The sequence below is a fragment of the Neopelma chrysocephalum genome, unplaced genomic scaffold (assembly GCF_003984885.1).
Source record: "Neopelma chrysocephalum unplaced genomic scaffold, ASM398488v2 Primary Assembly neopelma1_97222, whole genome shotgun sequence".
Taxonomy (NCBI): Eukaryota; Metazoa; Chordata; class Aves; order Passeriformes; family Pipridae; genus Neopelma; species Neopelma chrysocephalum.
In genome coordinates, this window is record NW_020925863.1 from 584,339 (window position 1) to 694,889 (window position 110,551).

The window sequence follows — 110,551 nt, forward strand, 5'->3', positions numbered from 1 at the left end:
TGCCTTTCTTTCCAAGCCAGCTCCAGACTCATTAAATTAGAGAAGAGAAACCAATGTGGTGACTGGTGATGGGGGGAGGAGAGGTGTTAGCAGAGTGAGAGAAGGCAGAGAGAAATGTTTTTAGTTTTGTTTAAGACTCCTTTTCTTCTCAGCATTTGGCCTACCTATCTCAGTCTCCAGAATTTCCTGAACCTTTCCCTACTGACAGAATGGGAAAAATGGGCTCAGTTCTGTCGTTCTCACTCCCTCAAAGCAAAGCTGTAGAGCAAGGAAACGAAGAGTCTTACAAGGGATGAGAGACCCTGCTGAGCTCTCCCTGCTCACCCACAGCTTGTACAGCAGAAACATTCTAAATCAGGTATTTCTAGCTTAGGTGGAGACTGTGCAGCTGCTGTTTTATCTCTGCAGAGGGAAGGTCGGGGACAGTGGCTAAGTTCACCCCAGGTAATTCAGATTATTTTATTTGGAAAAAAATCTGCTTGCTGTAACTCAGATTGAGCCTTACCTAGCATGAGTGTACTAATTTGTCAGTCCACCTACTGCTGTGCAGTAAAGGCAGTGCTGTGGCACCCTTTTATTGTGGTTTAAGTGTGCACAGACTCTCTGGTATGTAGGAGGGCAGCAGGCAGAGTTTCTGCTGAAATGTGTTTAAGTAGAAGATCTCCCATTGCCTCGGTGGCTGTATTTCCCGAAGCACACACTTTTTTTTTTTCTTTAATCACTTCTTTAAATTATAAAACAAATCCTTTTCAAATGAGCTGCAAGGACTGCTAAGTAGCAACCTTTGTTCAGGATACAGCTTCAAAGCAGTGACACTGATTCAAAGATAGCAGCATGTTAAGGCAGGGCAGCTGCTGCGGGTGCTTTTGTGTCTCTATGCACCTTTTGTTTTGTTGCTCTAGAAAGGCCTAAGTAAGGAAAAGCAGGGTGCACACCTGCATAGCTTCCTGCAGCACGATGGGGACTGCTTTGCTGATGAAAATGGAGCACCTTCAAACAGAGTAAGACCTATCATGCTGAGGAAGAGCAACGGGCTCCTGTTAGCATTCATATCAAAAAATCTTCGTGCGCAAATTACATTACGAAACCCATCACAGGTATCTGAAAATCCTGGCTTTTCTCTCTGAATTCAACAACCATGTTTGCTTATATTAGAAGAAAAAGTTATGAACTTTGTACTGAAGTTATAATTATGTCTGCAAGCTAAGATTCTTGCCGCAGTGTTTTCTGACACTGACATTCTCACTCTGTTGTCATCAGCACAGTTCATCTCAGCAGCCTGAATTTCATCCATAGGCCAGAAAAATATGGGAACAAATAGGTATGCAAAGATGAATAAATATTATAATATTGCTAGAGGCAGCTTGCTGCCATACTGTCTGGGTGAGCTTATTGACTGCTGGCCAAGTCTGCAACACAGCTCCAGCTTTAGCTGCCATAGCAGTCTGACGGCCCTATATTGAACACCTACTTTAAACCAACTCATATTTTTTCCTAAATTTGGCCTGTGTCTTAACATGAGTAATCATGTTTGCAACTATAGTGAGTTTAGCATTCAGAAAAAGCCTGTGTGAGCTGTATATGTACTTATTTTTTCTAAAAAGCTCTTCAACTTCCAGGAGAAAAATTAGGATTTTTTTTTTTTAATATGCATGTGATAATTCAGGCAGAGTAACTAGTAATAATTTAAAAAATGTGCAAAATAAAAAGGGAAAAAAAGGCATAGTCTCTGTGATTAACTTCCAGGTTAATTTATAACTTGACCATCAGTATGGTTGAGATTATTTCCTGGTTTTAGTATATGGTGTATTCACCCCAGCCAGCAATCCCCCACCCAGCAGATCGCTTACTCCCCTGTGGTGGCATGGGGGAGAGAATCAAAAGAGCAAAAGTGAGAAAACTTCTGAGTCAAGGTCAAAACAGTTTTAAAAATGAGGGGAAAGGGTAGAAGGAGACAAAATGATGCAAAATCTCTTATCACCTCCCACAAGCAGACCAATGCCTAGTCAGCCTCCAAATAGAGGCTACTGTGGAAAGGCCAAATCTCCAGTTGTGTTTCTGAGTTTGGCATGACATTATCTGCAGGATCCCTTTGGTCACTCCAGTTTGCTGTCCTGGCTCTGACCACTCCCAACCTCCTGCATGTCCCAGCCTGCTTTTGTGGGGGACAGAGTTGAGGAACAGAGAAAGCCTTGACCTGCAAGCCTCGTTCAGCAACATCTGAAACATTGGTGTGCTATCAACACAATTTTAGTCGCAAGCCGAAAACATGTAGGCTGCAATGAAACAATTAACTCCTTCTCAACCAGACCCAGCACACAGTGTTTTACTTCAAGTAGTTTTCTCCTTTTTTCTTTTCCCAGTGCAGCTATTTGCTCTCTTCTTTCCCACTGTTCTGCACTACAATCGTGCCTCTTCACTTATTACATCGTCTCTATGATTTTTAGCATAGCTGCCTTTCCCAAAAGAAGTTTGCAACTTCACCAGTGTATTTGTGCAGTCAGGCACGGAAGGGAGGGGAAGTGGGGAGTCACGTAAGTATATTTTGAACTGTGTAGGCTAACCAACAACTCGCATCCGTGTCACAGTTCAACATTCACTTGAAGAAAACTGAGTGTAGTATACCAGAAAATTTTAGTGCTGTCTCAAATTAGATTTATCAAGATCAACAAATATACCACAAAGACAATAGTTCAACTTTGCAGCCTAGAGGAGCTGAATCTGTAGTGCTCTGTACTGTACTTATGTGCTACTGCTTTGTCATTTAACCAATCCTCTGACCTTTGGCAAAATCTTAATTTTCAACTCCGTCATTTCATTGCATTTCATTCCACCCCTGAGCAACACCAGCTTAAACTGAAAGTGAAAAAAAGGAATAAGAATTCTTGTAGTGAAAATATTAATACTTTAATAGGAAGAAGGGAAGCTTTATTTGGAAAGGTAAGACACAAAACCTGGAGTGGAAAAAATGACGCATACTGGCAATCTGTCTTTTAAGACCGGAGTAGATGTTGCCTTATTTAAATAGTCCTTGTAAAATTTCCTATTATTCTGATACAACTATGAATATAAAGGGGGTGTTTTTCTCCTTATTTCATAATACCTGCTTTTGAATTAGTGTTTCTGAAACAAGAAATGTGTACACGTACTTATGTTAGTACCATGTGTGTGTACACAAGGATGTGTTTTTGTGTTGAGATTTAAAAATCTCTTTTCCACCACTTTCTAGTGCCCTCTAGAATATTTGCTATAATTAAAAAAATAAAAATGGAATTCACCCTCCCTTCATAAAAGAAATCAGAACATTAACTAATTTTAGCCTGTTCACCACTTTACATCACATCTCTGGTATTTCTGTTCTCCGTTTCTCTTGCTCATCATGTGGCTGTGAGAGTAGTGAGTCTTGTGTCAGGCAGTTCCTCATCTTAGAGGGGGAAGGATTTTCTTGTCAAGCCTTCATGCAGTGTAAACACTTTTTTTCCTTTTTTTTTTTTCTCTGTTCTGTTGGTAACTCATTGGGGCTTGAGTTTTGCTTTGCAGAAGGTAATTCTGCTGATGAGGATCTCTGTGTGTTTTAATGTAGAGCATTTATGCCTCTTATGGTCTTGGAAAAAAGGTCAAAATTCACTGTTAGTTTTGCTTTTCTTTCAAACACTTCTCTTGCAAGTAATTTCAGAGCTTAGTGAAACTAAACACCATTACAGTGTGTTAAACATGTGCTGAGTTCTGGCGCCAGGCCCCTCCAGGAGTGGGCTGTCCACTGTGCTGTGTATGGGGCGGTAGCTGTACCCACACACCTCGCCTTCTCCTACCCTGGGGAATCTTTCTGCTTTATCCAGCAAGGAGCTGTATCTCAGACCTTCCTGATAGATTGCCACCTCAAAAATTGGCATCAGGTTATTTTGCCTAAGGCAGCCCTGGTGAATATTTTGGACAATGGCATGATCTGTCATCAACTGGTCAGTGTTTCTAATCATGCCATTTTTAAACTGTTACCTTATATGTGTAGTAGTTTTTAAGGTGCAAATACTGTGGCAGAACTTGTGAAGGGAAACATGGGCGAGTCGGAGCTCAGCAGTGCTTGTGGCTGACAGAGCAGCAGCACGTGCAGGGAGCAAGGTCTGCCATGTGGATGGGAGCTGGCTCCTGGCATCACAGGTCACCACGTTGGTGATCTGCTCCTGGCGAAACAGGAGATGATCCATCTCCCAGACAGGTGTGGAGTCCCACAGAGCTCCCCTTGGTTGGTGCTGCCCGAGCCCTGTTGTGGGGTTTCTGGCTGAGCTGGTGGGGAGGAGGAGGAGAGGGGAGGGAAGGGAGCCAGTGGTGTGATATGGGCCTGGTTTGAGGTAGCAGGATTGGGATGGAAGGTGAAGCTGGTGGGAGCTGGCTGCAGGGCAGCTGAGCCCCCATAATACCATCCCAAAGGAAGGGTGAACCTTGGCTCCAAACTGTGCTTTTGGCCCGGTATTGTTTGAAATTGTCGTTTGCGTGGGATGGAAGACAACAGGAGTGGTGATCCAAAGATAGTTCAGAGATGATGTGTGCCATTGTCCTGGAAGTGTAATAAACTTAAAAGATGCATTTCTGGCAGGAATTGTGCTTTTAATGGTGGATCTTATAGCGTGGTCCACCATGGGATAGCTCCTCATAGGCCTCCCTCACACTTCCTGTTGGGGATGTTGGCTCTGTAATTCTATGGTTATTCCACAGAAGTTCCAGCGGTCAAACTTTGTCTGGGAGAACAAAGAGGAACAAAGTATTGTACAGCAGGAACATTTTGGAAGTTCCTTGTCTACCCACAGGAAGTATTTTTGGGCCCTGCAGAGAGCCCCAAGGTTTCTGGTATCACACAGCATTTAAAAAGGGGAGCCTGACTGCCATCTATGCTGTTCTAAGGTCATCACACAAACAAAGTGGATGACTTAAAAAAAAATAAAAATTAATATGAAATGGAACTTCATTTGTATGCAGTTAATGTTAATATGAAAAGTTTGCTCTACTAAATATATAGTCTGACAGGAGATGCTGGAATCAAAAATAAAGCAAATTATTATCAATTTGGCTATTCTGAGCAGCTGCCTATTTTATCTTTGAAATAAATGCCTGGAAAGATTTCTTTTTTTTTCAGAGAGAGAATTGGAATTAGTCTACTATGAAAGCACAAAGCAATTCTCTGTATTTCTGTCTGAGGATATTGTGAATATTTGCATTGCTCTTTTTTGACACTATGGGTGACAGCCAAAGCAGCATGGATTAAACCTTCTCTCACAGAGTATGGCAGAGGCTATAATAGAAGCCTCTCAAAAGAAAAAATCATTTCTTTGAAAAACCTCAAAAGATACATTAAAAAAAGAAGCTTCATGCTTATGGTAACGTAACCCTTGATAAAAGACTACACAATATTGGCTCTCAAAACCCTCTTGAAATTAAATTAAATCCATTGAAATTCTTCAGTAAAGGCCTAACAAGTAATAGCTTTTATTCTGTCAGTGTGCTCTACTGGATCTTTCCCTTCCAAGCCACCTGAGATCCTCCTCTTAATAGCAGAGATGATTGTAGATATGTGTCCTAGAATCCAGGATGTTACAGCAGTTCATCTGTTCATTTCACTTTTCCCCCTTTTCTAGGCAGGGGTGACACCTTATGCAAAGTACTGAGAATCTCAGAAATTACTCTTTTACTACCTCTTTCTGGCCACTTGACTCCTCCTTGCCTTCAGAACAAAAACAACTCTCCTTTTATGAAATAACCTGTGACAGTGCAAAGAGCAGTGCCCTCATTTTGCAGGTGCCAGCAGCTCCCTCTCAGTGCTGGCTGTCCAGAGCCTCGTGTTGAGTCCAACCTTCAGTCAGGCTTTTGTACCCACCTTCAGGTGTAGCACTGCCAGCCCTTTTGCTGGCTCCTGCAGACATGTTTTTAGTGAATCCCACATGGGAAGAAGAGGGATAGAAGTGGTGATGAAAAGACAGGGCTGTCTCCTTGTGAGCTTCAGCGAGGTACAGGGGGAAGTAGGGAAGCACTGACCTGCACATATCAAATAACTGTTGTCTTACAGTATCAGGTTTTTTGGATGTTGTGTAAACTGACTCTAATAACAACAGGTTGATGTATTTTTCATAATGTGCATATTATGTTGCATATACTCCAGAAGAAATACAACAGGAATATGTGTGATTACACTGGGGACTGCTTTGAAGCATTACAGGTGCAGTGCTATCACTTCCCTGAAATTTCCCAGTATAAATAGCCTCCTCTCATATCTCTTTGATATCAATGTTTTCTTCTGATCCTCTCCCATTTCTGTTTTTGCAGTTCTGCAGTATTTGAAATGCTTGTTATTACAAGTATTGATGGTGCTGAAGAAATAACAAGGCTCTACAGCATAGAAAGTTGTGTCAATAGGTGTGCGAATTAAAGGGTAGGAGGGGAGCTGACGGTAAGAGGTTCAGAAACCTGACTCTTTACAGTAACTTTGACTTCCTCTACACAAATTTTTACTGTTTTGAAGTTTGCAGGTTAAATATATAAGGGGATGACTTGGGTATGGGAACTTTCCCCTTCCCCAGACAGTATCTGATAAGCTTGTTACCAACACATCAAAGGTTTGTGTGAAAATATGCTTATGTCTGTGGTTAGGTGTTGTGCTGTTATTGGGCTTACAAATCTTTATAGCAGCTTTGCATCTGCTTATTTTAGAAAACGGACCTGAAAAATTATTTTGCAAGGGAAACATCCAGAGTTCTCTACAGGAACATGACTTGAGCACATTGACTCCTACCAGCATTTGAGGATGAAAGTGTTTTAATTCCACGTCTACCAGCAGTTTGCTTGAGCTCTGAAGCAGCAGATTAATGGGGCAGCAAAGAAGCATCCTCACCCCCTAGGGTCAAGAACTATGAGTGCTATGACATGACAGGGCCTCTATTGCACAGTCTATGGGCAGCCTGTCTGTGTCCTGATCTAGAGAGGATGCAGAGATGACCCAGTCCTTTCCTGTACCACGTGATATTTTTCAGGTTGTCTAAACTGTTGCAGGCAGCAGTGGGGAAAAAGCAGTAAAATTTCATTTCTAAAGTATGTTCAAGGCATATAAAGAGGGAAAACTGCTGCATACATCTAGTTTCTAACTGCTTCCTAGAGTTAGTGTTCTCTGGCTTGCACTAATATCCACGTGGGAAATTGGAGAGGCCTTAGAGGCTGCATTTCTTCCCATGTAATCACCAAGAGCTCAGTTAAAGGTTTTCAGGCCTATGGTGTTCAGTTATGTTACTAAATCACAGCCTCTGCATAGAAACTGTAGAGTGGAAGACTTAAAATTTGAGCAAAGGCAAGTCTGAGTATTGGGAGATGGCTTGAAGATTTCATTGCACTTACTGCAGTGATTACACAGACTCTTTAAAGTTCAGAGTTTTATTAGCAGGTGAGTGGCAGTAGGCTCTGTGTTTGGAGGAAACCCTCATATTAAAAAGAGTGTTTCACAGCAGAAATATTTCAGATTCCCACAAGAATGGAAAAAAAGGAGTTAGGGCCACTCCAGAGTGCCATGAATGGAAAACTTTTTCTTCACTATTGAAATTATAAAGTAAAAAATTTCAGAATTCACCATCCAAGCAATGTCACTTCAGAGTCCTGGAATTTCAGAGCTATCTTGTTAATTATGCAGTGACTAATTAGGAGATGCTTGTGTCTATAATCTTCTTGGTCAGCTATGTAGATTTTGATTTTTTCATACCTTTTTTTATGCTGGGCAAGAAATGTAGGAAAAAGAACTTTTATATATTTTTGCTCTTCATATATGCAACATGATTTTATGCAGTCTCAAGCATTTAGTCAGAGTGATTGATTTAGTGGGAGCTGATTTATGCTTAGTAATATTTCTAAATTTTTTAAGATAGTTTTAAAAATGAATCAGATTTTTAATTAAATAAAGATTCCTGGTTAGTAAAGGAGATGGATTCAGATATTGTGTAGCTTTTTCTTACTTGTTAGGTGCTCTTACCACATGAGAAAGTATTGCCAGATTAAAATATATTATTGTGTGTAGGTTGAGCGATACCACTGTATTTACAGTTGTGGGAAGAGATTCCTTTGATGAAATCTAGAGAGCTCCCATACAAAAATACCAGACCCTCATTCTACTGTGTTTTGCAGTGTGAATTTTTTTTTCAATCAAGACTGACGGTTGTGGACCAGGGAAGAATCTTCAGTGGAATTTTAGTGGTTGGTGTGTACATGTGCTCACGTGTGCATGTGCACACACATGCTGATGTAAAGGTCTACCAGTCCTACTCTGTTGCAAAAATAATTTTAAAGTCTTTCCCCCTCTCTCTGAAACATCTTCAGGCTGATTCCAGAGATAAGGAGAGACATAAGGTGGGATTCAGAAGGCAAAAGTAATTATGCATAAACAAGAAGGGGAGAAAAATTGTTTTTAAAATTAAAAAAAGCCCAACAAAATAAATTGATTCATTGCAAGCCCAAGAAAATAAATGCATTGATCACTTTGAATTACCTGCTGCTTGTGCGTATCTTTTAGCTTTTCTACCCCTCTCTTCCTGAAATGCAGTTTTAATAAGTTCACAAAGTTGATTTGAAACATGCAGCAATAAGACACTGTGAAGTCCTATCTCAGGGAACTATTAGCTGATGATCCCAAAGAGTATGCTGGTTTCAGTGTATTATGATTGAAAATAAAAAGGGGCAGGCTTTTAATGTGGATAGCTTTATATGGAATGAAGTGTATGTGTGTACACATGTGCATATATGTGTCTGTATAGACACATACAAATAGTTACCTAAATGTCAACAAAAGCTGCTCAAATACATGGTAATAAATCTTTAGTGTTTATTGAGTGCATTTTAAATACAATTTTTCTTTCATATGGACTGCATTTTCAAACTCCTTTTCTTTCTGTCCTTCACCTCATTGGAGTATTCAATTTCTTTGCACAGAAGACCAGCAGGAGGTCTGTAAAATGACTTTTTTTTTCAGTAAGAACTACAGGATTTGGCCTATAGTTTTAGTGTAGATGAAAGAAATAATGGATTTCTTTGAAAAAAAACTAAGGAAAGTCAGGACCATTTTGTTCAGTACTATACCACTGTTTCCAGTAATTGCCTTGTACAGTTTGCAAGTCTTTGCACTTTATGTAAATACATTAACTTCTGAAAATCCCCTTATAGTTGTGAGGTGGGGCCTTTTGAAGGAGGTGTTCTTTTGAAGGTTTGAGGGTCTCTTAAACACACACTTTTTTCTTCAAAGTAAATCTTGTAGACTCCCTGTCACAAATCCTTCTTGTTAGGAATTCTGCTTGAAGAACTGTTTGAATTTCAATATCAGGTATTTCAAACAAATACATCTAAATGCCTCGATACATTTTTCTTATGGTCAGTCAGTGGCCCTAAAAAAGAAAGGAAACCTCTCATAACTTAAATTCTATTCCTAGCAACCCTTTGAAGGAAAAAAATAAAGTCTGAGTTTTTGATAGTTACTCCTGGCAATCAAGAAAGGGAAAGTAACTGTAAACTTCTAATTTAGAAGCTGCTTTCTCTGCTTCTTCATCTTGTGCTCCCATTTCCTGTATTTTTATAAATAAGATGAGTGAGAAGTTCAAAACTCTGTAACAGAAAATAATGCAATAACATATAGGTAGGTTTTGGCCTTGACTTCTAAACAGAGGAAATTAATTAATTATAAGCATGTGAGTCATCATCAGTTTAAGCTGCCAAATGAATAACAGTTGTATTTGAGTTTTCTATAGTGAAATCCTGTTCTAGCAGATTTTAGTGATTGCAGGACAAGTGGTCTGTTTTACACATTATGCAGGAGCGAAGACATAAGGCTTTCAGGCATTTACCTCTGAATTTCTTTTTATGGCTAAGAATGACTATTTTTGATATAATTTTGAAAATTCCCATATGCTACAATGCAAAGGTTTTGTAGGCTACAAATACAAAAAGAGAAAAGGTACTTTTAAAATTTGGATATGGAGAAAAAGAATATCATAATTTCAATAAATCTTCATAATGAAAGCTAGAATTTTTGCTTAGTGTCTCTATGCAATTGTGGACATAAGGAAGTACCTACCTCATCTTGGATTTAAAGCCTTTAGCTATAAGACAATTAGGGAAGCACATAGATTACTTGAAAGCTTGTCTGGTTCATGTTGAATTGTTACAAGATTCCTACAGCTCAAGGACACCTTCTTGTTAAGAAAACCAGAAGTGAACTTGCTTCTCCAAGTCCAGCCTCATTTTTACAGTCAGGGTCTCCAGGAAATAGAATCATAAATCTGGAATGTTATAAAATACTTTCCCATAATTCAAGGTCAAGCTATAAATTTAAGCTACCATGTCTCTTGCTAAATATGTACTTTCTCTGGTTCTTAGGGCTTAAAGCTTACAAGAAGTGACCCTTTAAATGCTATCAACATTAATTTTAGCAGCAAATTTGAACATTAGCCTTGCTGAGCTGGGCAGTATGAGTTACTTAAAACAAGTAGATGCTCAAAGGTTTCTGTGTAACATGGAGCACAAAGCAGGTAAAGGATCCTCTTAGCCTGATAACCCTTTCATCTAAAAGTGATGACTTTTTTTGCAGCTTCATACATGCTTACATACTCATGTACGTGTTCCTGTATATACCTACAGATACACTGAGAATCCTGTGTATTATCACCCCTTGTGAACACTCCTTGGGACTTCCCAAATGCCTGTAGAGCTGAGGGTAGAGCACAGCAACCTAACACCTAGATGGAGTTGGATGTAGTAAAGCCCATTGTGTTGTACCAGTGTTCATGCTTTCTCTGCTGAGATTATTACCATCATCTTCCTTGCATGTGCGAGCTCTGAGTGATCACCACTTCTTGCTTCAGGATCTGCTCATCTCCTCTGCTCTCCTCCTCCCACTTCCCTCCCACACACAGTTGCACTGTTTGTCCAGAACACTTGTGCTGCACAGAGCTGATGAATCAAAGCATGCATTTCCCTGGACAGTGGTGTGGTCAGGGAACATCTGGTGAAAAAAAATGGACATTCTCTCTGCTTGTCCCCATCTTAGGAGGAGGACAACATAGATCTCTGCAGTAGTAATGTATGTCTTCCAAAAATGAAAATGCTCAAATTATTCCAAATAATCCTGCAGAAGTGGCCATAAAGCAACAGCTCTATCTTTTTAAATGTAGAATAATCAACTTCACGCTTCATTAGCAGGTAAGAGGAGGAGATTTTAGTAACTGTGTATACCATAGGTAGCTTAAAATGTGTGGTTAAACTACAAGCCAAGACACACTGAGATATAAATGCATCCCATCGAATGTACTGCCCAAAAGTGTTATTGGGAGGGCTGTGGAATGGATCATTTCATTCTGTACAATGTGTTCAAGTCCTATCTTGTCAAATGGGAGCCATCGACAGGCTGAAGGCAGCCAGGGGCCAGGGAGAGTGAGAGATGTGTGCTCAGCACTTGAACTGGACAGAACTTCAAATGTCTGCACACTTCTGCAACCTCTCCACTGCCCCAGGGCAGGGTTTGATGGTCCTGCAGGACCTGGGAGTCAGTGTCACGTGTGCTTTAGTTTAGTGCAAGCTTCAAATCATCCAATGTATCATGACAAGAGCTAAGAAACCAGCTTATCAATTTAGAAATACCTGAGGCATCTGACTGAAAAAGTTTTGCTGAATCTTTAGTGTAGTTCTTAGATGAAAACATGGATGGTATTTATCTGTCTCTCTACTTCTCTACTTTCAGTAAGGAAGTGCTGGCACCTGTGGGAATTCAGACACAAAGCCAGACTGGTGAAAAGGAGCTTGGTACCTCTGATGTACAGAATGAAATCTGAGATATTAATTAGGTTGTCCTCAAAGGACCAGTCTTTTCATTCCAAAGGTAAGAAGGCATGCACTGACCTAAAGTGTTTCAATATGTTAAACTGAGGTTGGGGATCAAGGGCCAGGATATCAGCTCTGCTGTTTTCATCTCCCAGAGTATCTCTTACTTCAGGGACCAGTAGTGGGATGCATCAAAATGCCTTAGCTGATCTCCAGGAAGTCCATCTTTAGAGAGTTCTACCAGAGACAACGTAAGTGAAATTGTGGCTTCACTGGTGTAGCTTGCATTTCACTTACCTAGAAAAGGAGGTTATATTTGGGCCATCAGTTATGAATTTTGCAGCTCTGCACCATTGCAGGGCCTTGGTAATTGTCATACAGGAACTAGAGTGTAAAACCAGCTTGGAAAGCTGAGAAGCAGCATTGCTTTGCAGGCCAAGCTGAGGCAAGAGCAGAAAGCAGCAGTCAGTTTTTGTTTCTTTTCAGTTTTAGCTGTATTTGGCCTAATAGTTTTCATCTGACAGTCCTGAAAAACACTGCTGATGATCTTTCATGATGTATTAGACAGTAAAGGCATTATATATATCTAATGTTGCTGTTAAACAAAACTTGCTTCCAATATATAAACTATTGATAATTACAGCATAAAAAATAGTATCAGTAGCAAAGTAGTTCAAGTGGGTATTTACTTGAATTCAAGATAAATAATCTATTTGACAGGACTTTGGGGTTTTGTTTTTCCTTTTGAGCTTTTACTTGTTCAATAAACAATTTTGGGAGGTTTTGAAAACTGATGTATATAATTTATAAAACTGGTTTCACATAATTAAACTATTGTAGATCATGCAAAACAAACTATTTTCCCCCATAATTAATCTGAATGTTAATGAAAGTATAACACTCATTACAATAGGTAAACAAGTAAAGATGCATGATGTTCAGGGAGTTCACATGGTTGTATGGTTGTACAAGGAATATGTACATTTTCAGCCTGTTCAACTTTCTAATACTGAGCGAAGACATGTATAAAAACCAGACTTTCTCAAAAACATTTTTTAAACTTCCCGTTACCCCTTGGAGTAGAGCAGAGGCCACTGTGGAAACAGCAGAGAAAATCTCTTCCCACCTCCTTTTCAGACTTCTCTTTTCTCACCCTCTTTGTGTTCCTCACGCAAACAAAAGTGAATGAAGACTGAACACCCCACCTCACCCCAAACTCCCCAAGGTTCGAGGGTTTGATTGGAGCTTGTTTTCCTCAGGACTGGTGTTTGGTGCTCTCACTGCACGGATATTGCAGTAGTATGTGACAGGTATTATTTCCAGCTAGAATGGAGTGTACGTAAGTCTGACCTTACAGGCTTATGATTCAAGAAAGTGAGCTGTCTGTGAAGAGTAGTGAGATAGTTCAGATATTTTTTTTTAGGCTAATGTGGGAATTTCGGAGAAAGGATGGTTCTGAGAGTAAGGAATAGCACAAAGAATTTTTCAGGTCAGAGACCGTGAGGGCAGGTTGGCCTCGTTTTGTTTGCTATCTTCTGTCTCTAAATTATGTTCCTGTTTACAGGAGAAGAAGGAAAGGAAAATGAGCAAGTTATTGGCTTTTCTTAGAAAATCTTCTTTGTGAATCTATATTTTTACATGGTAGTTGGTCTCTTTCACCTAAAATGACAGTGTGCTGATGGAAGGGGTAAAGTCCCTCAGAAACTTTACCTCTCCAGAATGTGTCTCCATTGATAAATGTTGGCCAACTTTATGTATATCAGTAAACTGAAAATAAAGCTGGGATGTTAAACTGAAATGAGGCTGATATTTCTCAGTATACCTTTGTCTGAAGGAAAATAACTTAATTTTTGTTTACCAGTTTACAGCCTTGACAGACTGACTTTGCTCTAGGAACTCGCAATGTTAAGCTGACAATTTTTTCTTGATTTGCATCAAAATCAGTTTTAAATAACACCTCTGTATTTTAACACAGAATTTCATAAACTCTAAAGAGGATCTTATGAGAAGATGACAACAACAGACAGAGCCTCTTGCTAAATAATTGTTGCATGAAGTTTCATCTTCTGTGATATTTCCTAACTTACAAAGTATAGGAAGTAACACTTGCTATAAGGCAGAAAGAGGATGTGCAAATATTTTATGCTGATCTTGGGGGGGGAAAAGCATTACTGACTTAGTACGTTAGCTTGAGCTTGGTATGGGAAAAATGAGCTATTCTCGCTATAGCAGAGTTTATACTGTCAACATTTTATCACTTTTTAGAAAAGAAATGAAGAAACAATAGCAATACCAGGCCCTTTCTTTTTTTTTTATGACAAAGACTAGATTTTTGGCAGTGTACATATGAGCACATATTATAAAAATAGTTGTTGTGAAATTGTGGTATTTTTTTGAGACCTGTTTTATGAAACACATGAAAGGTTTTTTTTTTTGAACTAAAGGAATATGATACTGTTCTAAAGCTGTTGTGATTCAATTGTTTACATACTCTGAGAATTCCAGGTGTCTTGGGAATACCACAGCATGGATTGTTTCAACATGATAGATTACCAGCTTTTCCTCCTCCCCTCCCACCATCTTCTTTTGGCTATTTTTGGCTCTTCCATTGTGTTGTGTGCAGTAAAAAGGTTGTATGTGTTTATAAGGCCTCACAAAATGTTTCTCGAGCTTTTCTGACACAGTAGCCAATTTGTGCTAAATGTCTTTAAGTGTTTATTACAAAATATTCTACAGAGAAGGAGAAATAAGCTATAAAACCAAAATAACAAAAAAAATATTTTTATTTCAGAGTGTTTGATTTCCCGATGCTGTCTTTTCTTTCGCCTGTCTGTAAATCACTGGAGTATTTCATTGAGTCTCTGCCAAAATTTGTCTTGCACGAGAATCTATTGTTTGCATGATTGTTACTTTCAAAGTATATATTTCCAATATTTCTGCACCTCTGTTAGCTGACTCTAATTATGCCCATTAACAAGAAGTGATAAAAAACCATTTGAAGGTGCATTAATGACTTTTACATAATATTAATTTTAATATTTTTAATAAAATTAAAATGCTTAACCAAGTCCCAGTTTTCCTCAAATTTACCTTTTGCACTTCTCATTCAGACTGGAAAATATTCTACCCAAATAGGATGATTTTCCCTGAACTTTCTGACTACTGTAAAAGTTTGGAGAAGGCCAAATGAATACAAATCTAAAAAGTTAAAATTTTGTATGTCCTACCTTCAGATCCCATTTTTCCTGAATAATCTCATATTATTTTCTGTTTTTCTCTTCCTTTGCAATTTTTCATTTGCAGTGTTTTCCGTGTCCCACAACAAATAACATTATTGATTAAAAGAAAGCATGAAATCGCTATGAAAAATGAGAAAGAGAAAAATGAGAAGGCAAATAGTTTAACAAAACTGTTGTTGCCAACAATAGATCAATTTGGAATATTTTGACCTAAAACTTACATATAACATGCATCAAGTAACCTTCTTTCCCTGCTACTGCAGTGCATCTGTTCGGTTTTGGGCTCCTCACTATAAGAAGGCCATTGAGGTGCTGGAGCACATCCACAGAAGGGCAACGGAGCTGGTGAAGGGTCTGGAGCACAAGTTTGATGAGGAGCAGCTGAGGGAGCTCAGGGTGTTTAACCTGGAGAAGAGGAGGCTCAGGGGAGACCTTATAACCCTCTACAACTCCCTGACAGGAGGTTGTAGCCAGCTGGGAGTTGGCCTCTTCTACCAGGTAACAAGAGACAGGACAAGACAAAATGGCCTCAAGTTGCATCATGGGAAGGTTTAGATTGGACATCAGGAAAAATCTTATAATGGGAAAGGGTTGTAAGGCATTAGAGCAGGCTGCACAGGGAAGTGCTGAAATCACTATCCCTAGAAGTGTTAAAAACTGTGTGGATGTGGCATTTGAGGACAAGGTTTAATGGTGGTGCTGGGTTGATGGTTGGATTAGATAATCTTAAAGGTCTTTTTCAACCTTGAAAATTTTCTCTCACAGATTTTTTACTTCTGTTGCCCCAACTCTGCTTTTATTTCTTACCTTTGGGGTTTTTTTTTCTTTTTTTTTTTTTTTTTTAAGCACTGACCCATTTTATGTCAGTCAGGGAAAATGGATGGTAATATCAGATTTTTTTAGCACTTCTACTAAAGAAGCAAATAACCAAGGTACATGGACTTTCACAAGATTGAATAGAAAGTTATTGTGGGAAAATACTTTAAAAATGTATTTCAAAGATGTATGGCCTAGGATGTAGCTTCAAGGGACTTTCCACATTACAGAAGTTGTTTTATGCTACAAAAACTTCTCAGAAAAATTTTTCTACCCTTATAGTGAATTATTTTTCAATGTTTCCTTCTAGTTTTGATGACTCTTTTTCTTTAAAGAAGCTTTGAATTTACTCCCTGTGCTAAATATTTTCTTGTTTTTATAGTGTGAGAATAAACAAAGACAGTCAGTGTATCTTTAGACAGACTGGGGTTTTTTTCTGAGTATCAACATTATGAACTTGCCACATTTTAAGATAACTTACAGTGTGTGTGTGAAACATATAAATTGAATGGCTTAGAGGCATGGAAACTAAGGGAGTTTTATGTGACATAAACCCTGATGCGCAAGGTAAATCTATGGGATCAGTTTGGTTTCCTAACTGTTTCAAATTCAAAGATGGTTATTATGAGTTTCGATTATAGAAATCTTCTAGACTCTTTTAGCTGTATAGCAGTAGTTTCTTGACAAGCCACTGAGGAAGAAGTAATGCCTGCCACATGTTTATCTTTGGAGATATCTATCTAACCCATTTGGACAGCCCCAGAGAGAAAAATCATGTCAAAATGTGAAGAAGGGTAAGAGATGGGCTATCAGAAGATGACCGACAGCGTCACTGTAAGCAGACCAGCCTTCTAGGTAAATATTTGTGGTTTATGTTTATAAATACCTTGCTCAGAGGCATTTTTGTGCTTCTGTACCATAATAATAACTACAATCAGCTGTGGGACTACATTTCCATCTAAAAAACAAACATAGCTGAGATGTTAGAAAAACATTCGGTATAAAGTCATCCTGTGTTTTATTAGAAAAATGAACACAAATACTCTTGGATATAAGCCTGTAATCTGACAGATAATAAAACACTGGGAGGACTTGCAGACCACAGCTAATAGTGTATGACAATGAATCTGGCATCCTAGGTGGGAAGCAGGATACAAGGCTAGAAGCAAAGAATACAGAAGTTAATATCACAGAAGATACCTACTTGGGAAAAACAGAGAAATGGACAGAGAACTCACAGAAAACAAGCTGGTTTGCTCATTTACAACACAGACTAACCACCAGCTAGCTCAGAAGTATCCTATTGTAGAAAGATAGCCCAAAACACAGGTTCAGTAGCCTACCCTGACACCGATTCTGGATTGCCTCAGATAAATTTGAGCTTTAAAAAAAGATTAAAAAAGGAAAACCTACCCTGTTTGGTTATTTCAAGCACTAGCTTCAGAATAAACAGGCATGTCTTTAAGTTTTCTACGGAGCACACAGGAAACAATGTTCAAGAGATAAGGGAATGTCCAGTGAATTACAGTGAAGTATGTGAGTGCTATTTTGAAACCAGAATGGAAATACTTTGGGAAGGATTGTTCTGTAAGCATTTTCTTCTTTTTCTGTGTGGGCTCTTTTGGGTTTGCAGGTGTTACTATTGCTTTGACTCATGTTCTCTCAGGCCTCCTGCAAACATGGCACAACCATGATTTTCCATATGGTGCAGGTAAGACAGCATTTACTGCAGAGTGTCATATAATAGTGTATAAGTTTGCTTATAATTTGGGAAAATTATCTAGCAGACACAGATTTGGCTCATAAGAAGCAAGCAGCAAGCAAGTTTTGCTGAAGGCGGGGTAGATTTGGTGAAGGTAATAGGGGAGACCCTGCACAGAGGGAGCTTGTTTAGTCCCTCCAGCTGTGGTGATACTCTGAGTTTGTGTGATTGCACAGAGCACAGCTCCCTGCCTGGCATTCAGCTCACTGCTTTTTAGAGCTGTGGTTGTTCATTTGCTGAGACACAGTCATATGAGTGTCTATGAGATTCTAAGAAGTTAGTACTAGGAGAAATGAAACTGTAGGAATAAAGAAGAATCAGACTAAGAGAAGGAAAAATCTGCCAGTGTTGAAGAGCTCTTCTGAATGAGAGTTCAACAAGGAGTGGTCCATGGGTAGTAAATATTCAAATAAATGTTGTCCTTCCTTTTCCTTTTCCCCTTCAAACTGGGTGACGGAAGAACACAAAGACAAGACATCATGGGTAAAAATATTTATTGGATGATTCATAATGGGAGATGAACTTGTTCACTGTGCAATATCTGAACACCATATACAAAGCTAAATCCTGAGCTGTTCTCAGTGTCCAACACTCATTCAAAACCAGGATGTTCAGCACAAACCTGAGTCGGTGCTTATAGGTATGCTGCCACTGTTTATGGGTGGCAAATTCTAAACTGACATGTTAAAAAGAGCTGTTCAAGAAATATCACAGTGTTATCCTGGAACAATTTTATGTGTAAGCAAGAAGTAAGTGCCTGGCACTTCTGAGAGCTTAACATAGACTTATTGCTCATTTTGGGCCAGATTGTGGATAGTGCCTCAGGGATACCAGAATACGTTCTCTGTCCTGAGCAGGTACAGCACAGATCATGCAGGCACCATATGAAGTGAAGATGTCAAATCATCGTTGCCTGAGGGTTGGTAGCAGCACAGCAGTATGCTTGCACAAAGAGCTGTATTGTTTACTCTTGACCTTAAAATAATTTGATCCAATACGACATATTAAGTAAAAATGTTTTCTTTCTTCAGGAAATAGTTCTTGGCAATTGCAAACAAGCTTGAAAAAGTATGTACAAAATCGACTCCTTAGCAAATATTCAATGAAAAATTAAGAGTATTATAACATATATTCTCTAGCAAGAAACAACATTTTCACAGTAACACTGTCAAATTAATTTTGCTGGATGAAATGCATTATGCAGGTAACACCCCTGGATTTAAACAGAGTTGTCCTTGGGATGAATTTATCCTGTGTCTATTAGTGTTTGCAAAGGTGTGTGCCTTCGGTTTCTATGGAATTGCTTAATTCTGATATGCAGAATATCAGTGTAACTGAGCTGAGCCATATGAGATGACTTCAATGCAAGGGAAATTATACGAAGCAAAGAAAGTCTGCATAACTTTAAATCCGAGTAAGGTATGCTTTAAATCCAAGTGATGTGTGGAGTCTGCAGAGAATTTAATTTTTATTTTATTTTTATTGCTTTGTACTTTACTCTTTCAAGGCCTCTGAAGAAAAAGAAAACACAGGTGGGTTCTCAAGAATGCATTTCTTGAGAAAACTAATTCATACTACATTTTGTAAACACATGAACACAAAACAGCATTAGATTTAGGTACTAGTGGAGAACACCATTGCCTTAATTAACCCTCACCCTCCTCCCCAGTAAACCCTCAAACAAACAAATGCAACCCAATTAAAATCCTCTGTGATGAATGCCAGTGTGACACCATACTGACTTTGATAATCTGGGCTCGGAAGCTGTGTTGTGTGAGGAAGATGAATGCCCCAGCGTTCAGGCTAAACTCTTAGGGAAATGAACACAAGGTTAAACCGAGCTGCATGAAGTTGTAAGGAGAGAGAACAAAGAGAGTGGGGTTACTCTGGCATCCTTCAGTCACAGTTCCTATGCACTGAACACAGTGAGCACCAGAAATGATCACTTTTGGGTGGCACAGGCCTTGTAGGTGTTACTGTGCAGGGTGAGTGTGGCTGTTATTTGATACCTGATGACAGATGCAGGGTGGGCCAATCTTTAGGGGCAACCTGCGATAATTCAACCTGAGACAAAAATTTTTTTGGCTTGTGGCTGTATGAAAATGCTGTTCATACCCTGGTTATTGCTACTCTTGCCTTCCTTTCATCTTTCCAGTCTGTTTCCTCCTGGTCCTGTGGTACCAGGCAGAGATAGGGACTGGTTTGGGGAGCGCTTTTGTGGGGTGGAAAAGGGAAGTGTCAAAATAGTCTTACATGGATGAAGAGTTCATGCTCTCCCTGCCTCTAGGGTAAATAGTGGTGGGTTTTATGGCTGTTCTCTGCTTTCCTCTACCCTCCATTGGAATAGGAACCAGCTCCTTGGCTTCTTCCCAAAGAATAGTAAGGCATTTTCAAGCTGCATTCTGGGGCAGAAGTGTCATGCATGCATGCTTGTTCCCTTCCTCTCTCTCTGTCACACAGAGTCACTGTTACCTGGAGGGAGGAAATAAGGCCAGAGTCTGTGCTGAAAAGAGCAAGATGCCATATGCCCTGAACTGCCCACTAGTAAAGCTATTGTAGAACAGGGAACTATGGAGAAGTGCTTATATTTATCAGGCCTACATGGGTACCTTTTTAGTCTTCAGTTACTGCTCATCCTTCCTCTTTCTTAGATGCACTGGAAATAATGTGGCCCCTTTTTGCAGGTTTCCCACTTGTGTAGTTACCTTTATTGGTGACTTCATTCCCTGTGAGCTTCTGCATGAGCAGGTACATCCAAGGTTGTCCTTTTGGTTTTGTTCAAAAGTTGATGAAATACTGTGGGAAAGGAAACGTGCTTAACCACAGAATCAGGCATGTGCAGCTGAATTTTTCCTGGCTTTGCTGTTGCCTACATAGTGTGATAGGACGGCCAGGCAGAACCATCACTAAGCCTTCAGAAGCAAAAAAGTGAAATGCTTTGTGTAGTCATATCTGAAGATCACACCATGCCCAGTGCACTCTGTAATCTCATGCCTTTGTTCAGCACAACTCACAAAACAGAGTTACAGAAACACCTCCTGGTAGAAAGCAAGTTGGCAGTGACTGTGGAGGTTATTAGAGATCTTGGTGTCTCTCAGCAAGCTCTAAGATTGTTTGGGTTCTGGGCAGAGCTTTTGCACTGTCTAACATCAGTCACTGAGTAACTACAGCATTTTTTTCTGATGTGTTAAGAGAGGTTGTGCAGGAAGATGGGCATGTGTAGTGTTTTGAGGTTCACAGCTGCTTGCTCCAGTGCTGTGGTCTCATTAAGAGTGAGAGAACCAGACCCCCCACTCTGGGTTACCCAGGGGGGTGATTGAATAGCCCTAGGACTGACTCAGAAGTGGGAGAGAAAGAGAATTTGGAATAAGCATTGATGATACCTTTATCATCATCTCCTTAGTCATCAATTAATATTCCTATCTGGGACATCCAAATCATGTGTAAATCAACACAAAAAAACCCCAAGATGAACTTTCATTGCATCTTTCCATGGAATAATTTGATTTTTCTCTCTCCTTAAATCATCTGTTTCAGAAATCTGTTGTAAGGATAGAGTACACAGTTTTGTTGTTTGTTTGTTTGGAGGATATTGTGGCTCTTTTCATAACTTACAAAAGAGAGAGACTTCCAAAGAGATGGGTAGCTTGAGCATCTGCACATTTTTAATGTCATTTTAGAAATCCTTATTAATACAAATTGATATTTCTGGCTTTGATTCTTTCCAGCACAGGGGAAGTAACTGCTCTAGTTATGTACTGACATAATCATTTGGCCAACGAAAAATGAAGGCTCTGTCCTGAGAGAGGATTTATTTTAATAACCCATTGTTTAATGTGCAGGTAGAATAAATTAATCCTCTCCCATTCCCTCCAAAGGAGGATTTTGTGTTTAACCTTTGGAAGAAGACTGCAGTTTATGTTTGGGAACAGACTTCATATGTTCTAATAGAAATACCACACAACCAGAAAAGGTTCGCTGTGCAGGAATTTGTCTTGGGGGCACAAGAAAAGCTTGAAGAGTTCAGTGGAGGTTGTATAAAACCGCTGGGGAAGATCAGGTGGGAATGGACCTTGGTTATTTTTGAGAACCTTTATGAGAAATTCTCCAGAGGATGTCATGCACTCTATTCATCAGATAACACACTTCAGCCACGCTGTTATCCTGGTTTTGGGTAGGATAAAAGGGACTAAGATGTCAGTGCTGCAGACAATGTATGGCTATAGTCCAAATTTAATTTGTGACAACTCTAGGATGATGAAGTTATTGTTTATCAAAATTAAAGTTTCTGGAGTATCAGAGTGATATCATTATACCAGTTTTGTTCTGAACACATTTACAGCATAATTATTATTGCAGTGAGTTTGTACAGAGAAGTGCTGCTTAATGGAAGCTAAGATTTTGGCCTGCATTGTAAGACTTGACTCAAAGTTGTAGAAAACGGGTTTAATCTTATGAGGAGTTCAGTTTGCTAATGTAATTTGTGAATTATTATTTGAATTTGTGCAACTTTTTCCTGTGTGATGCTTAGAAAGTCTCTGGAGGACTTATGAAGAGGCAGCACAAAAGAATTCTGTTCCATTTTCTGCCTCATGACAGGGTTCTGCTGTTTCTTTTAAAACCTTTGAAACCTTCAAAAAGACAAGCAATCCTAACATTAATTCCTTTTGTAATCTACTATAGAATGGGCATTTGTTATCAAGTTGATGAGAACTACCTCAGTGCATCCAGTGAGGGAAAATGTTGCTGGTGTACCTTGCATGACCTCCATGAGAAGGACAACAATCCTCTGGCACTATCATGGCAAAGAATGCATTGAGCTACCTAATTAGGTACTGAACATTACAGAAAACAGAATTACACTGTCCCTATCCATTTATTGTATATTACTGTCATACCTAAAATGTCATCCTTGTAGAAAGATTCAGAAGTATATCCCATAGAATCAGAAAATAGTTAAGGTTGGAAGGACCTCTGGAGATGATCTAGTCCAATCCCATTCTTAAAGGATTTTCATTTAATTATCAGTTACTTCACTTGAAGATGCATCTTTTTATGAAGGCCTTGTTGTCAGTTTAAATGTTCTGTTTCCTGATGGTTTGAGTTTCTCCTTCTCTCAACAGAAATCTCAAGAAGCATCCATAACACAGAAGGAACTCAGTGAATGTATGCAATAGAAAAGTGAATATGAAGAGAAAGTATGACTTTGTTGAATCCAGTCCTTTGAAAAGTTAAGTCTTGTGTAGCTCCTCAGTAGAAAGGAAGAAATAGCTGAAAACAATCTATTTAATTTGAATTAAGGAAGCTGAGTATTACTGCAGGAACTTAAGAAAAACCCTTTTGACTTCCTGGAAACTGAAAGAAGTTTTTTTGAAGAAGTAATTGTCTCTGACATCACTAAACTGCACAGCGAGTTTGCGGGTGGTTAGTTTGGGGTAAGAGAAGGAAGCAACTCCTTCACAGATAAGCAGGCAATGTATGTGCCTACTTATTCTCCTCTTTGGTTCAAGTTTTGCGGAGAAATTCTTTTGCGGACAGATAACATTTATTTTGCTTTGCAGAAAGAGACACATGCTGTTTCATAAGGATACGCCTGATTTCCAGAAATAACCATGTTTTTGTGGCTTAAACTCTTAGCATTTGGTGTTGCACTTCTGAGACAGGATGCTTTTCTCAAAGGTAGGTAGCAACTGATATTTCTTTCTCTCCTTTTGAACCCTGAGTATCCTCTGTAGATGTAAAACCAATGGAAAACTTTGCAAAGTGGAGAAATAATATCTTGGTTCAGAAATTAGAATACAATTGTATGCAATGGTATCAGAACCTAGATCAGGAAGGTTAATGCATAATGTGCTAGGCTAAAATGTCTTCCGCGTGGTCATATGTGAGAGTTATGTGCACCATTTAAAAAAAAGCCCCCAACTTGTAGCTGTATTTGAAAAAGAGTACATTTAGATCTCTTACGTGAACCTGTTCATTACAGTCTTTCTTTGGCTTCATCTCATGATGCAGTACTTTGTTTTCTGTGCTTAAATCTTTCAAGAAAAAAATCTTCCCATCAGTGTTAGCCACTCCCTGATCTCAGAATCTACTTATAGTTCCTCAAATTTTGATTTTTTTTTAACTGCAATGGGGTTAGTAAAAAAAAAATCTAAATGTTGTAAATTAATCTCTACAATTGGTAAATTGCTTATTTTTTAAAATAGACATCATTTATTTATTTATTTATTTTATAAAAACTGCACCTTAAAGAGTCTTCAGAATGTTTAATTTCCCCATTGTGGGTGAATTTGTCGCTTGACTTTTTTACTTTTATGAGAGAAAGACAGAGCCCAAGAGGATGATCTTGCAAAACATGATAGATGCGACAGATAATATTAGTAGCAAGAAAAGCAATTAATCGTGAGGTAATACTTCATATAAAGACAAAAACTTATCTATGTTTAAGAAAATATTTTCTTCTGAAGAAAATGCAGCATTCTTACGTATATGTACCTTCCATCAGTTTAGCTAGTGATGTAATTGGGGATGGTTGATGGCAGACACAAAGGCTTTTCTCTAGGGTAATGTTGACCCTAAAAAGTGGTTTGAAATATATTTTCTGAAATGGTAGTAAGTTGTATGCAGGGCTGAAATCTCTTTTCATATACATTGAATTTATGCATGATTCTATCCTCATGTCACTATAGTAACTCCAGGTTTATACTGATGTAAGCAACAAAATGATCTGCCTTTAGTTGATAACCAGCTAAGAAGGGCATTTGAAGCCTGAGCATTAGCTCTCTTGTCCTTCAAAGTCTCTGAAGAGAGGCAGCACTGAATAAATCTAGTTGATAGCTACTGGATATTATAAGAAAACAAGTGAATGCTGAACTGTAGAGGAAAAGAACAAAATCTCTTTCTTTTCCTGTCTTTTTTTTTTATCTGCTGTCCTACTTTCCATTTTATAAGTCTTTCTGAGACTTCCTGCTGCTCCCTTTTCTCCAGAAAAGGCAGGTTACTGTCTGCTCTCTCTGCCACCTTCGCAGTCAGTCAACATGTCAGCTAACAGAGAGGGCAGGAAGGTGGATAGACAGGTAATAGTATTTTATTTCAAGTAATAGTTATTTTTTCTGTCCACACACAGTAGTCTAACTAGAGCCAGTTCCTCTCTACATTTACTAAACAGAAGAGCCTCAAAGAAATGCTAAGTTTTAACTCCTCTCTTCTACACTTGAAGCAATTAAGTCTCCCGTGGTAGTATCAAGTACTCAACATCACAGACCTTGTTTTTACCATGTAGTTTGGCACAGAGATTGCTTCTGCTGTCAGAGTGACTGAACGATTGTACTTCATATTTGCTGTGCGGATTACTTTGCCTTGTACCTGTGGGACACTGGGCAGTCTCCTAAGGAGGGGTTTGTTAATGGGGGAGCAGCATTTTGAAACAGTGGCGTAGGCTTTGGTTTTATGGCAATCACTTTTCAGGCACTTGATTGTAAGTGTTGGGTGGGCATCAGGACTTCTTTTGTTATTACTATAATTATTTTTCAAGGGCTTATTGTACCTAGTGATTTTGAAAACTTAGCAGGGGAAATTTTAAGGTTGTCCAACTTCCTCCCCAAGCTCAGACATCCTATAAAACATCTCTTATTTCTTGTAATCACCAAGCCACTTTTAAGAGCATCAAACTACATTAAACCAAACCAAACAAATTAAGTTATAGCCTGCACAAAGGCCTTTTCACTGTGTAAATCCCTCAAATAAAAACTAAGTATCCAACTGTGTAGTGCTATTTCTGGATGTACCTATACATACCAATATATGGTACTAATAAACACCAAACTTGGAGTTCAATCTGTCCTTGTAAACATTTGCATTGCTGAAACATCCCATTAAATTAATCATTGTTTTGTGCACTGTTAGTCTTTCTGTCTACATGAAATAGCTAGCTTTACTAAAATCTTTAGTTGCCAGATGTGTAGTTCTTAAAATCTTTAGTGTAAACTTGATAATATCATACTTTATAGTATCTAGGCTGACTTCCCAACTGAAAAAGTTATCCTAACATACCCGATACAATTCATCAATGCCTGTTTATGCAAAAAAACCCCAAAACAACAAAAAAACCCTTAGCCAATCCAATTAAAAAAACCCCGACAACCCGAGAAATGACCAATGCCAATAACCTCTCCCCCCAAAAAATCCAAAAGCAAAAAAAATTAAACGAAAAACCCCCAACCCAAACCAACAAAAGCTTGAAAAACACTTTTGTTTCCATTCAGAAAAAAGAAATGCTTGCTGGACAAACACTTTTTCCATTAGATCATTATTTCAGGTTCCCACCCTCCTCCACAAAAGTGTTAGCAATTTGACAGCTTTCAAAAGCCTTCACCCAACTCCTGAGCCACTTCCTTTATGCCAGGAAACTAAATAATTGCTTGATAGTTTTGCGTGTGACTTTTTTATTTTCCAAGTTAAAAGTACCAAGCTCCAGCAGTCAGACTGTACTGCTTTTGTCTGGGATAGCATTAATTTTCGTCATAGTAGCTACTATGGGACTTTGGTTTGGATTTGCGCTCAAAACAGTGTTGGTAATGCAGAGATTTCTTCTTTATTCTGTACCATTTATGTCCCACACTATCCAGTACAACCACATTAACAACCACATGACTTCCCACCCTTTGATATAATACACAGATATTATTCACTTAGTCTATCGACCACCCCTGCAAAATGTTCATAAAATGTCCACAACATGTCCATTGAGTCCATTTAGTCCATGACTTTGGGCTCCATGTTGTGGTGGTCACTCAGGACAGGAGAGGTGGTTTGTTGCATGATTATTAGGTGCCAAAGCCAGTTCTGGTCTGGTCCCTGCTGTGCTTGCTCTGCTTCTTGTAAGGATTCTCCTCCACTGATTTGGGTGGTTCCTCTTATATTACATATATTTGATATATATTATATATATTTTATATATATGTCTGTATTATATATATATTTAATTCCTATTATATGCAACTCAAATCAAGGGTTACAATAATTTAAGTGTATTTCTATTAAAATCTCTACCCCACTGCCTACCAGATTTAACATTGCAATGAATTCCTCCCCTTGCCCTCGCTCCAGCTTCAACTTATCTGTAAACCGTCCCTTAGGATTGTACCTGCTCCACGTGTAGCCCTGTCTATGATCCACAGTCTCTTCAGGGCGACAGCTGTTGTTGCATGGATTTATCCACAACCACAGCTTCCTTGGGGGGGCACCTGTTCTACCATGGCCCAATCCAAGGGCCACAGTGCTTTCAGAGATAGATCTGCTCCAGTGTGACCTTACCCACAGCCACCCTCTCTTCAGAAGTAAATGTGCCCAACACGGTCTTAGCCCTGGCTGCAGCACCTCCAGGGATGTTCCTGCTCTGTTGTGGGCTTATCCATGGCCACATGGTTTGAGGTGCTCTCAGGGTGACCTCACGCACAGCGTGCTTCAAGGTGTGTCTGCCACAGCATGGGCAAATCCTTGGGCCACAGTGCCTTCAGAGATGGACCTCCTGTGGCACACTTATAGCCACGAATGCTTTGAGATGTACCTGCTCTGGTACGTGGACTTATTCATGGCCCTCAGAAGCTTCAGGATGTCCTGCTCCCACACGGACTCATCCACAAGTTGAAGTCCCTTCAACTCGAGTTCACACTGGAGTTCCAGCACGACCAGTGCAGCAGCACAAACAGCAGCCATGCTCCAGCCATCTACCAGTCCCTGTGCATCACATCAGAATGTTCCTGGGAAGAGCAGAGTGAGGTGATCAGCAGCACAACAAGCAGTGAAAGCAAAAAGCAGCCACTAATGAGCTCAGACTCTCATACAGTTGAGCCCAGGGCAAGCATAAGAGCCTGCCCAAAGCAGCCAAACAGCAATAATGGCTATAAATTCCATCTAACATATTCCAATCAAATCTATCATTATCTCAAAGCCTTTGAGACCCATATTGGGGGCCAAAGAGGGCTGTTGTTGTTTGGCCCCGGCTGGCAACTAAACCCCACACAGCCTCTTGCTCACTCCCCTGCCCCAGTGGGAGGGAAGAGAGAATCAGAAGGGTAAAAGTGAGAAAATTCATGGGTTGAGTTAAAGACCATTTAATAGGGGAAGAAAATGAAGAAATTAATTCCCTGCCTCCCCTGGCAGGCAGGTGTTCAGCCATCTCCAGGAAGGCAGGGTTCATCATCGTAATGGTTACTTGGGAAGTCAAAAGCCATCACTCCAAATGTCCCCACTTCCTCTTTCTTTCTTTCCCTGGCTCTGTATACTGAGTATGATGTCATATGGTATGGTACTTTGGTCAGTTGGGGTCACCTGTCCCACCTCTTTCCTCTCCCAGATCGTTGTGCACCCTCCTCGCTTGTGGGGTGGTGTGAGAAGCAGAAAAGGCATTGAATGTGTAAGTGCTGCTCAGCAATACAGAAAACTTCCCTGGATTATTAACCCTGTTTTTCATCACAAATCCAAAACAGCCCCATGCTAGATAATGTGAAGAAAATTAACTGTACCCCGACCAAATCCAGCATACAAGTGAAATCTGGCTGTGCAGTCTCCATGCCCAACAGCTGTGGAGGTTTCCAGTTGGAAGTGTTATGTTTTCTTTGCACAGACATCAGCATAGCTCATCCTATGGCCTTGATTTTCTGTGAAAATCTTTCTCAAAGATTTGTCTATACCCTTGGAAAGAGTCTGGCAGACCTAATTTTTAAGAAGAGGAACTTAGTAATACAGGTCCATTTTATGTGCAGTATAAAGGATAAGGGCAATTGCTCTAGCAGGAGGATGTATATTAAGATAGAAGGAAATGAAAACTTTAGAGCACCACCTCTTATATTGTCCTCTTACGGATGCCCCACTGCAGGTTCTGTTTAGGACTGTTCTTTTTTGTTGTAGTGGTGCATTTAGGGGTTTTTGAAATACAAACCCCAGAGTCCTGCACTCAGGGACCTCTTAATCATTTGGAACAAATTGCCTGCTTTACACATCTTGCACTGTTCCAAAACTTTATTCACAATCAACTGTGACAGAGTTTGTGCACGCACAGATGGCAGCAGTTCCTTTTGCTTCCTGGGCTGACCAGACACAAGCAACTTCTAAACTGGAAGCTGTTTAGTTTCATTATGGTGTCATACCTAAGCCATGGGCAGGACACAAGTTCATTGGAGCTCAGCAGCACTCTAGCTGAGCTACGTGGTTTCTGGACTAAACATGTGATTTTCTTCATCCATTTGCCTAGACCTGCACAAATATAACAAGCAGATGGCTGGGTTGTTAATGTGGTATAGGTATATCTGTTGATGCAGACAGGGCAAGAGACATTGGATCTGGACTAATGGGTCTTTCTTACATAGTATGGAAAAGACATTTTCTAGTCATTTTGTATTCACTCACACCTCTGTATTCATATACTAAGAATCTTTTACCAATAAAAAACTGCCATGCAGAGACCAGTTCTAAAGAAAATCCAGCTCTTGGTGGCATGGTATTTGGAACCACTTCCTTTAGTTTCAATATGGTGAACTTATGTTTATATATTTAGGTTCTGAAGAACAAATCGACAGCAAGAGTGTTAGAAACACTACATAATGAGATAAGGCAGAAGTGGGGGGAGGAAACAGGATGAAATGACTTTTCTAAGTTTATCTACTATCAGGAATCAAGCTCTGTTTTTCTGACTCCCATGACCTATCTGAAGAACTGCCTGCCAACCTGGGAGTGTGTGTATGCATCAAACAAGTAGCAGTTTCCACAGTGAAATTGCGAATGCATTGTATATAGTGCCTAAAAATTATTCTGTTTTCTTTTGCTGTGCAGCTGCCTCATGGTATACACTGTACCATGTTGGGAGCAAGGAAAGGAGAACAGCAGGCCATGAAAATGTTCTGTCCTCTGTTTACATTCTTGATCTAGTTTTAAGAGTTAATATTCATAAGCATACATCTGGCCCACCAGGAAGGCAGAACAAATTAACCCACAGTGAATTCTCTGCTGTCATGGCTTGACTTCTCTTCGTGCTCAGTCAACCACCACCTTTAGTTGGCTCGAGTGTTTCTACGTTGTCCTGTGCAGTGCAGACTTGCCCTGAGTCTTGCCATTGTCACTGCCCTTCCTTTAGGTGCTGTTGCCACTGTGCTGTCAGTGCTGGGGGTGAGAGCCATGGGCGTGAGAGCACAGCATGGGGGTGGCTGCAGAGCTGCAACCCAGGCCAGCAAAGTAACGAGAGGCGCTGCAGGAAGGCGTGATGTGCTGGGCAAGGCTGGCTAGTGTGAGTTCAGCTCTTTGTGGCTGTGAGTTCCTTTGAAAGCCTAGCAAGAGCACGTGTGTTACAGGAGTGTAATGGCTTAGACAGAGCTGGGCTGTGTATTTGTGCCCTGCTCGGATCAGACAGGCCTTTTGAGGTGGCTGCTGGGGCTGTGACTTCCAGTCCTGCCTGGGAGACAGCGACTGTCTCTGAGCTCTGCTGCTTTCTGCATCATGCAGAGATGTCTGCTGCTCACGTTGATTTATCTTTAATCATATATAACTAGAAATCATGCAGTTATTTCTTTCAGACAAACTTATGAAGTACATCCAATACGTTTTGGAGGAAGTAGCTGCCTTTCTTCAAAGTTCAGTTTAGGCCCTGAGGCACTTCTGTGCAAAAAAATGATGAAAAGTCTGAAGAGTGGCAAAACTCTGACTTACTCCTGTAAATATCAAGATTAAAATAACAGATGCAATTACGAAAGTTGTTTATTTCACTGCAACTTGACTGTTCTTTCAGAATGTGCGTCCGGATGTATTTCCAGGCTATCCATACACTTGCAAACAGATCGTTTTCACTGGTGTTTCAGTAACTGTTACAGCATTTTATCTATTTCCTGGCTTTTTTCCCTTTCAAGTAAAGCAGTTTGGGGCCTTCAATGCCAAGATTTCAGAAACTAGCTGTGAGCACTTCAGTGCTAGCTTATATTATCCATAGTGTTGTATAGCTAACATGATCCACTTCTTTTCTTTTATACCACTACTTTGCAGTACTGTTCTTCCAGTTATTCCCTCTGTGTCAGTGCCTTCTCGGCTAGCCTGCTTGCTTAGGTTTCTATTCTCTAGTTTCAAAGACTTCTCTTACAATCTATCTGTTCTTCATTCATAATCCCACTGCCCTGCACAGAGCTCTAGAGGTATCTTTTGTAGTGCATGAATGACTTTTTTGTAGTTGCAAAAATGTGGGCTCCATGGAGCAATATTTTTAATTGCCTTTTGAAATAGATTCTTTTCCTGACAGTGAGAGAAATAATCAAGATAGCTGTCTAATAGAAAAATGAAGGCATACAATGAAGCTTTTTGTACAACATATAAGGAAATAGTAGTTCATTAAATGAAGCATATATGTCCTATATGAGTTGAAAGATTTTACACTCAGGGAAATATAGTATAATACAGAACCTCAGGTCAGATGGTATTAAAAATATAGGGCTAGTGATGCCTTTCCAGGTAATCATATATATTGCAGAATACGTGAATGGAATATTTAAGGTGGTATTAGGCCTTGAACTGTTTCTATAGGCTTGTGAGTTAAGACTATGAAGATGGAAAATAAGGTATGATAAATGGCAAAGCATAGTCCGGTTTCTAGAATAAGATTTAAGAGACAGAAGTCAGCTGCAGTCTAGCCTGTCTCAGAAACTCCTGGTGTGAAGTTTTAAGGTGTTTTCATTTCTCCAGACCTCAGTTTCGTCATCTGTCAGTTGAAGATAGTAAGACTTACCTTGTCAAAAAACGTAGAGTCCTAATTCCTTAAATATTTACAGCTATGCCTTGTGTCTTGCAACATGTAAACTACCACCAACTAATCTGAAGAACCTGGCTGTGCACTAGAGTATTTCGAGTAGTGTATCTGAGCAAAGAAAACAAAAATATGAAGCAAATGATTTGTGCATAAAGTTCTACCTTGTTCTCAGTCCTAAAGCACAGGTGTTGTCAATGGGGAGCTGAGACTTTAGCGCTGAGTAAGAACAACCCATACTGTGCTTAACTTCAGCAAATCTGAAATTCTGTAAAACATCATCACATCAACTGTAGTCTCTATTTTAGCCAATATTGGATGAAATAGCTGAAGTTGTTTAATGAGGTCTTGTGAGACACAGGAACAGGACTGCACACAAGAACAGGACAGTGAGTTTTTTACTTCCTGTGTCTGTGGATGAGATGAGAAGGTGTGCTTAACAGACCATAGCTGCAAAAGGCTTCATGTTATAAAGTATCTTCCACACTTAAGGGTAAATTTAACAGTAGGCCTGTTAGCATATGATTTAAAATTGTACACTCAAATAGTCAAAAGAAAGATGACCAATGTTGATACTGCAGCAGTTCAGGTAATCTTCTCTAGATAGACCTTTGATGTCTAAAATGAATGCAGAATCACTTGTGTGTACACCCTAGAGAAATCTTTTGGTTTTAATGAGTTTTGGATAGAGTATCTTGAGGATTTCTTTATTCATTTCACACTTTCTTGGAATAATTTAAATGATGAAACATATTTTTAAAATTACGTGAATTTTTTTTCCTTGGTCCCTGATGGCAGTAAGAGATTACTCCCCTGTGTCTCTTGTGTGCAGTATACAACCTCCCTCATCCCAAAACATTGTGTGTGAATGTGCAGGCCTGTGCAATGTGTCTGAGTGGAAGTATAACATTTGTGATACTTCAGACTGCCTACGAAGTACACAAAAAAGCTTGACTTTGCTTGCAGCTTCATTAGTGCTTCTGTGCTCAACTGTGCTGCCTCAACAGAAGTGAAAGACCTTTCTACATCCTCCACACACCTGCAGTCTAGTGTGTTAGTCTGAAGTAAGAAATGTGGTTGAGGTTTGAGAGAAAGATGTGAAAGAGCAGAAAGAAATATGCATTAATAGACATTAGTAGCATTTCTGATTTTGCTCTCCAGGTCTACTAATAAAATGACTTAAAATTAAATGTTTCTGAGAGACATTCATTACTCTCACTCTTAGAAAAAGTTAGGAATAATAATAGCTTAACCCACTGTCAACTGCCATACCTACAGTTTAGAAGGCTTACAGAGGAATTGTGCTGAATACAAGGGAGACAGTTCAAGGAAATGAATGTGAAATCTATAAAGAGTAATTTATCCTTGACAGTAATGGATCAAGGTTTTGTAATACTCAGAGGTGAAACTTGCATCAAATCCAGTGATGTTTGGACTTCCAAGTTTATCACTTTATGCTTTTCTGAAGATTGGTCAGTTTGGGCATGAGGCCTTTGAAGTGATGAAATATGTAGTAAGATATTATTTATAGAGGCAAACGATTAATGGAACTCACCTACAGACGCCTTTTGAATCAACACAGGATGTATTAATTTAATTAGGAATCATACAAGAGTTCAGGAGAAAAGGTCACCCAAAAATTCCAAGATTTGTGGACCAGATTATTCCAAAAGCTAGTAAAAAAGTGACAGCTGCATTTGTCTTCCTGCTGTAATTAATGCTGTGCTTAAGGACCTACTAAGATGCAGTTTTGCACTGCCCTGAATAAACAGGTAAGTGTTTGGTGCAGTAGCTGGTTGAAGTTTTTGTGTTAATATTGGGAAGAGAACCATTTACAACGTGGAAGTGATTCAGCCTCAGAGATGTCAACAAGTGTGTCGTCATTGCAGGAGGGTGCCTTAAATGGCAAGGGAAGGATTGCTTGCAAACCACAGCTTCTAAAAAACACCCTCTTCACTGAGCAATGAAGATATTTAACAAGGACCATGTCAGAGATGTCATTTTTGACTTCTCTTTCTGCAGCTGATGCTCTCTGTTTCTCTTCACAACAGAATTGCTGCTTACCTGAGTTTCACCTAGCAGTGACATCAGTGGAAATTCTGAAAAGGCTTCCAATTGTCTTACAGGATTTTTTTTTTTTTTTTAACCTACTGGGGGTCTTCAGACTCCAAGTTCTGATTTCCTATTAGCTGCCCAGAGAAAACTGTTTGGAGGAGACATCCCTGGTTCTGACTATAAGCTCCAAAACACCTGGGAACTGTTCTTACATAGAAGAAAATGATCAGATTTTCAGAAGACTTCTATGTGTTGGTCGCTGAGACAACATGAAAAAATTGTAGTGTGCAGCTGCAAATTAATATTTTCCGAAACTTTTTATGAAGTTGTGAATACTGAATACTTGGAAAGTCAGGAAGGAGCTGCTCCTCTGTGTGTGTGTGACTGACTGTCTGACCTGTGTCTACAGTAGGGTAAATGGCACAGTCACGATCAAGTGTTCTTGTTGGGCCAGGTGCTATAGAAACCTAGGATCAAATATGATCTTGTCCTCAAAGGACTTTTAATCTGGTTCTGGACAGCATGGATATTTCTTAAAAAGGAATAGTACAGAGGCAAGAGGAAAGACAGGTAATGGAAACAGTAATAGTAGCATATGTGCCCAGCCAAAGAACTTGCATAATCCCCTGTGCTATTTATTTCCTTTTCTGAGGAAGGGTCATACTACATCTTCTTCAAAGCATCGTGCAACTGAATAGATCATTCCCAGGATCTAAAATACACTCTCCTACATAGTTCCATGTATTGTAGGTATCACACTGTGCTCTTCTAATTTTTTTACATGACAACTGGTACAAGTATTCCTGAAAAACAATATTTAATGATAAAATTGCTGCAGGTAAAAATTTACAGTGTTCCAAAGCTCCTCTCTTGCTATACAGAAACAATAAGAAATCAGGTCACATACAAAGGCACTAAATTTATTTGCAGTGATTATTTTCTCCAGCTGTTTAATCCTTTCATTAACATGTTGCATTTTCTCACCAGTGACTGAAATACAGTAAACAAACGACAGAATGCGTAGATGATGTGTTACCAACACACATACACACATTCTCTGTCCTGTATGGGAGAGAATGTAATCTCACCCTTCTGATTCTCAATCCTTGTAGCAGTTACTCAACCTACAGGAGATGAACTAACATGAACAGCATTTGGATATGAAAAAGAGGGACCACATTCTGTTCAGTTCAGTTAAAAAAAAAATTTAGGTTGCACTCAGCATTTTCATATCTAAATGCTCATAAATAGTAATAACAATAATAAATTAATTTTGACCTGTAATTGACCTAAGATTTATTTAAACTGCAAAAAAAATTATGTTTCCTGAATATCAGATGGTGAACTCTATAGACTCTAGGGATTGCCTGCAACTAATTCAAGTGTGACGTGAATCCATACTACAATATAGGTTATTTTTTAAAATATTTATTGAGTATGAGAGAGGTTTTGGTGGCAGGTTTTTTTTTTTGGTGTTTTTGTTTGTTTGGTTGGTTGGGTTTTTTTGGGTTTTTTTTGTGGAATTGATTGTTTTTAATTTGCTGTGTTGGATTTCAGGGTCATAATGACATTTGGGTTCTAGATGGCTGCAAGTTTGAGTGAAAAAGTTTTGTTGTGAAGTGCTAAGGGTTTGGAAGGGCTCTGTTTGCTAATGTAGTAGTTGATCATAAGATACAGCTGTAAGTAGAGCCTTGAATGGAGCTGTATTGTGTAATATGTGTGTAATAACTGTTTAATAATATCATCTTTCTGTAAAATCTGAGCTCTGTGTGTTATGGCAGCTTGTTCTTGTGATAATGAGCAACCATAGGTAGCAGGAAGCAGGTACTGTAACCCTACATCCTTTTTCAAAATCACTTCAGATCTTTAAGGTAATCTTTGAACAGCATTGCAATGATTGGTAGAGTAATAAATCTCATCTATGGCTGATGCCAGATCTGTACAGTGTTGGTGGATGCAATCAGTGTCTTCATGGAAAGAATTTCTTCTGAATTTCGGAAAGAGTTTCTTCAGAACTTCAGAAAGAAGTTCTGGTCAGATTGTGAAGCCAAATGAGGGGAGATTGATGTTGTGAGGTAGGAACTCAGGATGTGATGGTACAAGTATTACTGCCCCAAAGCATCAGAGAAAGGATGATGAAGCTGTTACTTTAAGAGAAGAAGTTGGATGCTGGGGCTGGTGTGGCAGTGGGGAACAGCTGGAAGGAGGCAGAGAGACAAAGACACAAAACAGTGATAGGAAGCCTCTATGTCATGCTGCAAGGCCTGAGATAGCAACCAATGTCACTGAGGGGTTTTTGACATTTTGACATTTGTAAAGGTTTATGGTGAAAGTGCTGACATATTGATAACTTTTAGTAGCAACTGCAATCTGGATGCTAAATCAAAAGGCACGATTTTTTCCAAAAAATCTGAGAGTTTTTCTCACGTAAGGAGTAACCAAGTATTGAAGGCATGATCACCATTTCACGTTAGTCTAAAGAGGATGAAAACCTAATGGCTTATAACCCTTATTTCTTCAGTGATAGCATTTTTTCCTCTTTTCTCTTTTTTATTCTCTTTCCTATTTTTTTATTTTATTTTTACCCTTTTTTTTTTTTTTTAAGTAGCTCTGATTTGCTGGTAGTCCCTTGTCTCCTGTCACCAGCTCCAAAGCCAGGGAAGAGCTGGATTGGTGTGCCACAGTGGAAGAAGCTGTGGAATCTGCTAGGATTGTAATTCTGAGCCCACTTGGAAACAGTCATGGAAATAATGCACTTCATTTTCTTAGTGATTGTATCTGATTCATTTTGAGGGAGAAGCACTAACAGTCTTGAATTGATTCATCGAGATAGGTAGCATCTTTAGATGAGTATGGAACATTACCTGACCTTTGATGAATATTTTGATAAAAGCAGACACAGAGGCCTAGGCAGAGTCTCCAGGAAGTGTAGGCAGAATACTGTCATTCTTCCACTCTAAGAAAGATTATAGGCAATTCTTAAGGGTGTGGGGGAGGAATTCTTGTTCAGAAAAGTAGCTGAGAATGTCTCTCTTCTCTAGAGAGTAAGGGTATTGTGCAGAATGAATACAGAGAGGAAGAAGCAATATCTAATTATGAAAAATGTATTATTTTTCCAGTTAGGAAAGCATCTCATTCATATCTTAATAATGGTTACAGCTGCACTACTGAAATGATTGTAGTGTCCCTTCTGAAAATTCTTACCTGGAGAAGCTTTTAAACTGTGTTTGTGAGAGTTTTGCTAAGACAATATAGCTTGTCTTCAAAATCAGCGTTACTAAGATTTGACTATTTTATTTATTTAAATCTGTACCACTGAGAGAGAAGAATTACTCACTACTTTAAATTTGAGCCTATTTCAGTGGGATCCTTTATAGTGAAAGTACAATACATAATTATCAGACTAGACACACAAGCCACTCCATAGTCACCATGCAGGATTCCCAAATTACTAACAGGATGCCAGTTCTTATAGCATGTGGTTTTATGTATATTAGCAGACATACAGTAATTCTGAAGGGCTTGAAGTAGATTTCTACTTTCCAGAATGTACCTGAACCTTGATTATTTCACACACATATAAGTGTTTTTGAGTGAAACATAATGTCAGAGACAGTCATTTTCATTTTTTAGGTGAGGTAAAGAAATGTAGTTTCCTTAAAAGACCCATAAACCATTTTTTATTACAATATTACCCTGAAAAATATTTGTGTCATTAGAGGGAAAAGTAAGTATTTGCAGAAATCAGACCACATGTTTGTTTTAGTAAGTGCTGGTAAACATTATTTATTAAAGGAAATGCAAAAGAAAAGAGCCTTGGGAACACCTGTTCATCATAACAGATTGTCACCTCGTAGAGCTGATATAACGTATTTCTACTTCACAAATGGACTTCAATGCACCTTCATAAATATCTTACTGTTCCACAGAGCTCAGAATACTTTAGCAAAGAAAAGTTATTATATCCATGTTAAATGGAAACGGATCCAGATAACCGATTTCTAAAAGGTCACTTGAAAAGCTGTTGAACAAAAAGGAATACTCTAGACCTTTTTCTGAGTAAGAAGCAAAAAAAGGAGGGGAAATGAAGACAAAAGAAGGAGCATTTTTTAAATCAACCATTTAAGTTGGTTGGTTGTGACTGTTATTTCATAAAGGGAGTCACATACTTTGTAGCAAACTCAGGCAAAAAGTCATACTGAACAACCCAAACCAAGAGTATAACACTGATTATTGTACAAAATAAACCATTCATTTAATGAACCTTGTTAGTCAATTAGCAAAGTGGTAGGAGGCCTGTATATCACCTGAACTAGTTGCAGAAATCCTGGGCTAACATTCTGCATAAAGTATTTGTCATCCAAACAAAGGGTGGACACAAGAACTTAATCTGATATTCAGCAAAGACTATTGCAGGAAGACTCGAGGGCATTAACCCTTCTTCCTGGGAGAGGATTGCTGTCAGCTTCAAAAGACACTTTCTGCCTACTTGCAGGCAGGGGTATCAAATTGAAGCATAGATATAAAGGATTTCTTGGAGAGTTGGGTCAGATCAGAGGGTGGCACTTTTCAAATGCTCTGGAGCATAAGCAAGAGTAAATCAAGAGCAGAGAAATAACAATAATGCACTAATAATTTTGCAGCAGGGCTCAGTATGTTTAACAGCTGCATTTAATTTTATGATCCGGAATCATTGTGGCACTTGCAGGAGGCAAATGCAAATGAGAATTAACATGATCATGATGATAGGTTTTAGTGAGGCAGATTGTTATAAAAGTTACCATCTACCCTTCTTGTAAAAGAAATACAACCCCCAAATCAAAACAGATCAGCTGTGCTGGAGATGCAAAGTCCTAACCCCATGTCTTAGGTCAAAGTGACACATCTCTTTGAGTCCTGTTTCGATCTGTGGACATACAATAGTGTTTTCACCGGAGGTGGAAGGTGTTGCAGAGTGCATGTTGTTGCAGTGTTGGTGCAGTCATAAAGGCGGATGAGGAGTCTCACTACAGGAAATGTTATCATTAGGGAAATGATCTGTCACAAAATTCATTGTGATGCCACATTTCAGAACAAACGGTGCTTCAAAGCTTTTAGCTCAAAACCAAATCCCTATGACTCCTTTTCATACAGAGACAGGAAATTTCACTTGTAATAAGGAAAGCTGGGAATGACTGACAGTGTGTGATGCTGAGTATTTGAAATGTTGAATGTTTCTTGACCACAGATTCCGTCTAGATGCTTCACAATGCAGTTGCTGGAGGAGAAACCAGTTTGATTTCAAATAGATCCTGTCTTGGTCTCTCTGCTCACCATCTTTATGGAACATTCACTTTTCATTTGATGACTCTTTGCTAAAAATAATTAGATTTTATATTATTTAAGCGTCCAGTGTTTGCAATCTTACTGGTGCATGTTTTTAATATTATTTTTGATGAATTTATTAATGTAATGACCCAATTGGTGAGCACTAGCCCAGCTCGTGCCTTCTTCACAGGTGAAGCCTTGCTATGAGGAAAATAGAGGAAGTTGAAAAGATTCCTTAGTTTCTCAACTCAGACAGGACAGATTCTCCAGGTCTGGGGGGTTGAAAGGATTCTCTGGACATGCAGGTGTTGTTCCCCTCTGCAAAAACCAATTCTGACTACTTTCTTGACTTACAAAGGCCAGAGGCATTTCAAGGACACGTCTAGGTCCATTGCACTACCTTTGTACTCTCAGCAGATTAATCATTAAACAGAATTACTTTTCTGTATTTCTTTTCAATGTCATTTACTATCTGTCTATCAGGCTAACTTTACTGAAATCAGCTGATTTTTTTTTGCTCTTTTTTAATTTTTGTAATTCTGTTAAGCAGACAGAAAGAATTATTTGGGTTTTTATGTAAATTAGAGATATTGTATTAATAGGAATATTTTTCAAAAGCTTAATGGGGCAAACTATGAAATAAAAAAAAATCCATAAAAATTATAAGGTAGAAAAGAAACACATATGTAGAATCTCACTGCAAATACCATTAAGTTAGACTGGAAAAAGGGCATGCAAAGAAACAGAGTTAATTTATTCAGTAGTATCAAGCTCCCAGTATACCTAACAAAAGGACTTGCACAGTTTAATACCTTGGCAGAGATGTACCATGAAGAGCTTTGCCTTAAAAATAGGTACTTGAAATCAGTCTTATAAAAATATATGCACACTTGGTATTAGAGAGTGAAAGATGCAAGTATGTTACATAAATGTGATGTATTTCAAATATATATATGCTATCTTCTGGGTATAATTTAAGCGCTATAAATTACATCTCTGAAATCCCCAGAGCTATTTCTGTGGAATATAAGCACTAGTCTTCTCTTGGACAAGTGTTTAAAAGTTAGCTCTAGGAGAAGGGATTTTAGAATGCATGGGAAGAAAATATGCAAATATAAACTGAACTCCTAGAACCCGTAAGGACACTGTGACAACACACTGTGCAAGTGTGTGCCTGAGCCCAAGTGGAGAGGGAGCAGTAAAGGCAGAAAAAAAAAAAAGCTTGGTTATGAGTGTTTGTACAGGTACTAGAGGTATTCTGAAGCTGGAAGTCCACCTGAAGTGATGCTAAAAGAAGAGTTCTTTTAGGAAAGAACCCTGCATAAAGCTTGTAAGTGTTGTCTTTAGAAAGTAAGCTTCAGAGCTGAACGTTGTGCAATTCACACAACATTTCTTGAAGGACTTATGAATATGAACTTCCAATAAAAAAAAAAAACAGCTGCCAAAGCATCAGTTGCTATGGTGGAGGTACTCAATGTACTATAGGAGTCGTCTTTGGACTTTAGATCAATGAAACTTCAGTAATTAAAGAATACTTGAAATAGTCATAGCAGAATCATAAAAGGAAAAAGTACTTTGGATGTTTGTGCTGAGCAAGTTGGGTCATCCTGGTCCAGGACAGTCACTGGATATTCTGTGTAATGCTCATAGAAGGTAAACTACAGTCTTATTTCTTAGATATTAGCTGTCTTATAGTGTAATGCACTGTGAGGTTTGTGCCATTGTGGTGGTTGCCTGTGTAGTGTTTTGTAGTTAAAACAGCACGCTAAAAATGAAAAATGAGTCATTAGGGCAGCTACACTTTCTGGTACTTCAGTTTTGCAAAATTCTGAGTCTTCTAACAATGTAGGCTGAAGTGTCAATGTTTTTGTACAATGCTGCAGTTCACCTTACCTCAGTGAGGAAGTTCACTCATTTGTGGGTTGACGGGCAGCCTTGCCTGGGAATGGGAAGGTGCTTGCTCACAATGCAAGCTGAGAGCTGTTTTGCTACTTATAGACCAGTGCTCTGCAAAATGGAGATAAAACTAAGGCACCCACATCCTGTCACACCATATAGTTCTTGCAGGCTGCCATTTACCAGGAAATTGAAAGTCCATTAGCTCCAAACACTGTTAAAACAGCAAAGGGCTTGATTTCCCTTTTGCTGTGTGGAGGTGAAAGCAAGCCCTGTGAGCTAGACCTTCTGCTGGGTCTCTGACATCACCAGTCTCTTCCTGGTGGTGTCAGAGAAGGAGCAAAACCAGCTCTGGCTACTTGTCAGCCATATCAGGTTTGCAGGTGAACATGAATACATTCCCATAATTTGTAGCTAATGCAACTTTTCTTGCATATCTGTAATCATTATTTGCTGTCAGTTCCTATGTCTGTTTTTATCCTTGCACAAAAGATGTTAAATACACAGCTTAAAATTATTGAAAAATTCAAATGTGTTTTATTTTTGATGAAATTATAGACTAGGGAAATTGACTTTTTGTTTTTATTATTTTATAATGTTAGGAACTTAAATTTTATTTATCTTTAGCAGTAAACTTAAACAGGGCTGACGGGGTCTGTTTTCGAAGTACTCGTTTGGAAATGAATATGTTATCATCTGAAGAGAAACATAGATTTTAATTAAGCTTTCTAGTTTACCTGAAGTCAAACATTATTATCCCATTGAAATCTGGTCAAGGCTAGGAAGTTAAACTTAGTGCCATGGTTATATGTCACAGGCCTGCTGGGCAAGCAAACCTAAATTACTATTTCTGTAGAAGACTGCACTGATCTTTTGATCTTATCTCTGAATTTCAGAATTTCTGATTAAGTTAGCAGAGAGATAGCAAGCTGTCAAGGCATCCCTAAACAGGCAATCTAGATGGCAATTCTGAAGCAGCTCTAAGTTCCTAGTGAAACCCTGGTGTAAGAACAAGTCACTGTTTAGGCTGTAGAGACTGAACACATCTTTTACATGGGGATATTTGTGATGTGGAGGCATCACCATCGTCGTGGGCCAGTTTCCTGGAGTGTGACATAAGCAGGTACATGATGGTGAGATAATGAAGGGCCAGGCAGGAAGGGACCAGCCCCCTGAACATGGGACCACTGCAGTTTAGAAGTAATCTGTGGAAGCTGCTGCAGAAGAAGGAGGGAATCAGGAGCTTCTAAGCACTGGATGGTAGAGGAGGCAGGAGGCAAAAAAAAAGAACCCAAAAAGTAGCCAATCATAGATGGCTTTCGCAATTTTAGGCTTCCCAGCAAAGAGTATAGCATTGTTGGGTGGTGGATGTGCAGAGGGCAGAGGAGCCCTGCAGGACCTGCAGCTATCCCCAATCCCCCCTCCAAGCCCATTCATCCATCAGCACTGCTTCACAAGCTGTTGTCAGTGTCAGCATTAACACAGAGCCTGGGAAGGAACACATGAAGACATTTTATTGGTCAAACTTACTGCTAGAGACCAAACACATTTAGCAGTTTTGTTACTTTTAAGCGTTCAAATAATTCTTTTGCCTCTTCCTAGCGAGGTGGAGGATTGTAGTGGGTTTTATCTTCTTTATGTGGTGACTCTATATCTCTGCCAAACCTGCGTATGAAGAGCAAGCAAAACTTCAAGCTGACTAATGGGTAAACACCAATGTTGATCTCTCAGCTTTGTCCCCTAAGATCTGAAGTCAGAAATTTAACAAGACAATGGGAACCCTCCCGTGATTAAGCTACTCATATCTAAACTGCAGTTGATTTAAACTGAAATGGGAGTTTGACCAAATGCCTGACTAACTGTAATGACTCATAGTCAAAAAGGACATGACTGCATGGTACAGCAAAGCAAGACAGAGAGGCCCCTGAACAAGCAGTAACACAACAAGTGGCAGAAGCAGGATTTTTACAAGCACATTTGGGAGTGTAGTGCCAAAGCTCACTAACATTGATGCGGTAAAAGATGACTTTCATTAGCGACTGCTGGTAAGTTAAAACTGAAAGACAAATCAAGCTTGGCAATTAAGCCATTTTAGCATTGTGCACCTTTGCACAAGTAAAAGCACCTGCACTCCTGGCTGGAGAGCAAATGCTCTGGTGAGAGGCCCACATTCCTCATGTAATGTAGACTCTTGTTCACAGGAAAAAAGCTATGGTCAAATATTTTGCAACTGTTCTAATTTGAGAAGTACCCTGTGATACCAAGCACAGCGGAATCCCACTCAGCCATCAGCCACTCATCTGAAAAGTTCCATTTCCATTTGTCAGAGAACTGTGTTCCTCTGGGGCAGCTATCTGCCCCATATATGTGCCAAAATATATTGACAACCTTTAATTCAATTTTCTTTTACATTATCTGCTGTGGCCCTGGAGGATTGGCTATTCATCCCCTAACAGAAACACATTATATCCTTGGTATGGAGTTCTATTCCCTGATCACTCCATTCCTTATTTTCTTGGAAATTTAATAATATTTGTAAACATTTTCTTTGTCCCTGTCAACCTAAAGAAGGCTTTATCCTATCATCACTGCAGATGCCATTGGTCTGTCCTTAATTTCTTTGGGTCTTGGATATGTAAATGTACATAAAGGATATAATTTATTTCCAAAAGGAAAGAAAGATCCCATTGTGTTAACAATGCAGAATTGATTGGGTTTGCAGCAGACATTACAATGGGCAGAGCATCATGCATTCTTGACCATGGATTTTCCTACAATTTCCTACGAAACAATCTTGTGCAGAAAAATGGAAATCCAGAAGCTAGAATTTTACTTTTTTATAGATTTTTCGAAGTTTCTAGATGTGAGGATATTCTTGATAATCCTAACTAAAATGCTGCAGCTCATTTGTCTTTCATCATAGTAGTTTCAATTGCCTTGGGCACTGTTGGGCACCATTGTAAATTGTCTTTCATAATTTTAATATGAATTAAACTGCCTTGAAAGTTTCAGTTTGTGGCATCAAGTATTACCAAAACAGGTAAATTGACAAAGAGTTTGGGTGTGGGTACTGTAGACTGTGCAGGGTTTCGATCATAGTTCAGTTTATCCAAGTACTGACAGTATACGCACTGGTTCAGAGGAGCCTGTGGAAATCTGGCTAATTCCACACTGGAGTTGGTCTACGTGCCCCAAATGAAGGTACAGAAAAGGCTCATGCGCCTTCCTGAGCCATCAGAGCTGAAGGTTGAATTAAGCACTGTCAGTCCCCACTTCCTATTTGTGTTGGAATTCTTATGTGCTTATGTGTTATCTGCTAACATGCCAGACTCTGGAGCAGTCTATATTCACGTCACCTTTATTCAAACTATGGGCTTAATTCTTACTGAAGTCAACGATGAGTTTGTGTGCAGAAGTACTTTCTTGAACAACTGCCAAAACTTTTTGTCTTTTGTAGTTTGTTCACATTATCAACTTTGTGGGGCATACTTTTGAAATGCTAAATAATACGTGATAAATAATGTCTTCAAGCACTTTAATCCACACAACTGAGAAATTTCGTACATATTTCCTTAGTTAAAAATGAAAGAGCAGTTAATTTTACGAGGTCGTGTGGTCATATATTCATCAGGATTTCAACCAAATGCTGTAAAATGTAGGCTTTGAGAGAGACAAATCTTACCCATATTTGCACATTCTGTGTCTCTCTGCTTCAGCTTTTCCATCTGTCCTCACAGAAGACAGTACACATGCTACTTCCAAACTGCTGCATCGATGTGTATGTGTGTATACAAACTGATACTTGTTTTACAGATCAAATTGGGTTTCTGACCTCCCACTTCCAAGTAGTAGTTGTTCTTGTTATTGTCATAAGATGTGTAATGCTACTGTATACGTATTTCCTATTATTAGACATGAGAAATGTTTACAGGTCTGTGGAATTTCCTGCTTGTGCATAGCTGTGCCTATATAAAGAGTGTAAAATTATTTGGAGCATGAAATTCAATGTTCTCTTAACTTTGGCCTGAGGGCTTTCCCTGGGTCCCTATACATTGAAAGGTCCATAAAAGTCTTTTCCTACATAAATTCTTGTCTCACATCTTTATCTAATGTCTTTGATTTTACTTTTCTTTCCCAGACCATCACTTAATATTTTTAAAATAAAAAATTATAATGAGAAAAGGAAAGTATTTATGAAAAGCTCATGAAAATTGCTTGCCACATACAAAAGATGGAAGCATAGACTGTTTATGTTCCTTTTGCCTTGAATTATTTCAAGTAGTACAGAAATTAGTCTTATTCAAATTCCAAGAAACATGAGCTTTAGATTTCACAGGTTCTTTGCTGGAATATGGGGCACCACAATCCCTGTGAGCAGAGTAGAGTCCTTCCATTCCAAGCCTTTATTTTCATTTCCCGAAACATTCAGCATACTCTATCTTTTAGGAAAGAACAGTCAGCACAGGATTTAAAGCAAAAACAGATGAACTGTTTTCACCTCTTTTTGCTTATGATTATCAGATGGTTTGTTAGTTAAAGCTGGAGCTCACACCTCATGTTTGTTATAATGAAAATAGCAAATAGAGAAGGAGAAAAAAGAACGCATTTAAAATGCAGTGAACGGCCCAGAGTTGGGCACCAAAATTGCTGATCTGATTTCAAAAGAAAAATAAAAAAGGAATGGTGTTCAAGAAATCACTTTCACTTAATGTGTTTTATTGAATTCAGGAGGAGTTGTGTGTACTCAGCTCTCTTCTGAAATCTGTTCATCATTGCTTCTGATGTGACATGAAGTACAGGTCCCTTCTTGATAGTGCTGGCTCAACTTCCCTGAAGGGACAGAGCTCAGGTTTTGCAAAGATTTGGAGATAGTGGGAGGCTTTGGTTTGTGTGTGCACGGCCCTCTGAGGAGCTCCAGTTCTAGGAGTTTCTCTCATTGTAGCCCTACGATTGTTCCTGTTTATGCAATCATACAGATGTGAGCATATTTCTTTATGTCACTTTCAGATCCCTTGTCTGCAAACTTCATAATTATAAATGGATTTCTAATTACAATATACCACTATCTCCACTTTGCTTGGGATGTTACACAGGCACAGAAATGAAGGGTACACCCAACCACTCATGCAGTACGTAACTAAAAAGTGGAATCTCTGGGTAGGACTTGATCACAGTCCCAGCTTTTCTCATTCTGGATGAGTACAAGATGGATTTCAGGTTATATATCAAATATAGGAAATTTTGATTAAATAGTGGTAATTTCTGCTTTTCAATAAAAAATGATTGGTAAATTTTAACAGATAGTTTTCTAAAAGATAATTATATGCTTTACTGAATTATTTACTTTTCAAATTATTTTTGAATTAATAATGGTGGTAGAATCTGACTCTTATGTGATGCTTCCTGTCAACATCTTGTGTGTATATATTACCATGTTTTAAATATTACCGCGTTTTAAATTGTACCCTAACAAGCATGCAGTTGATTTAGCTGTTGGTCAGTGAATACTGCTTGTCACAATATTTTATGAATAACAAAAATGTTTTTCAGTAGCATATTTGATGAAGGATATTCGGTTCTGATCATGTTTGGCCTGAATGTCTGGAGGAAAACAAAAAAAAGTGAGGATAGTAGCCAAGTAAAATCACTCTCTCTTGAAACAAAGAGAGTTTGCTGGGTGCAGCTGGCAGCCCCGGGAGGGTGAGGAAGCTGCCCAGCAGGCAGAGTTGGTATGGGAACAGTTCTCCACTGAGCTGCGTGATTTTTTTCCCTCTGTACTCTCTATCCTTTCAAGAAACAGAAGCTAGTTGTCTATCAGCCAGTGCTGGTTAGGATCTTCTCTTCATGCTGGAAGAAATCTGGGTCATAGGAGATGACTGAGACTAGCAGGATAGTTTAGAGCATTGCTGCTTGGAGATGTGAGGCTGGGACTTCAGCTCAGGGAGCAAAGGGACTGCTGAGGGTCCTGTTAAGCTTGGAGCAAGAAGTTGTAGAAATAAAAATGACAGATCACTGAAAAAGGAAATTTTTGTGCCACATCTTTATTCTGATTTGTGCCTTTCTGTGGCAGTTAAGAATCTTTCAAAGGCTGGGGCTGTGCAGGCAGAGTAACTGAGCACAGTAAAACCCAGCACTGCACTGGAGGTACAGAGCAATGGCACATGCATTACTCTGCTGTGGAATAAAGCAGCTAGTTTTCTTTAAACCTGAACTGCACAATCATCAGAGAATGCAATTAAACCCTAATTTTGTGGGTAGATAAAGCCAGATCCTCACTCAGATCTTAACTCTGACTCCAGCGTGCTCACTTGAACCTGTTCTCATCAAAGACAGCAGCTGACTCCCCCAGCCCCAGCATTTGGCTCTGTAACAGAGTTGCTTCAGTAGCACCAAATGCCACTGCAGTCCTCAGAGCAACACTCCTTTGAGCCATTTGCCATCTTCTAGGAGTATCAGAAATTTTATATTCACAGCGTTGTCTGAAAAGTATAATTTTTGCAGCAGTACTGAATTACTGGGAGCTTCACCTTTGTGAGCAGAACTGTGGGAACAGTGCACTGCTGAGGGTCTTGATAGTCAGGTGCTGTCAGAGCAGCCCTCAGGAAGACCCCACTGCCCCTTTGCAGCAACACTGAGTGTTGCTCTCTGGTGGGTTGTTGCTCCATCATTCATCACACTCTGGTGCTGCTGGAATGAGACTGTTTGCCACCACTCAGCCCCACTTGCCCTACCCTCAGCCCTCGGCCAAGGTGAAGCCATGGCACTGCTGTGGTACACTTATATGTCCTTTAGCGTTAAAAAATATGCAATACATAGCAATCAAAGAAGATTTTGGGGGCTATTAAAAGGATGGATTTATGAATTTGCACAGCACTAGAATGTTGTTTGGGGATCCTGTTTGTAGAATAGGCTTTTTCTAAGAATTTTTGCTTGGTTGTTTTTGTTTTAATCTTTATTTTGTAACATTGGAAATGTTTCTTTCCTTTTTTCCACTTTGTCTGACTCAAACATTGAAGAATACTGATAATTCTTCATTATAAATAATACAAAATGAAGACAAGCAACCTGACCTTGAAATTCAGACTTTCATCTAAAACTTTTACTGGCTCAGAATGCAATGTGTATCTAAGGTTACCAGGAAAAAAAAGAAAAGCTTATATGAAACGTTATGGTGTCTTTTCTATATGTGTTTTCTTTCCACTTTTGATTGTGTTTTGATCCAATTTTGTAGGACAGCTAAGTATTTGCAAATCCAGGTGATGTCAATTGGAGACAGAGATGTTCAGAGCAGCTGAATATCAACTGTTTACGCTCCTCCCTCAGCTCCTCCAGGCCAGTTAGCTATTTTTGTTTGGGTTTTTAACATAGCAGAGGATCAGAGAAAAAATACTGTTACAAAAAGGAATAACTCACAGGCAGATGTCATTTCTTGAAAGAAAGGTTCTTTTCTTTTTAAAAAGCACTGGCTGAATCTTTTTGAAAATCACTGATTAGAGTCCTCACTGACATAATGCTCCCAGTAAGCACAGAGCTGTTGATGCAAAGACTTCGTGCTAATAGGTCTCTAGCAAACAGAAGATATTTCAACAGGCTTTATGTTGTCAGTGGCTAAAATGTCAATCCTAGAATCATAGACTCATAGAAAGGCTTGGAGTTGGAAGGAACCTTAAAGATCATCTAGTTCCATCCCTCACTCTTGATACGGTACTAAACTGTTTATGGTTTGAAGTTTGAGCTGATTAAAGGTAATTTAGAGAGAGATTTTCAAGTTGTTTCTGTTTTTCAGAGCAAGGGACCTATTTTCTATTGCTGGCAAAATTACATAAAAAGCAATATGCAATCAGGAATATCTACAAAACTAGATAATGCTTTAATCTTGAAGGAGCTCAGAGATATTTGCCTCTGAGATGCAGAGAAGCAAGTCAGATATTTAAATAAGCCATGGTCCAATGAAAAATTCTGAGATGAAGAAATTTACCCCTACTTCACATTCACTTCATCACAGTCATTTCTCAGCTGTAGCCTCTTTTTCTGATCAAAACTCTTGAGAACTGAGCTGCCTTCAGCTGTCCTCCATAGCTCCCCAGGACTAATAGACTTGGTAATTGCAAAAACGTGGGAGCAGGAATTGCGAGGACAATGTAATAGTTGTAAGTTCTTTCCTCCTTCTGCTTGCCATAAACAATATCCATTCAGCAAATCTAGAAGCAGCCTGTCTGTATCACTAAGAAGAGCACTGTGAAGTAAGTGTTTCTTCTGCTCATGGTAGATGTGGGAAAGGAAGATCAAGGAAGGTACAACAGAACAAGAAAAATCATGACTAAAGTTAGGGACTGGGGAGCAGACAAGTTTAGTATGGTAACAACATGGATCTGGCTCATGACTTTGTGTGTGCACAAATACTAAAAATAAATAAAGGGCAAAGCAAATATTAACACAGTTTTTCTTTCGTGTGTAGCACAAAATTGCCGAGCAAATATTACATCTTCCATTCCTCACGTACAGGTGTTTCTTAATGACTGGGGATAGTAGCCAGTGTTTCATAGTGGAAGTAACTGTTACATCAGGGTTTGATATTCTCCTCTCTTGCAGACAATTTGCATGGTGACAAGTATTCCCTGCAAAGCAGCCCGGACTTTATCCCAAAGATTGCCACCCCCCTACTGCATCATGTTAATGAACTTGTACAACTAAAAATAATTACACATGCAAATGTGGTGAAAAGGAGGTTAATAGGGAAATTTCATGAGTGCACTAGAGAAGTGGTTTAGTTCTAAGATAGGTCTGATTGCCTGAGCATGTGGGTGCTATGGTAACTCAGTTTCACCATTTGGAAGCACTTAAGCTCTAAACCGCAGTAAGCTGCACCCTCTTCCTTTTGAGTAGGGTTCTGTAAAAGAAAGGCAGAAGTAAGCAGCATGAGAGAAACCACAGAGCAGCAAAGGTGTCGTTAGCTATAGTTCTACAAGAGGGTTACTGCAGTTAAAGTTGTCCTATGAAGACTGAGGACGTCATTTAAAGTATGGTGCAATTGATAGGAAAGCCTTCCTTCTACCTGCTAAGTAGATATTCCTGCATGTTTATTTTAGGTTTGCAAGAACTGTGTACATGGCAAAAAGGACTTGATTTGCTGCTTTTGGGTTTTGTTCTACTTCAGGTTTATGGTTTTGAGAAATTCTACCTATCACTGGTAACAAATGTTGCTTCCATGAAGTAAATATTTCTCGATGGAAATGTCTGTTTTGGTCTGTGTTTTTATTTTTCTCTGGAAAAATCAAACTCTTATGCTTATTTGGCGTAATCAGAACCAGAAAATTATTTTTTGTAAGTGATCAGAAATACTTCATTTGACTTCAGTTTAGTTGAGAAAAAATATTATTTTAGGATTTTTCTTGTGCTTTTTTTGTCACCTTTTTCTTAAGACAGGCTCAGTATGTTAGCAGAAGTTATACCTGGTATTAATTTGTTTTAGCTGATGAATGCTGACAAACTTTGATGTTTGTATTTCCTTCTCTCTCCTGAGCTTGCAGCATTATGTTCCTCCTTGTATCTGTCAGCTATAAATTCTTAATTCCATCTCTTCCTTCTGGCTGCTGCCCTTGTACTTGATTGCTGGTTAATTTGAATTTTTCGCCTTCTCTGTTGCTGTAAATGCTGATTAATGCTTATAAGCGACTCTGAAATAGAGAAGGATAGAGATAACTCCAGTCCTGGAAGGTGGGTAGCAAGGAGAGGGTCATAGAGCAAGCATGAATTTTGGAGGTCAGTTTTCACAAAAACCATAATATCACATTAGCTGTGGTGTAGGCCTGCACTTATTTCTGAGCTGTGCTCTGCAGGATGAGCCAAGGCTTCCTCAGTGCAAATCAGGTCTGAGCCCTGGCAGGTGTCTTGGGAACAATAAGGCCTTTGACTCTCCAGACACATGTTTTAACCAAAGATTAAAGGTGGTAGGAAAGAATGCCAGGATCAGGCTCTGAGGCAACAGTGCAGTGTGTTAGGGAGTCACTATGGGAGGCAATTATTAATGAACTTGTACAAAAGGAAATATTTTGAGAAATCAAATGGAAACTATCTTAATTATCATTGGGAAGAGTCAGAATGGATGTTACATCCTGGTGCCAAAAGGAAACAATTGGCATTTCTCAATCAGATAATTTTTGAATTTTGTTAAATTAAAATTTACTGTTCCAAGATTATATCCTTAATTTCTGGTGAAAATAAATATTGTAACTATTGCTTGTGGGAAAGATATTATAATATTTATTTAGTTCTAATTCCTATGATTGCTATAGGGCTATGAAGACTTTTACCAATTAGATTATGGATAACTTTGAAGTGATTTGATGGCTGCATCTTCAATGACCACAAGATTGGAGGTTTTTATAGGGCTCTCCCAGTTACATGAGAGAATTCTACACTGTAAACTCAATGAGTAGTTTATTTTTTTGACTCAGAGCACACAAAATTTCACATATTTTTAATATGAATTTTGTATGGCATTTTTTAAATCAATTTTCAAAAAGCAGCATTTTGTTCAGAAACTGGGAACAGATTTGGGTTCCCCCCACCCCCGCTGCCCCGAGACAGTGATAAAGAATAAAGTATAATTCTGCAGTCTGTGATTATGAAAGCACTTCTGCACATGTGATCCCACGTATAAAATTTGAGGGGTCCTCTGTGGTGTAGAATTACTCAGATGTTTAAGTGTTTGCTAATCTATTTTAGGTCTGCCCAGATTTGTTTATAAAGTAGCAATGGATCCCTTTATTTCGTGTTTGCAGCAAAAAGAAGCAGTAACATCTCTGGCCCTGATGCTCATTTACTTTAAGGTCTCTTTAGCTGGTTCTGGCAGCACAAGGGAGCCTTAAAGTAGGTGTGAATTACATCCTATCCCACTTGAAGTTTAAAAATAAATCAAAGAAGGGTGGCTGGCAGCAGTTTGTAAGGCTCCTTGCCTTACTCACCCCTTCACCTCCCACCAGGAACTGTTCTTTTTTTGCAATTTAGTGTTGGCTTGCAGTGGAGCTGCAATGTCTGTGCTGTTTGCTAGAAGACCCCCTCAAAGAGCTTTACTCCATCTGAACAAGTAGACCACATCCTGTTGCGTTCTGTGCAGATGTGAAGAGCCCTGACCCTGCTGAAGTAGTGCTGTTCAGCTGTAAAAAGAGGGAAGACAGAATCTGGACCGATACAAGCTGTTGGTGTAAAGTGGTGCCTGGTGGGGGTTGCTGGGGTCTGTCCAATATGCCAAAGGCTGGAGAGATCCTGGGAAAAGGGCAGCAGCTCTGCAGAATCGCTAAGCATTTTTCCTGGCAGCAAAACCCAGCTGCCAACTGTTTTACAGACATGAGGCTGAGAGGAAGGATTACTTCCTCTGCCCCCTCCCAGCTCTGGCAAAGACACGTGGAGTACAGCTGGATGTGAAGAGCCAGCTGGTATGGTACCACGCTAGATAAAACACCAAATGCACTATTAGAAGAGGTATCCTCCTTTCCACACTTCTCTATGCTGTGTGTACCAAGGAATGCAATCCTGAAGCAATCCTGTGCTCGGAGGGGACAGCCTGAGCTATCATCCTGCAAGCGCAGTCCCCTGCCCAGCCCAACAGGAAATACAAAACTGGGTCCATTTTACTCACTGCGCAAGTTAAGCAGCAGAATGGAATTAAAAGGCATGTTCCCTGTCATCAGCTAATGTATTTTTGCACCTATAAACATGATAACATTTTTAGGCTCTTAATGCCAGTTCAACAGTATTTCCATCTTATCAGCTGGAGTTTGAGTTATTAATAACATCACACACAGGAAATGTGTGCTGGCACTTCCTTCTCCTCGAGAAGATCAGACCCTGGACTTACTTGAAATACAGTGTCTTTTAACACATTCTAGGGCCGAGTTGTATCCTGCTGAGTCACTTGGTCCTGCCAAGTGGAAAGCATTTTCCTGAGAGGGCAGCAACAAGCTATCTCTTTATATGATTGGACTTATGTGTGACCACGATTCAGTGCAGTGGGTGCAGTCAGTACTGCAGAGGTGATGTAGCAGCTCCTGTACTCCCAAATATGACCCAGACAGCCTGCTGTCCCAGGGCTTTGAAGTGATAGACTTTTTTTCTTGGTGGCCTGGTTCCTTTCACAGTTTTTCCATTTTCTGTTCTTGTTGAACACTGAAAGGCTTCTTCATAATGCAGTAGTCCCATGTTTCACTCACAGGGCCTGCGTGTCTTTGAGCTTTCAAGAGAGTGTGGTCAGCTCATTCATTTTTAGGTGTATTTTGTTGGCAGTCTGTCATTCCATCTAAAACCTCTCTTTCTTTCAGCAGCTGCATTCTGCCTTCCAACTGGTAGCCAGAGAGGAAAGGGAATGAAAGCCATTAGCCAGGTTCCCTTCTGCCTGTGGGATGTGCTGATTATATCTTTTTCCAGGGCACCTGCTTACGGCCAGATCTGCTCAAACATTACTGATGGGTTGCAAATCTTTCAGTCAAGTCAGCAGTAACCAATTGGTGGCCAAATCAGGAGGAAGGAAAGAGAAGTTTAGAGAAGTTCCTTCAGTAGTAGGAACTTCGTATATGCTCTAATTCTTCCACTTGGATTATCTACACATATTATTTTCAAAAGGTCTTATGGCTGGATGCAGTTTAAATTTTGAGAAAAGCATCCTGTTTAGACTCATACAAACTTGATTAGTTTGGTAATCATCAGGCTTTCATAGTGCACAGCAAGTTTTTTGCAGGGTTGGATATCCTTGTTAAATTTAAAAAGATATTTTTAGATTGCAACCTTCAATCTTCCAGAGTTATGTTTTAGAACATAAACATGAGCATACAGTTTTGTCTTCGAGTTTAACTTTTTTAGCCCAGGGTTAGCTCAGACATATTTGTCTGTGCTGTGGGACATTTTTTTAAAAACTAAATTAATTGTAGCAATATCCCTTCTAATCTTGGAGTAGCAGAGTCTGCTGTATTGGGATCCTTCTTTATTTTCCTTCATTTTACCCAGTATCTCTCAATAAGGTTACGCAGGGAAATGTATCTGCTTTGCTGTTTGAGAGGATTTTTTAGTGTTCTGGTGCCACCTATTGAATTCTTTTCAAGTGCACCCTATTGCTATAATAAAGCGTGTCAGAGAATAGAATCACAGAAGAGCGGGAGACTTTTAAAATGCTTAGACAGACGTAAAACTGCCATGAAATTCTGCTAAAAAATGCCAGTGCTTAGTTGGAGGGGGGAAAAAGGGCAGTCTAGGACTATTCCAAACTGTTTTAAGATCCTGGTCTGAGCAAGGCAGGTGGACTAAACGATCTCTTGAGGTCACTTCTAACCTCGAGTTCCATGATTATGTGTAACATTTAGCATCTGTCACTGTGAGTGAGCAATAAACCTCACACTAAATTTAAGCTAGTAGCATTAATCTTAACTTTACAAGGGAGGGAATGGGGAGAATTACTTTCACAGGAATCTTAAGGAAGTGAATGAGGCATCCAGAAACAACACTGTGACAAGCTTATGAGCCCACTACTGGGAAGAGGGAACTTTGATGTATGTGTATTTTTGTCTCCATTATGTTTGCATCAGAGATTAGTAAATAGCTTGAAAAGTATTTCTGAATGTTTCACTAATCTCTGAGCAGAGTTTAATTTAGGACTTTTTCTGCAACTTCTTGTATTCCGTTCCTGGAAAAGTTTTTTAAGTGAAAGTTGATCTGCGTAGATGCTCACAGAAAGTTAATTTTTGGCTTGAGGTATATTTGATGTGCTGAACCAGACTAAGATTTGGGAAGGAGGGGGAATAATTGATTCTTCAACTTTGAAAACAGACAAATCCCATTATGGAATTTAGAGTGAAAAATTGCCAGTTTTCAAACACTGAATTTTAGAAAAAAAAGTGAAAATGCATTGAAAATTATTGCCCATGACAAATATGAATGGATATAAATGCTAGCTTTTACAAGGTTCCTTGGCATTTTAATATGTATAGTTAGATTATGCAATTGTTGTAAAGAAATGTTCCAGACAGGAGATTTCAAATGCTGAAGGTACATTGATAGTTCAAAAGATCAGCTACGTTTTTGTTTCTTATCTGTAACATCCCTCATGTTAGGAGATCTGCTAACATTCTGTAGCTTTGAAAAGTATCTGTGGTCTGTGTTTCAATGGAGAATACATGGAGAATGAATTTATATATTAGACCTGTTAATACAGTGTCTTCTAAACCCACATTATTCAGTCTGTTGCCTGTCTACTACTTCTTTAGGTATTATGCTCTTACAATTGAGAGCAATTTTATTTTGACAGTTTCATATGATTCCAGGCAAAATGTAGGCAGACAATGTCCTCATGTCACGGATCAAATTTTAGGCAACACCTCTCCCCACTTCTGTAAAGAAAGAAATAGCTGGCTCTGCGTCACTGTTTTTAGCTGAGCTTTATTTGACTTCTGTTGCTACTTTTTCTGTAGGATATCAGGTTACCAGCTTTTTCCAAATTTTAGCTTGTAGTAAGAGGTCCTGAATAACATGCAATCCACAGGAAACTCAACTGCTCACTAGAAAAATATTTACAAGGCATTCGGTTTTGTTTACATTTGTAGTCATATCATGGCTTATACACACTTCATGACAGTTCTGAGCACAAAGAAATTGCTCACTGTCCACAACTCACTTTGTCATCACTGGTTGTGGGTTTTTTTAGTGGCTGTTGTTGGGCTTCTGAACTGTCCACACAGGGTGCACAAACCATGGTGGCTATTGAGCAGCCTACACCTGTGCTGCTGCTTTCGGGTCGATGAGGAGAAAATCTTAGGAGTTCCAGGAGATCTGCCTGTGTTGATCTTCTGTGTCAGAGATGAGAGACATGGTTTTGATGCTGGCACATGAACAGGGCAACAGAACACGTATCTTTCATAAATGTTGCAGTTTTTCATATAAACCTGATTTTTTGCTTTAAAGGTTGAAGGAGTTTATTTTCAAAAGAGTAGAACTACAGCAGTTGTGAAGTGCCATGTAGGAAAGCTGAAGAAACAGAGAAATTGTAAACAGGGAAATACTCTCTGAAAAACACATGTGCCACCAAGATACAAATATAGTGGGAAAGAACTAGTAGAAAAAGAGAGGAGAAAGGAAGAGACAAACAGGTGGCTGAAAGCTTATGGAATAGTCCCAGCAAGGAGTGTATGAACAAGTGGCTTTGTTCCTTGCTGAAAGCACGGCAGGCTGTGTTAGAGGGATATGTCTGGAGGGAACTTTGGGGATGGATTTCAGGATTCTTGTGTCAAAATGGAATTTTATAATCCTCAAAATTAGTAAAAGATTGTGGCCTTCCAGTACTTAAAGGGGTCTTATAAAAAAGAGGGAGAATGATTTATTGCGTGGACAGATAGTGATAGGACAAGGGAGAACGGTTTCAAACTAAAAGATGAAGGATTCGGATTAGATGTTAGGAGGAAATTCTTTACTGTGAGGGTGCTGAGACACTGGAACAGGTTGCCCAGAGAAGTTGTAGATGCCCTGTCCCTGGAATTGTTCAAGAACAGGTTGGATGGGACCCTGAGCAACCTGATCTACTGTTTGGCATCTCTGCCCATGGCAGGGGTGTTTGAACTAAGTGATCTTTAAGATCTCTTCCAACCCAGGCCATTCTGTGATTCTATGATTCTATGATGATATGCTTGATATTTTAGGGGGTCTGGTTGTTGCTACATCCAATAAATATTACTTAAGAATCTGTAATTCCCTGGGGAAAGATCAGCTGATAGTTGGGAGGAAGGAATGTGTCTTTTCATATTTTTGGCATAATTCCTTGAAAGTTTAATTTACACTTTCTCTCTCTCTCTCTCTTTTTCAGGAGAAGATGCAACAATGACCACACCTGGTAAGAAATCTTATTTACATGGACAGAACTGCATTGAATTTTTTTTTTCCTGATAATTTCTTCATCCCTTTGCCAACACATGGTTACTTCACAGGGCGTATAACGCATTTTCATTCACTTCATGAAATGAAATATGCTGTCTTGATAGCCAAGAATAACAGATAAGTCTGATTTTGAGTAATGCATTTGAGTATATTTTAAAACACAGCATTTAGCACAAAGGATGAGCAGTCAGCTCCAAAAAGGGTTATACTCACTGGATGTTCATCTGACATCTGTTGGACCCCCTAACACTTTGAGCGTTCAGTGTGCCTTTGCTTACTAACAAATTCCCGGTGTGCGAGTGCTCCAGCACTGTGCCCTGTGTCATGGACAGCTTTGTGTTCCTCCTTGGCCGGGCAGACTCGAAGCATTAACGAAACTGCTGTACCTCTCACCACAGGTGTCTCTCCTGCAGACAGCACATACTTGTCCACGCACGCAGGCTCCACCCCTGCCACGGGACTCAGCAATCCACCACACGACAGCACTGCTGCCCTCACCACACGCACTCTCATTGCCTCCGAGAGTCCTTCATCAGGTTTGCTGTCTTCCTTTAGATGCCACTCCCTGCTCTCAGAATTGTAGGGGAGGGACTAAGTAGTCCAACATCAAGGTAGCCTTTTTCAGCTTATGGTTCAGCAGATAGAAAAGTTGTCTGCAATTTGGCACAGTGACAATACCAGGATTATTTCCAGGATCTGGTATCTGAGGGCCAAGTCTTGCAGTCGTCACAGCAGTATCAAAATGCCAGCTGCTGTCAAGAAGTCTGCTGCCAATGCAAGAGCAATAGGAATGGGCCTGAAAAAGAATATAGAAACCTGTCTCTGGTTTATAAGCTGGGGGATAAATATTGAAATATAGTAAGTAATATAGTGAGCAAGATGCGTGATCTGGCAAATGAGCACTATGAGAGTTCTTGTTTCTGAAAGAACACAAGCACTATTCATAATTGTGTTTTACTGTAAGAATATAGCAAAATGTTTTAGTTTTCCCAGTTCACAAATTGTAACACCATTTTGTATGTTGACTCCATCCTGGATTATTCCTAAATAATGGCAAAACAAAAGTAGTTCTTGTACATCAGAAAATTTATTTGTAAATGGTATACTCCTAAAAATTTGCTTCCTTTTAAAATACTCATTTTCTTATTTGCTATGCTAACATCACTTTTCTTTCAGCACTCTTCTCCAAGTTACAAATATTCCCTATGAAAAAAAGCAGGGAAGGGCTGTGGTATAACACATTTTTGATGACATAGCCATATGAAAGAATGAATTTCACTTTTAATGCTGATATGTTGTTTATTTCCTTACAGATGATTACAATTCAACATCCTTGCACAGCACCACCTCACCAGTCAGCACGCCAGCAAACACTGGAATCACCCCCACTCACACAATAGGTGACAAACTTGCACACAGTTACCACAACTATGATGCTTGATGCACAGAAAATGTGCTAGAATGAGGCAATTCATTTTGAATTTCTGTTATCAAACCTAAGCATACAAATTAGGCATACAGCTGCATTAAACTTAAGGGTGTTTTTAGGAATCTTATTAATAGTTAATGAGTAATATTAAAGATATCAGATTTGCTACTTGTCAAGCGGGTGCAAAATAGAAATCATTTACACACAGTGGCACGTAGTAGGGGGGTAAATCTGTCAATTACTGTGTCAGTACTCCTCTTGTTATTCACAGAAATTTGCTCAAGCAGCAAAAAAGTGTGAATACATCCAAGATCTGTGTGCTTCTCTGTTTTCTGGTGGCTTCCTTTTTTGTTTCACACAGCAGTAGTATTTTCTTGGGATCTAATGATGCAAGCGCACACATTATAATTGCATTTGGGTTGTAAGGAATTACTCAGGTCAGTAAAATATGTGTGTGTGCTTGAGGAAAGTACATCCAGGAGCTGGACTCTTGCCATCATTTTTAACTGCCCTTCCAGCAGCTGTAGGCTACTGTCTGCTCTTTCACAAACTGAGCTTAGCTGTTATTTGTGGGTGTTCTGCCCCTAACAATCTTGGTAACTCCACAATGGACCCTCTCAGTTTGCCCTCTCATGAGGGCCACTATTCAGCCAGGTGAGTCCCAGCCTGGGGGAGGCAAATCTAGGGCCTATCTTCTACAAAAAAAAATTAGATATCAGTCTCTTTTGGTAATATTTATACCTTAGGATATTTTAAGTCACTGTTTTCAGGATGAAGATATTCTGTACAGATTTTCTAAATACCATAAAGCTCATAATTTCTTTTGGATACCTTAGTGTAACAATTATTGTAAAATGATCTGTACTGTTGTATAAATCTCTTTCCAAAGATAAGAGTGGCAGAGCAAAAAGTAGGCAAATTTTGGTTCTTTAGTGACATTTTATACTGTTCAGTTAACCATTTCACAGCATACATATCCTGGAAAACTGCTATAGCTTATGATACTGCTATGAGAATGTGTGATTCTGGAATATTCTTGTGTAACTTTGTATTCAGAAATATTAATAAAACCAGTTTGATTTCTAGTTCAGTGATGTAATTGGAAAATTGTGAAAGACACATGATCTCTAAAATAACTAGTTAAAAATGGAGTTATGTATAGCTGATGATCTCTTCCCTATTTCAAATCCGAGAGGAGTGCTAAATAAGTTTGCTTGTATTGAATATATTTAATTAATAGTTTGGGACAGTATTGGTCACCCTTCTCCAATGCTCTGTGAAAAAAACAAGCCTGGTAAGATAGACCTTCATTTTGTTTTCTTTTCTTATAGGAACCACAGTGACAACTTCATTACCTTGTGGTAAGAGTCAAACCTCTTATTCTCCCTCAGTCTTGAAATGTGACCAAATAATAAAGTCAAATGTAGAAAATTGGTAAAGCTGATAAAGCAGTAAAAAAAAAAGCAAAGAAAAAAGTTAGCATCTCAGATTATTTTATAAAATGTCTTCCAGTTCTGGAAGAAGTAGGAATAAAGTTATTAACAATTCTAGTCTTCTCACTTCCACTTACAGTTCTGTTGAATTGCCCTGCATTAAGCTGTTTATATCAGGGCTGCAGAATTGATCTACTTCATCCCACTAGGCCCTCTCTAGTTTTTCCCCATCATGCTGATAATCACATGGTGCAAACTGCAATTTGTAAGTCATGTAGAACTAAAGTTCAGGCATTGATTTATCTCTCTTCAGAATTACAGGCCTCTCTAATTTTCAAGAATAGACTATGGCCATTATTTACTAGATGGTTCTGAAATGCTTTGAATAGGAAAATGTGGAATATCTGTCAAATGAAACAATGTTTCAAAACCAAATGATCTAACATTTCAAAACAAAGTATTTCACTTTGATCTAACATTTTAAATGAAAGTAAATCTATTTCTGGAATGTACATATTTTTAATTTTTAGTTTCCTTAACTAGAGAATTATTGAAAAGAATATTTTACTAAGGAAATTTTCTGTTTTGACTAAACATTTCTCTTAAATAAAAGATAAATAAAAAACAAAAATAAAGAATGAGGAGCAGCTAATTTTTAGTATTTTCTGATTCTTAAAACACATGGGGGTGCCAAAAACATTTAATGCTTTTTAAAAAATTGTCATAAAATCATTGTTTGCTATTTGTCTTTTAGATGATGGTATTGAAAGCAGCATAATTGAAGAATACAGCAATAACACGGCTGACGTTGAGCTGAGAAATCTCACAATATCCAGAGAATATGTAATTGTGGAGGAAAACAAAAGAATAATTGCGGATTCCAGCACCTATACAGTAAATCTTCAGAAATGCATGAGATACACAGTTCAAGTTAAATCCTGTCCAGACAATTATCTTACTGTTCCACCAGGTAGATATACAAGGGATTTAGCAGGGGGTTTTTGGTGGTGTTTTTAGTTGGTTTTGTTTTGTGTTCTTTTTTTTTGTCATTTTGGTTTTTTTTTATATGTAGTCATTCAATTTCCCTGGGTTTCAGCATCTATTTTTGTCTCTTTTCAGAGACTTAGACAGAAGGTTTTCATACTTTGTGCTTGATTTGCAAGATATTTTGAAGTTGTACATTAACACCCCTCAGTATTTTCTTAAAGTACAATATAAAAAATGTAATTTTCTCATTGTTGAGGGAAAAGGGAACTTTAACTACCTTGACCATATGCAGTGTAGTAAGCAATAGCAAAACCAGCCACCACTTCAAAGCTGCTATTTACACTGGAAGTTTGGACTAAAAGTTTCATTTATTGTTTAAATATCATCATGTCTTCATCTCATGTAGGCTTTTTCAACTTTTATGTTCCATTCCTTGTTAAATTCTTTGTAATTACCCTATGCCAATTGTTTCTTTATATTGCAGAACAAGTAAAAAAATATAAAAGAGCAAACTTATTTAAAGCATCAATATAGCCAATGTCACAGTGATGTATAATATTAATTCTGTTTCAGTCGACAGTGAACCTTTTGTAGTTGAGAAAGAAGACAGCACATCTGCACTGTTATGTTGGAGTAGCTCACTCGCCTGTGCTCGTGTGATTCCTGTCTGCAAAGGTAAGTCACTTCTATTCATTCATTTTTAAAAGCAATGCTGATGTTGTCTTTTGATGACAGATTTAGTCTTTTGGCAGATTTCAATTAATTGTGCCAGTTTGAGGGAAGTGTAGTTTAGAATTTCCAGTATCACCAGTTTGGGGACTGCCATCCCCACACACTGCAGATCTGGAGAAAGTTCAAACCCAGAGAGATCTTTTGCTGAGTTTACCAGCTTCACAAATTGGAGGCTTCTGGAGATTTTGAGGTCCTGCTTGGAGGTCTGATGGGGAGCTGAATATTTTGGAAATCCTGCACTTGGTGAGTCTGCTGTGAGCTGATCCCTTGCAGGCTGCCTGGGCAACTGGCTGTGCAGGCTCCTGGATGGTGGGAGTCCAGGCTCTCTGCTCCTGGAGCCAGCCAGCATGAGGAGATGCTGGCTCAAAGGCTCCTGGTGTGATAGGGAAGATATGGATGCTGACTGTCCTCAAGTGTCCCAGAAAAATGTCTGATGAATGTCTAGGGCTGGAAATTTCCTCTTTCAGGGAACTGAAGAGATAGGAAGCCATTCCAGGGTTCTGCCAGACTCCCATGACATATTATGATTTCTCTGGGAAACCTGTTTTCTAAGACAGTCAAATCATAGGAGCTTTCAAAAGAACCTGAAACTTGGGCCGGATTGTACATTGGACCAGGCTGTACATTTTTCTGTTTGGAATATTGTGATAGTTTATTGCAAATTGCACTGAATAAATATGGTAGAGAAAATCCCAGTTAAAATGGGGCCATTCAATTTTGGAATTGTGAAAAAAGTATTGATCAACCTCTTTTTGTGTCTACAGATCCAGTAAGCTCTACAGATTTACCAGACTTCATACCTCCAAATCAAAAGAAATGTAAAAGTCTGAACAATTTATCACCCAACCGCGAGTACAACTGCTATGGAACCATGTATTTTCCTAAAAATGTGGTTGCCAACCAAAGCTTCACCATAACTACAGATTATGGTGGTAAGTGTAATGCTTATTTTTGCTATACATTTCACATATTTCTGGGAACCCCTACAATGAATCCTACTGTCTGTGTTTCCTGTGGTTGAAGATATATTTTGAGAAACATGCTCCACCACACTCAGGTTCTCCTCCAGCTCCTCCCTCCTGGTCTCCTCCCCTTGTGTTTTTTCTGTGATTGCAGTCACAGTCTTCATTTCCCTCTCCAGCCCCAGTCTCAGTCTTCCAGTCTGATGCCTTTCTCTCCTCCTATCAGAGATGGTGATTTTTATTTTTTTTGTTGTTGTTTTGGAGGTTGAGAACATGGCCAAATATAAGGAAAAGTACAGATTTAGTCAGAAACAGGTCTTAAGTTCTTGATTTGAAGAAAGGCGTAATAGAATAATTGCAAAGAATATATCCATATAAAATGATATTTTTTTTCCAAAGCATTACCCTTGGAAATAGCTTACCTTTATTTTTCTGAATTAAAAAAGAAAACAACCTAAATCAGGTAACCTGCAGATAAAAATCCAGGCCAAACACATGGTTTGTTAAAATTATAAGAGAATAAAACCAATGGTTAATATTTGGAAATGCTGGACAATTTTAGTAATATATGATATTGTTGTATTCACCTTATCCAGAATTAATTAAATTTATGAAATTACTGTAATATGATGATTTTACATATACTCAGTTTATACTTATGAATCATTTCTTGGAACGAAATAGAGTACAATAAATATTTCACATTGTTTGGTATCTTGCTTTAGTATCTGATGAAATTTGACTTATCGAAGTAGGTAAAAAGAGGAATATTTGCATTTTCTTTTATTGCTAATTATTGTTATTTTTGTTTTCCAACAGCTCCAGAAGCACCAGAAAAACTTGATGTAAATTCTAGTGGGACAAATGTAAAAGTTACATGGAGGGAACCTAGCAACACTTCAAAGGGTCCCATACATGGCTACCTTGTGCAATGCTTTGTGAATGGCCAAGGTAAGTATATTCACTGTTAAATACTTCATTGTATGTACATAATTACAGAGCACCAAGCATGATGCACTGTCAAACCATATTGGAATCTCTTAAAACTGCATTTTTTTTTTAGCAAACATTTACATTTCTTTCCTTTGAGGTTGTTCCAGTTGAACCTTCAGTTAAGATTATTCAGTTTCCCACGCCAGGACACAACCCTGTCACCTTCAGTTCTCATTTTTCTTGTGTTAAGTATTAGTTCTGACAGTTGCCTGATCAGTTTGCAGAATGGTGCTCTCTGTCTCAGAAAATGCTGCTTTAGCTGGTCAATATATTCTCTGAGAGGACCTGCCTTCTGAGTAACAACAAAGTATGTAAAAGCAAGGGATCCTGAGTATGCCAGTTAGTATACGCATGTTTAGATAGGTATAGCTAGAGGATTGTCTTCTACTAAATGACCACTCCTTTCAGAGATGGTGGTCTAGGCCATCTTACATTTAAATGGTTAATTTTGTAGTCATTACGCTGGGATCACATTTTCCAGATGTGAGCTTCTCTTCAAAACAAGGACTGGAAAATGAGGTTTTTAAATCGAAGAGCCTGATAATAATAAATATATGTCAGGTTTAAGCTAGCTCTGGCTTAATTCATCCTTTCTGTTCACATACTGGAGGTTATGTAAACCCAGACTGCCACAGGAACCAAAGCCTGTCGTGGTCCTGTGTTCCCCAGATACAAATAATCTCTCCCATCCTCCATGTCCTGAATTTGACCACTACCCAAAGGGGTGGCAGCCCCATGAACCAGTTTCTGTGATTGGTTTGGCTTGGCCAGTGTGGGAGACCAAGGTAGTAATGTGGGGGCACAGGGAGGTCACATCTGAAATCAGCCAGAAGGAAACATGGGAAGGCCATTGCTCCCCAGTTTCCCAGGCCACCAAAGCCCCATTTGCAGTGTGGGTTAATAGCTTTGCCCAAGTTGCTTCTCCTGCAATTCCTTTCTCTCCTGCTTGCCACCACTGAGAGCACATAACATCTCTCACACCACACCAGTACAGACTTGCTCAGTGTGCAGAGTGACGCCTTTCTGCTAACCCCTTCCCAGGCTGAATGCAGAAGAAAGTATGTCTTTCCTTTTGTGGTTTTATATTTCCTCTTCTTCCTGAACCTTCACTTAGTATTAGTAAGCAAGACAAAGAAACCAAGTAAAAGGCAATTAAAATAGAAATACACATGACAGTGGTTTTAGGTAGCTCTGATGAAGTGTAAGAGCTCCTGCGGTTATAAAATAGATTTCATTAATTCATTTTTCAGTTTTTTGTAAGGAGACAGAAATCAACATGACTGACTGGACTTTCAATGTACCTGAACCCTATAGCAATGTTTCTGTTTGGGTGACTGCATATACGAACTCCAAACAGAACAGAAAACTTAAGGGTGAACCTGAAAAGCGTAACATTATAACAGAAGAAGGAGGTAAGTCTCTTGTTTGCTAACTATTATGAATGAGGCTGATAATAACACAAAGAATATGTACTCTTCTCTTGTAGTTCATTATATTTTATACATGGTATTGCTATTAACCAAGAAACTGATTAACATTAAAATAATTTTATTGACACTCATATTATCAGTGTCTCTTTTTTAATTTTTAATGTTAATCTATTTTTAATTATGCACTTGGTATTAGTATTATATAAGATTTAAAAAAAAAAAGTTCTTCATTCATTTGCAATTCTTGTTAAGATTTTAGAAAGCATTATGTCCCAATCTAAAGAAAGGATTCAAATTAAACAAAAATAGAATGAAAAATGTTTGTGTTTTATTTTGTGGCCTGCAAGCTACAAAGCTGTGCAGACTGTACCTTCTGCTCTGTAGTTACCTGTTTGCTTGAGGCAGACCTGCATAGCCCAGGCTGCACCAGCACTGATGTCTGTACTGGGTGTTGATCAGTTTGGGTGTACATGTACACAGTTGCCTTCCAACATTAGGTTAAAGACAAATGTGTGCCAGCCCTTTTGCTGACAGAAAGGTTTGTGCACCTTTTTGGGGTTATACTTTCAAAAGCTTAGCCCTGTGGTCCCGATTCTCTGTTTGCCATACACATTCAATTGATAAATCTAGATGAGAAGCTAGAAAAACCCCAAACCAACAGACTTCAGAGATATTCTCCTGATGTAGAAAAGGTGTAATAGAGATGCAGTCCTTTTTACTTTGTTGGGGTTTTTCCCCCTTTTAATCTTCAGATGTAGAGCCTCATACTATTTTAGTTCCTGCTTTGAGGAAAAAAGCAACAAAACAAAATCCAAACCTACCCAAACCCTCATATTTACCTGTTTTTTTCCAGTACTTTTTTAGCTCTAGCTGCACCACCTCCAGATTTAGCTAATATAGATATATAGCTAAAGGAAAACTATAATGGCTTATGCCTTGTAAGATACTAAATTAATATTTCCTTTAATTTCATTGAATAAACAAAAGATTTTTTTAAATGAAAAATAAAATATTATCTTTGTGATAGTGATGTAATGATTGTTTTAAGTAGTGATTGCTTTTTTTCCCCTAATAACAGGAATAATTAAGTCTTTTGTTGCTTTTAGCACTCCTGGAAAGTCTGTAGAAATGGATATATAAGAACATTAAACCTGACTGCTGTTTTTACTAAATGTGCTTCTGTAGAGCTTTGGGAAATACAGGGGCTTCTGGCAGACTATTGTTTTGAATTTGAATCCTATCCCTCTGTGGAATATGCAGACCTTTTGCAGCCAGTTTTATAGACAACCCATGTAAAGATTAGAATCCCCTGATTACTCTGGGTCACTGAGCTAACAAATTTTAGTTTATGATTTGAAGTATACAGGGATCAAAATTGTCACCTGAAGCCCCACAAAAAAAATAAAGATCTGATAAATAAATTAATTGATAAATGTAAACAGTTTGATCTGAGACTTAATTGTAACAGAAATTTAAAAATGGCTTTAATTTTTAGCCAACCCTAATTTGAGCATGATCTTGATTCTTTTCTCTATGAAAATCTTGTTTGAGCATAGTATTTTTTGAAGCCTCCACTTTCTGGGGTTCCACTCATATTTTAGTAACTCAGGTCAAGATTACAGTGTACAGTATAAGTTTATGAGTCTCAAAACAACCTCATATCCCTTATTTTTTTTAGAAGATAACAAGTTGCTTCCCTTCATGAATCAATCTTATTGATTAGACCTTCTCCAACTGTAACAACATGGTCAAGCAGATAGTGGGAGAGTTTCATGGCTTTATGGTTTTATCAGTAGAGCACAAATCCTTGGAAGTAGGAAAACCCCTACATTTTATAAAATGTGTTTTCATCTTCAACAAACACATTGCCTGCAGAAGAGTTCACTTTCTCCTTGTCACAGCTCTCTCAGTAGTACGTGGAATAGGAATAACAGATCTGCCCTGTGGATAAAAATGAGCAGATACGTCGTAACCTCACACTCAGCCAAGTAAAATACCCACGTGAGATATTTGATCTGCTTGTAAATCCTCACACCTCTTAGCTCTTTATATGAAGAAAAAAGTAGCTGCTTTTTTTTTTTTTTTAATATACCAGTTTGCAAGTTGAAGTTATTTTGAAGAAAATTTCCGTGGTGATGTTCTCCTGAAATGTGGCCAATGGGCCTGCCTTATGGAGAAGGTTATTTACTTTCTGAAAGGTTTTATAAGCTCTCAGTGAAAGGTTCCTTGGGCTGTGCCCCTCAGTCTGAAACATATTTGCTGCAAAATACAAAATTAGAGTTAGAAAACACAGATCAGACTTAACGGATTCTGTATCATTAAAAAGTTGTTGTGGTTTTAGGTCAGCTTTAACACACCAGTAACTCCTGGCAGGAAATTTCATTTATAGAAGTTTTGAAATGAATACTCACATGGAAAACTCTTTGTCCTCCTGTCTTCTTTGTCATCCCACGTTCTTCAAATGAGAAAGTGATGTCAGGTGTAAGAGAGAGATTTGCCATCATACTGTGTTTGCAGCCTGACTGTCAGTAGACTTCTGATCTTCCCAGCCTTTTCAGTTCCACTTCACACCTTTTCTAGCTCAGATAAGCCTATGGTTAAGCCAAAACTGATTTTACTTGTCTTGTTAAATTGGGATTGAATTTTTTAAGGAAGAAAATGTATGACATTTATATTAAGAGAGAAGATAAACAGATGTGAGCACATACAGTGTGAAATGTTGGGTTTGAAATTATAAGAACAGTACCAGTAACACTTCTTTTGTGTACAGTACCAGAGAAAGTGACTGCTGTTGAAGCAAAGTTGACAGCTGATAATGCTGTCCAAATTAAGTGCAAACGTCAAAAAGTGTATGGACCACAAACAATATTTCAATTGACTTGGGAGAATGATGGAAAAACCTACAAGACCGGCGAGAATTGTGATTTTACAATAGAAGATCTTTCATACTTGACAAATTATACATTTAAGGTAAGTAGGCTTATTATATTAAAATATTGCAGCATTTTCATTGTTTAAGCATATTATACTTCATTTTAGGAAAAAAAAGGCAAATGTAATGGCAGAGGAATTAATCTATTGATCTGTAGGCTACAGATGTAAAGAAATAGCTATTATTTTGGAAATAAAATGCATATGTACCTAACCTACCAAGCAATTCCTTGTGTGCTATTCCACATAGATTCTGACAACAAGAAAAATACAAGCTGAATAGATTGTTTGTACTTGGAAAAGAGAGAAATTTTAGGTTTCTAAAAGTTTAAAATAGTTTCTTCAGTATGACCAATATCTTAGTGTTTAAAACACATTTCATTTAATGAATATGTGACTGTCATTTCAATCAGAGTATAAATGTGGGATTTAAGTCTTGAGATAATTGCTCAGAAATAAACTGTTCGGATTTTTTCACTGTGAAGATTTTTGACATAAAGCAGTCCAGATCCTTTCCTATGTTCTTACATCATCCTCTTACAAGGCAGTCCTTGTTTCCATACAAAATATGTCAAAAGCTTTGCTTTCTTGAAGGCCTCCTTCTATTTTCTCTTCTCTCAGGCATTTCACTCTTTTGAGGCTTGTTGCTTGCAAAACTTCTATTAATTACTTCCTATACAGAAATTTATATTAAAATATCAAATTCAGTTGACTACTTGTATATGCACTGTTGAAGCCAATGAGTGGGTTTTTTATATATTGCATGGTTATTTTTCAGATTTGAGAGACTTGATAAGAGATAAAGTTAATTTTTCCTTGAGATGTATCTGATTTTGATTTTGTAAGATGTGTTTCCTGTTTTGCTGAATTTTTTTCCTGTCATCTCCATATTTTTGGATCTAGATCTTGCTGTAACTTGGGTAGAAACCCAAGCTGCACCATAAAGGGCTATACAGAGATATAGCAGATGCTGCTGTCAATGAGATTGATTAATTGAAAATAGATGGATGAATTTCAATATCCATTGTGCTTTATTTTCAAAATAAATTGTATGCAGAAATTTTTGCTTTTTGTGTCTTAACATCTCTATTATTCTCACCTGCTGCATACAGATCTCAGTGTTTAACAGCAAACATACAGGGGAGGCAGTACGGGGGAGTATAAAAACCAGATGTAAGTAAATGTGTACAGCCTTTTTACCTTTAGACTTTAGCATAATATAAATAATGTAAATTGTGAATTCCATTAAATTGCTCCTAATTAAAAATCCAAACTGCCTGTTTTATAGTTCACAGTTGATCTGCATTTAAAAAATATTATCTTAATTAAGTATTAATATAACAGATCATGTTGACAAGTCATTGATCATAATTCAGAATTATTACACAGCTGTGGTTTCTTCAGGAAACATTCAAATGCAAGTAGAAATTAATTTCTCCAGCTTAAATTGTTCAGTTTAGGATTACTTTCCTGTGTTCAGATCCTGCATTTCAAGAGCTGAACATCTGTGGCTTGGCAGAGATTCCCAATGTTCAGGTCAAGAGCAAGTGAGAGCTCCACTGCTCAGGTGTAAAGGTCACACAGGGCAGGAGACAAACGTGGTAATGATGAACTAGTGAGTTGTAGCATTTTGACACGTGGACATGGAGAGTTTAAAGGGAAATAAAGAATGAAGAGACTTAATTGTAACAGAAATTTAATGAAGAAATAAAATGAAGAAATGAAGAAACAAAATTCCCTTCTCTATTTTGGAATAGTAAACTTAAACCAAACACATAAAAATAATTGTTTAGTTCCTTTCTCAAAATAAACCAAAACCAAACCAAAACAACAACAACAAAAAAATTAATGAGCCCTGGTTCTAGGAAGTATACAGATAAAAAAAGGAATTAAAATTATAAAAATATATTCTTTTTCTGTTGCCAGACAATTCTAGAGCCCTGATTATATTCTTGGCATTCTTGATCATTGTGACATCAATTGCTTTACTACTGGTTCTGTACAAAATCTATGATCTTCACCAAAAAAAGCTTAGGTAAGGTTCATGTTTCTTTCACTGTGGGGGAGAGGCTTTCTGTTTTTTGTAAGATTTCTCAGTGGGTAGTGGAAAAATGTTGCAAGTTTAATGTTTTATTAATACTGATAAAAGATATCTTTTTCCCTTTTAATTGTTTCAAAAGAAGCTCATTTTTGGAGTTTGTCTGACAACACAATGAAATAGATATAGAATCTTTCTGCTATACCCTTGTTCAAGGCACAGAAGAACTGATCTGTTAGAATAAAACGTCTCTAGTTTTGTGAAAAAATATTCAGAAATACCTGGAAAATGTTTCCTTCATGATTTAAATCAAAAGCAACGAAAATAATGCACACTTTCTTGAAATTCTTTAAAATGCTTGTTCACCCCAAACAGTATTTAAGAGAGACTTTGTTTATTACAGTAATCTCCAGGTGACTCAGCAGTTCTGTAGGACAGTGCATGGTGATGGAGGAGTGGCCATTGCCTTCCCCAATGCCTGTACCAGAGTCCTGGCGAGCCGGGTTGACTGCTGCTATTGCTCTGAGGGGAGGTGGTGCAAGGTGTGAGGGGGCATTTGCTGCTGGTAGAGACAGAAGAGTTTGGGCAACTTTTTCTGAAACCTTTCAGCCCTCTGGCAACAACAGAAATTGTTGTCTCATCTTTTCCAGCCCCTTTCCCCTCCCCGCTTTTTCCCTTAGTGGGATAGGGAGCTGCTCTTGCTCATATGCAAATTTCTATGCTCAGGGAAGCAAAACTACTTTTACTCGTACAGCTCCAAATAGTCTGACTTGGTTTTGGCTGCTTAGCATTTAAACTTCATTACATTTTATGCATGTGTTGGTTTTCTATCACAAACAAGAGACATTAAGATGGTGTGGGCAGCCACTCCAGTGAAGGAATTAAAGATCAGTTTGCAGTAGGTGATATGGACAAAATTATGCAAGTGACAAAGCTTTTTGATATGGGCCCCTTGTTTCTCCCCCTCAGTAGTGCTCAGGGTAGGAAGACAAGGATCCCAAACACCTCTGCATAGTCGCAGTTGTGGCACTTTTGTTTCACAGAGAGCTTGTAATGCAGTCTGCTGGCTGGGAACGGCCTTGGTGTTCACATAAAAAACTGATTTTATTTAACTCATTATCATATATATGTCTTACTAGTCAAGGTGTTTACAGATACTTTTGCTTCTTACAGCAATTCTTCTGAAGATGTGAACCTTGTTGCAGGTGAGTCTTTATATATTTAGCAAGTGGAAATAAAATTAGTCTCAGGTCTTGCTGCCACCTTTGGACAGTTGATGTTCTGGGTTGTATACATAGATTACAGATATCAACATGATAACACCTTATATAGAGGAAAAAATACTTCAGTAAATTTGTAGGACAAGTATTTATACTTTAATGAACTGAAAGTTTGTCAGTATTTGAAAAATTCTTAGTTAGTATTTAATTACAGACCCAATTTTATTATCCCAGACAATGTTTGTGGTATTTTTAACACTGAGACTAAGTCCAGAATCAAATAGAGCTTCAACCAGAATTTTCCTTTTCTGTGTGCCTTTTTCAAAACAAGAAATTAAACATTAGCCAGTTGTTGTTTACTGAAAAATTTTGAAGGCTTTCAAATCCCAAATCTGAAACCAAACATTTTATGCAACTTTTTGCACAAGATTTCAAAGCCTGTAAAGAAAGACAAGATCAGTCAATACCAGAAAGCTTAAAGAAAAAACACTTAAACCCACAGAAACTAACTATATTACATACTGTGCTGAGAGGCAAATCCATTAGCTTAGATACATGGTTACTAAAAAATACAACTTTTCAATGTAAATAAAAAATTTATAAATGTCTAATAGGAGGTGTTAAAACTTGTTCAATTGTTACTTTGTCATTCGAGAGGATATAACAGATAATTGCAACTCAGAGAATAAATTGGAGGAAATTTGGAAAATTAGACAATGCATTTGTAGGTTGTTTGCACAGTATTTCCCTATACCACTGGCAATGACTGATCAACATTGAATTAGAAGGCAAGGCTGTGTAATTCCTGTGGCCTTGGGGCTGTGGGTGTGACCTGAACGTGGCAGCTGACACGTGGTACAAAAGCACTGTTGGTGCAGTGTCCCTGCATGAGGCCTCCTCCAGAGATGTCTCCAGTCAGGCAGCAGAGCTGAAAAAGTTCTGTTATTCCTGTGGCCTGTCTTCTCACAGCTGGCTCAGGCAACACCAGTTTTTAAAAAAATAAATATGCCGTTAAAACAAAGAAGCTTGTCCTTTTGCTAATTCACCTGACAATGCGAGAATCACATTTACTGAAACGTGATGTACATTTTGAACATCAGTAATAATAAATGTTCAACTTGTTGACGCAGTTAAAGAAGATGAGAGGCAACTTCTCAACATAGAACCGATACCTTCAGAGCAATTGCTGGACACATACAAGAGGAAGATTGCAGATGAAGGAAGGCTTTTCTTGGACGAATTTCAGGTTTGTCCTTGGCTCAAAATATACCACAGATTTTTAACCAGGTGGTTGGAAAAATTCCGTTTGGGAGCGTGTTTGAAGTACTAGTTAGAAATAAATAAATAATCTAGAAAATTGAGCAAATTGTCATCTAAGATCAAATAGGCCCCAGTTAATTTTGCTACCAATCTCTCCTCATTGTAAGATGACAGTACTTTTTTTTCCCTGAAAGTGTTTTTCAGCAAAAATATAAAATAAGCAGTCTAAATACTTCTCATTTTAAAGTACCTTTTAATGCATATGTTTTATACTCTTACTGCATAGCCATAGGGATATAAATAATATATAATTGTGGAAATATATATTATCTATATTGAGGGAAAGAAATTTTTTCTACTTCAGATATAAGAAATATTTGAAGTAATGTCATATAAAGTAGAATGTTATCTTCCAGATTCAGTAATACCAACTTATTTCCATATGCATTTGACTGTAAATAGAAGCTATTTAAAATATACACTTATTTAATAAAAGAAAAATTGTATTTTACAGAGTATTCCTAGAGTTTTCAGTAAATTTTCTATAAAGGAAGCCAAAAAAAGCCATAATCAGAACAAAAACCGTTACATTGATATTCTTCCATGTGAGTATTCATTATAATTTTTGTGCATTTTATAAATATTTGATTTTTCACTACTTTGAGATATAATTTTTTTTAAATTATTTAAACAGATGATCATAACCGTGTTGAGCTCTCAGAGATCCCAGGAGATCCAGGATCGGACTATATCAATGCAAGTTATATTGATGTGAGTGACTTTTACTGAAAAAAATCTTAGATACTATTGAAGAAATCCCATAGTCTGAACATTTAATGCATCAACACCTTTAAGGATTTCCATTTGAGTTGTTTCCACCTTTGTAATGTATTCAGTATTATTGAACTGTTGTATATTGAATTTGTTTTTTAAAGTTGAAAATCTTTGACTGTTCATGCTTGCTTTCTAAAGGTTGATAACAATGTACTTTTTATAGGGCTTCAAAGAACCAAGAAAATACATTGCTGCACAAGGTAATTTTTAACCTTAAAAGAATATGCTTTCTTTATTCACCCATTTCTTTTAGAGTAGTAAAAGCCTATTTGTAAATTTAAAGAAAATAATGAAAATCTGAAATTTTGAAATTTAATATGAAATAGTTGTCAGTGAGTTTTTACTTAGGGAATTTTGTGAAGATTAACAAATTGTACTTCAAAGGCAGATTTCTCATATTATATGATTTAACACCAAAAGTTTTCAGATTTCATGGCTATGCACTAAAGATACATATGAGACATTTAAAATGTTGTAGCCTCCTGGCAGCAGCCATAAAGAAATAAAGTGTGTGGCTGTTATCTGTGTGATCACTTAGCTTTTCAGACTGCATGGCTAAGCATGTCAGGAAGGCAAGTGTGTTTTCATGTGGCTGCACTCTGAAAAAGTCCCTTAAAATATCTCCTGCTAGGCCCCAAGGATGAAACCACAGATGATTTCTGGAGAATGATCTGGGAACAGAAGGCAACAATTATTGTCATGGTGACTCGCTGTGAGGAAGGAAAGAGGGTGAGAAATATCCATCCTTCTATCCTTCTGTCCACCTTTCTGTCCTTCTTTTGTCTGAAAACAGAGTGGGTTGCTGTGCTGAATTACATTTTCTTCTTAGTACTTCATTTTCATTCTTTGCTGTTCTGTTGTTGTGGCAGAACCTGTGTTGGAAAGTATGACAAAACAGTGTTGCCTTATGAATTACCAGTCTTATCAGAGAATATCACTTTAGTCACATCTGTAAGTAGCAGAGGGTGAGCCTCCAAATTACAACTAATTAACCCAGAAAAGGGCTCAGGGTAGAACTCTAGCTCCTCACAGAACTGTCATAAAAGGTATGGTTAGTATTTTTCTTCTGTCTATTCTGATATCCTGGCAATGTCCTCCGTAAATCCTAAATAGAATGTTTTTCACCTGTTGTCTTTGCCCCTTATTTAACTGGAAGGTTGGGTGCTTCTGGCTTGCTTCTGTTCCTTATTCCAGGTACAGCAGGAAGAAGGGGATCTGCTGTTTTAACTGCTTTTAAAGATGTTGGCAGCATGCAGATTTACAGCACACCCAAGTTGATGTTATAGGCAGGCAAGAGCAACATCCCTCACTGAAGACTGAAAAAGAAGCCATGGAAGTAGCTGCAGAAACGTTTCTACAGCCTTCAGGCACCAGCAGCAGTTGCTGTTCACTTTTTCAACTAGTGTACAGGATTTTTTTTCCCCCACTTTACACCTGAAATTAAATTCCATGACCATAAACTTCAGGTCAGAGACCTGAATTGCTGGATATTTGGAATTATTTGCCTAAGCAGTGCCAGCCTTTTCAGGAGAGGACGAGACCTGTGAGAAGTTGGAAAAACTGTACTGAGCTGCCATCTATTTTAAATCAGACTTTTTTCTAGCTCTCAGCTCTCTGCTGCTTTGCTGTCGTGCTGCTCACCTAACTTCATATCTTCATAGAACAAATGTGCCCAGTACTGGCCATCAATGGAGAATGGATCTGCAACGTATGGGGACATCATTGTGAAGATCAATGAAAGAAAAACATGTCCAGACTATGTCATTCAGAAACTACACATCACAAATGTAAGTTGATTCAAAAGTGTGAGACTGACTGGAACTAAAGGGTCAGTTTGGAGTTTGTATTTTTAAGAGACAAGAGTCAGATATCTATGGAAGAAGCTCTGCTGTGTTTTCCTAAGCAACATATAGCTTCCAAGAAAACTTCTTAGATGTAGGTGTCATTCCTTGCAAGACATATGAGTTAGATATGTATTTTCTAACTTCAAAATGTATTTTCCTTAATTTTCTAGAATCTACATTTAAGATGAAACTACTAATATGCTAAGTATTAAAAAAACTAATATGTACACTGTGGTTTCCTTAGATATTAGTTTGTTCTGTAACACAGAAATTTTGCTGGTTTGTGTGTATCTCAGCATAACCCTCTGCAACTAAAATCAGTGTAACTCACAGATCACCATTATCTACCCTCATGATAATTGTACAGGGGGACAATCACAAATTCTAGTAATCCCAAGTGCATTTATAAACATAATTTTTTTAAAATTTCCATTTATCTATGTGTAGAATCATTAAGGCTGGTTAGTTTCTACCTTTTATACAGCTGAAATCATGTTAGTTGCTCTATGTGTAATTGAGAAAAAAAATTGCCATTTAAGGCCAAATGCTCAATCTCAGGCTCTTTGAAAACTGTTTCAATGAGGATAAATGGAGCATAAGTCATAGCTAAAAGCATTAAGATTCAAAGAGTAAATCTGCTGACAGATCTTCAGCAAAGGGAACAGACTCCACCCATCTTGATCCATGATTACAGCTGAAAATTCCTATTCTGCTGTCTCATGTTGCATTAAAATTTACTCAGGAAGCGATCTGATTAAAAGAAAGTTGTAACGTAGTGTGAAGTCAGGGAGAATATCAGGAAGTTAAGAATTAACTATTAACAAAGACATTGCTGCATCACTTGAGCAATCTGACATTAGAAATGAGAGACTGCAGCAGGCTGAGGGCTGATATTTTTAGAGCTGTCTGCCCTTTGTTCAGCTGACATCATATTTATATAGAGAAAATGAATACTTGTCATGGAATTTAAGAGTGGTACCTAGCAAGAAAGTGGAGACTTCTGCAGTTCTGGTAGAATAGTGATGTATAATTACTGAAACAATGGCAAATAACTGTATGAATAACTCTGCCACAACTGTGTAATTCAACTTTGAGTAATAATTTGTGGGTTCATTACTGGGGAAATGCTCATATAGCCATACTAAATCTTAGCCAGCAAAAGAATGCCATTGAGATGTTTTTCTCATTTTGTTTTATAATCATGGTTATCAAAACCTATGTCCTCTTTTAGTCTAGCAGTAACACATCAAAGTAGGACTTAATGACTTCACACGCTTTAAGCTTTACTCTAGTGACTTGGACTTATGTACACACACATATATAGAGAGAGATATTAAAACCCTACACTTCACTTTTGTAGGGAAGAGAAAGGACAACTGGAAGAGATGTCACTCATATTCAGTTCACAAGCTGGCCAGACCATGGAGTCCCTGAGGATCCACATCTCCTTCTCAAACTCCGACGCAGAGTTAATGCTCTCAGCAACTTTTTTAGTGGCCCAATAGTAGTTCATTGCAGGTAAATATATATTATTCTTTAAAAAAAAATTTAATGTTAAATAAAAATGAAATGAAGCTATTTAAAAAAGGGAGGTGGCAAAAGTGTCTGATCCCAAATTTTGTGGCTTGAATACCTGAAAATGAGGCAGCCAAAGAGTCACAAGGAGACCTGTTTTCTGAAGGATATGAAGAATATTCAGATTGGTAAAACGTGAGGATACACAGACTTTTTTGGAAAACAGCCAGTGTTGGGCTACTCTGACTCTAAGCATCACATTTGGCAATATTTGCCTTGTTTTCATTAAAAGATACTAAAAATACAAACTCGTCACTGTTTGTGTTGCCAGCTAATTTACAGCAAGAACTGTGTTCAGATGTGTTGAATTCTGTTGTTACACTTTTTCACTTTCCCTCTCTCAAGGACTGCTCCCCTCAGAGTGGGACCGGGAGATGCCATTCCCTGTTGATAAACAAATCCCTTTGTGCTTTGCAGTGCTGGTGTTGGGCGCACTGGGACATACATAGGAATCGATGCCATGCTGGAGGGGCTGGATGCAGAAGGCAGAGTGGATGTTTACGGCTACGTTGTGAAGCTGCGTCGGCAGCGATGCCTCATGGTTCAAGTAGAGGTATGTCACTAAAATTCCTGTCACTCCATTGCTAGGGCTTCATCAGTATTTCTCAGAAGTGCACTGCTCAGTCTTCGATAGTGCTACAGTTCAGTTGAAGTTGTTCGTAGAAAATGTAGCTCCGAAAAATATTAATAGAGAGAAAAGCTTCCAAGATAACTTTTCAGTTTTAGAAACTTCAACTTTTTAAGTTTAGAGTCTAGAAAAGAGCACCAAGAAAAATTTAGATTTGATAATCCCTCTTTTGGTGTGGAATTCACAAATGCAAAATTGGGATTGCAGAGTCAAACTTAATTTTCAAATTCTAAAAACTGTCTGCCTAAGTGCAATTTTCAGTTGAGTTGAGAGTACACCAGAAGTTGTGGTATGATGCAAAGTGTGTTTTTTACTTATTTAAGTATTTTGCAAGTTTAATACCTGTATTTAATACTTGAATTTAATGCCTATTTAATGTTAATGCTTAATATTATTAACACTAATGATACCATGGGAGTAATAGTTCCTTAGAATGGTTTTAAAAAGTGACCTGATTTTTTTTTTTCTCTTTGATAACTTCATGTTTAAACTCTGCAAATGGGAAACACCAGTCGCAGTACATCCTTATTCATCAAGCGCTCGTGGAATACAATCAGTATGGAGAAACAGAGGTCTGTCTCTCAGAGCTGCATTCCTACCTTAACAATCTGAAAAGAAAAGACCATCCGAGTGATCCTTCTCTGCTGGAGGCAGAATTTCAGGTAAATAAGCATTACACTCGAGTTGCCCTTACTTCCCACTTAGGTTAGAAAGCACCTTGCACAATAGTCATGAGACAGAGATACTGTATGTAACAGATCACTTTGGTGCTATTTTATTTCTCTGACACAGAAAGAGCTTCTTTACCTCTATGAAAAAAAGCTATATATTAAGGAAATTTTATTTCTGCTTTTGGTGTTGACATTTTTAACAAAGCTGGAGAGCACAGAATGATTACTTGTGTCTCTGTGCATGATGCCCTGTGCTATAGTACATGGTGTAGCAGGTATTTTTAAACTGTAGTTGAGATGTGACCAAAGTTTAAAGAATTAAAGTAAGGAGTGAGGCACTGTGAGGTGAAGGCTGGGTGTGAGTGTCGAGGGGAGGCAATGATCTCAGGAACTATTTTATTCAAGCTAATACCAAACATACTCTTTCTTTAGCGATTACCTTCCTATAAGGGGTGGCGGACGCAGAACACTGGGAATCGTGAGGAAAATAGAAGCAAAAATAGGAATGCCAACATAATTCCATGTAAGTATTTCCATGAACCTTCCCATATTTTAGCTGTTCTCTTCTATAAGAACAAATTACCTTACAGAGTGGAATTTGATTAGTTTTCTCAACACTGTAAAATTAGAAACTTCCCACAGTGTTTTAAAAAAGGAGAGATGAGTTTTTGACCTGTGAATTATTCAGAGTGTTTATTTCAAACAAGGCAGCCTTTGTTCTGCAGTCTATTGTGAAAGGATTGGCCTTTCCCTATTCCCCCCCTTGCCCCACTAATGCCAAACCCGAGGGGCTGTGTGCTGTGAGGGTGACACTTTGTCTCGTGCAGATGACTTTAATCGAGTGCCGATCAGGCACGAAGATGAATACAATAAGGAGGGTGAACATGATTCAGATGATTCCTCAGATGAGGACAGCGACTGTGAGGAATCAAGCAAATACATCAATGCTTCCTTCATAACGGTATGTATTTAGAGGATCCACTATAAGTATTTCACAAGCTTTCAGCTAAAACTATATTCTAGCTTGAGCTCCTACTCTCTTGTTGGCTTCAAAATAGAATAGGAATTACTTGAATAAGTTGATTGGCAAATCCATCTATGTTCAAAACCACTAGTCTTCAGACTGGCCTCATGATAACATGTATTTCTACTAGTGGGCATCTGCCTACAAGTTGAACCATATTAATATTTTCCCTGTTAGTGAAATATGAGTGTAGTTATTCACATATACCAAATGCTACTAGTTAAAATTGGAGCCATCAGCTTTTTGGTATCATTATGCATCCAAAGAAGGAGAGCAGATATTGGTCACTAATGAAGTAATGGATTTTAATAGAATTATTAGCTAAATTCCATTTATCTGAATACTTTGAAATTCTGCACAGTTAGGATCCCTATTCAGGGTAAATGTATCTTTATTTTCAGGTTGCTCAGTGTGAACCGACTGGTGCACCAACTTTGTGTGGTATAAACACAATATCTTAGCGGCAAAATTAAATGACCGTGTAGAATTGAATGTTTTAGCCCTTAAAAATATGCTTTGCAGAAAATGGCAGGGTGAGGTCTCACCCACTGCAGCATCAGTATACCTTGTTGTCAGTCTCTTGTTAGGAGGATTGAGTTTAATGTCATTTGAACCATAGAATTCCTGTAAGACCACTGTGTACTGTGATAGGCATATTTTCCCTCTAAATAAAATGATTCATTAGTTTATTTCACTGTATATTCCTTAAAAGACAATAAGTTCTATTATTTTACAATTACATTTCAAACAAATTCAAGAAAAAAAATTCTTTTGTAGGGTTACTGGGGTTCGAAAGCCATGATTGCAACCCAGGGACCACTGCAGGAAACTATTTCTGACTTCTGGCAAATGGTGTTCCAAAGAAAAGTCAAAGTCATTGTTATGCTGACAGAGCTGAAAGAAGGAGATCAGGTGGGGGCATCGTCTGCACACTGACATATATGCAAAGAAAACACTGGACGGCACTCTCTCATTCTCTTGCTGCAGTTAAACATGTTTCATAGGATGAGGAATTTGTATTTCCAATATAATTTTTTCTATTATTTACCTACTTAGTTTACATTCTAATGAAGTAAGAGTCCATGATGCTATATTTTAAATATATTTTGAATATTTTAAAATACAATGAAACTCCTGCTGCTTTAAAGTCAGTACATTCTGTAAGTGCATGCGTAAGGCAAAATAAAAGTAGATCTGAATGGTAATAACCGACTTGTACTTTTATGCATTTTAGGAACTCTGTGCGCAGTACTGGGGAGAAGAAAAACAAACACACGATGGTATAGAAGTTCAAATGACAGATGTCAACTGTTGCCCAAGCTATACCATACGGGCATTTGACGTTACACACCTGAAGGTAGGAGTTTCTTTGCAAATTCCAAAAGGAAGTTTTAAAGGAATTTTTAAATTTGAAAACAAATTTATAAACTTAGCCTAAAGAAAGAGAAGGGACAGTTCCCACTACAGTTACCTCCTGCTCTAAGAAATGGAAATATTTTTCACAGAATCATAGAATCTTCTGAGTTGGAAGGGACCCACAAGAATCATCAAGTCCAACTTTTAAATGAATGGCCCCTACAGGGATCAAAGCCACAACCTTGGCATTATTAGCACCATGCTCTAACCAGCTGAGCTAATCTCAAGTTTCTTTTCCAGATCAGAAGTTAATCATGATAAATTAGCTCAAGTTTCCTATTTAGTGAGTTTCTGAGATGGTGGTAGTGGAGTCTAAAGACTGTGTTTTGCATTTTGAGCAAAGCTTGGATGTCTACCTCATATTCATGAGATAGAACTCACATCATTCTGCAGTTCTTCAGGAATGTAATTCTTCCTTTGTAAATCAGCAGCAATAGAGGTACTATGTGAATATTTATTTTAACCTGAACATTGACAACATCTCCACTGCTGTTTTTCAGACAAAAGAAACACAGAAGGTGTATCAGTATCAGTATCATAAGTGGAGTGGCTTTGATGTTCCGGAAACCCCCAAAGATTTAGTCAGCATGATTGAGAAAGTTAAACAAAAAATTCCATCCAGACAAGTCACTGAGGACAACAGGAGAACCCGCAGTGTCCCACTTCTCGTCCACTGCCGGTGGGTCTAAATGCAGCACATATGTTCAACTAGCTCTAAGTTCTGCACAGACATAGTAACCATAATTCCGGGATGCCTACCTTTTTCCACAAGCCTTTCTATGTGTCTGGAGATTCAGCTCTCCCTAGAAGACTCCTTGAATTGCTCAAGCTTGACCTTTTGGATTATAGTGGTGAAAAGCAAGCACACTTCCCGTGGGTGCAGAATAGGTGATAAGAGCTGGCTGCTCTTGGCTGGCACTCCTATTTTCTGATGAAATGCTATGTCAGAGTGCACTTATAGCATACACTAAGGAAGATCCGATAGAGTTTTTAGGTTCATTTCTCGCTCCAGTATATGTCTGCTTTTTTAGGATCATTTCCAGGAGCAGACTTGCATAACATCTAAACCAAAAGATAATCCTGCTAACAATAGTTGAGACTATAAGTCTGAATTTTTGAATTTCTGTCTTCCCCTTAAGTGGCACTTGAGATCCAAGTAGCCTTTGGATAAACTATGTCTTGTGCAAGTCCCACACTTACACTTAATTGAGACAATTTCAGTCCAGTAAAAAATGCCTTGGAAAAGTAATTCATTATGAAGGCTTTAAAATATATCTAACATTAAGTCAGAAGACTTGCTGATTTTATGTTGTAAATTTACGTGTACATTTTGCATTGTCTTCCAGTGACGGATCACAGCAGACTGGTGTATTTTGTGCTTTAATGACCCTCTTGGAAAGTGCAGAAACAGAAGAAGTAATAGATGTTTTCCAAGTAGTAAAAACTCTTCGTCGCACCAGGTTGGGAGTGGTCCCCACCTTTGTAAGTAAATCTTATGAATTAACAGAAAAAATTATGAGATTACTTGTTATGGTCATGAATATCCTCATAACCTCATGCATAATTGCTGTATACAGAACACTCGTTCTAACCAGAGCATTCACAGCCGCTCACCACCATTTGGGCATCGGGCCTTATTGATGGGAATGAAGGAGTCTGTGAGATGTCCAGAGCTGCAATTCTGTAACACCTTTGGGAAAGTTTCCATAGTATGAAATTGTAAATTGCATAAATTGCTGTTCCTGCAGTTGCTTCAGGGATGTACATGCAGTGTCCCTGGAGTTCTGCAGTTAGGAGGCTCACTCCATTGCACTGACTGTTTTCTTTCAGCCACTCCAGAGGAACTGGCTCTGTGGCACACACTGTACATTTACTAACAAACCAGACCTAAGTGTCATCAATATGGGGCATGTTAGTATGTGACTTTCCTAAACCCCTAACAATATGTGTTGTTTACAACTTAGGTACTCTAAAAAACATATTTTTGGTACTTTATCAACCAGGAGGGTACTGAGTGACAACTTGGAATGTCCAATGCAGGCAGTTTCAGAGATGTTACATACACATGAAATCAGAACAAACCATAGGAGCAACACTCTGTATGCCAAAAACTGTGCAGGCTGCTTCATATGCAGTCTAGCATGTCCAACTACATGCTACATTTCTAAAATTCAAGAAAACAGAGAAAGAATGGGTTTATTCTTGGACTGTGAGCATTCCATTCACACTAACTTTCTTCACTTTGTCTTTAAGGACCATTACCAATTTCTGTATGACACCATTGCCAGTACCTACCCTGCACAGAATGGACAAATAAAGAAGAACAGCCGGCAGGAAGATAAAGTTGAATTTTGCAGTGAAGTAGGAAAAACAGATCAGGAAACTGAATTGATCACTATTGATCTTACTCCACCAACGCCAGAGGAAAATGAGCCACCTGAAATATGTGATGATTCTAAGGCTGCAGATAGCACTAAGGGAACAGAAAGTTCTACAAACGGCCCCACAACTCCAGTTCTAACTTAGAGCCATACTACAAAAAAAGAAAAAATGCTTTTTCAAGTGCAAAAATATCTTAAGCAAAATAAGAAGTATAAGATTTCTTCTTCTGACCTTTTTTAATTTGAAAACATTTAGTTATATCACTTTTTCAAAGGTACAAATTTAAAGAAATACTTGAAACTTGTAGAGAGGGACAAAGAACTGTGGAAGTTTAATTTGTGTGTAGATTTTCATTTAATACTTCCTCAGAAACCTTTTCACGAATTTTATACTTTTCTTTTTAAAACTATGTACAGTGTAATACTATGCTGAGCAGTGGGAAGGAAATTTTTTTTACCTCTGTAACAAGGAGAAAAGCAACTCAGAACAGCAAGATTAGTGTGTTGCAAGAACAGGTCTGTCCTCAAAACTATTAGCAAGTGAGTTAACCTACTCGGTAAGCACATATTCTAACATTTCAGGAGTGCTGACCCAGCTCTGCATTAATAATACTCTGTGGGACTTGTGGGACTTGTAGGACTTTGCCAAAGACTTTTAGAAGCTTATAGTTCACATCATGTGGCAATTCCAAGGAATTTAGATGTACAATGAATCTAAATCCTCCCATATCAATGCGGAAGAGAAATTTTTGCATTTTTCTATCTGTCCTCAAGGTGTCCTTGTTGCTCCACATTTTATTAATCTGATATCCCAATGTTAGACTCCTATAAGAGCTTGGGGATCAGCATTTGAATCATTGCAACAGTTCTGATAGAAAGCACAGTCTGTTTACTCCTAGAGCTTAAAATACTGCGTGCTTGCACATCTATTTCTTATGCTTACTTTTATTTAAAGGGACTACTCTTGTGTATGCATCCCAACTCTTTGCAGAATTGGAAAATGCTTTGATACTTTTCCTCAAAACCTTGTAGATTTTAATTGGTACAGGATTTTTTTTTCATAATGAGATTTTGTATGTTACAGTTGTGATATTTTTACTATTTCTTGCTGAATTTTAGCCTACTGTTTTTAGAACAAATAAAAAAGTTAATATTTGACAAGATGGAAATTATTTTGTTCTCTAGATGTCTGCAAACTGATCATTTGCTTCTAAATGCACAAAATCTTGCGCTGTCCCATACAGGGATAAAATTTACAAATTTCAGTAGGAAAACACACCATTTAATTCTTATAAAACTGTGTGCATGCCCAGGTAAGTGTCATGACTCTCTCAGAACAGAGAAAAGAAACTTTATTCTTCCTTTTGCTTGAAGCCATTAAGGGAACAGTCATGCAAAAAATTCAGTGCTTCTAGTTTATCACTGCTTATTCCTAATATCTCATTACAAAACATAATTGAAAATACTCAGAGAGCTGCCTAAACAACATGTACGGTCACACTTGGTTAAAACACTAATTGAATTGTGCTGTTACTCAAGATCAAATATTTCATTCACAATTATGAGCTCAGACAAGTGCTTCCTGGCAGTCTCGCTTGAATAAGTGGCAGAAAGCAGACCCAGAGGCAGTGGGATTCCCCTTGGCTGTCAGCTGAACTGTCTTTTCAGCTGGAGTTGTGTTAGGTGATAAAAAAAAACAAAAAAGCTGAGGGGGTCATCTGTGGAGGAAAAGCTCTACAGACTAAATGGGAAGAAAATCTGAAAAGTATTGTAGGCCCAAAATCTGTTGGCTAGTTTTAGAAGAACATGTCAAAATTGCGAATTTAGCATTACTTGGAGATCAAATGGATAGAGAGCCTCGGAAGCAGATTGGCTCACTGGCGTTTATTGCATGACACAGAACAATTCATTTGTTTTCCTTCTTTTAAGATTTGACCACTGTAAAACCTCTCTAGCTAGCTGAGGTAGAAAAACAAAGAGGCAAGTGCTGCTACCTATGGCAAATGTGTGGAAACAGAGACTAGTCACACTTTTAGGAATAACTGAAAATATTTCCCAAACCAAAAATTACACCAAAATTTTCATTTTGTGTTAAATCTGAGGTACTCATACACTTCAATTACTTAAAAATTGGTTCTTGGGGTTTTTAAGTTCCTGCACCCCCTGGCTGTAAAAATATTGGGGAATTTTGTTTTGCTTAAATTATTTTCTAGAATGATTTGAATGCTCTTTTGATGGCATATTTAAAAAAAATAATGCCAAGTTAACTCTTGATTTGTGCATGTATTTTGAAAGAAAAGTCCTGAAATATCTTAAATTTTGCTTCATGCTTGTCTTCATTATAGTCTAATCAGAGAAACAGACCTTTACACTGTGCTCAAATGTGCTTAATGTGAACCACTTGCAGTAAAGTTCTTTACAGTCATAAGGAGATAAACTGAGCTCTTGGCTTTTAATTCTTTTCAAATTAAAGAACACTGTGTACAATTCAATCTCATTAAATCCCAGTATGACAACTGAGGGAGCCTGTCTTAACACAGCTTAGAAATTCTCACTGCTTCTAGGAACTCTCTATGTGTGTTAGGGATGATTTTTTTGCTTTCTCTATTGTCCTTTGGATTCCAAAAATCCACGAGGTGGTGACACAGAGCTTGTAGAAGGTGGTCCTTGTGCTGGATGTTCCATAGTCACTAGGTTTAATTTCAGGTTCCCCAGGAACACAGTGAAGCATTTTACAGGTGGGTTACGAAGCCCAAGATAATAAGTTTTGTTAGGAATTGCTCTGGCTCTGTCAGGGCAAGAACACTACTGGCATAACCTAAAAGCTGAGAAACAAACACTCAAAGTAAGATGAAAAATACTGGTTTCCTCGAGTAGAGCTGAGCCACACAAAGACTGTTAACCAATGCCTCAAGCTGAGTGAGCTGCTGTTGGTTTGTAATCTGAAGTCCAGGATAAAAATAACTAAGCAACAGATGAGCTGGGAGAGGAGTTTGAGAAACAAATGAAGGTAATCAAGTGTTTATGTGACCAAAGGGGCTGGATTTCTCCCACAGTTTTCTGGGTAGAAGCTGACATAAAACAGGGTGTGGAAAAGTGGAGGAAAAGAGGGTGGAGTTCAGTGTGGGAAGATATCTACAAAAGATTCTGCTCGGTCAGATAACTGCACTGGAAAAGGACTGTGTGTTTGCTTTTTTTTAGTTTAGGTTTTATTTAGTTTTTTCCTGCTTCTTGTGCTCTATAATGAGCAAGAGATTAAAGTGTAAAACTTTTTCAGAGTGTACATTATGATGCACCACAAAACAGGGCCAGCTTGTCAGGGATTCCCTTCCAGGAGGTGGTAAAAGCCTTGCTGCCTTCCCACACCTCAGTTTCCGCTGCTGCATTTGGGCTCCTGTGGGGTATGTTCGTGCCTGCTCCTTTTCCCACCCATTCGTGCAGCCAGTGTCCATGAACTCGCTGTCCCCACTTCTCAGCCGGCTGGTGCTGCTGGATCAGAGAGCTCCAGCGGCACTGAGCTCCCTCCCATGGGGAAGGGAGGGTATCCTCTCCTTGCTCTGAATTGATCGGCAGGGGAGAAGCTGGTGGCCACGCGAAGGAGCCCGAGGGGCTGGACCAGGCCTGGAGGGTCCCCACCTCCCTCTGTTACCGTGAGGACATCACTGCTGAAGTGAAGCAGGCAGTGAGTTCTGAGCTCTGCTGCAAACCGGGAAACCTGGGTTAAAGCTTGGACGAGAGGCACAAGCCGAGCTGGATAGCAAGTCTGAGCCACGTGCAGTGTTGAAGACAGGAGTTACAAGGGGAAGCAAAATGCTACCATCATGAGCTGTTTGTTTGTGTGAGATAGCTCAGAAAGTAGAGAGTAGTGGCTCCAGACAGGTGTTTCATTAAGCTAGAAGTTGTGTCCTTTATTTAACACTCCTCAGAAAAACTCTCCAGTAGCAATGCTTATCTCTTTGACAAGATGTCTTGCTTTTGCAAAGGCCCGGGAGTTTTTTGACATTGTATGTTCTGCAGATTGCCTCTAAAAGTATATCAGAAATTCCCTGAGGGCTCTACACAGATGTACCACAGTTATTTTTCCATACGTAAAGCAACTGCTTGCCAAGAACCAACATGCTGTGTTTTACACTAGGGAAAACTGAAACAGAAGAAAAAAAAATCAGTTATAGGATACAGCACATATCTGTATACACCAGCTCTACTTCAGAAAAAACTTCAATCTTCTGAAGAATAGAATCCAGTCATTTGAAAGGTACAGCAACAGAGAAAAGTTTTATACAATGTTTTCTAAGTCAATCTGTCTTTTCAATGTGAAAGAAAGAAAGGTGATGACTACAAAAGTACTGAGCAAGTGGATGCTCAGAGATCTTTCTAGGTATAAAAAAGTTATTTAGGAAGGATACCTAGTACAAGTTATTGTAAAATATTAATCTCATTGTTTTAACCTTAAATAATTATGTCCTCAGACTCAGGATTGCCAGCATCAGCAATGTATAATGTTACTGATTTTTTTAAAATTAACATAACAAACCTTTTTCAGAGGAATAGGCAGAGAATTATTTACAGCTGGGCTGGCCCTTGAATCCCTCATCAGTGCCATGGCTGGCAGTGCTAATGTAGTCGTAAGTGTGACTGTCTGATATACAGAGGAAAAAATAAAAGGAAGTTTATTTTGGATCAATTTTAGCACTCAGAATCAAATTTTGGTTTTGGAGATGAATCCTCATGATAGCCTGACCTTGCCTGGCAGTTAGCTGAGAGCCAGAGCTCACACATATCAATACTTGGGGCAGACCATTTGTATTTTCAGAGCTTCCCAGCAGGCTGTGCTGAAACTCTTCAAATGCCTTTTACTCTCTTCCAAGCCTCCTGCAGTGCATCCAGCTTGCTCCATTTTCAGTAACATGGAGCCATTTGAGGTAATGAAGATGGCATTTGTTTATGCAGCACTGCAGAGATTGTGCCTGCCCAAGACCAAGCGCTAGCTCAGAGTCAGAGTGTGTACGTGCCTCTGTGGGTGTGCGCATGCATCGTTCAGAGCCCTAAGTGTGAGATTACGTTCTGAGCCAGAAATCGATGAGCTGTTGATTTGGCAGCTGCTCGGCAAAGAAAAATAGGAGAAACAGGGTTGACATGGTGGGCCTGTACTAACTTCTTTTGTGGGGCAGTGCAGCTGATGGGCTTTACAACAGTGGTTTTCAGAAATGAATTTGCAAAAAATAAGCCACAGGTGAGGTACAGGAGACTGCATGCCTACACAGTGCTCATGTTGTCACAGACTAAATCAATGCCGGCATCAGTGGCTACTAAATAAGTATTTGTCAGCTCTCCTGATGTTGCAATAGAAGTCAATGTGCATGTTCTTCAACTGCAGAGAAAAATGGTAAAAAAATGACAATAGAAAGTTACCACTGGAAAATGGTGTTTTTGCCAAATGCAGACATTTGGCAAGAAGTGTCAATTTTGATTTTTTTTCTTGAAGAAAAGAATAATGAATCATTTTAATCCTATTTTACTAATGTTAATATGTTATTTTGAGAATAACAGTATCTGGTTCTAAGTTTAGCACTGTAGTTTCTTTTGCTCCTGCTATTTTCTGAAATACTTAATACTTATTATTTTTAATATATCATTGTGTTGTTGAAACCACTTTGAGACTAAAACAGTTCAGTATCGTTAAGTGTTTCCTTTCTCTATGGTGCTTTCTTAATATAATTTCTATTCAGCAATAAAATGAAATTCTGACTTCATATATTGATTTAGCATAAATAAAATTCTCACAGAACAGGAATTCAATTTCTTAAATGGCATTAATAAATTATTCCATAAAGAGTTATGTCTCCTTCTAGAGAGAGCAAGGCATTTCCACTATCAAATAAGGCCTTGCCCTGCTCCAGTCACAGTGCAGGGCAGACAAGGCTCTCAGCCAACCCCCTTGCAGACAGCCTTACCCTCATCTCCACAGTCCAGTTAGTTGAAGTCTCTGACTTTTCCTTCTGTAGCTCTTGCTTCAGCTACTGAATTGTAACCTCTTCCTATTTGAATATTTTTATCGGCTTTCTAGGTTTTCTCCTTATTTGGAAGCCCTAGCATTTCATTGACTTGAAGACCTATCTGTTTTCCACAACAGCCTTCACATCCTAGCCCAGCCCTATCCCCATCCTCCCTGCTCCTTCCCCCATCCCAGGTGCCAGGAAGCAGCAAGAGCCAGCTGCCCTGCCAGGTAAGCAGAGCCCAGCTCAAGAGCGAAGCAGGGGAGAGACAACACCCGCATGGGCACAGTCCCACTGTGCTCAAACGGGGGAGCACAGCAGGGCTGTGACAGTAAGCAGCCTCAGACAGCAGTCCACTGCTGCCAGGCAAGTGCAAAGTGATGGTGCAGCTCTGAGGCCAAGGAGTCGTGGTGGTGAGTCAGGCTCAGCCAAGAGCATGGCCAGGTGCAGGTGGACCTACAGCTCAGCAAGTCTAGGCAGGGCTCCTTACCTTACTGCCTCTCCTTTTCTGGCCTGTGACAAGATACAAGTTTCTGTTACATCTTCTTTTCTCTTGTTCTTGGACTCCACTTTGGAGTTGCTGTCTTGTAAAGTGGCCATGCCACCTGGCCAGACATTCTGGAAACTGATTGCTTGTCATTGCATGGGATTTGTCATACTGACTCATGAAGACCTCATACCAGGATGGTGAGATAAGAGATGTCAGCATGGCCTCTCACTAGTTGTGCTGTTGTATCATGGTGCACAATTCCATGGGCCCTGCTTTATTGCTTCTTGAAGGGTGCTGATATTTGAGGTCTTGTATATTCAGCTGACAAGAAAACTATTGAATCTTGTAAAATCAATGCTGTGGGACTAAAACTCGAAACTTTATTGAGAAAAAGTATTAGTTTGTGCAGAATTTAGAATTAAGAGTTAAATGTATAGAGGTGAGAAAAAAGCAAGTTAGCTGAGTTCATTGGCTTACAGATAGGATGCTCATGTATATTTTCGTTCAAGGCCCATTTCCATTCTGGGAGCTACATCTGCATCTTTTGCATCTTAGGTGAATCCTCCCATCATCTGGTCAGCTGAGGTTTTATTTTGAAAGTTCATCTTAGACAAGATAAGAAAGAAATAGTCACAAGCCAGCTATTTTGTTCTCTACATTTCCATCTTGCAGCAACAGCTTTCTAATGGTGTTTTGTGAGAACCACAGCTTCAAGCTTACTAATTTTGAATTCCTAATTCAGTATTCCTAAAGTCATGAACTGTGCATTGCTGCATAGAACTGTATTAACAAGCACTTAGTCTCATTTTCTGGTCTCCTGTTGAAGCACAAAGCTGTATAATGTGCTGTATATTTGGTGATGTTTTCTGAGGGAGCTGTTTCCCTCTTCTTTGTTTTTAAGAAATGAGAGAGTTAACAGTTACTTCTCCTTTTTTTCCCTCACTTATGCCCAAACAAGGAGAAAAAGGTTCATTGTCCCAACAGTTGTATGTATCCAGGCAGCATCAGAACTCATGACAGACTACAGTACAAGCAGGTGGTTAAGTTTTGGCTATAGCAATTTTTTGGTCTTAAGCTGTTTTGAGTTTTAAAGTCCTTGAAGCCTAGGCCCTTGTTCTCATCCAAAGCGTAGGTGAGAGGCACAGCTATTATCTGATGATGTGTAAAATGGCCTTCTCACTCCTGGTCACACGGGAAGAGTCTGTTCTGCTGTCAGGGCAATAGTTCTGTAAATTAAGCCGTTTGCCATGCGTGCAACTGGACAAAATGAGTGTAGCTTGCTTTCAAGGATATCAGGGCCCCTTTACTAGGTTTTGTGTACTTGTAAATGTTGTCTTTGGCACAGACACTCCACAGCCTTCCTATAGATGCCTCTTCATAGTGAGGAGCTTCCTTAAGCCCAAACAGAGCAGGCATGAGTCCAGCAGTGGTGCCAGCTGCATGGCAGGAGGCAGTGTTGGAGAAGGAGTAAGGCAGCTTGAACCGAGATGGCCCCACACTTATAAAGAAACACTCAGGAGTCACCAAACAAATGCTATCAGCAGCCATTTCAATCTCCTTTCCCTTTTCTCCTCCAGAGTGTTTCAATGGGGCAGGTGGGTATGGTTTTCCTTTTATTTATGGACTTTTTGTTTTTCTTTGGTTCTTTTCTGCATTGTATTTTTTAAAAAATTGCATCCAGCACTTTATTATTTTAAGCTTTTGCTAGTAGCTAAGAATATAAATAAATCAAGAGTTTGTTTAGTTAATTCCTGGTGCTGCAAGTTTTTGCATCCAACTGTCATGAATTAGTAATTTCTTTTTTCAAAACCATCAAGTACAACAGCATCCAAGGTAAATACTTCAGTAAATCAAGTCTGATAAATTAAATAGTTATAACTTCAAAAATCTAAGATAAATAGGAAGGAGAGAATATTTTTATAAGGTTTATTCAGGTTTCCTTGGCAAGAGCTTGATCTACAGTAGACATCCCAGCCAGTACTTTCCCCTGCAACCTGACAATCTTGGCTGAGAGACATCATAAACACGACTGAGTGACCATGTGATGGTAACTGCTCTGAACAGCTACAACTGTGTGCTGATGGCTCCTCTGAAGTGGTTCACAGGTGGGGATCATGTGTAAAGGGCTGTTAGAAGGTAGCATGGGTAACCCAGCCCAGGAGTTAGAACGGGATACGCCTCTGGGACAGGGAAGGGGGCTGTATGTAAGAAACAAATGCAGGAGTCCAGCTGTTCTGCTAGACTTCTAAATTGGAGAAAGGCACAACAGATTTAGAGAGGAAGACTTCTTTTTTTTAGGCAATTATATAATTTTATAGCAGCATTTAAGGGAAAAAATTGCAACATGCACTAATAATTTCTATGGCAAATTAATGAAGTCATGTGATTGGAAAGAACACGTTCACTCCCTTTGCTCCCTCATACTGGTTCCCTACTTGCTGTAAAACTGAAGCATGCATTCTCTACAAGGCTGCTCCTGATCCTCAAAAGATCAAAGCAGCCTCCTCACAGAGGACTGAACTATGCAGGGCCAGCAGTACATGCTATAATAAATCCATTGTTTATCAAGGACATAGGAGAGCAGAAGGTTATATTAAAGAAGAAAAGAGCAAATTTTCCTGCTGTGATTACTTTGAGGTAAAGGACGAGCCCAGTATGTCAGAGTTCAGCACTGGAAAGAAGAGCTCTGGAAACGGAGGATGTCTTTTTCTGTCCAAAGAGGGGATGCTGTGAGTAAGTGTGTCATCTTAGTCCTCAGTTAAAGAGCATTTTTGATGACGTTAACCAGACTTTGGAGGGCAGCTGTTATGAAGTGCAGCTCAAGAAACTGTGCTGCCTCAAGGCCTTGGAGCAGCCTTTTTACTTTTATGTCTTGGCTAATGAATAGACTGCCCTTTGGCAACTGTTATATAAGCGAGAGCTTTTTAAGCCCAATGCATTTCACATTCTCTTGAAAAACAAAATTTTTGACCCAACAGGATAATGCGTAAGCAATTCCCTGAGTTATAGCCTTCTCTGTGTTTTCCCAGTGTGGGTTTTTGCTCCACAAAGCACATTGTGAGCATGGGGAAAGCAGTTCCATGGACAAACTGCTTTTGCAATATTGCTTAAAAGTGCCCAGTGATGTCAATATGATCACACCATTCTTGTGAGCCAGGACTCTGTCCTACATCAACTGAAATTAGTAGGATTATGTCCAATGATTTTGCTGTGCAGTAAATTGGGACTTAAATAAGAGAAGCAAGTGTGAATAAATTACATTTAATATGTTTTTTCCTCTTAGTCCCAGAGATACTGCCTCTATGCAGAAAGCGTGCCTCCTGTAATAAGCACTTCCCTGTAATAACTCTTCCATCTCCCCAAAACCAAAGGAGTAACAGAGGTCATCTACATAAAAATATGCATTTGACACACTGCTGTGCCTTGAAATAATTCAGTTCTTGGATTCTGCTGCCCTGTAAGTGGAGAACAGAACAGGGTATGTGTGTGGTAGACTCTGTTATCATTTGTGTTCTGCTTCTTTCAGGAAAAAAAAAGGTAAAAATAATAATCTGGTTTAAGTTTTACCTGGACCCCACTGTCAAATTGGTCCTCAGCCAATGGCAATCTAAGAATATGCTTTCCTGATAATTTGCTTCAGTGATAAGATCCCTGCCAGTACACAGAGGGGAAACTGTATGTGGTTACTCCTGAATCCTTGGCAAACAGGCATGAAATTTGAACAGCCAGTGGGAAATTCCTACTGACCTGGTTATACTGTTTCTCAGAGTCATACACCTGTTTATTTCTCAGTGCTCTCTTCCTCTGCATCAGTTGTTTCCTGGGATTTTTTTTACATGTAAAACATCAAAGCAAGAGGCAACTAGAATTTCCTCTTAGAAGTGGCTTCTGTTATATCAAGTCCAGTAGACTAAACACTGGCTTGTAATAAAAAAATCCCAAACCCCACCATCACAGGTGCAACTTCTGGTACCTCATGTTTTATTTCTGGATAGAGCCAATTATGTGAGCATAGTTGGAGGACACACACATACCTGTTTACAGTGTCAGAGTTATACAACAGGCAAGTGGAATTAAATGTGCTGTTCTGGTGGGCTTGAAAACTATTTGCAAGCAAGTGAACCATTGAGTTTTTTAGCAGACTTGGCACTCTCCCCTTAGGAGAGGTCCAGTACTGGGACAGCAGACGTTTCACTGCCGCTCCTGACTGAGGTACATTGACAGAGACATGTGTGGGAGTTTGCACAGGGTCCACTTGCATCAAGCCTTGCTCTGGCCAGGATTAATATCTTATTTTTATGAGCACTAAACTTCACTAACATTCACCCCAAATTAAAAAAATATCAAATATGAATTACTAAAGCAAATAGACTTTGCTTTTTTTGTACAAATAAAGTGAAGTCTTATTTAATCTTTGTTGCTGTGGATGAGGAGAACATGGTGTTTGTGCCAAACCTTTCATGGCTTCCTGGATGTACCTGATATTAACTCTTTGAGAGGAAAAGGGAAGCTGCAAGTCACCCACTGGTTTCTTTATATCTCCCATATAACTAATGCAAAACTTCCAAAAGCTTGAATGTTATTAGGATTCTGAGTACAAAATATGTTCAGAGAAATGCAGTATCTGAATGCTTTGTACAGTGGAGCACAGCTTAGGAGCTCCCCAGCTAATGCTGAACCACGGAGCTTGGAGCCATGAATTAGATGCAGCATAACAATGTTATTCCTGTAGTCTCATCAGAATTAATTAGCCTGGCTGAGAGGCAGGACAGATTTTGGCTGGGCAGACTGCACAGACAGAGCAGCTATACAGCCTGGTACCTGAGCCAGTTTATTTGGGGCAATACGGAAGTTCTGTCAGTGCTGAGAAAATTGTACTGACTTAAATGTGCCAGATCACACTGTTTATTAGATCAGTTGTCTCAAAGACATATGCAGAAGGCTGTATCTAGAACAGTTTTGCTCCTATGCTTTTCCTTTTTGGTACAGATTCAAGAGAAGCAATAGTCTGAGTACGCCTGCTTGAAAAGCCATTCTGTATGAATTCAGCAAAAAAGGTTAAGTTGCAGTAAAGCAGTTCCCTTTCCCATATCATATGCATGTACAAATATTAAGAATGGAAATAGAAATGGGAACACATAGATATGTATAAAGTATCAAAGTAGATATATCTAAGATTGATCCATACACCCACTAATCTATAATAATTCAATTTTACTTTAGTGGAATCCTTTAAATGAATGGCTGGTAAACAGTATGTCTGTATTTTATTTCTGAAGTCTACATAGCTAAGTAATAGTTAAGCATATAAACTCACACACATTTGCTTCCAGGAGAAAGGAATTTGGAAACACAATCTGATGTTAAGACCTTTACAGGTAATGTGAGCCTTTCATCTGATGGTGTTCTTGTGGATCAGAGCTGTTATTGCCAGGCATGGTAACTCCATCTTCGAGCAGAGAAGACTGACCTGGAGAGATGTCTACCCACCAGGGACCACTGGTGGAGGCTGAGCTCCTTCCTCTGCCCTAGACTTCCTGTGTGATTCTGGGCAAGTCACTCTGGGAAAAAAGGCTATTTGGAAAGTGAGGAATATAATTCCCTGAAATAGGGGTAAGTGTTAAGATAAAAAAAAAATCATTGAGAGATTGTGAAGTTCTCTTCAGTAACTGGGGAACAAACAAGCATTTTAGAAAAAAACCCCTACATTGTTATGTGGCTTGTTTTTGTGAGAATCAAAGAGGAAGCAGGACAAAAATGTGAGTGAGAGAAAGCATTTTATATACACATACATATATATGACTGATGGGATCATAAAGAGGCATTGCTCTGGTAGGATAATTCCTGCCCATATCCTTCACATTGAGCAGTACTTTCTTGGTACTACAACAAAGTCTGTGTTTCATAGGTGAGACTTCTGTAGAGCTATATATGTACCACACAGCTGCTACTGCATTACAAAGTGCTCAGGGCCAGATGCTGCTGTAGTTTGGCAGAGTGAGTACAGAATAGAAATTAGGACTTTCAGAGCTATCCATTAAATTTACATGTCTGTTTCAATTCAGTTAATGGAATAAAAATCCAAGACTGAAGATCTCAATCAGGAATCCCTGGAGAAATACAAAGTAAGGTTTAGGTAGTTCAGAAAGTAGCAGATACTGTCTGCAGTTTTCTGTGCAAAAATGTGCTGTACAAAGTCTGTGTTACCAAAAAAAAAAAAAATCAACCCAAAAAAAGAACAACCCAAACACTTACGAGAAGCAGCGCTAATGGGGAGACATGTTAACAGGAGTGCTGATTCATATCATTAATGTGAGCAGGCAGGAACTGTGGAGAGTGAAAGAGCTGTTGGAACATGCTTTTCTTGAGAACACACCTAAATTAAGAGGCTGTCAGAGACATGTGTTTCATGGTGTTGGCAACCCAGGTGTAACAAATTTCCAAGATGACTATAAGTGAGTTAATAATGGCCCATCTTCGCGAACGAAGATTTGGGGAAAGGTCTTTTACCTTTCCAGCCTGCGCAATGGATTTTTTAGGTGAGACACAGCCTGCGCTGAACTGAGCCCACCCTTTAATCCTAAGGTTCATCTGCCGGGGCCAAGCAAGCTTGGACAATGGCAGTGAGGTCCTCAGGACGTAGGTTTGTTTAGAGTGACCTTCTCATAGATGGATGGCCTCACAGGCCTAACGGACTCCATCTGCCCGGGGTACTGGCTGGATTCGAACCTGGGTCGCAGAGGTGAGAGTCCTGCATGCTAACCACTAGGCCACCAGGGGTCCCTGGGAAGGTATTATCAGCATGGAAAAAGGCTGTGTTCTTCTTTCTAGGTGTTTCTGTGATGGTAATGAAATACCTAGCTCTGGTTAGGTCTAAAAGAACTGGTGTCTTTTAGATTATTGGGGTTTTTTAGATCTTGCAAGAAAAAGACAGTAGGAGGCAAAAATGTTGCATTCTAATTTGTTCAAACACTAAGTTATCTTACTTTCCAAAAACTGCAATGCTAAAATTGGCTTTTTTGTTTTCAAACATTAAGATGGTGTTTGGGAACTCTTTGGAAATGCATATTATTTAGGAACTGTGTGAAAAACCTCTGACGGACCAGGGAACACTCATTGCCATGAGTTTTCCATCTCTCACATGATGGTTTGCAATGTTCAGGAATCCATGTTTTTTTTATTGGGGAGAGACAGCATCAGAAATTACACTACAATCTACTGAATTGTACCGGGTTTGCATGGCAAGGTTTTGGTACGGAGTGTGTGTACAGGGGTATCTTCTCTGAGAAGGTGCCAGAAGCTCCAAGATGGATCTGCTGCTGGCCAAGGCCAAGCCCATCAGCAACAATGGTAATACCTCTGGGATAACACCTCTGAGGGAAAAAATGCTGTGCAATCACAGATGCAGAGAAGAGAAAATATGTGAGAGAAGCAACTCTGCAGACACCGAGGTCAGTGAGGAAGGAGGGGGAGGAAGTGCTCCAGGTGCTGGGGAGAGATTCCCCCACAGCCTGTGGTGCAGCTGATGGAGAGGCAGCTGTGCCCCTACAGCCCAGGGGTGTCCATAGATCCACCTGCAGCACACAGAGGTACCCGCACCATGGCAGGTGGGTGTCTGAATGAGGCTGTGACCCTGTGGGAAGCCCGTGCTGGAGCAGGTTCCTGGCAGGACTTTTGTCCTCATGAAGAGGAGAGCTCATGCTGGAGCAGGTTTGGTGTCAGGACTTGTGACCCTGTGGGGGCCCATGCTGTAGCAGCCTGTTCCTGAGGGACTGCACCCCATGGGAGGGACTCACGCTGTTGCAGGGGAAGAGGGTGAGGAGTCCTCCCCCTGAGGAGGATGCAGTGGCAGAGACAATGTGTGGTGAACTGAAAGCAGCCCCCATCCCCCTGCGCTGCTGGCAGGAAGGAGGTAGAGAAATCAGGAGTGAAGGGAACAAGGAAGGGGTGGGAGGAAGTTGTTTACGATTTGGTTTTATTTCTCGTTATCCTAGTCCAATTTGACTGGTAACAATTTAATTTCCCTAAGTTGAGTCTGTTTTGCCTGTCACAGTAATTGCTGAGTGACCTCTCCCTGTCTTTATCTTGACCCATGAGCCTTTTGCTACATTTTCTCTTCCCTGTCCAGCTGAAGAGGGGAGTGACTGAGTGGCTTTTGTGGGCACGCCTTTGCTATTCATGATGTTTTGACCTGGAACTGCTTTGGGCATAGGAAGAATAAGCAGCTGGAGAAGGAGGAAAAAGGCAGGCAGAGAAACAGCTGCAGTGAGCTCCCTCAAGCAGCCTGAGCTACCCAAAATGAAGGAGAGCCCTCACCTGGCAGAAGCACATGGACTTCAACAGAAGTAAAAGCTTTTGACTATTGCCAGGAACTTTATATTACTTACTGATTGACATTACATCTGTTGACTGTTGACATAAATCCTTAGCTTCAGGATTTATCCCTCACGCAAAGCTCCCAAGTAGCTATGCCAGCCTTTGCAACTTTCACCTCTGCTGCAGGCATAGGCAGTCCAGGAGAGGGCTGGCAGGACACCCAGCCCCTGTTGCTGGGCAAAAAAGGGTCAGCAGGCAACATAAGTCAGGCATCAGTCAGGAGATGAGGCAGGATCAAGTCAAATACTGAGAAAGCTTATGCAGGTTGACAGTGGAGCAAACACCATGCCTGATGTTCCCAATGAGGATATGTTTAGGATGCCCTAAGGCTCTGGACTTAAAGGTATTTTAAAGGAATTGCATCATTTATCCCTTCTAGTACTTTATGAAGCTATTTATAATAGTTGAATGTCAGGAGTCTGGGATATAAAAAAAACAAACAAAAAACCAAAGGAATTCTAGAAGTAACCTTTCTTTTCTTCAGTCTTGTGGTTTGATGTCAGATGGATAACATGGAGTATTCATATTACTATTTCAAATTGGCATGTTCTATTGAAAAAGAGTCAGGAGCTACCTTGTAGTATCTCCCAAATCCAACAGACCTAATGCAGATTTACACTACCTTTACTGAGAGGAGAAATTGGCCATCAACATTTTCTGAGCAAAGAGATATGTTGTATCTCCAACAAGGCTTCATAACACGTCATTAATGAGATTTATGAAACTTGAAGAGAAAACAGACTGCTGAGCAACAACTATTCTTTGCAATCTGTGCAAGCTAGTGGTACATAACTTTTATATTTAATAACAAAGTACCTGACTGGAGCACCTTCTGTAGAAGGTCTTGCTTGTATGTGCATTGTGTCAGAGCATTCTATTACTATTTATATCAGATAACTATGCTGTCTGTAATGTATGTTATACATGAAGAGTTTTTACAATGTTTAGTAAAGCTCTGAATCTGTAAAATTGGATTTTGGAGTTCTCAAGTAGGGCATTCTCTGCAATAACTTTCCGTCATCTCATCCAACATTCTTTGTCTCTTTTGAAAATCATGGCTGATTAAAAGTCTAATGCAACAGCTGTTTGTGATCATATGATTGATATGTTTTCTAGACAGATGCCTGGTATTAAATGCAGAAACATTCTGAATTCCTTGCAATGCTCAAAAAATTTGGAATTAATCTTTTTTAAAGTCACAGTAGGACAGAGCTGCTAGGCAATACAGATTCTTTACATAATTGAGAATTGGTGTTACTCAAAAGATTGATCACACAACACACAAAAAAAAGCCCCCATAGGCGTGGGTTCAGGAGTTAAAACTCTTTGTCTGCATGAATCAAAAAGTATTCTGAAAACTTTTAACATCTCACTATACCCATAGACTACTGTGGAATATATTTTTTTTGCTGTTTAACATCAGAAGTGAACTCCCCTTGTGAAAAAGCTTACTCACATCAGCTGACCACTATGTAAACAGGTGACGTGGGCTGACACCAAGAGGAGCGCAGGTAGGGATATGGGAGTTAAGCAGTTTGCAGTATAGGAGACATTAGATTTTGTAATTGTCTTTAAAAAATAAATTTAAAAAAAAATTGTGGTCAATCAAGTGCCTGCTGCCCTGACCGCTCTAGGCTGGGAACACGTCTCAGAGCACAGATCCTCCACACCAGTACTGAGAGCAATGCCTCCAAGAGCCGTCAGCAGCACTCACTGGGTGCACCTGCTGTAGCTCAGGGAGTAACCCCTCCAGCCCTTATCCCCACGCAGGAAGCTCGAGAAGTAGCTTTAGCAAAGGTTTGCAACATGGTGTGATCCTGAGGGTGAGACTGCTTGGGCAGAGGTGCTGCACCTGGGACCTGAGGGGCTGCACCTGGGCCCAGCCTGCCCCCAGGCACTGGCAGAAGCTATATAGGACCAGTCTCCAGCCAGCAGCAAACCTTTCAGGGAGGGTGTCCAGGTGGTGCCTCTGGAAGAGCTGGTGCACTCAGGTAGGTTGCTCCTATTAACATCTCTCACGGCCCTGGGCTGCTGTAGTAGCTGTGTGGGTGGTGGGAGCAGGGGAGGGGAAGGTTTCCTCTTGTCTGGAAGTGACTTGGAGTCTGAGGCTTTACAGGCTATGGCTTCACATTCAGAGTAAGGCTGCTGTTCTTGCAGCTGCGTGTGTTTGGGAAAACCTCCTGGGTAAGCCCAGTCTGTGCTCTCTTGTTCCCGGGCTTTTTGCTTCACTCGGCTGCGTTTGCATTTTGGGGACACTGTGGCCGTGTGTGTGGCACACTCAAATGGGTCCTTGAATGGTGTCGATATGGAAAGTTGGGAAAGGTTTTGGTGAAGCTGTGCTCTAATTGCAGGGTGAGGTGATTCCTAACAAATGTTCACGAGCAAAGCTTGAATGGTGCCCTTATCTCTTGTACATGCTCTTGGTATTGCTGGTTGTCTCACAAGGATTTGTTTTTCTGCTGCTGTCACAGATATGAGCTTAGGTAAGATATACCAAATAGGCCTCAGAACATTAGCTGAAGGTGTTAAATTCTTTTTAAGGAGGAGAACTCTTCAGTAGTGTGTCTTTCCTTCTGGAAGATGTCTACTATTGACAGTCCAATTGTATATACAGTTTTTCTTTCATGGTACTGAGAAGATTTTCCTATCTTTTTCTTTTCCTTACCAGTTCTACATGGTTTCCAAAATTCTTATCTCTTACGTCTGCAGTATGGACAAAGAAATAGAATATGAACGTGCATTTACTTTACATTGGAACTACACCTGAAAGCAGTTATTGGTTGTTGCTTGGACTAAGGGGGGAGGGGAGAGGTAGGGAAGCAAATTTATTCCAATTTGTGGAGTTAAATTCTAGCTATGGAATTTTTATACACCAAGATTAAGGTCAAAATAAAGTGCAGTTTGAGAACCTAATCTTGAAATAATCAAAAGCTTAAGTAAGGTGGTGTTCATCAACACCTTGTTCTTTTTCTAGAAAGATCACTTCTTATTGACATAATAATTCAGTCATGAAATGATTATTATATAAATTAGAGAAGTAAAAGTAGCATAGTAATTAGCTGGGATCATCAGGGAACTTTGATTCCCAGAATACTGCAATAATTTATGCTCTTGGCTATCCAACATTGTTGTGTATGCTACGGGAACAAAAAACCCCACAAAACAGCATATGAAATAGGCATTCCAAAAAAGTCTTATTCTGTGTAATTTGCAAGACAAATAATCTGTATGTGTTAAATCTGTGGCTATGTTTCTTCCATAACTATTGTAAGTTTCCCTTCAACAAGAAACTGGTTATAAACAAAACCACAAAATCTGTGTAGATGAAGTGGTATGCATTCAGCTTGTGTCAGCATTCCAGTCCCATATAGTAAACAGGGTTCAAAAAAATTGATCCAGGAAGTTGAACCAATGTATCAACACACCAAATTATCTGAAACCAAATACCGATTTAATATCACATATTGTTGTTTGCTATAAAGGAAAGCATTAGAGTTAGATCAGTTCAGATGATCTCAAACACAAGGTAGCAAATGTGTATGAACTGTAAATACTTATATATTAACTGGCTCTTGAAATATTTGGTTTTAAGTTGCCTCCTTCACTATATAGGGTGCAAATATTTGTACAGATTCCTAAGCTACAAAAAATTCTCAAACTTGGGACTAAGTGATACTTTAATTGAAGTACTTGTAGTAAACCTAAGCATATGTATCTAAGATCTGCTAAGCTGATTTGTCTTGTTTTCGTTTTCTTTAGGTATTTCTGCTCACATTAGTCATGTGCCACAGTTTTCACTCCATTATATCACACGCTTATTTTGCCTTTAATACCAGTAACAAAGAAAATGGGCAGCTATGTAACGTGAATGATGTCACTGGGCTTGGGCTGTGTGACTAGAATAGCATAATTGTAGTCCCTGTAAAGCCAACAGAGCAGTGCCTGTCTTGGGTTTGAGAAACCCCTTTGGAAAAAAAAAGGAGGCCAAGCTGTACAATAACTTACAGAGAGCACAGCTTCCCTGAAAAAATTTCAACAGCTTTACTTCGGTTTGGGCTTTTTCATGCTCCATCAGAATAATTTCTTTTAAGCATGGATGCAACTAATTTTTACAAGTTCATGGGATTACTGTGGGTAGATGAAATACAATAAATTTGGGGATTGTTTTCTATGTGGAGTATCCACTAATTGTAAAATTCTTGTAACACAATGAGGGTTGATTAGCTGGTTGATTAGTTATCTGCTAAAGGAGCATGTAAACATCTGGGCAAACAGGTGGTGCCTCTCCTACATGCATCTGCAGGAAAGCTGGAAAGCTGCAATGAATGTCTGCCCTGCTTGAATCCAGACACTTTGTCTTTGACTGCCCGTTAGCCTTTTCCTGTAGCTGATCCCAGCCTCCGACTCGAACAGGATGGTGTCCATATCTGGTACTGTAACTATTTAATATGCCACCCATGTTCCTGGCACCATGGTAAGAGTTCCAATAGTTAAAACTTGAAAGGTCTCTCCCTAAGAGTTTTCTTACCCTCTAGTGGATTAAATACAAAATGGATTAAAGCAGGCATTGGATTTAAAATGTGGATGGACAAGCTCAAGAGAAATAAGAGATCCACAACTGTGTCCCTGTCGGGGAGATGGCTAAACTGATAGGGAATGAAACATTTTATCACAAGGCTTGCGAATATGCGTTTAAAGTAGTCTCCGATTTATATGTGTATATTCTGGTATTATGGGTGCAGATGTACTCTGCCATACAGTTTTCTTTATTAAGCAAATGTGTTTTTTGAGGGAGACCTAACACTGTGTTCATACAGACAGCTTTTCTATAAAGCTAACTCTTGGAATTTAGGGCATATGTTTGTTTATTAATGGTGTACTTTGTACTATGTATATAAAGAAAGGTCATCAAAAAGTCCATTTCTGATTTGTAGCTTGAAATGCAGATCTCTACTAAAGTTTGTTTCTGTTCCAAATATCTGCTCATAAAGATATATGGGTTTGTGTGCAGCTTAGATATTCTGAGATTAAACTCTGAGGCAAGCCTGACTGCTTTGTTTATTAATGGGCAAAAGCACTGTCTGAGAATTTTACAATAGAAGAGTAGTTCTAGACAGACAGCAAGGCACCACTGTGGGAGCTGATTGCTCATTTTATTTATAGATAAGCAGAGAAGCAATGTGTGAAAGATCGCTTTAAGGGGTGAAGTTTTCTAGTACATGATATGAAGTACCAGTGCCTGTTTTTGAGAGCTGTTGAGAATTAGAAATGAGACCCTGTCTTTAACAGCTCCTTAAAGATACCAAGTGACCCCTTTTTGAAGTTGTAACAGTTTTTGTTGACTGAGTGACTACTTTCTTAATTAGCACCTATCTCAGCATGCCTGATGAGGGATGAGGAACCAGTGAACCCTTAAATAAAAGTCTATCAGAATGTTGGCTAATCTGATATCTGGGGTTGATAATAATCAGCAGTACTTTGACTTAACCTAATTATTTTTTTTATTTACTTTAAATAATGTCCATTTGAAGCCTGGCAGGCAATTTGATAAAGAACTGGCTTTCCACTCAACCAGTTCAACACACCATGTATTCAGATAATATTGGAAAGCTGGGTGATCAGTATGTGTGTTTTTAACAGGGTCATTTTCTGTGCTTGGGAAATTCTTAGACTTATCAAAGAGCAGTAATTTATTTTTTAAGGGGAAACCTTATGTAGCATTAAGTATGATTTGAGACTTCAGACTTTAATTTCCATACCTTATTGAACCTAATATGATTAATTCAACTTAAAAATTAAAGGTTTTATCCCCAAGTCTTGCATAGCATTAAAATTGCTGTAGCTCACACTTAAAATAAATTTTATTGTATTTTGTCTTTTCAACTTTGCTTACCATGTGGGTTTTTCATCCACTTCTGTAGGGACAGGCTGTTTGGGACTATTTTTCTCCTTCAATAACATGCTAAAATATAGGCTTAAGAATAGTGTATGGCACACTGACTGTTTCCAGAATTAACTTTCAGAACTTGATATTTGCTCTTTTTTCAGTAGGTCTGTTGCTTGTTTGGAGTTCATAATAATAATATCATCTATGTTATACAATTTTGTGGCTTCTCCTTAAAAAGCTTTGGAGATTCTCTGACCCAGAGTGCAAGCTGCCAGCTGTATCCCCCGTTGTGGTTGGAGAGCTGGCTGGAAGGTCAGCAAACCCAAATGTGGTGAAGCACTGGTTATACTGCTGCTGGACTAAAACAGAGGTCTTCCAGCAGTGGGTCTGCACAACCCTTTCCTGTTTTGTGTGGGAGCTGTGACAGATATAGCAAAAGGATGCCAGTGAGCAACATCCTGCATCACGTTCTTGCAGTCTCCGCTTTCATGAGGTCACTGCTTGCTGTGGTTCCACAATGATGTGTTCTGTTGTTTTGTTTTTTTTTCCTTGCAAGTTAAATAAGGTGGCTCATACTGCAAATTTATGTCCTTAACTCTCCTGAATGTTCAGCATCTTTGATTAGTCAGGGTGAATTCGAATCATGTCTCTCACTGATGAAACCAGTACACACACACTCATTCATACTTAGGACTACTCTTAAGTCTCAACAAGGAATATAAACAGTGTGTTAAGATTAAAAATCTTATCCTATGTAAATCTGGAGAACTCTACAGCTAATTTAATGACAATATGCAACAATTATGCATGAGAAATTCTTCATTGCAACCCAGGTTCATGTCTGACTTCTGTCAACTTTTACATAATTTATTTTCAAGATGTATTAAGGAACTAAGACTGCTTGTTTTTTTTTTTAAGCATTGTGTGTTTTGTTTTGCCAAAGAAGCCTCACCTAGAATCTCAGGTTCATTGGCTCTTTAATCTCAAAAACCCCAACCCCCTAAACCCCCCCCCCCGATCTCACACCCCAAAAAAAGTGAACTGCAAGTTCCATTAGTCAAGATGTTAATTCCAGTCTGGGTTTCTGATGCCAGTTCATGCTCTCTTCTGTCTTCTGCTGTGCAAATTTAGCTGTTCTGTGCTCATATGCACTATCATTTGGCATTTTCATATCAAAAGTATTCAGATGTAATATGGAATTGGGTATTGCACATAAAGAAGAAAACATTTTCCAGAAGCAGTGATGAAAATTATTCCTGATCTCATTTCAGTTTCCAAAGTTAGGGCAAGGGTAACAGCTCTGGAGTGAGACTGAAAAGGGTATTTTTTTCCTTTCTAATGGCAAGCAAGCAGGTCATGTCATCAGATTTCCGGTACCTGAGCAATTATATGGATTGAAGAAAACAAATGCTGGATCTTTGGAACTAAAAAAAATAGATTGTGTTTATCTGTTGTTGTTTATTTTATTATTGCTTGGAATTTTCACAGGTGACTAAGTCATGTATTCATTTTTCACTTCTATAACACTGCAAATCCCAACCCAAACAGCAAGTAAACACAGCAAGTTTTCTGTGTCTCATGCGCAGTTGAAATTACCCTACAAAATATTTCTTAATTTGCCACACCATTTGATTTCATTCTTTATCTAACACAGCCAAACCCTGGTTGCCTGCAAATAGCTTTGTGAGGCGTGTTTCTATGCTGCTTCTTGTGAATGATGAAAGCTTAGCTCATTCTTGTAAGGACCCTCCTTTTTATAACTTCTTAAAACTAGTAAATATAGAAACCAAATTAATTTTGAGTGAGCTGCAAGTGAATAAAAATGCTCCTCTATATCACTTTGTGCCATGCAACCTCCCCTTAACCTTGAGGATCTATAGCACAATTAAAAGATGCTATGCTGTTTGAACAGGCTCCTCAGATTTTGAGTAAAGATTGGATCAGGAAGGAGAGACTTGCTTCTCAATATGCCCTGGAAGTTTTTTGGGAGAGAAAGTGAAACAGTTGTAACTGGTGGGGGGGTGTGTGATAATTTATCATGAGTGCCATAATTTGTCATGATATCTTTACATTTTGGTTGTAATTGTCTTTCCTGCATATTATATTTGGACTTATATAAGTGAGAATAGTTCTGTCTTTTAATGTGGACATTTATTCTTGTGCTCTTGGAGGTACCATGTGTCTGTTTGGGTGAAAAAGACAATCTGGGGCTTAGAACTTTCACCGTGGCAGCTCGGGCCCCTTCCTGACAGCAGGAGTAGAGCTCACTGGAGTGCAAGGTCTGTAGAGGGAGCAAGAAAGTGACTCAGTTTTGTCTGAATTTACAGTGCAACGGGTCCCTGAAGTGATGGTTTGTACACTATCAGACTTTCTTTTTCTTGGTGCCCACAGAAAATTAGTAGGGATTCTGTCCCCAGCCTGCCACTTTGGTGTATGACCTCTGACAACAGCTAATAAAATCCTAACAAATTTAAAGATGTTCTTTGCAATAGAATTAAATACTGCTTAGCAAAAAACTTTGCAGTCTTCCAGCTATATATGTGCATCAAAGCACAGATGCTAAATAAAGCTGGACTTTTACAGTTCAGTGATTGAATTAATGTGTTTGAAAGGAAAAGAGGGGAAATGGTTTCAGGACAAACCAAACCAGATGGAAGAAGGTCGGGATTAGCTTTCCTATCAACTTCTTTAGGGTGGACTCAAATACATGGTCTGAAGTTAATATTTTAACTTAAGAATTATTTTTATTTGTTTAATCCATATTAAAAGACAGGATTTTTTTTAGATTAAAATGTTTGATGTTTTTGCTTGAAAATACTGAATCAAATTCATCTCAGATCCCAGTTTTCCCCCTGTCAGTTTTGATTTATTGATCATGCAGTTTGAATGGAAATCACGAAAGACTTGTGCTACTAAGTAAATATTTTATGGTTAATTCATTATTTTATTTGGGGGGGGGAGAGGAGGGCAGGGAAGTCCAGTTATACTAAATGCTTGAACTTCATTGCATGTTTAACTACTTTATATATTCCTCAAGACAGAGGATCTGAGAGAAGAATGATTTCTAAACTTGAGTTGCACTGAATGCCAGGTCTGTCCATATGAGACAATATAAAAAATGAACCTGTCATACAGCGTTATTTTAATTTTCTCTAATGTCTCATTCATGTGAATTGAGTTTTTTGGCTCAATATTCATTTAAAAAATTTATTGAAATACCAAATTACTGTCTCTTTCCTACATTGTGTACAGTAATACTAGATTTGGAAGCATTAATTTTTTATTTCAAATAGAATTTTTTATGAGAAAAGAGATGTTAAATCTTTCAGATCAGCAGAAATACCCACTGTAATTCTAATTTTGGAGTCTCGGTTATATGATAAAGGCAATATTCACACATACTAGTTGATGGAGCTATTTTGATCCTAGTCATTAAAAAAACCTCCACAGAGTGATGCTATATATGACTGTTTACCCAGAGGATGATGTGTGTGGACAGTTGGAAAGGTTAGTGCAGTGGTTATGTACTGAATCTTGTACAGGGCCTCTGCAAATAGGGGTGTAAAAAAGCTACACAGATTGTTTCAAATAGTGGTGAATACTGTGGTTTTGGCTCAACACATTTATGCCTTTCTAGATGAAAGTAGAACATAAGTTTGCTAGAAGCCAGAAGATTTTTATTTTTTTATGAACTCTAACAGTCTGGGAAAAAAAGAAAATTGGCTTAAAGAAAAGAGAAATGAGATGAAAAAAATTAACTCCTGGAAACCAGTTTTTGCTACACATAAGAATATCACAAATGCCTTTATTGTTCACGTGTTTCTATGTTTTTTGCTAAGTTTTGAGACAGAAAGCAAAAACAGTCTGACTACTAATGTCTTAGGAGAAAGCAATTTCAAGTGTATGAAAGAATTTAGCCAGGTACTGCTGCACCTTGTTATCTAAAGCCCATGGGGTTTTACGGGGTGTGCTTCCTGGGTGAGCCCCACCTTCTTGTGCATATGAAAATACCTTGAAGTAAAGAGTTGTTATAGGAGAAGTCTAGCTTGTGAACATCTCTCAAAACAAAAGAAATGAGAAAATCTTGATTAATCACATCAGGGAACAAAAATATTATTTGTTTGCTGTGGCAGTGCAGGCAACTGCACATGAGACATGGGATCAGCAGTTGTGCATGGGCACAGCTGCCTGAGCATGCTGGCAGGAATGGGATGTTCCTCCTCAAAAAATCCACCCAGAAACAAAACACTTCACTAAATAAATAGAGCAATGAAAAGTTTAAGTATTTGATCTTTGGTCTGGCTACAAAAGGACTAATATTGATTTGCCAGAATTCACAATGGGTTTCTCAGATGTTACTTTCCTTTATGGCTAACCCCTTCAATTTGAAACATACCCACGAGGAGGGGAAGGAAACCTGGTGGTTGTACAAGCAAGCTGTATTTAAATTTTTGATCCTTCTAACTCGGTTCCTCTTGCACTACTAGAAATAGGAAAGCTTATTTTGAAAGTGAGCTAGCAAAGATTTTCCTAATGTGGTATATCACTAATATTTTCTTCAGGGAGCGGGGGGAGTAGGACAGACAGCTTTAGCTGTGTGTAAGGGAATAAGGCCGGTGACGTAGTAGACATTGCCAGCCTCTGATCCACTATAAACCTGCCTCTGGAGTGGGTGCCTGACTTGTAGAGTCACAGCAAGGCAATTCAGCCTGACTGCAAACTTAGAAAATGAGGTGGTCTGGAAAAGGTGGAAAAGGTTTGTGGAACTATGGCTGCAGAGGTAAGCCCAGCTGGATGTCAGTATGTCATCTTTTGCTAAACTGTCCGAGGGATTAATATTGCAAAGGCCTGTTAGCAAACATGGAAGGGAGCAAGAGGGATGCAACAGCTACATACCATTTACTGCACGTCCCTCTGTGCTCCTTTTTTCTGAGACATTTGTTGACTTGTTTTCCCCATTCTTGCGAAATGTCTCACCTCCTTTTGCAGAATTATATTTTTTATTCTATGCTGAGACACCATCTGATGCTTCTGTATTCTTTCACTTATGGCTTTTTTTCAACTTTTCATTTCAGACAACTTTTAAAAACTTTTTCTCACTGGAATCTGTCTATGAAGTGCTGTTTTCCTGTCTGTCAGTACTACACTTCCTTCATCCTGACCATGCCTCCTCCTCCTCCCATTCCTACCTGACCTAATCTGCACCATCAACCTCCTGTGTCATCAGTGTCCACAGTGTATAAGTTGCTCAAGCACATCCTTGCTGTCCCAAAACAAGTCTACCTAAGCCCAGCAATGATGCCTGCAGGCTTGCACCATGCTAAATATCACTTGTTCCATTTTGCTATTGGTCTTCAATAAGAAAGTGGGTGAAATATTTTTCATCTACAAGTTTTTCTTCAGTTCTGATATACTTCTGCTCAAGTAATTTTCATTTTTCATTGCCAAGTGTCCTGTGCTTACAGTGTCAATCATTTGTAAAGCTCTCTAGTTTTTCTCCCAAATTTTTTCATGAAAAAATGACTGAAAGATGTGCTGCCAAGGAAAGATTGAAAAGCTTGGGGGAGGACCAATGATGCCTAGAAAGGAAAAACATCTTTCACATCTTTAAGAAATGGGAACAGGGTAAGAGGAGTCACAGAATTGTCTGGCTGAAGTTAAATTCCTTGAATTAATATTGGAATAAATGGTCCAACTTTTAAAAGTCTCTTGAAATGTGTGGAGAATGAGTCATCATGGATTTGTAAGGAGAAAAACATGAAATTTCTATTAAAATGGGATAATAGATCTTGTAGAAAACAGAGAAGCAGTAACATAGCCTTGTACTAGTAAGGTTCAAGGTAGTTATTAGTTATTTGCTCTTAAAATGAAAAGCTATTAAATGTTGGTGTGCAAGGTTCTGTCCTAAGTCCAGAACTATTCAACAGCTTCACTGAGAACCTGATGCTGAACTTGAGCATCTTGACTAGCTTTACAATTAAGAATTAAATTGGGAAAAGGGAGCTGCAAGTATATTGGTGGAAACTGAGGAATTGGTTGGAAAGTGTATCTCCTGTAGTCAGTAGTAGTAATGCATTACCCAAATTACTTCATAAAATCTTGGATGTGCCACTTCTCTAAATGTGGAGATCCTTGAAAAGATCACTGAAAATTTTCACATATCTACACTAGAAGCATCTGAGCACTTTACATAAGACAGGAAGACTGAGGTGAATGTCTTAATATATAAAAACTTCCTCTATTCAGGAAGAGGAAAAATTGTTCTCATAAGGATATTAGAGCCTTAATCATAACATGAAAAATTAGATAGACTTGATGGGACTTCTCAAATTCTCTTATGGTTTCAAAATGCCACATTGTGTTAAAAACGTTAGGTAAAGTAGAATTGTTGTAGGTGAAAACCTAATTATATACATTCTATATGTACAAAATAAAGGGGGAAATTGTTACTACAGTTTTTGGTTGCTGGTATAATTGTTGTGTTGGACAATAGCTCATTAACACTATTGAACCCCTATTGAGTGAGAAGTATAGCTGGGCATACATGTAGCAATTGAGGATCTGCAGCTGAAAGATCAACTGCCTTAGATTTAGGCAGCTGAATTAGTGTTTTAAGCACACATATACATTGGTCTTTTAATCTCTGTGGATCTGAAAAAAGAATTCAGTTATGTAGTCACAGCCTTTCTCCTCCTCATTGAAAGAATATATGCTTCCACATTCTAAAGAAAGTGGATTAATCCAAAGCCTGAATACCTCTGAAGTTTGGAGCGGAAAACCAAAATGCGATGTGCTGTTAGTTTGTTTACCCTGAGATGTTTCATGGACTATACTGATGTTTCATGTTTTATACTGTTGAATGCATAATTAAAGTTGTAAATTGGGACAGTCCCATGCAATTAAACTTTAGAAATTTGGTACTGCTGATGTATATTGTAAAATTATTTCAATTCACGTTATGGTAAGCTGAATGCTTCTCAAAATGCTTGTCTTCATATGGACCTGAGAAGACCTAGTAAATTTAATTATCCCAAACTAATATTATCTTAATGGTATCTTTTTTTCTTCAAAGAAAAATCCTAAAAAATGGTGAGGTGATGTAATGGTTAAAGAGATAGCATAAGAAGAATTGATACTAGTGATTGTCCCGATAGGAGTACATTTCACATCTGTTATTTATGATGTGAAGTGCCACTGGGGACAGATTCAGTAACTATGTACATAGTAATACCTTTAATTAGACTAACAGAATAAATATTGCACACAGGCTTTAGGGATCTCATAAAAGCTTTACCCTGATGAAGAGGAAATTGGTGCAACTGGAGAATGATAACTCCAACAGGAACTGTAAACTGGGAAGATCAGAAGATCAGTATCTCCCGACTTCTTGTGCATTGATTCTTGCAGCA

The 110,551-nt window shown here is 38.8% G+C and overlaps 1 protein-coding gene across 5 annotated transcripts; it reads left to right on the plus strand.

Annotated features, from left to right (window-relative positions):
• Positions 1-23,041: 23,041 nt before the first annotated feature.
• Positions 23,042-83,547, plus strand: PTPRC (protein tyrosine phosphatase, receptor type C). 5 transcript variants are annotated; one of them, XM_027671873.1, is made up of 31 exons: positions 23,042-23,125; positions 23,211-23,328; positions 56,535-56,561; positions 57,004-57,141; positions 57,919-58,005; positions 59,366-59,395; positions 60,222-60,437; positions 61,028-61,129; positions 61,951-62,118; positions 62,968-63,099; positions 64,392-64,553; positions 67,342-67,541; positions 68,615-68,675; positions 69,429-69,537; positions 70,714-70,745; positions 71,891-72,006; positions 72,535-72,625; positions 72,715-72,791; positions 73,018-73,054; positions 73,486-73,583; positions 74,516-74,641; positions 76,059-76,216; positions 76,691-76,826; positions 77,414-77,563; positions 78,005-78,095; positions 78,400-78,533; positions 79,374-79,508; positions 79,831-79,953; positions 80,513-80,691; positions 81,359-81,494; positions 82,266-83,547. In XM_027671873.1, exons 2-31 carry the CDS (start codon positions 23,262-23,264, stop codon positions 82,536-82,538), a joined length of 3,591 nt encoding a protein of 1,196 aa, XP_027527674.1. In that variant the 5' UTR covers positions 23,042-23,125; positions 23,211-23,261; the 3' UTR covers positions 82,539-83,547. The 5 variants fall into 5 exon arrangements, with proteins under 5 accessions (XP_027527674.1, XP_027527676.1, XP_027527677.1 ...); XM_027671875.1 differs by lacking the exon at positions 57,919-58,005; XM_027671876.1 differs by lacking the exon at positions 57,004-57,141.
• Positions 83,548-110,551: the final 27,004 nt, after the last annotated feature.

Excerpts from the sequence above, each read along its gene's own strand:
- PTPRC (XM_027671873.1), top strand. The coding sequence starts at position 23,262 with ATGTTTTTGTGGCTTAAACTCTTAGCATTTGGTGTTGCACTTCTGAGA. Across the intron at positions 69,538-70,713 it reads CTTCACCAAAAAAAGCTTAG|CAATTCTTCTGAAGATGTGA; the intron begins GTAAGGTTCATG and ends TGCTTCTTACAG. Across the intron at positions 78,096-78,399 it reads GAATGCCAACATAATTCCAT|ATGACTTTAATCGAGTGCCG; the intron begins GTAAGTATTTCC and ends TGTCTCGTGCAG.